General features: G+C 47.4%; 2 protein-coding genes, 1 long non-coding RNA gene and 1 other non-coding gene across 8 annotated transcripts; 2 read left to right on the top strand and 2 right to left on the bottom strand.

Annotated features, from left to right (window-relative positions):
• Positions 1 to 20,581: 20,581 nt before the first annotated feature.
• Positions 20,582 to 36,675, bottom strand: LOC119233694 (uncharacterized). The gene is made up of 3 exons (XR_005122441.2): positions 36,399 to 36,675; positions 23,127 to 23,185; positions 20,582 to 20,618 (listed from the first exon to the last, which is right to left on the bottom strand). It is a non-coding gene; the product is annotated as an uncharacterized LOC119233694 (long non-coding RNA).
• A 30,012-nt stretch (positions 36,676 to 66,687) lies between these two features.
• Positions 66,688 to 68,676, top strand: NOCT (nocturnin). Its single transcript, XM_037497771.2, has 2 exons — positions 66,688 to 66,958; positions 67,841 to 68,676. The coding sequence occupies exons 1-2, from the start codon at positions 66,697 to 66,699 to the stop codon at positions 68,674 to 68,676; spliced, it is 1,098 nt and encodes a 365-aa protein (XP_037353668.1). The 5' UTR covers positions 66,688 to 66,696.
• Positions 68,677 to 78,341: 9,665 nt separating this feature from the next.
• Positions 78,342 to 143,603, bottom strand: ELF2 (E74 like ETS transcription factor 2). 5 transcript variants are annotated; one of them, XM_037497805.2, is made up of 9 exons: positions 143,586 to 143,603; positions 126,933 to 127,172; positions 119,293 to 119,458; positions 88,872 to 88,985; positions 87,408 to 87,581; positions 84,904 to 84,990; positions 81,250 to 81,442; positions 80,056 to 80,406; positions 78,342 to 79,670 (listed from the first exon to the last, which is right to left on the bottom strand). In XM_037497805.2, exons 2-9 carry the CDS (start codon positions 127,002 to 127,004, stop codon positions 79,043 to 79,045), a joined length of 1,785 nt encoding a protein of 594 aa, XP_037353702.1. In that variant the 5' UTR covers positions 127,005 to 127,172; positions 143,586 to 143,603; the 3' UTR covers positions 78,342 to 79,042. The 5 variants fall into 5 exon arrangements, with proteins under 5 accessions (XP_037353702.1, XP_054545965.1, XP_037353704.1 ...); XM_054689990.1 differs by having other exon boundaries at positions 87,408 to 87,545; XM_037497807.1 differs by lacking the exon at positions 143,586 to 143,603 and adding an exon at positions 129,280 to 129,310 and having other exon boundaries at positions 87,408 to 87,545.
• Positions 138,452 to 138,582, top strand: LOC119234962 (small nucleolar RNA SNORA18). The gene has a single exon (XR_005122733.1). It is a non-coding gene; the product is annotated as a small nucleolar RNA SNORA18 (small nucleolar RNA).
• Positions 143,604 to 143,827: the final 224 nt, after the last annotated feature.

The raw sequence follows: 143,827 nt of genomic DNA, 5'->3' as shown, positions 1-143,827 counted from the left end.
ACTAATTCAAAAAGATATGCGAGCCCCCAGGTTTACTGCAGCATTATTTACAATAGCCAAGTGCCAGAAAGAAGTGGGTGCCCGCTGACTGACTCATGGATAAAGAAGAGGAGGTCTGTGTGCATAACGGAATACTGTTCAGCTGTAAAGAAGATGAAAGCCTGCCATTCCCAATGACATGGACGGGCCCAGGGGCTGGTAAGGGCCGTGAAGGAAGCCAAAGAAGACACTCTGTGATCTCACTCAGGTGTGGCATGTAGAGAAAGCAAACAGACGAACTAAGTAAAATACAAAGACCTATTAGGACTGCAAGACTTGTCAGTGGTCCTCGGAAGGAAAGGGTGAGGGGCGGGTGCATCGGGACCAAGGGGCCAGCGCTCAGGGAAGGACAGGCTGGGCCTGTGAGTGAACTGAACGCAGTAGATGCAACGCTTGACCCTCAAGGACGCACGGCAGAAGCTTACGGGCAACGATGCAATGACACGTCACTGTCTTAAGGATATGAAAGTAAGAGTAAAGGACACTCAAGTTGGAAGTGATGGGAACCCACATCCTGTTTCACTCACCACGGCCCTGTCACTGGCGGGAGTCGGCGGCGATGGGAATGAAGATGGTGCCGCAGGGGAGGGGGTTCAGCATGACTCAAGTGGTCCGTCCTGGGGTGTTCCCATGAGTGTCTGGTGGGTGGGCCCTGGGTGACGGGGACCCTGCCACTCACATCAGCCCCAGCAGATCCTGAACCCATCCCCTCCCTGCCCTACTTGCCCTTCTTGACCTACTTTTTAAATTATTTTTAAATTGTTTCACCTGTCAGTAGGGAATTTCAAAGTAAAATGTGGGTAGGACTGAGGTTCACTTTTGGGGTGCCCTTGTCTATTAAACCCCCAAGCAGAATGGTGCCTCACCTTCAGAAAGATGTCGGCTACCTCATGAGCCCCCGTCCTGTAAACTAAGACTACGCGTAGGATCCACCCCCACTGGGCTGTTGCAAAAATTTAGTGTGTTTGTATGTGCCCAACATAAATGCCCGCAGTAGTTGCTAAATTCTAGCAAGCCGAATGAGTAGAGGCCGGGAGCTAAACTGGGCCATTGCGGACGTGGAGTGACTATGTGTGCTTTCGGGAAATGTATGTCTTCCTTCTAAGACCCCAAGCTCCTTCAGGAGGAGGGGAGTTAAGCGGTCCTCAGGATTGTGCAGGCACCAGATTCCACCTGCCCTGGGAGACGAGAGAATTTGAATGGCAGAGGTGGACTCTGTTCCTGCCCCCTCGAGCCCCAGGGGTGCCTCCTTGATGATCGCACAAAAAGGCCTCCAGGACCCCTGGGAGATGAGAACCCCTCAGCTGCCGCAATCAGCGGTCTCGGAATTTCTGAACACCCTCAGGAAGCATTAGAGATGGATGCCTCGGCTTGCAGGGCAGACTCGGAATTTTAATTCAATGAAAGTATCTCAACAGTCCACTAAGGAGAAAGATTGACGTTCCACGGGTGGGAAAAAACTGCTTCATTATTCATCCTTACTGGGAAGACAAGTAATTTCAGCCTGACGAGACAAAAATGAGAAGAGGCAGACAGCGAGCAAGTGAGATAAAGAGACAGAAAGGCAGATGGATAGATGGACACACCGTCAGACAGATGGGTAGATGCATGCCTCTCATGATTGATAAATGACATATAGGTGCTGGGTGGATGGATGGACAGACACATACATACATAGAATGATGTGAACATGCACACAAACAAGCAGGATAATCAGCACATACGTGGATCCATGCATACACAGAACGATGGGTGGATACAAACATGCATGCACATAGAGACGCACATGCATGTGTGGATATGCATGTGAATAATGACTAGATGATCCACACAGACAGACACAGGCATGCATGCAAAATAAAATTATACACGCATAGAATGATCAACACGTGGAGATATGCATATATACATAGGAGGAAAAACACACATGCATACACACATAGGATGGTGCCCATGTGTATAATGACATAAAAAACATACACAAGCACGTGTGCATCAATAGATACATGTGTGGGTACATGCAAACATACATGACATGTGTGTGGATATATGACTGGGTGTGTGCACATACAGATTTACGCATGGAGAGATGGAGATACGTGCATGTATAGAGATTGTGGTTGCATGCATGCGTGGGTACAAGTGGGTGTGTGTATGTAGGTGTATTCATGTGTGACTTCATGCATAGATACATAGATGGCTCCATGCACAGATGGACACACATGGAGAGGAACAGCATGCATGTATGCTGGGTTGTACACAGACACTCGTGTGTGTAGACTCAGCTGTGCATGTGTGTGGATACACGCGTGTGTGGGTAGATGCATAACAGATGCACGGACAGGTAAACCCCCAGCCACTGAGGAGGAAGGTGGAGCGGGAGCCAGGGAGCAGCCTCCCCCGAGGCACTCTCCTCTGCAGGCTGGAGGCGGCCCTTGCAAAGCTCCCCTCACCGGGGGCTCTGGGCTCCGGGAATCTCGCCATCAGCTCTCACAATTGCCCACCTGCTCGTTCACTCCTGGGAAATGTCAAGATCTTTTTCCTTTTGTGGAGCAAGCCTGCACTGAGCGCTTTGCTTTTCTGAGACTGTTCAGATTTCTTTCTCTCCTATGATCCGAAGATTTTCTTAGAGGCGACAAGAAGCTCAAAGAGGCATTCAGCTGCTGGAGACTGCGAGAAACCCCTCTGCGCCCGCGGGCCCCAGAGCAGCGCGGCCTGGGTCCCGCGCGCGGACCAGGAGGGGGCGAGCTGAGAGCCGCAAGCCTTTCTGGAAGGAGCTTTCAGTAAATAGGTTCGCTTCTTTGGAGACTAGCCGTATCTTAGAGGAAGGCCCCGTGGGGACGGTCTCCGCGCTTAGAGGTGTCTCCTGGAGCTGTCTCCTCCCTAAGAATGGTCTGGAAAGAGGAGAGCAGAGCCCTCGCCGTGAGGGCAGGCAGGTCCCGAGGTTCCTGAGCATCCGCTGGCGCTGAAAGCCACACCACGCCTGTCTCCAGCCAAGGGCCAGGGTGGCTTCAGGCTTTTACCCAAGCTCGCCAGAGACGACACGGGGACTTGGGTTCTGACCCAAAGACAGGTGTCTCCACCTGCTTTGTGCCCCACACAGACGCCTTCAGGGAGTTCCCGGAGGGTGTCACCCGGGAAAGACACCCCTGCAAGAGGAGCTGAGCAGGGGCAACCCGACCCCTTCCACCACCAGAGACATCGGCAAGGACCAGCCAGTCTGAGCGCAGCGTCCTGGGGATCAGGCCTGGGGGTGGGAACTGGCCAGGTGAAAGGAAAAGGACACCGCGAGCAGCCAGAGAGACGGCGCACGGTGCGGAGAACCAGATCCGGGCGGAGAGCTGCTGCCTGGAACCATTGCTCCGTCTCTGCGGCTGCTCCCCTTCCCTCTTTCCGTCTCCCTGGGGTGAGCAGCCTGGGACCCCGAGACCAAGTGCTTCGGCCGCAGCACAGGAAAGCTTGGGAAAGAGCCTCCTACCCTGCAAATAGATTTAGACTGGGAAGAAGAACCAGTCGCCCAGGAGAATTCAAAAGACGAGAGCCCAGAAGAGGAGCATGAGGTCCAGGCCGGGCCTCTGGAGCCTTCTTGGCTCAGTAAGTGGAGAACTAGTCTCAGAGCAGAGGAGGGACACCAGCAAGAACCCAGCCCTGGGCTGGACTGAGGGGCGCGGGTCCCGGCACCCACCCATCTCCGTGGGCAGGGATGGCCACCTCTACTCACAACGAGTAAAGCAGGAGTCGGTCCGTCTACTAAGAAATCAGCCAGAGCAGGGGTGTCCCAGGGCCAGCCTGGCGCAGGAGGGCGGGGTGTGTTCTCGCCAGCTGACTAAAACGATGATACAGGCCACTCTGCCTGCTCTTTATTAGCATCATGCAAAGGTGGCCGGAAGCAAAGTCTATGCTAATATGCTCACCCTTGCCTAGGTGTTTTCACACATGCACACACCTATGCACACTCACATGAGCACACACACATGCACACACATGCATACACCTAATGCTATGATCATTATAAATGATGTGTTTTATACTAACATCAAAATACCATATTGCTGGAAAATTACAAGAGGTAGCATAGTAGGAAGTCATATAATAGCAGAGCTACCAGGTCCTGATTCCTGGAGCCTGTAAATGGCACCTTACTTGGCAAAAACTTTGCAGGTGTGATTAAGTAAAGGATGTTGAGATGAGAGATTATCCTGGATTATCTCAGTGGGTCCAAAATGCAAGCACAAGCATCCTGACATGAGAAAGGCGGGGGAGCCGGGACTCAGGCAGGAAAGAAGCTGATGTGGCAGCCCAAAGCATCAGAGGCGAGTGGCAGGCTCTGCCCTCGGCCCCAGAGGGCATGCAGCCCACAGATGCCTGGACTTCAGAGCAGTGATGCTGACCTCAGACATCTGACCTTCTGGCTGGTGAGAGGATACATTTCTGTTGCTTTTAGCCACCTGGTTTATGGTGATTCATTTCAGCAACCTTATGAGACAAATATGGAGAGGCAGAGAGGGCGGCTGCAGGGAATAGGAGCATCTTCATGAGAATCACAGTCACTATAGAAGCACTTCCTGAGCAGTATGGAGGTGTCTCAAAATATTAAAAATAGATTTTCTATATAACCCAGCAATTCCACTAATTCGATGGGATTCATGCACTCCTTGTTCACTGCAGCACTGTTTACATTAGTTATGGAAACAACCAAAGTGTCTAATGACAGATGAGTGATTAGGAAGATGTGTTCCACATGCACAATGGATACTACTTAGCTGTAAAAAGAGATGAACTCTTGCCATTAGCAACAACATGGGTGGAACTAGAGGAGGTGGTGGTAAGTGAAATAAGTCAGAAAGAGAAAGACAAACATCAGCTGGTACATTCTATGGGGAATGTAGAGAAACAAAACAAAAAGAACAGACAAAACCCAACCAAAACAAACCCTAGGGATCTGACTGCAGAACTGAGCCTACCAGAGGGGGAGGGTGGAAGATGGGAAGGGGAGAGCCCAGTGGACTCTGTTGGCGGCCTATGGGTGCCTTGGTGGTGAGTGTGGTGTCATACACGGAGGTGTGACCTCTGGAGTCATCAACAGCATTGTAAACCAGTGTTACCTCAATAAAAAAATTAAAAAAAAAAAAAAAGAATGTCCTGCTGCTCTAGCCTTTCCTCAACCTGCATGTTCTCCCTGGTCCCCAACCTTCCAGAATACCAGAGGGTAGCAGGAGATACAGGAGACGAGGCCTATGCATACATAATTGGAGAAATAGCTGCAACCACTCTAATCCCCCCAGGTAACCTCTATGAAACTCAGCCCCAAAGGCGTGGTTCAGCACCGTGGCTAGTTCCCTGGCGGCTCGGGTTTCAGCACCATGGCTAGTACCCGGGAGGCTCTAAGTGTGCGTTTGCCTCCAGGCCAGAGTTCCCACAGTGCAGGGACCCCGCCTGGACAGGCGGCTCCAGCGGCCCCCTGGCCAATTCCTGGAGATCCTGCCCCGGCTGGCACGGCCCCTGGCTCTCTTTCTGCACGGCTCCTCCAGTCAGCATCATGGTGCTGCTGGGACGCAGACCATTTATCCGTGGCATGGAGAGCTGCGTCAGTGACCTACTTTCCCACTCCACACATCACTGAAACCCAAATCCCTGCCTAAAGTGAAACAGAAGAGAGCCAGGAGCTCAAAGAAATGGGCTGTGTTCTCGGCCCCAGTGGGCAGAAGTAAAACAAGGGGCCCACCTGGGCTTGACGTCCCCCTGGAAAGCGGGAAACTTAAGAAGCAGTACAATGCCTGAGGAATGAGGATTAACACGGGTTAATAACCCACTGAAGATTCGGGCTGCCCTGGTGGCTTAACCAGGCTGTGCCTACAGAGGGGGTGGGTGAAACAGCCCCCTTGGTAATGCATTTACGTGAATCCAAACATGGCTTCAATACACTCAGGAAGTGTCACTCGCAGAAGAAAGCTCTGTGAATTCTTTCATAATGTGAGGACTCAGTTTTTAATTTATTTTTTGATGAAAATCTGGATTCTTCCCATCATATCTGCTTACGGAGAGGAGCAGACTTACAAGTGAGTTCTGCTCCACTGCCAAGGTTAATTGCCATCCTTCATGCAAGGAACGCTCAGTTTGGAGCCTGGTCTGAGCCACTTTTTGAGCTTGCACTCGCCCAGCCTGAGAAGGGCTCCCCATCAAGGTAGTGTCTGCACAGGGTGACGCTCCGTGATGTACGACTAAGGCTTTCATAGTGTTATGATGCAACAGTACTTCAATTTTTGAAAATTAAATTAAAAAAAAAATAAGGGTCCTTCCAGTGATTGCCACTCCTTCCTCCCAGGGTGGGGAACAGGGGGGCCACAAAGCCAGAAAATCATCCAGGGTCCCAAGGTGGCCACATGAGGCTAATGTCAGGAGAAGGCGTTTGTAGCAGGCAAATAACAAAAAGTGATAATGATATTCCTTAACAACTGAACGAACTCCAATCCTCTGATGCTATTATCTCACCACAGAGGGAGATTACAGAGGGGGGGAGAAAGGGACTCGGAAGACAAAAGTAGCAAGGAAAGAGGGTGCGTATTCACCACCACCCCCAGATCACCTCTCTCTCTCCCCTCAACCTGGCTAGCCCCACAGACACAACACACATAAATAGCCCAAGGCAGAGTCCACTGCAAACAAATAGGAAATGGTGACTTTTCAGCACATGTTACCTTTGTTTCCATATATAATACGTATGTTCCGTATATAATAAATTATATATTTAATTCTGAAGAAGGATGACTGTTCAACCATCAGTTCACAAATTTCCAGAAAGTTTAACAAGCAGCGCTCCAGCCTTGGGGGGTGCGGCAGTTGAAAACCCCATCCCCCAGCCTCCAGGCCCTGCCTCCCGTCTACCAGGGCGACTGCTTATTGGGGGCCCTGTGTTGTTATTGCCTTTGTTGTTATCTTAAGACCAAAAGGGTAACAACAAAGTTGGGGTTCAGTCAACTTTGTAGGTCAACCCAGCACATGTCTCTCGGTCTGTTCTCCCATGGCCAGCGCTCCCCCGCGGCGACCCCCCTGGCCTGTCACTGGAGGCGCCGACCCTGGCCTCACGTCGGCCAGCCACATGCCCACACTCTCCCCGTGACTCCCAAGCGCGGGGTAAAAAGTGACCAGTCCAGTCAACCACCTGTTTGGGCTACGCAGCACCCAGAGACCAGTCTGACTCAGTGTGTTCCGCCTCCAGACCGCCTGGGTGTTTGCATGCCGTACAAACATCCTCAGGACAGCCCCGCGCGGGCCACCCCCCAGCATCCTTCGGGAAAAGGCCCCCTACCTGACCCAGACCCTCCCCCACGGGGCTCCTCCAAACATCTCCACGTGTCTCTCCTCCACCGTCTCCTTCCCAGCAGCACCGGAGGCACGTCTGGCCACAGGGCAAGAGGCCTCTCTCGGCCGCCTGCCCCCCTGGCCGCACAGCCTCGCCTGGCCCCTGGGCTGCACCCCGACCTCCCCGGAGCGCCCAGGACCGTGTCCAAGGTGGTTCTGGGGGCCGGGGCATGGCACCTCCCTCGCAGCCCAGTGTGCGCACGTGGTGCTTGACGACGCGCTGTGTGCCCAAAGCGGGGCTGCTGGTTCCCCAAGGGGCGGCCTGGAGGGGCCCTCTGCAGGGGCAGCTGCAGCTCGGCGCTGGGAGACCCGCGGAGCACCCCAGCCTGTGACTCGCCTGCTCGGCCCTGCGTCCACCACGCCGTCTTTTCAGGAAGAAATCTCCCCTCCAGCTTTGGGTTATTGTCTCCGGGGAGGAACAGTGGGTTGGAAATTCTGGGGAAATCAACTGCTGGAATTAGTCCCACTCCCGGCTCGGAACGGCTGTGCCACACCCAAGCTCTGCATCGGGGGCTGCCGCGTCCCCGAGTCCCCCCAGTTCACTCCGCTGTGCTGGATCTGTCACAAGCGCCCCGAGACAGGAGATCAGTCCAGCGGGCAGCGGGGACCCTGACTGCCGTCCTGGTTCCGGGGGGCGCCTCTGGCCTGTCCCGGGCCCCCGGTCCACGGTGTTCGCAGACCTCAGCCGCCTTCCCGACGAGGCAGAGACGCGGTGGGTTTTCCCGCTTGGGGGATGACGGCCGCGTCCTCACAGCCTCCCGGCGACCCCGTTGGCAGCGTGTCCGTCTCCGCCCCGCTCGGGTTGTGGTTTTGTTAGAGTTCTGGGGGGCGGGAGCTTTGGGAGTTTTGTTTTTTTGTTTGTAAGAAAAAGACGAAGCAAAACCAAATAAGTCACCATGATAATTTCTTCATATATAAATATATAAATTATAAATAAATAATATATATTATGCATAATATATATAATTTATATGTAAGTTTCTGTGTAATTTTATTATATATTATATAATATATAATAAAATTATTTTATTATATATAATTTATAATAAAATTATATTGTATATAATAATTTTTATGTAATATATATAATTTATATATGTATATAATAATTTTATTATATATTATATATAGTAAATTTTATTTATTATAAATATTTTATTATATTCTATATAATTTTATTATGTATTATATATAATAAAATTATATATATTTATATAGTTTTTTATTTTTTTTGCTTCGTTGTTCATTTTTAGACAATATTTGCCTCCCCCCACGCCCTCAGGTGCAGTCCCCATAGAGTTTCCTTCCCCAAGGGCCCCGTGCACCATCACCTCAGCCCCCTGTGCTCCTCCCTCCCTCCCTCTCACCACTCTCCCGCCTCCTCCCCTGCAGGATGTCTCTGGTTTATAATTGTCTGTTGTTGCTTTGTTGTGTTTTGTTCTGTTATTATTTTTTTACACTGATGTCTTATTGGGTTCCCCTATATTCCTGCTATTAGTGAAACCATCCAATATTTTTCTTTTTCCTTCTGGCTTATTTCACTGAGCACAATTCCTTCTAGCTCCATCCATGTTGCTGCAAATGGCATGAGTTTATCTTTTTTGATTGCTGAGTAATATTCCATGGTGTATATGTACCACATCTTGTTGATCCAGTCATCTATTTTTGGGCATTTGGGTTGTTTCCAGGTTTTATCTATTGTAAACAATGCTGCAATAAACATAGGGGTACAGGACATAAGACCTGAAACCATAAAATATAGAGAAGAAAATATAGGTAAAACACCACAAGTCATGCATCACAATAACATCTTTAAAGACTCAAAACCCAAAGCAGTGGTAGTGAAGGCAAAGATAAACACCTGGGATTACATCAAACTGAAAAGCTTCTGCACAGCAAAAGAGACATTAACCAAAACAGAGAGACACCCCACTGATTGGGAAAAAATCAGAACTCACACAACTCAACAAAAACAAAATAAACAATCCAGTCAAGAAATGGGCAGAACTCAAAAGACACTTCTCCAAAGAGAAAATGCAAATGGCCAACAGGCATATGAAAAAATGTTCAGCATCCTTTATCATCAGGGAAATGCAAATCAAAACCACACTGAGACACCACCTCACACCAGTAAGAATGGCACATATCAAAAAAACTAGCAACAACAAATGTTGGCGAGGTTGTGGAGAAAAAGGAACTCTCCTGCACTGTTGATAGGAGTGCAAACTGGTGCAACCACTATGGAGAGCTGTGTGGAGATTCCTCAACCTACTAAACATAGAGCTTCCATAGGATCCAGCAATTCCACTCCTAGGTATTTACCCAAAGGACACAGAAACATCCATTCCAAAGGGCACCTGCACCCCTATGTTTACAGCAGCACTGTTGACAATAGCTAAGCTTTGGAAACAACCCAAATGCCCAAAAATAGATGACTGGATCAAGAAGATGTGGTCCATATACACCATGGAATATTACTCAGCATTCAAAAAAGATAAACACATGCAATTTGCAGCAACATGGATGGAACTGGAAGGGATCATGCTCAGCGAAATAAGCCAGAAAGAAAAAGAAAAATCCCGGATGGTCTCACTCATAGCAGGAAGTTAGAAAACCTAAATAAGGGACCAGGAAAAAGACTAATTGCAATAAAGTAAAAATCAAAATCAACAAGCAACCATAGACCAGAGACACACTATGGGGTGGTGGGGGGTGCGGGGGAAGGAGAAGAAGGATTAGGGTCAGAAAAAGCAGGTGGGAATCGTGTGGGGAATATAACCAAAATGAAAATGCATACATTGTGCAAAAATGAAAAATGATGTAAGAATTATATAAAAAAATAATTTATTAAATAAACTGTGAAAAAACAAAGAGCGTGGTTGGGGATGACACAGGGGTCGCAGCCACGCTTCTTACCAGCTCTCTTCACCTTCACCCCCATCTAGTTCTTTCAGGAGCTGCGGAGTTGTCTGGTGGTGAAATTGGCCAGAAATGGACCGTGTTAACTGACACTGCGCAAGCTCCGACCAAGAACAAGCCATTTCTTGCAGGGTCTAACTCACTTCCAATTACACGAGACCCCGGAAGTAATAAAATAGACAGGAACAGAAAACTCCTCTGCTTACCCTGCACAAGTCTCCTGAAAAACTTGAAAGAAAAAGAAATTACTCCATTCGCATTACCTTATAAGACTATAAATTCTCTCTCTCTCTCTCTCTGTCTCTGTTGAAGTCTCTTCCCCAAGGCATACTTCGCAGGAATGACACTGAGAAAAAGGGCACAGATTTTTTTAAGGAAAGCTGCCCTCCAATTAGCGTTGCCCACTATTGCTAGGGAACTTTCCAGGCCTCCTTGGTAACGGAATCATCAGTGATGACGAGAGTCAGCGCCAGGGCTGGTCTTGTCCGTGACTAACCTCACGTGCTGGCTCGCAAGCTCTTACACCTGTCTCCTGTCACCAACCCGAGCCCTGCACATCCTGGACCCAACAGCCCTGTCCTGAATTAAGACCCAGAACTAATCTGCCTCGTCAAGGGTAGGAAGTGCCAGGCCGAGGGTTCTGTTCCCATCCATAGTTCAGCTGAGCCCACACGACAGTGCGGCACCGCATGTTCTGTTTCACTTGTATCAACACGCAAAGGCATACGATGTGCTGCCTGGGTCTCGTCCTGTTTATTTTTTTAAGATTTTGTGGGAACAAGAGGATCTCAAAGCTCTCACTCACTCTTGCCATCTTGCCACCTTTCCTAGGACCCGGGGGTGAACCTTCATCTCTGATGATATTTAAAATGTACCCAAAGGTTGTTGAAATATATCCGATGGCATTTTAAATCGATCTAATTTATTTACTCTAATTTAATTAAACCTCATCTCCACCTGATGTTATCAAAATTAGCCTGATGGCATTTTAAATTTGTCACAGTCCAGAAGTTAATCAGAATCAATAAAACTGGTTTAGGGCAGTGGTTCTCAAAGGCTGGCCCCTGGCCCAGCAACAGCATCAGGAAGGCCTGGGGATTTATTACAATCGCAAATTCTCAGATACCAGCCCAAACCCACCGACTCTGACGCGGGGAGAGTGTGGGCAGCTCTGATGTTTCAACATCGGGAGATTCTGGTGCAAACTAACCTGGGAGGCCGGGGGAAGGGGCAGGCGACCTCACTTCTGAGCAACTAAACTGGTGGTGGAGGTGGGAGATGGGAAACACGTTTTTTTAAGAAAATGAATTATTCCCGGGTTAGGGTTTGCACAGATTCGCAGGCGACGAGCAGAGACAGCGGCTAAGAGCAGAGGCGGAGGCCCAGGGGCCGGCCAGGCCGGGCATCTGCCCTCTTGGGACTCCGGGCCCAGGGGCTGCATCATGATGGGACATCGTCCGTGCCCAGCACTGGGCTTTCGCTTCGGAGGTGAAAGAGGGTGTGTCTGAAAGATTCAGAAGCCTTTCCAAAGAGTGCAAGACATAAAATGCCTTAGGATTGGGGTCATCCCTTCGCAGTGGGAGAGTCAGAAACAAAAGGACCAGCGTGGCCAAGGGCCCCGTGGCTGCCATCTCGGGGGCAGCAAGCTCCCCGCAGGTGTCCCAGCCTGCACAGCAGGGCCAGGAGGCTCAGGAGCCCCAGCGACCTCCCAGCAGTGACCACAGGGGCCCCACGGTCACCCACGCTCGGGTGCAGTGATCAGTTTCATGGCATCAAGCCCTGCTGCGCCAGAGGGTCACGTGACTGACCACACCAGCTGCGCACCCACGGCAGGTCTGGCCACGGCTTTCCTGCCCACAGACCCACCTTTGCCAGGCCACGGGGAGGCAAGTTTGTGGCTCTCTGGAAAATGTACAGTCTCTGGGCGGGTTAAAGTTTGAGAGCCAGTCTGTACAGACTGCTGTTTTCCCGTGATCTTTCACAGGATCAAACTGCAGAGACTGAACTATTTTAGATAGTTCGGTGCAGGATAGCAAGAGGAAGCATGACAGGAGGCGCGGAACCTCCCTGAAAACAGGAATTCAGCTTCTCATGTTGACGTTTTTAGAAGACAGGGGGTAAGGGCACGGGCTGGCAGAACACGGTCGGGAGCTAAAACCAGAAGTAGCTACATAAAATTATGATCAGGAAGCGTTAGAGAGGAAATAAAGCAGCCCCTGCACCCCTTGTTGGTGCCATCAGACTAGTTAATGGCTCCAGTCTCTATGGAAAGTGACATTCGGCGGCAACCAGCATGGTGGACCGGTGGGTCCCGCTGTCCCAGGGAGATTCGCGCAGCTTTTGTGATGTATTTCAAGTAAACGGGGATGATCTGCTGCACCCACAGCTCCTTCTGGAGACACCGACTAGTCATGTCCCTCCCTGCTTCCTCCCCAGTTCCACCTCAGCCGAAGCCTGAAACCCAAAAACTTCCTAATCAATACCTTCTAGGAAGGCAAGGACCCTCCTCCGCTCCACGCCCAGGAGCCAGCGCGGGACAGTGTGAATTCCTGGGCTTCTCCGCAGCCCTTGCCACCACTCGGGTTCAAAGTGATTGATTCAGGACACGAAGATGCGCTGAGCTCCAGGTCCTGAGCTCCAGGTGGGTTCCAGATGCTGGTCTACAAACGGGGACCCACCAAGGGATCCGCCATCAAAGGCAACGGACCCAACTTGCATCACAATCACCTTGTTGAGATGCAATTCCCAGGTGCTTCCCCAAGCCCAGCTCAGGTCTTGCGGTGGAACCTGAGATCTGTGGGTCTCCCGCCTCGCTAGACGCTGGGCGACAGTCCACTGTTCTGTGTTAAGGGGGAGCTGCTTCTCCCGCCTGCCGACGACGGTGGCTTTGTCCCCAGCCAGGTGACCATTTCCAAGGAAAAAAGGTCAGGTGTGTGGTGACCTTGAGCAAATACTCCCTGCATCCCAGGCTTGCAGGTCTCCAGGAAAAGCGCTAGACCACTGGGCCTTCAGCCAAGGCCCCAGGGCGGAGGGAGGGAGGCCTCTGCAGAAGAGGCAGCTGCTGGGACTCGACCGCGGCTGGGCTCGGCGTGTGCTGGGTGGGGGCACTTGGCTGAATGGGACATGCTAGGCCGGGAAGTGGAGGCTCTCAGCGGGATGTTTATCTCAAGGGCAGAGGATGCTTGTTTCTGACTCCGCATCCTTCCGCTTTCATCTGTCTGGACTTGAAATTTCAGGAAGATTTAATAATTAAACTTTAATTTCTCCCTATGAATTTGATAATGGGCGAAACTTTATAATCAAATTGGGGGTGTCTCTATGTTGTTGGCATTTCATTATTAGATCTTGACAGATTTGATGTCCCTGCAGCTTCTCCCACGGGCCACGCTGCGGCGGCCTGGGACGGAGGGTGAGGGGCTCTCGTGGGTCCTCAGTGTCCTCCAGGACCGTGTGATGGATTCCGTGTCTCTCAACCGCAGAAACTTGCTGGGGTCCACCAAGGGCTTGTTCCGCTTGCACTGCCTGAATTAAACATCCGTGACGCCAATGGCACCAGAAGCCAGTGAGGGGAGCTGGCCCCAGAGACAGCGGCGGTGCTGTGCAGGACGCCCTCATTTAACCAGGGACCACCCTCGCCCGCTGCCCAGGAAGAGGGAGTGAAGCTTGTGGCTCTGACCTCACTCATCCAAGCTTCCTGAGAGCACCCTGCGGCCGGAGTGGACTCCCGGCCAGAGTCAGAGCGTGTGTGCGCGTGTGCGCGTGTGCGTGTGTGTGCGTGTGCGCGTGCTTGTACTGCAGGGTTTCAGAGAGCAAGGCTAGCTGGCTCCTAAATCAAATAGAATTTGAAAAGTGCCCCATTTATTGTGGCCAGACCTTGAAGAACCTCTACCATTGCTCAGCAAAGAAAGCCTCTGCAAGCAAATGGGTCCGAAGATTTTTGCCTCGGTTCTCTCTCCTGAATGCAGCAGTCCGAAACTAGAGAAAATGGGTATCGGCAAGAAGAGAGAACGAAAAGCAGAAGAAAGGCAGAGCCCCCAGCTGCAGGCTGAGGTGGAGGGACCTTCCTGGCGCCGGCGAGCGGCCCTGAGGCCGGTTCCTGCAGAAGCTCTTCTCCAAGCGCCAATGTCAAGAACAGACCGAGGCGTCCACGCTTCCCAAACACAGCTGTGCTTGTCCACCCGGAGCCTGCCAGGCGCTTCCATGTAACCCGGCATCCCAGGCTTCTGGCATCCAGTCCCCCAGCTCTGGATCCTCTCCCCGCTGAGCACTGCTGCCGTCGATGACGCCGGGCCTGGCGCTTTCTGAAGGTTGTGCCAACAGAGCAGCGGGGTCCTCGCTGGCATCGCGTCGTCCATGTGTCCGGAGTGGAGGGATTTGCATGCATGGGGGGGGAACCACCTGTCCAGGTGAAACCCACCACCACCTACAGCCCCAACAGAAGCCTCTGAGTCAACCCCATGCCGTCGGCATGGGGGAGAGAGGAAAGTGGGTGCAAGCTCTGCCATCCCGGTGGAGCCCGCACGAGTCTCAGGGGTGCGCAGCCCCGGGCGTCCTCGGGCCTCCAGCCGCTGGGTCATCTCCGCTCCTGGCCTGGCCCAAGGCTTCCTAGGTGAGGGCCGCGCGCCAGCGAGCCAGGGGGCCGAGGCCGACTGCGCCCCCGGCCCACAGGTGCCAGTGCAGGGCCGGCCCCAGTGCCGGCAGCTTCCACAGCAGCGTGGTTTGGTTCAGCGGCCAGAGACCGCAGCGATGAGCGCTGCTGGGGGGTGCCAGAGGAGATTTCATGAGACATCAGTGAGACCGGACGGGGCGGACGAGCATGCATCCGTGGGTGGAGAGAACATTCCAGAAGAGAATGATCAGTGCACAGGCAGGAAGCCCTGTGGTGCTTATGCTGTGTGAAGGGCCGCCCCTTAGCCTCTATTTCTCACATTAGCTGATTGGAAACACCTTCCATTGCCCTGTTCCTCCCCCATCGTTGTGGTTCTCACCATTGCGTTTCTCTGCCCAGTAAGTGACCCGCGGCCTCGCCCCACTCAGGGCTCAGACTACACAAGGTGTCACAACTGAGCATGATGTAGACCCCCACGGTGGGGCCAGGAGCCCCCAGCAGCTCACCCCCACTTCTGCCTGCTCTGCGGGAAGCTCTCCTTTAGCCAACGAATAGTCATCTGGCTGATAACTGGACCCCGTCCTAAAAGCAGCCTCAATTAACCACATACGTTCCATTTCACTGCAATTTATTTTCACTTTGTACCCGACTTTCGTGTTTATTCGGAACAAAAAGCAGGTCCTGCTCCAGATGGTCTGGCAAATTTGCCTTAAAGATCTAAAGTGATATTGATTAAGCAGGAAAATTCATTCGACTCCCTATAGAAGTAATTTCTTGTTTAATAGGATGATGGGACAGACCCGGGAGACGCAGGACATGGTGCGAAGTGTTGTCTATTCTGTGCAACAGGGTTGCCACGCACGTAGTAGCTTCAAGAAACACTTCTGTGTTAGCTCATGTTCCGTGTGTTGGGGACACAGCTCAGCAGGGCGGCTGCTCCAGGCCTCCACCCAGGCCACGGCCGTGTTGATGGGGCTCCTCTCCTGTGAGACTCGCCGGGGAAGGATCTGCTCGCAGTCTCACTGGGCTACTGGCGAATCGCAGCTTCTAGTGGTTGTGGGGAAGTGGCTTTAGGGTGTTGCTGGGTGTTTTGCTTTAGGGTTTTTAGAGGCCGACTCAGCTGCCAGGGCAGGGCAGAGCTGTGCCACCAGAGCCTGCCGGCGGCTTCTTGCCTCTCCAAGCCCAGCAAGAAAGAGCCTCCAGCAGGGTGGGGCTGCAGATCGCGCACCCCTGATCGCAGGCCTCCGCTCTCCTGGCTGGAAGCTGGTCCCGGTGCTGCCTCTACTCCTGGGAGAGACGTGCGGGGATGAGCCCAGGGGATGAGCCCAGGGGGTGGGGGTGGGCCGTCACCTCATCTGCCTGCTTAGGGCTGAGAAAAGACCATCTGATGACTGGATCAAGAAGATGTGGTCCATATACACCATGGAATATTACTCAGCATTCAAAAAAGATAAACACATGCAATTTGCAGCAACATGGATGGCGCTGGAAGGGATCACGCTCAGCGAGATAAGCCAGAAAGAAAAAGAAAAATACTGGATGGTCTCACTCATAGCAGGAATCTAGAAAACTTAAATAAGGGACCAGGAAAATGAATAACTATAAGAAAGTGAAAATCAAAATCAACAAACAACTATGAACCAGAGACACTCTGGGGGGGGGGGCGGGAGGGGAGGGGTTGGGGTCAAAATAAGGGGGTTGCAATTGTATGGGGAATATAAAAATAAAATTTATTAAGAAAAAGAAAAGGCCATCTGAAATTAAAACTCAAAAGTGTCTTTTTAAATACCCTCCACCCTCATCGGGCGCCCAGTTAAAATCGACCCAAGAGCACCAGCGTCAGCAACACCGGGACACCCGGGCCCGGCTCCGGGACCCCTGGGGCCGCCCTCGCACGCGCTTCACCCTACCCGGCAGAGCCCCCCTCAGCAGGCGCAAACGGAGGTTGTTTGGGGGTTATTGGGGGGACGCGGCTTTTCCCAGCACCCCGCAGGAGCGCGCTTGCGGCCTGTGCGGGGGTGACGTGTCCTGACCAAAAACCACAGAATGAGAAGCCGAAGCCGGTTTGGCACTGAACGCGGAGGCTGCGCCGCTGCAGGCCTGGCGGGGCTGACGACGAGCAGCCGTCGGGGCAGTCGTCGGGGCGGCCGTCGGGGCGGCCGTCGGGGCGGCCATCGGGGCCACCGCACAGACTCCCCGAGCGCACCCGTGCCCGGGCGGGGGCCAGCCTCCCGGCCTCCCTGCGGGTCAGCCGCCCCCCCCCCCCCTGCCCGGCGCCCCTGCGAGGCTGCCCGTCTCGGAAGCTGGCGAGGGGGGTGCTCTCCGCCGGGCGCCCCGGGAGCGCAGGCGCCTCCTCCACAGCGCCCTGCACCCCCCCGCAGCTCTGCTCCTTGGCGGGAGAAGCCCCAGAATCCCCTTGTTTCTGAAATTCAGAGCTGGGGCGTCAAGGTGGGCAGAGATGTGGGGTTTCTCCATCCATCCCCTGGGCCACGCCCTGCCTGTCCCAACCTCCACGATTCGGTTTTCATGCAAATATCTTATTTTAATCCAGGAAGACGGAACAGCTGTTTTCTGTCCATTTTCCTCTGCCTCGCTGCAGCCCGGGGCTGCATGGAATCTACCTGCGAGAAGTCGTCCAGCCAGCGCTGCCCGCAGCCCCCGGGTCTCCCCACCTCGGGGCTGGGGTGCAGCCGGCCCGGCGGCGTGGCGCGCGCGCCCCCTGCTGCCGGGAGCGGGAAGCGCGGGCGCCCGCGAGGAGCCCGCCCGCCCCTTCTCCCCTTCTCCCGGCGACCAGGATTGTTAAAATGAATAATTTATTAATCCACAATTGTTTATTGACTGCCCTTTCGTTATTTACTCTCCCGTTATTAAACTCGCTCACGGCTTCCCGAGCCCAGGATGCCCCCAGCCCGCGGCCTCCCTCCACGCAGGCGATTCGATCCCTGCTGTCAGGTCAGGGTCAGACAACGCTGCTCTGTGACGACTTTATCCATCCTCCGCTGATAGACTCGAAGTGGGAAGATAAGTCAGCTGCCGCCTCGCCGCTGCCCGAGCCGGACAGGCGTGTGCGCGCTGCTCTGCGGTGCCGGGAGCTGTGGCCGACGCAGGTAGCCGGGTGAAAGGAGGAAAATCGGTTCTAATGCCTCAGATCAGTCTCCCTGCCTCACAGCCAGGAGCAGATGACACCGCCCCGGCTGTCCTTGCAAGCTGGGCAGGCGGGGGCGATGGCCCAGTCCCTGCGCAGGGAATAAAGGAGGCCTGCATGACCTGCACGGCCTGCACGGCCTGCACCACCTGCACCACCTGCACCACCTGCACCACCTGTAAGCCCTGATCTCGAGGGACACAGAGTCAGGTCACATGGAGGCGGGGTGGGGTAGAGGTGGAGAGGGTCTTTCTCCAGGAAGAAAATTCCTGGGCTGCAGGTTTGAAGGGAAGCATCAGGGTGGACTCAGACCAGAACCTGCTTTCAAGGAGCAAACATTTCCACCGTCCAGGATTGCAGGAATGCACGCCATGGGCAGGGCATGGCTGAGGCTCCAGGCAAAGAAGGAAGCAGAAATTCCCAAAAGTGCATGGCGATTTTATCCTAAAAACATATTGTTTAAATTTTGATTTATAAGCATACTACACACAAGCTCCACCTCTCCTGCACATTCATGTAAGAAATCATGTGTGTGTGGGGGCGGGGGGTAGATGTCATGTTCAAGATCAATCAAGCTTAGATCTTCATTGGCAAGGGCTTTGAAAATTCGAAAATTTGGGAAGTCCAAAGTGTGCCTTTTTCTCTGCTGTGTTCTCCATCCCTGGTGCAAAACACGACACAGAGCAGGTGCCTCCTAGATCTCCTTTGGACCAAGAGACGCTAGAGCTGCACAGGAGGAGCGGCTGTCAGGCAGTACCCTCTCGAAGCCACATGGGGTGCCCATGTTGGAGAAGCAGGTGCCCTTCTGAGCGCGGAGGAGGAACCACCTCCTGGAACCCAGAAGCTGGCACCGTTGGCAGAGACACCCCTGGGAGGGACCAGCCACACGTATGTGGAGTCATCTGAAGACTAGTGCCAATGCAGGAAACACAAACAGAGTTTCAAATGAGCCCCAAATTGATTATTCTGTATGTGTTCAAGACCTGAAATTCATCTCCATCTTCAAGTCCTAAAATAGAAAGGAAAACCTAAAGCAAAGGCCATGCCAATCAGGAGTCGGAACCAATTCTGATCTTATTGTCCAGAGCTTAGATAATTAAAAAGTGGCAACATGGCCCAACACAGTACAATTTTAAAGCATGCAGACACGAAAAATAAGTTCCTGGACTCAGTGACTCCCTCAAATCACCCCCATTTGCACTCATATGCCTGCCGGGAGCCGTGTGCTCTCTCCAAACCTCAAGGCAGACATTCAGGTTTGCACACAGGGGGTTCTGGTCGAATTGCTCATCGGGGGCAATAGTGATAGTGATTTCTGTGTGTTCCAGCTCATGAAATGAGAAACGTATACAAAGCAGCTGCATGACTGAGCTGGAAATGCCTACAAGTCTGAATTCATTATTACAATTTTAGAAAATCACTACAATTGAAATATTTATTTTTAAACTTTCCATTGAGTTTTGCTTAACAATGATTAATACTTGCCCTGGCAAGGCCAGGCAACACAACCAGTTACCAAAAAAATAAAAACAAAAATTATCGAGCTACAGGAGATACGTGGGAGTCCCTGTCCCCGTTGGAGGGACAGCAAGAGAGAGGGGGAGAGAGAGAAAATTCCGAAAAGATTCAGGAGAGCTTCCAGCCTCCCCTGACCAGCTCCAGCCTCCTTGCGATGAACCACCCATCTGGATACTGGCCAGATCCAAACCCAAGGAAGGGAGTTTGCAAGGGGGGCCCTTCCAACACCCAGAAGACCGATCTGTTGTCACCTTGAAGGGAAATGATCATCTAATCCATTTTCCAAATATCTGTATTTCCTCAAAGAAAAAAAGAAAGACAGGGAGAAGGCGAGAGAGCACATCCTCCCGCCTCGCAGGAGGGAGCTGGAAATGTTCCGTCGCAGAGTCCGCCACCCGTGCGTGTGTCCACCTTGATCAGAATTCACCGGGCGCGATCACCGCGGCTCAAGCACTCTCATCGTTTTTATCAGAGAAATGGAGGGCGCTTGCACTGCTAAGTGCTTCGAAGCTTCCCGAGCGCGGACGCTGAGTGCCATGGGTGCTGTTATTCCCACACCTTCTTCCTCCGGGCCTGCAGCCCCCGGAGAATCGGAGATGTCAGAAATGGATGGGGAAGGTGCGCGGGCAAGGAAGGTGGTGGCCGAATGCAGGTGCAGGCACCGCAAACCATGCCCGGGTCCTCCCTCAGGCAGCAGCATTTCAGCTGGGCGCGCGCGTGAAGGCACAATTGTCTGGCTACAGCCCGAGTTCTCTGTGGGGTCCTCTGCAGGGAGCGAGTAAAGAAACAGGAAATGGAGGGAGAAGCTTAGTGTGTGGCGAGTGTCCGTGACTGTCACTGTTTATGAAGCTCTTCTAGAAGGGTCTCGGGTGCGGACGGTTTACAGAACAAGGTGGAGACATAAATGAGCAAGGTCCTGCCTCCGGGGTTATTTGCCGCAGCCCTTTCTGTGACCCCGTGGAGAGCTGGTGATGTTGCAGAGAATCTAGCTGGGAGGAAGCAGGAACTTGTCACAGCGCCAACATGCTGAGCAAAACAAAACAAGACGTGTGGCTTCTGTCCAGGGGAGCTGAAGGATTGGGGTGCTGGCCTCCTCTCTGGGGGGCAGGGAGAGAATTCTTCCACCTCCCTCACCACTGTGTTCATGGCTGGTTTCCTCCCAATCGGGACAGTGAGACCAGGACCCTGCGCAGGGAAGCGCTGGGAACCAGAGGAGCCCCCCATCACCCTCACCCCCCAGGCCCCTGCTCCCCCCTCCACCACGCCAGCAGGGACAAGCCAGTGGGCCTAGGTGGCATCGGGGGAGGCTGCCTGTCACAAAACAGACCCCCCAACAAGGGCCACCTCTTGCAGGGTGACTTCTGGACGCTTCTGGGAGCAAGGCGGCTGGGGTGCACGGCCTGTGTTTTCAGGAAGAAAGGCTGCTTCCTAAGCAGGCTGCCATTCTCCTTCCCGGCATTTCTGGGTGGGGGGGTCCCAAGGGAAGCTGCTGGGGGTCTGATGTGCGGCGGGACCCTCGCCTGCGGGCACTCTGGGGTGCTCTCTGGAAGGGGCCGCTCAGGCAGGAAGGTCCCGGGACCTCGGCCAGGGCCCGGCAGGGTCGGCCTCCCTTCTCGGCAGCAGCCTGGATCCCTAAACCAGGGCCCAGGTCCGCCCAGCAGCAGGAATAACATGGGGTCCCCAAAGGGCCAACCATGGCAGCTGCCTTAAAATTCCTAATAATTTCATCCTCGAACCTGTGCCTCCAGGTGAAGTTCAAGGCACAAGGGAGCGTGAACCGAGGGGCTCAAGTGCTCCCACACCCTGTGTGCCGCGTCCCGCCATTGGGAGGCCCCCAGCAGCATTCCCAGGGGGTGCGGGGTTCAGCGTGACTCAGTACGTCCAGGCCTGGGGGAGTGGTACCCCAACAGCAGCCCCCCAAAAGAGGCCACATGTGCCTCCACACCGCTTGGCCTGGAGGATTCACTCTGCTGGGCAGCTGCTGGGGACGCGGGCGGGCAGCAGGGGCCAGGCGTGGGCCAGGGCCGTGCCCAGGGCGACATTCACACGACCGATGGGGCAAAGCAGGTGTGAGTCCCTAACTGCCTCGGGCTTTTCGGCTTCTGCGTGTTTGTTGACGAGCACCGAAAATTAAAGGCAGTTGACAAACAGGTTGAAAAATATTTACAAGCTTGACAGAAAAATAACACATTTCCTTCGCATTTTAAAAGCTCGCCCCAATAAAGCAATGGGAATAAGACACAAATAAGCCGTTCACAAAAGAACGGCACTTGACCAACAATAATGTTTTTAAATTCACTGGTAAAAGAATGCAAATAAAATAACCAGGACATACAGGTTCCCACCCAGAAGGGTAGAAAACACAAAAATGAAAATAGCAGCAGCAGAGGTGGAACCGGAAAACTCTCAGCTAATGAGACCAAAACACTGAACAAGGGGCGGGTGGGAGGCAGGATCAGTGGGGTGTGGGAGGAGTGTGGGTGATAGCATATAATTGAAGAGGTATGAATCTGTACCCGGAAAACACACAGTGAGCAGTAAAACAAGGCAACGCAGAGAAAAGGAAAAAAAAAAACTGCTTTTTTAAAAAAGAAATCAGGAATAGCATTTAACATTTTGAGGAATCCACTAAAGAGATGATAGGACATTTATAAAGACGAATGTGCAAGATTATGCACTACAGCATTGGTTAGAACATCTAAAAATTAAAATCACCTACAAATCCACCTACAGGGTAGAGGATTAATCCAATTTGGTAAATCCATACTATATATGCAGATGTTGAAAAGTAATTTGATAACTTTACACCTATCTAGAAAATGTACACCAGAAATTGTGATTTTTTTCATAAAGAAAGTTATAGAACAGGGCCTCCCTGGTGGCACAGGGGTTAGAGACAGTGCTTTCAAGATGCCCAGGGAGCAACCCACATGGCGCAGCAGACCTCTCCTGCCTGGCCCGCTGCTCCCCTCAGCAGCAGATTTCAGTAGATCTGCCTGTTCTGCTCCCCATTCTTTCTCTGTTGAATCCTCTCACCCCCACACACCTCTATCTACGCCCCAGTTCTTATATGCGTAAATAAATAAATCTTTAAAAAGAAAAAGAAGGCCTCCCCGGTGGTGCAGCAGTTGAGCGCTGGGCTGCGAAGCCGCCCGCAGCCTCTGCAGCTCCGGTTTGATCCCCAGCCACTGGGCAAGGGTTCCACATGGCGCGCAGACCTCTCCTGCCATGCCCACTGCTCCCCTCAGCAATGTATTTGGTAAGTCTGCCTGTTCTGTTCCCCGCTCTGGCTCTGGTGAATCCTCTCACCCTCCCGTGCTTCTGACTGTACCCAGTGCTTGTATAAATAAATACATAAATATTTTTAAAAAAAGAAAAAGAAAATTATAGAACATAAAATGATCCCATTTGGGAAAAACAATGTCTACATAAAAGATTATATATTCCTAGCATCTTTCTGGAGGAGACGATACATTAGGGTTAACTTTTAGAGGTGGAATTAATTGCAGAAGAGAGGAAATAAGTACAACTTACTTTTTTCTTTATCCACTGCTGTAATGTTTAGGGAAAAGATTTCACAGCATTTATCCTTCCTGTAACATTTTAAATTTTGACTGTTAATATTAATTACGATAATTTACTCCACACCTCTACAGTAAATTAAGTGGCCATTTGTATTTCTGCAAAAAGAAAAGCAGGTTGCTCAATAATAAATATCTAACATGGTCATGTTGGTGTAAAATTGGTGTCTATTCAGAGAAGAGTTAGCTGGGTGAAAAGATGTTCATCAAATATTAACAGTACTTATCTTTGAGAACTGGTAATGATTTTTACTTTCCTCTTTATGCTTTTCTTACTTAAATATTTGTGCCCTAATTTTGCCAACTTTACTGGGAACAGAATGTCAAAACCCCCCAAATGCTGTTCATCCCTAATCTATTTATTCAGAAACACATTTTCAAATGTAATCATGTACCAAGATGTTTTTTTCCTTAACTAACTTGTTCTTATCCCAAGTACAATGTTTAATGCTTAAAAAATATTTTTAAATGGGGCCTCCCCAGTGGCGCAGTGGTTGAACGCTGGGTTGTGAAGCTGTCCACAGCCTCTGCAGCGCCGGCTCGATCCCCGGCCGCCGGGCGAGGGTCCCACATGGCGCGCAGACCTCTCCTGCCTCCCGCTGCTCCCCTCAGCAGTGTACTTCGGTCCTTCTGCCTGCTCTGCTCCCCGCTCTGGCTCTGGTGAATTCTCTCACCCTCCCACGCTTCTGACTGTACCCAGTGCATGTATAAAAACAAAACAAACAAATAAATAAATAAAAACTGCCTCTATAAGAAATAAATAAATAAAAATATTTTTAAAGCATGGACCTGACCCAAAATTACCACTATATTAAATATGCAGGTATTTTCCCAATTTTGTCCGATGACAGGAAGTATTTCAGGACCTTGCTAAGTCTCAATTCCTTATGAGTCTGTTCAATAATTCTCACCAGGAAAAATGGCAGTTTTATCCTTCTTTTCAACTGAGATTTAGAATCCAAGAACTAGAGTGAATTCTCACCTGACAGTTTATTGCATTTTTCAAGATATACTGCAGGACATTTATTAGTAAACTATGAAGTATTATCACCAGTAATTAAAACTAAACTGCTCCTGTTGTAAAGAATGCAGTCAGAGAAGCAATACTATTACTTTTTATTGTTGATTTGCTCTTCCTTTAATCTAATATAAAATTTTCTTTACTAAGGTGCTAAGGCATTTATCTTAGAGCTGATGCTTACAACCCAGTTTGTTTTTTACTGAGAAGACTAAGGGAACGCACAGGAAAAGATTTCTAAGGTGCAAAGAGCCAGGAGCACTGGTATACTGCAGGTAGACATAATGTAAGTTGACTTCCAAAAGAAGGTAATCTGCCCCATGGAGGACCTTAAAGATACATATGCCCTTGGCCACCAACATTCTACTTAGTTTTTAGCCTAAAAAATGAATTGTGAATGTACAGAATGTAAGACTCTCCAACCACTGAAATTGATATTTTTAAAATTGTCCAAATAAATACTTCTATGTAATTAAAAATTATGTTTTAGAAGGATAGTTAATTACAAGGCAAAATGGGGGGAAGTAGTTCACAAAATAGTATACGGAACATGATCACAATTTTTGATAAATAATAGGTAGATGACAGGTAGGCGGGCAGATAGATGACAGGTAGGTAAGGAGGTAGGTAGGTAGACAGGTAGGTAGATGATAGATGGGTGGTAGGTACAGATAACAGCTGAATAGTCCCTTCCTTCTCAGTCAGGGATTCTTGCTAAAGGGCTGCTGAGGGTTGGGGTGCAGACCCCTGCTCTCTAGGAACCGAGCCAGGCACCCACAGTCCTCCAGTTCTGTCCTCTGCTGAAGAAAAAATTTCAGAGACAGGCTCTGTCCACACCCGGTGCCCCAAGTGAGGGGCTGGAAAGAGAAAAGGCCACCCTGGGCCGGACTCCTTCCTTTAATGGGTTTTGAAGGTTTCTTTTTACCAAAGAAATCTTGAGTGTCTCCTGCAGCTGCAGGAGAAACATCCTATTTGGAGGTAATTGAAAATGTGTTTTATATCCACTTAGGAACTCTTCCAAAGAGCTTTCTCTTCTGCTCAGCTCTGAGATTCACCAGGTGAAGAGTGACATCTAGTGTGTCACTGAGGAATCTGAGGCGTAACTGGGCCTGAGATCTGGGCTGCGAGGACTCTAACCTGTGTCCACCGGATACCTAATAACTCCAGGGGGGAATGCAAGGCTGAGGTCACGGAAGTCTCAGGAAGAGGTAAGTCATGAGAAAGGTGGCTTTCTCTTTAGACCGTTGAAGGCACCTTTTGTCTTCCTCGGCTTGGACATGGCAGACTCATGTCTGCATCTTCACAGCATCTTCTGTACTTGTCTGTGTCCAAATTTCCTCTTTTGACAGGAACACCAATCAGAGGGGTCACAAGGGCCCGCCCAGGGACCTCACCTTAACTTGGTCATCTCTGTGATCACTCTCTCCCAAAGCAGGTCACACTTCTAGGCACTAGGAGTTACAGCTCAGCAGAAATGGACTTTGAGGGGCACGTCAATGTGAGTATGAAAATGATTTTGACATCAGACTCTCAAGTGGAGCTGGAGACCCCAAGTTTCCCTGGACATAATTTAAGGACAGTGCCTTAGGAAAGTTCCCCAATAACTTCTGCAGCTTCTGACTGCCCCTGGATGCTTGTCTTCCTGGGCCCATCCTGGCCTTCCCAGGAGGCTGGATGGACTTCTTGCCCCAACCTACCCAAAACACAGTGCAAGACCCAGCCCTCGAAGCTGCGCTTGCAGGTGGGTCCACAGAGCCTGGTCCGGGGAGACAGCACGTTGCGGGAACAGACTTGAACAGACACTAATCCAAACCCAAGACACCTTGGCTCTGTCCTCCACAATGAGCTCACTCCATCCTCCCTCCCACAGGTTAGTCAACAACTCTCCACATTAGGTAAGTGATATTAGCGGATGTGCCTGTATCCATTAGGATTAAGTTTAGTTGAATATAAGAACAAGGAAACTGTTTACATTGGCTTACATAAGATAGAGAGGCCATTCTCTCATACATAAAAGGAATCAGGGGCAGGCAGTCCAACACCAACAAAGGTAAGTGACATTGTCTGCACAGAACTGTTAGGGACCAGCATACTCCCCAGCTCGCCGTCAGCCTTCTCCAGGTGGTGGCACTCTTCCTCAAGGTCCAAACTGGCTGCTGAGTTCCAGCCACAGCAATCGTATTCCACCCAGGAGAAATGGAAAACCTGTCCTTCTCGGGAGTTCTGTCTATTTCCTCCCACTAAGACAAGACCAAATCCCATATTTCCCAAGGAAATCAGGAATGTCTTCTTTTAATTGGGTGACAATATGTCTAACCAGTGACTCCGGGGGGAGGGTGTGTGCACTAGAGGAAGCCCTAAGCAGCGCTCACCGCAAATCACCACTTAGCTGCCTGTCCCCGTGGAGAACATCAAGGTCAAATGGAGAGTAGACACCCGGCAGCCGCTAGGTGACTCACCAGCACTGACTCATCCCTACCTACCTAAGCTTGCCAGCCAAGTTCTTTTCCTACATGTCCTAAGCCTTCCAGATTGCTAAAAATATTCCTAACTCTGCATGTTAATTTCTTGAATACAAAGAGGTGACTATTTAGCACATTCTCTAGATTTCCAAAGTGTATATTCTATGTAAAAAATCATCTTTATCAAACACTCAAAGAAAATACCTTTAAATATGAACCTGAAAGTTTACAGGTTGATTCTGAGTCATAAGAGAATTATGTCATGTTTTTGTTTTTTCCATTATTTTCTATAGATAAACATGTTCCGCCAACGTATTTCCACTGCTTCTATGATTAGATAATGCAGTCATTTCTTTGCCAGAGCCCAGCCTTCTAGCCCTGTCATTCATTAGTTGAGGGATTTATTCCTCTAGAACCCACAGTAGCTGAAACCAGAAGACAATTTAGAAATCTGATTCTTGAAACAGTGCTTTTATCAGCCCTGATCCAGGACTTCATTTCAACCCATGTGTCTTGGGTTAAATTTAAAAATTACACCATGACCTTTCTTACTATTGCAAAAGAGCAATTCCCATTGTTTATGTCTTGTGGTTTAAACAGAGCCTCAAAATGAGTATAACCCACAACCTACATTCTTTGAACAACAGCCATCAAGTTCAGCTCTGCTATTGCACTGGAGCATGAGTCAGGATGAGTGAATTCAGACTTTATAAGGGAAAAGGAATGCATTTGTTTTCCCAGAAAACCCTCGGGAGGAATCCCCCTCTGCATGATTGACTTTGCCATTTTCCAGGAAACTTGCAAAGAAGGGGAATCAGCAGGTCTGGGAATTGACTACCAAGTCCATTGGAGCGACCCCATTACCAAGGGAGCTCCAGAGAGAGGGTCGGGGCTGCCCCACAGACGCAGGCCCCTGGCTTCCAGAGGGAGCCTGCTAATCTAATTACCCCACACCCACCCACGCTGCTTTTTCTCTGGAAAAGACATTCACTGAAAAACTGAAAGGCATGTCTTGGTCTTTACATTTGAGTTTGTGGCCCTACCCTGGCGTCAAAAGACTGACAACCAATTCAGACACGCCAGCCTTGCTAGAAAAACACCCAGAGGCGCAAGTGCAGGAGAAATGGCTGCAGCACCAGCAGCCCAGGTGTGTCTGCGGAAGGCCTGTGTCACTTGCGAGGCTACAACGACTAAGCAGGTCTGCACAGGAGAGAAAGCTCCATGATTTGTCTCAGGGAAATAGAGAGGAAGCTGGTGGTTGCACTGACTGGGATCTGATCCTGTCCAGCCACTGATGAGCACAGGAAAGCAGTGGATCCTAAAACCCACGCTGTCATTAGACACCAGCCAGACCCTCCCGAGCACAGCACAGCCCAAGCCACAGCCGCGTGGGGTGAAACAGAAAACACTCCAGCAGCAGAAGCGGATGCCCCGGCACTGAGGCAGCCAGGACCCCTCACGTCCATGGCCACGAGCCCACCCCTCGCACGCTAAGTAGAATACTTGCTTCCTCCCCCCAGACCCCTTGACCCGTCACCCTCCAGCCTCCCTCTTAACCTCAGAACCTCAGGTCAGTTATGCCCTCAAGTTTATAATCCTTTTTCTTTCATCAGTTCATCTAGTTCATGTTCTTGTATTAGTTCAGCATTTGTCTTTCGCTCTCCGGCTTATTTCCACGTTGGATAATCAAATTCCTTCCATTTTGCTGTAAATGGCAGCTTTTTGTCACCCCTAGTGGGAGTTATCATTTGATGGGTGCAGTGAGTTGGGCAGGTGGAGAGAGAGTATCCGTTCTCTCCCCCCACAAAATAAATGCGTGTGAGGGGGTGGGGGTTGGAATACACCGATGAGAGGTAAGAGGCAGTTTTCTACCCGCGCAGGCAGTGTGCCCTTGTGGGAAGGCAGTGCCGCAGCCGTGGAGAAGGTGGGCCCTGCACAAACACACCTGAAGCTTCACTTGGGTGCTCAGAGAAGAGGGCGGGTCTGTGCTAGTTTAGCTTTGAAGGACAGAGAGAGCGAAGGCAGGAGGCTGTGAGGAACAGGAAGGGTCCTGCGGAGTTGAGAACAGGCAACTCAGAGCAGAGGATGCCGCAGGACATGCCGCTGGGAAAGTGGCCTGGAGACCAAGACTCCTTGGGCAGCGGGACGGAGGATGGCGCTGAGTAGGCTCTGAGCCCCCGCTGACATGAGAAACAGGAGATTTTAAGATCAGTTTGAGGGTGGAAAGCAGGAGGCATGGCAAGGAAGGAAACACAGTTGCAACTCTGCTCCCCAATGGCCACAAGGGGGGCTCCAAACACCTGCTGCCAATGCTCTGTTCACCTGTTCCTTCTAAAGGTGCGGTCTCATTAAACATAAGGCCAAAGGAAGCACAAGGATCGTTATAGTTAATATATATATAATCTTATATTAAAGATAGTTTCAGTAACTAAAGTCACAGAATTAAAGGATACATATAAGATAAAGATATCAAATGAGGCGTCAAAAATATAAAATGTGGGGAGGGGAAGCAAACATGTAAAGTTTTGAATGTGCTGGAACGTAACCAGCTGTCAGCCCCAAGCAGAATGCCCACACGGCGCACAGGCGGGGGTAGGGCACAGGAAGGGAATCAGGGTTTTTCACACTCTCCTGCCTCTTCAGCTCCCCCCAGCCATCTCCACGCCTCCTAGGTTTTGTGGACGCCTGGGGCGAAGAGTCGTGGCAAGGGACACGCATGTCTGTGATTACGGACACCTGGGCCAGACGGCACAGGCGTGCACGTGTGTCAGCGCAGACCCCTGTGCTGAGAGTGCACGGAGAAAGGGCGAGCTGGCTCCGCAGACTACCGGAGACTCAGGGGAGAACACTCGAGAGAGGCCAGAGAGAGTGAGGGTTCTTGGAGATTCGAGAGGGCTGAGAAGCTGCCAGACCCCCTGGAAGCCCCCCCCCCCATCTGCCCCCTTGCGTGCCAGCCTCCCTGGCTGGTGCGCCTTTGTACCTGGTTCCCTGATTCAACGTGAAAGTCCTATAAAAATCCCACCAAGGGCCCCGGACTCCTTTTTCTGTCTGCCTGAATGGACAGTGAACCTGCCCGGCGTGGGACGGTTGCCCTACGATGAGCAATGGTGTGGCTGGTAGGCCGGAGGAGATCAGCTGGGTGGGAACTAGACTTTTGGTGAAGATCGTAGCGTGGCATGAAAAGATGTGGGACTATAATGCTGGGCACCTAAAGCCTACAGAGTGTTTTAAACTGATGTCGCCTCAATAAAAATTTAAAAGAAAAAAGAATAAAGAGAACCCACATTGTTGCGATGTAATTCACATTCCGTACAGTTCGCCCACTCGAAGTACAGAATTGTGTTTCAGCATATTCGCATGGTGATCACAATTCAATGTTAGATTATTTTCATGAAAGAGACTTCACGCCAGTTAGCAGGCACTGCCCATCCTCCCCAGGCCCCTGGCCCTCGCAACCCGGGTCTGCTTTCCACCGCTGTGGACTTGCGCGTTCTGGTCACTTCACATCCAGACAAAGGCCATCCAGTGCTTTCCGACTCCCTTCCCTTCACATAATGCTTTCAAGGGTCATCCGTGTTGGCCCATGTGTCAGTACTTCATTTTTGTTTGTGGCCAAATAATATTCCATTGCATGCGTATGTCACGTTTTCTTATTCATTCGTCAGGTGATGGACATTTGGGTTATTTCCAGTTTGAGGCTATTCCTGATCATTCTGCTCTGAACACCATGCATAATTTTTTCGTGTGGATCTAGGTTTTCATTTCTCACCAGCATCTCCAGGAGTGGATTGTTAGATCACACCTTACCTGGACTCTGCTTCTCACCTATGGAGAATCTTACTGTTTGTTTTTGAAGTTGGCTTATGTCCCACCAGCATTACTGGATTCCCCCAAACCAGTGGAATCTCCAACCCTAACTTAATTCACTTATGATTTTCAAAGCAAAGAAGGAAATGGATGGTCAGAGCTACCTGCTCTGCTCAGAAAAGCAGATGTGTTCACAACACTCAAGGTAAAGGAACCTCTCTCCACCCCCACCCCATCATCTAAATCAGAAGCACCCTATACAGAATCGGGCTTGGGTTTTGTTTGTTTGTTTTTTGTTTGTTTGTTTGTTTGTTTGTTTTGAAGCAAGAACACAGAGATATGAATGGCAAACATAAGGAAGAGGAAAAAAAGGAACACTGGAATGCCAGGTCAAGGTGATGTCACTGCATAAAAACAAACAGATTAAAAGAATGCAGCCACAGGTGAGCTAAGGGAAGGTTGTGAATAAACACCTGTATCCTTAGATTCCAGAACATGTCCTCCCCAGGAGCCAATGTTCAGTACTGAAAGTGCTGGGTTGGCCAAAGCCTGCTAATTGACCTATGATCAATACCAAAAGCCATCAAGGTGCAGTTAAGCAATAGCAAATGATTGACCTGCCTGGAAGACTTGACAACAGAGGGAGCAAGATTTATACCTCAATATTGTTCTAACAATATTTCTGCATCCCTGCCAGCCCTGTGGGATTATAAATAGATCCTGCTAAGGGTAATAACTTTACTCCCAGAATCCTATCTCTATAGGAAATGGAGTGCCAGGGCAAGAGGCGTGCTGAGACAGGGGTGTTAGAAACCCTGAGTTAGGAGAAGAGATGAATGTTTCAGGGCTACAGAACAAAACATCCCCGGAGCCCACACGCCCACCTGTCTCCCTGTTAGTGGGAACTTGTAACCAACAAAGAAACGAGCAGTAACAAGCAACTTCACATTGGAAACAGTGAACAACCTGCCTTAGGAAGCGAAGGATTTCACCTTTGTCAACAGGTTTGTGGTCATCAGTTCTTCCCATTGGACCTGTATCCTTCTCTCTGAATTCTTTACTTCTTTGATACAATTCTTTAATTCTGATTAACCAAACCATCTTCTGGAGAAATAATTCAAAATGTCTCTTGAATCACTCTCAGAAAAAGATCTTTCTGGAGAATCCCACAAGTCTGGGGGATCTGCAGCTCCCCTGGGCAGAGAGCATGGTTCTTAAGCTCCTGTCACTGTTCCAGCCCCTCCCTGCACCTCTCCACCTAGAATCCTAGAATGTGATGGGCCAGGCACACCCCTCCCCCAGGCGCCTTCCCCGTCACTAGTCCCAGATTCGTCCCTTTACCTCCCAACTGGTGTCCTCCAGATTGACTGAGGTCATTGCAATGCCCTAAGGGTGCTGGAAACTCAAGGATGTGCAGTGCACTGCCAGGCCCACCTCCGCCCCATACCTGTGATATCACTGCGTCACTCAATTTCCTGCCCTCCTTCCCTGGCCTGCCCAAGAGCAAAAATATTGACGAGAAGAAAGGGGAAGGGAAAGGAGAGAGGAAGGAAGAAAGGAATCGATCTCTATTGTTCGAGAGCTCACAACAGCCATCACACTCACAGCATCTCCAACCAACCAGCCACGCCTGTGAACGGTTTCCTTTTCCCGGCATATCACTGAGTTCCTCCCAGCAGGCAACTGTTCCAAGATGAGAAGCAAGAAGGTGGAGACAGAGTGACCTGGGGGGCACAGCAAGGCCCCCCTGAGCCTTGTCCGAATGCCCAAGACGGAGATGCCCCAGGGGGGAAACAGAAGCAGGGTAGGGGGAGAAGGAGGCCTCAAACTCGCACCCACCCTTCATGCTCACACAGTCGGTCAAGAACAACCCCCAAGTACTGATCAACCTCCGTAGCCGGCACCGTGCCACGCTGCTGAGGACGCCAGCACGTGGATGGGGTCCCCAGGAGCGTGAGGGCACGGAGAAGCCCACATCTGTCAGCCAGGACCCCTCCATCTCCAAGATGCTCCCTGGCAGGGACTTGGTCATCACGGTCCTGGGGAGCCCTCTCATCACTGCTAAGTTGGGGCCCTCCCCGCTGGCCAGAACTCTCTCCCTCATCCCGTGAAGACCTGCCCTTCCTGATGGGATAACACAACCCCGTGTTTTTGTTGTGTGTTTTTTTTTTTTTAATGAGAAGCATAAATGATGTTCAGTGCCATTTAAAGAAATAAATATCTTCTCCATGAGAAAACAATTCCCCTGCGTGTGATAAAAACAAGGGATCGAAAGTCCTAAACGCTTCTACCTACCTCGGTTGCATCCTAATGTCTGCTCACAGAAACAGTCTACACATTCTGTAAACCCGATTTCTCCGTATAGTTAGTTTTTACACTATAAATAATGTACTTGCTGTTGTTGTTTTTTTTTTTTTAATTCTTATAATACAGAGGTATGTAGAGTAAAAAACTCAAAACCTGTTCATCTCCCTCAGTTCCCTGGGGTGAGACTCACACATCACACTTGAATTTCAATTCAGTCGGAATATGCTTCTGAGCATCCTGTGAAACAAAAACGCGTACTAATTTGGTGACCGTGGAATTCCTGACCTGTCCCCATCTTCAAAGGGAATCGCCTAATGTCTCGTTATTATGATATTTGCGGTGGCTTCTGCCTTTACCAAAGCTTATTCACACTTTCTTTTAAAATGAAGAATGCAGGGCCTCCCTGGTGGCACAGCAGGTTGAGCCCAGCACTGTGAAGCTGTCCGCAGCCTCTGCAGCACGGGTTCGATTTCTGGCCGGCCAGGGAGATTCCCACACGGCGCGGCAGACCTCTCCTGTCTCGCCTGCTGCTCCCTTCCGCAGTGTATTTCGGTCCTTCTGTCTGTTCTGCTCCCTGGTCTGTCTCCGGTGAATCCTCTCACCCTCCTGCATCTCTGGCCTGTACCCCAGCTCTTGTATAAATAAAAAAATAAAATAAAATGAGGAATGCACATTGAATTCTTCAAGTGTCCCTTCAGCATCTAGTGAGATCATTTGATTATTCTCTTTTAATTTATTAATATGTGAATTGCTTTATTGGATTTCCTCAAGCTGACATTTCATTCTTTTCCTGGAAGTCCTATTTCTCAATTTTTCATTATGTCTCAAATTTCTGATGCAAAAGACGTAATATTTTTATCCCCACGTTATTGAGAGTTGAAAATAAAAATCTAATCTGTTTTTCCAAGGTCCAAAGCCATGTTAATTACACAAAAGAATGTTTTTATTTTTTTTCTCTTTCTAAAAAATCTAAGTCCTCAAGTTGGTCCTGTGGCATGTGGCCCAATATTCAGTTTACCTTCCTGCAACTCTGTCTCCTAGGTGGGTTTGTCTTTCAGCTCTTGTTTGGAGGTCACCTTGAAAGGCGGCTCCCAGGCGCCTGGTTCTAAACCTGCTGTGGCCAGCGATTGCAAGTGCCAGTAGAACCAGTCCGTCCTCCATTCACGGGAGCAGCTCAGGATCAGAAGGGTCTTATCTTTTTATCTATGAACTCAGGGCAAAGCCATGCGTGCTCCTGGACCCGCAGAAGACACGATGTCCTTGTTTTCACAGCAGCCTTCAGCTCAGCATATGTCATCCATGTTTACCATCATGTTTAGTTCCCTGATCAGTAAATTCTTTCCAAACAAGGTTGGTGGTGTTAGTGTTAAAGGATAATGAGAACTGGCGGCCACAAGCAGCATTACTCAAATCAGTGCCCGACCATATAAGGGCACGGGTCGTTCAAGCCATCGCTGTATTCCCACTACTGACGTACAGGTTGTTTCCAGACACCCCCATTGACTGCTCCACCTGCACTTAGCTCTTGTATTTACCCAGCAGAATGACAACAGGTTTTTTTTCTGTCAAGTATTCAAATAACATTAACTGATCTGCGTCAGCCTGTTTATAACTGAAGATGAAACTTGCTATATTTACTGGAAATATCTGTAAGTCTATTTAGCAAATATATGTAGTAAATATATTTCCAGTAAATATATCCAGCATATATATCCAGTAAATATATCCAATATGGTAGTGAGAGCAGTCAAGTGAAAGAATTGTCATGTTAAAACTAGTACACACTTTTTTTTTAAAAGCGGATGTTGAAAGGAGCATGGCTTGGAAACCTGAGTCTGCATTCTTTGGGAAAACAGAATTTAACATAATTGTAGAAAAATAATTGAGGAATCATCACTCATATATCCAGGAGACATGCAATGATCTAAAATTTTACTGAATATATACTTTTACTTTCCAGGATTTTTGAAACTAAGGATTGTTGTCTAGAAAAGCAAGATACTTGCTTATGATCACAAAAATCAGGATTCAGCTGAAAAATAAAACCATTAAAAACAACACCAGCAACCACAAAAACAAAAATTCAAAATACTCCTTCAGCAATTCTAATGAAAGGATGTATTGGCTCACCCCCCGCCCCTGCTCCTGTCTTCTCATTCTCTAAAAAGGAAGCCAGGTAGTGAGACTCAGGTGCCTGAATGAGCTCTCAGTGGGCTACAAAGAAATTATAATCAGAGACAACAGGAGGAGGAGGAATAAAGTTTTCTCCATTGCAAGTAACCTTTGCCCATTTTTACCTTTCCCATTGGTAAGTAACTCAGAGGAACAGGCACAGGGAAATTCAAAATGTCAGATCCCCTTAGTTTCCAAATGGTTACCTGTTCTCAAAATAGGTGCTTTTTTTTTTTTTTTTTCATTTTAAATTGGTTCTCTAAAAACCAGAAAAATACTTGCTTGTCGAAAAATATTGTAATACACGTACATGTGGTAAAATGGGAACACCCCCTGCCCCTCTATCTCTTCCATCCCACTGCTCAGGGCTATGTAGCCTGTTTAGCAGCTTCTGTGTGGGCCCTTGCACGTCCTGGCCTGGGCGAGGACCAATGCAGTTTTCATGCACGCTTTATCCATTGTTCTACCTGTTATTAGCATACCAAGTTCAGCAGCTGGAAAGACCTGTGTCTGAGATGTGACTCCTGGTGGTCTGACTCCAGCACTTGCTGTGTTTCCAAATCACAGCTGCTAAGACCAAAGTACCAATTTGGGGAGACTGGTCTAGCAGCATCCTATAGTTCTATGACATCATTGAATTCTTGATTCCATCAAAACATTCTTAATGAGGGACTTAAAAAGATCCAGAAAATAGCAGTACATCAACTAGATTCTGTAACAATTGTGAGAATTATGAAAACGATGTTGCAACGGGGAAAAATAATGAAAGATAAATACGGGCTGGTGTCACCAGTATGTGCAATATCAAGTGTGGAAGACAAAGACAAGCTGAAAACTAGCCCTTGAGAGCTGACTAAGACACACATGCCAGCAGAGCAAATGCAGCCCCTGGGGAGAGGACCCCATCATGGAGTGCCTGGAGTATCCCAGGAAGTATATCCCTGGAACAAAAATAATCTTCACTGGCATTAAGAAGAAAGCAGGAGGAAGCGTTGCTAGCTTATCTCCAGAACGCGCTGGTGAGAAATAGCTAGCTCTGACTTATTGTATGCGAAACAGAAGTGTCTCGAGACTTTTGTGGACCAGATAGAAATTGATCTCATACGCCAGGATCCAGATCACAAGTGGCTGAGAGAATGCTCTGTTGGACGGTCCTTACTTAACATTGATTTGTGGTTAAATGAGAAACAAATAAGAGGAAATGTGGACACAGAGACCCAGAGGGCCAGCACGGGCGCAGACACGGGAAAGCCGGCGACCAGATGGAGTTATGCTGCATAAAAGAAGGAACATCTGGAAGATGTTCCTCCTGAAGCTGGAAGGTGCCTCTCCCAGAGGGTTTGGAGGAGCAGAGCTGACACTTAATTTGGGACATCCGACCCCAGAGCTGGAGCATAAATCTGTTGCTTGCAGACGCCCGGTTGGTGGCCCTGTGTGATGGCAGCCCTCGGAAACTTACACAGAAGTCGTGGAAGGCTTTTAAGGCAGAGGGAGACCAGTCGTGATCGAGAGCCCAGGACGCTGTTCTCCGTTCATGCTAGACGCCTTGCCCGTCCTACTCGGTTGTGACGATGGAAAGAGGCATTTTGCAGAGGAAGCTGTAGCTCAGAATCACCGTGATACGCCTAGGCTCCCTCAGCTAGAGAGGGCTGAGCTTAGGGTTCTGCTCCAAAGGCTCACAATGTGCCAGGGACACGGACAAGACTGAGTCAGCAGAATTGTGAGCACAACGTTGACATCAGTCACCCGGCAACCTTTACCCTGGTGAACTCGACCTCCCAGCCCCAGGAAGGGATGTCAACATCTCAACTGCCCAGCAGTGTTGCTTAGAGTGCCAACGCTTCGTAATTTGCCATCACATCCTCCAGCCCCATGACATGTTTTTATTCTTATATTACTTTTTATTAATGTTGGCTTGCGACAGTCTATGGTTTAGGGGTGCAGGGTCACACTTCTTCAGATGTATGTCACCACACGCACCACCAAACACCCACTGTCCTCCACCAGAGTCCATTGTGCCCCCTCCCACTTTGCTCCCCTTCTGTAGCCTCAAATCTACAGTCAGATTTTTAGGGTTTTTTTTTAAAGATTTATTTATTTATGCATACAAGAGCTGGGGTACAGGCCAGAGGTGCAGTGGCGGGGGGGGTGAGAGGATCCGCAGAGAGAGCGGGAAACAGAACAGGCAGACTGACTGAAATACACTGCTGAGGGGAGCAGCGGGTGAGTCAGGAGAGGTTTGCTGCACCTTGTGGGTTGCTCCCTGGCTGGCCAGGGGATCGAACTTGTGCTGCAGAGGCTGTGGAAGCTTCGTAGGTTGCGTCTTAACCCCTTGCACCACCAGGGAGGCCCCTTTTTAGGTTTTGGTTTAGTTTTGTCTGTTCCTTTGCTTTGCTTCCTTATATTGTACATAGGCGTGAAATCATCTGGTCTTTGTCTTTCTCCTTCTGATTTACCTCACTTAGCATAACCCCCTCTAGCTCCATCCATGTTGTCACAAAATCAAGGGTTTATCCTTTTTCATAGCTGACTAGTATTCCAGTGTATATACATACCACACCCTCTTAATTCACTCATCTGTTTTGGGGTACTTAGGTTGTTTTCAAGACTTGACTGTGACAAGTAAAAAATCCTGTGATAGTGCCTATGTGCATATGTCTTCTAATTAGTGTTTGCAGGGCCTCCCTAGTGGCGCAAGGGGTTAAGATGCAACCTATGAAGCTGTCCGCAGCCACTGCAGCACGAGCTCGATCCCCAGCCTGGGAGCTACCCACATGGTGCAGCAGACCTCTCCTGACTCGCCTGCTGCTCCCCTCAGCAGTGTATTTCAGTCAGTCTGCCTGTTCTGTTCCCTGCTCTGTCTCTGGTGAATACTCTCACCCCCCACATCTCTGGCCTGTACCCGAGTTCTTGTATGCATAAATAAATAAATCTTTAAAAAAAATTAGTGTTTGCTTTCTTTGCAAACCCTATATCTACAACTGAAAGTTAACTATAAGGCTGAGATTGTGAATAAATAACCCCATTGAGTTACTTGTAGTAATAGATCTTCAGATTGAATGTGAAAAGTAAAACATTGTCTGGTGTACTAAGGTGAATGATTCTCCAGGAAGCACCAGTCACAGACACTATCCCAGCTTTAAAAGGGTTGCTTTGGCCTTCAGCTTCTGTGAGGCTTCACTGGCTACTGGCAGGTACATGTTAAAGCTGGTTTCCAGGATGCAAAAGCCCAGTAACTACTAGTTTATAAACCCACTGTGGTGTGTACTTAAGGATTCAGATTCTTAATCCACAGATTCACAAAATCACCGACTTTCTGGTCAGGTTGTCCATGGGCTGGATTTCTGGCCCCACGGCCCCTTCAGCTGGCATCCTTGTGCAGGACACAGGCTGCACGACTGGAAGCAGCAACCACCCGGGAGCTTCCCATGGCTACGACTACAGGTGGGAGTGTCCCCGGGTCACCTTCACCATGCGGACACCATGCAAGCACAAAGGAAGCAAACACCACCCATCACTATCTTTGATTCTCCCAACACTGTAATGAAATGATGCCCCCGCCTCCCACCGGGAAATAAAAGGTACTGCCCGTCCTCGGCTTTCCTCCAGCGTGACCCCTCCGGGCAGATGCAAGGGCCTGGGGAGGGCTGTCGGGGGGCAGGGGCCCTGCTCCCCGACACTGCTCTGCACACAAGAGCGGAAACGTGACCCCCTGGGTGTGCGTGCAGGCGTCTCCGGGAGGTCTAATTAGCAACTGGAGGAGAAAGCCCTTCTCTAGCACCCCATTAATTGCAGCGTTGCTGGCAATTGAGGGAGGCTGCGCCCCGCACAGAAAGGGTGCTCCCCGCTCAGATCCAGGCAGATGGCCTTGCTGTTCGTGGCTGTTTCCCTGATAATCGCTCCCCAGAGGTCGGTCTGGCTGCAGCCTGGAATACTTGAGCGCGGTAATTCGCAAGATTCGTGGAAAACAATTTTTCAGAAATGTGCTCTCCAGTGGCAGCGGGCAGGCCCCTCTGTCTCTGCAAGTGCTGGCGCAGGTGGAGCAGGCAAATGTGTAACGGCCAGCACCAAAGTCCTGTTTTGCTTCTGAATTTGAGGCGTTGCGCTTGGGGCTGCCAATCCCTTTTCCTTTAGCAAGTGCTCAGCCCAGGCGAGAGGGAAGTGGGGAGCTCCGAGCTCTGCACCCCCAGACGGCGCTCCCCGTTTCTAGTGAATTTCTCCACCCCAGACCCGAGTGTCCTCCCGTGTCTGCTGTCAGAGACAGCTGGGCTCATTCCTTGCCCAGACGGGACACAGCGCGGGAAGTGGCCGAGGGAGGACAGTGGCCGCCTCACCTGATGAGGCGAAGGGACAGGCCCGAGCAGTCGGCGTCGCTGAGGATGCGCAGATCCCGGGCTGCTCCTTAGACACCCCACGCTGACAACCATTATTAATTTCTTTTCTTTTATGGCGTGAAAGGACAATCCTGGGGGCCTTGGAATCGCGACCTCACTGTTGAAGTTGGGCTCACAGCAGCACATTCACCCGCCGTTCGGCCGCACCCACGTGTTAGCATTGCCAGGTCCACACACCTGCTCACATCTCCGGGTGTCACCCGTTTTATCACTCTTACATGTGATGATCGGCCTTCATGCTCTGCTCACCGTCAGTGCCTTCTAGAGGTATCTATTGATAGCAAGGCGCTTATCGTCTTACATTGCAATTACCTAATGACATATTTGCCCTCTAAGTTGACCCGGGGGGGGAGGGTGGTGGCTTAAGAGGGGGTTGGGCGTGAGGACGCGGCCTGGTCGCCTCTGAATGCTGGTGTGTCAAGGCAGAAGCGCCTGGGGCTGGGTGATGAAGGGCAGCTTGTGTCCAGCTCAGGACTAGCCAACTCAGCCCTCCTGTCGTGAGACCGGCTGTGTGAGTCAGCCAAGACAGGACACTGAGGAGCTGCAAGTTCAAAGGGCAAGCTCCTTCCCCAAGAGTGAAATGACACCGTGTTCCTTCAAAGCTGCTCTTCGATTTTTTTTTTTTTTAAGCACAGAAGGAACTGTGGAGACATGGGGCAGACGGCTCCTTTTCATGCCCTGTGCCTGGAGAAGAACCAAGGTATGAACTCTGCCTACAGTCAAGCAAGTGCTTGGGCGCGCAGGTTGGATGCCGCCCGCGCCTGGGAAGGCCAGGCTGAGCCCCCCGCAGACAGACCTCCGGCCTCGCTCCTGCTGTCACGCCTGCAACCATGCCTTCAAGACGCAGGCCAGAGAAGGAGCATCTCACCAGCCTCCTCTGGTCTGCTGCCCTCCCGCAGTTTATTTCTTTGCCCTGTTTACATCTGCTTCCTGATTTTCTTGCCCCCGATGGAAACTTCGCATGCCAGCAAACCCTGTCTTCAGTATTCTGGTCCGCACCCCACCCCAGGCCAGATCACACACCATTCCACCACGGCAGGGCGCCCTGTGTGCTTCTCCACGGGTGTCATCACGCGTGAAGTTCCATGTTGGCACACTTGTTTCATTACCTCCCATAGGTTAAATCATAATTTATGTCTCCAGGGAGAAACCACCTCCTAACCCGCCTTTTCTTCATCACACCAAGCCGGGAGTAGACGTAACAGCACAAATTCCTTTGAACCTGCCCCACTTACTGGCATGGGGCCTACATACTCAATTAAGAACTCCCACCCCCCAAGGTCTAGGTGCCCCAAGGTGTGCCCTATATGCTCACACCTGAGTCTTTTCAGCTCTCCTAAGACAGATAGATGGACAGTTGATGACGATAAAAAAGTTAGAGAAAATACATACATGTATATATAGAAAGTTATATAATATATATGATATACCATATAAATACATACAATTCTTATCTTTTTTTTAAAGATTTATTTATTTATTTAGGCATACAAGAGCTGGGGTACAGGCCAGAGATGCCGGGGGGTGAGAGGATTCACCAGAGACAGAGTGGGGAGCAGAACAGGCAGACTGACTGAAACACACTGCTGAGGGGAGCAGCGGGGGAGACAGGAGAGGTCTGCTGTGCCATGTGGGTTGTTCCCTGGGGTCCACACACCTGTTCATATCTCCGGGTGTCACCCGTTTTATCACTCTTACATGTGATGAGGCGGCCTTCATGCTCTGCTCACCGTCAGTGCCTTCTAGAGGTATCTATTGATAGCAATGCGCTTATCGTCTTACATTGCAATTACCTAATGACATATTTGCCGGCTGGGGATGGAACTCATGCACAGAGGCTGCGAACACCTTCACAGTGCTGTGCTCAACCCCCTGCGCCACCAGGGAGGCCCACAATTCTTATCTTAAAAAATGCAAGAAGTTATAGAAAAATAAAAGGACTATGAACAGATAAGCTAAGAAGACTGGTGGCGCCCCGTGACCAGAGTAAGAGTCACGGCCAGAGTAAGAGTCCCCATGTGGCCACACCCGCTTGGCCAGTTTCCACCTCTTTCCACGTGGCTTTGGGGGTACAGCACGGAGCTCTGGACACGCGTTTTTCTCTTCATGGATTCTCTCACGGGAGCGCATGTTGTAATTCGCTATTATCCCTGTTGCCAATATTTTTGCCACTTAAAATCGGGGAAATCTGCTAAGGAAAGGCCTGCGCTGCTTCTGCCACAGGCTGGCAAGCAGAAGCGCAGCCGGGGGTCAGGGCCTGGGCACAGGCGGGCAGGGGTGCGCCTCCCACAGGTCACGGTGACCCCCATGATCGGGGGCCCGAGGACAGGCAAGTGACTTGGTCCTTTTTGTTTTCTAGTTGAAATTTTTATTTTGAGATCATTATAAATTTATATGTAGTTATAAGAAATAATAGAGAGCTAGCTTCTGTCTTAGTCCCCAGATCTTTCCCCACTTTCCCCCAGTGGGAATGTGACAAGGTGACGTGACAAGGCGGCCATAAAAAGGGGAGGTTGCATTACCCTGCCCGCTGAGGAGGGGTGGCGCTGAGCAGGAAGACCAGCAGACCAGGACTAGGAGGACTTGAGGAGGCACAGGGCAGAGACATGTGGAGAAGAGGCCTCACTTCCTTCTCAGTGCTGGGCAAGCTTTGGGGCTGCTGCGGCCCTGCTCTGGGCCAGCCATATGTAACTGGGCATACGCCCTGAAGGGGGTGGGTAACTTGGGGTGTTTTATTGGAAAACTATTATCCTTTCCTCTCTTCTCTCTCCAAGCACACTATTCTATTAAAGCTCTTTCACACTAAGAGGTTGCTTTGTCTTTATGCAGCACATGACAGAATCCATTTGCAGTGCGCACATTTTGGAGTTCTGGGGCACCCCTCAACCTGCCTGCTAATGGTGCCATCTTGCAAAACTACACTGTAAGCTCACAATGAGGATTTTAACAATAATACAGAAAATTCTATCACCAAACAGGCCCCTGTGGTGACCACTTAGAGCTACATCTACCTCCTTCCTTAGACCCAGCAGCCATTAATCTGTTTTCCATAGCTATACATTCGTCAGTACAGCTATTATATAAATGGAATCCTACAGCTTATAACCTCTGGGGATTGCATTCTCCAGAGATTCCCCCAGGCTGCTGCCTGCATCAACACTTCTTTCACTGCTGAGCAGTATTCCGTGTTGGGCCCTGCTTAGCCACTTTCCTGTTAGAGGACATCTGGGTGGTTTCCAGGTTGGGACAATTACTAATAAACTGCTATAAACACTCACATACAGGTTTTTATTTTCTTAAAGATTTATTTATTTTCATACGAGAGCTGGGGTACAGGCCAGAGATGCAGGAGGGTGAGAGGATTCACCAGAGACAGAGCAGGAAGCAAAACGGGCAGACACCGAAATACACTGCTGAGGGGAGCAGCGGGCGTGACAGGAGAGGTCAGCTTTGCCATGTGGGAATCTCCCTGGCCGGCCGGGAATCGAACCAGGGCTGCAAAGGCTGCAGACAGCTTCACAGTGTTGCGTCCAACCTGCCGCGCCACCAGGGGTGACCCTCACATACAGGTTTTTGTACCTCATTCTGCATTTCTCGGGGAGAATTACCCAGGAGTACAATTACTGAGTTGTTCAGTAGTTGGATATTTACTTTTAAGAAAAAAAAAAAAAAAAAAACTGCCACTGTTTTCCAGAGTGAGTGTAGCATTTTAAATTCCCACCCACCGTGGAGGGGTGATCCAGTTTCTCCCCTACACGCCCCAACATTTGGTGCTGCCACTTTTTTTTATATATCCTATCACAATGATAGCACAATGATATCTCATTGCGGTTGTAATTTGCATTTTCCTAATAGCTAATGCTGTGGAGGTTTGTCATGTGCTTTTTCGCCATCGGTATATCTTCTTTGGTGAAATATCTCTCCGCATCTTTGCCCGTGTTCCAACTGGCTCACTTACTGTTCACTGTTGCATTCTGAGAGTTCTTCACATATTCTGTTGTAGTTGCCAATCCACTCCTGGATGATTTCGTGGTAGTTCTTGTAGGATACGGTTTGCAAATATTTTCTTTCTATCCTCATAGCAGTCTTTCGCAGAGCAACGTGTTAATTTTGGAGAAATCCAATTTATCCATTTGAACCTCTCCAGATCACGCTTGTAGTGATAAATCGAAGACTACTTTGCCTGGTCCTACATGCTGAAATTTTTCTATTTTTTTCTAAAAATATTATGTTTCATATTTTACTCTTAAGTCTGTTGCTCTATTTTGAGTTGATTTTTACAGGAGGTGTAAGACTTTTGCCAAGTTGTTTTGTGTTGGGGTTTTTTGTTTGTTTGTTTGTTTGTTTGTTTTTGCCTGTGGATGTTGTCCAGTTCTCCCAACACCATTTCTTGAAAAGGCTCCCTTTCCTCTGCTGAATTGCTCTTACATCCTTTTCAAAATTGGTCAGGCATGTTCCTGTGGGTCCTATTTCTGCAGCCAAAGGTTTTGTTTTATATTTTATTCTTTTTTAATATCAAGGAAGGGTATGCAAAACATTTTGTTTGTGAATTTTTATTTTTAAGAACATAAATCAGCTGTTATTTTTTTCTGGCTCACCCTCCAAAGGCTTTCCACTGCTCTTCCAAGCCCCCCCCCGCCCATGGTGGTTATGATCTGACCCCTGTCACACCGCCTCTGCCTGTCCCTCAAAGTCATCATATGACTTTCGCACCGCACACCCCCCCCCATCACCCTGGCAATGCCCTGCCCAGTTCTTCCCAGCAGGGAGTCCCAGGCCTCCTCCAGCCTCAGGTCAGGTGTCACTGTCCCTCACGTCCATGTTCTATTCACTCCTGCGTTGTACCGACCACACGAAAATTATCCTGTTCATCTTTTTGGCTATTAGCTGGGTCTCCTCCCTCACTGGAATGTCAGTTCCAGAAGGGCACCCTGGTCTGTCTTACTCACTGCTGCAGCCCCCACACAAGTGTCTGTGGGGTGAACAAGTTGGGGCTTAGAGAGCTTGGTGCCCTTCGCCCAGAAACAGACTTAGCGACGTGCCTCCCCGCACACACCACCTCACAAGAGACAAGCATCCTCCAAACCAGCATTTACAGTCTAAGGTTCGTCCTTAAGGAAAAAGGCAAATCCTCAATATGCCAAGAATTACAGATAAGGAATCCCTGTCCCTCCTGCAGGACAGGTGAGACTGGGTGATTTACCACCTGACGACAGACCGCACAGTGGATGGGCCCACATCTCCCCCAGGAGTGGAAAAGACAGGTGTGTGCTGTCTCCACCCCAGGTGATTCTCAGGATGCTGCAGCTAGAATATAGATAGGAAACAAGTTTCTTTTGAGTTACATTCAAAACTGTGAATTTAGATAGATTAGATAGATAGACAGATAGAGATATAATAAAGATATCTCCTCTCTATGTTTATTGCAGCCTTATTTACAATAGCCAAGAACTAGAAACAACCTAAGTGTCCATCAACTGACCGCTGATCTTAGGTTTTCAGAGGGGGTGGGGGTGGGAGAGGAGTGAAAACAGGGGGGCTGGGGAGAGCACAATGGCCAGTGGTGGAGGGCTGTGGGTGCTTTCGTGAGGGGAGAGCTATGGTGGCCCCACCTGGGGCGGCCGTGGGGAGGGACCCGATACTGTCAAAACACTAGCAAGGATGTAAAATAACAGCACTTCAATAGCGATGAAAACAAATTATAAAAAGAAGATGCGGACATCCACACAATGGAATATTACTCAATGACTACATTTTTTTTAAATGGAATCTTGTCATTTGCAACAACATGGGTGGACCTAGAAGCTGTTTCCCTTAGTGGAAGACACGCTGTGGTTTCCTGAGTACACGTGCAATAAACTTCTGGACTGTGAGACTATTAGTGGTTACCAGAAAAGAAGGTGGCTGAGGGTGTCTGTCAATCAGGAAGGATAAATTTGGACTTCAAGTGGCAAATTTAATATAGTTTATACACATGTTGATTTTCAAGAGCATAGTAATAAATTTTCTTTTCTCAGGGGTTGTTTGAAGATTAAATGGGTTGCTAGAGACATAGCCACACTACAGTATTCAGTAAATATAAATTCTTTGTTTTTACCTCACCACCAAAAACACACAGATTTTTAATAGAAACATTCTAATGCTTCTGAAAGCTTGCAAATGGCTGGTATCACATTTGGATAGAACTCTTTTATTATTGTTGCTGCCACAAAATATAATTTCCCAGCCAGTTCACGCAGGGTTAAGAATTTCTGCAGCATTCAGTTCTGATGCAAAATAACCCTACGAGGTCCTTGATTGCCATATTTTAAGTTCAATTGTGAAAAGATGCTTGGTCCATAGACAGGAAGCAAAAGCACAAAGGAACAAGGCAAGTGAGGAAACGCCTGAGCTGGCCACTGCTGCAGCCCAGGGCCGTAGAGACCCTCCTCCAGGGGCTGACCCGGCAGCATCCTGAAAGCAGACTTGAACAAACCTCCCAGCACTAGCCCCTCCTGTGGAGTCATTTTCTGTTGACAGATGAATGGAAGATCCAGGAAGCATCACAAAAACACTGCGCGTTCCACCTGAACAGCACAGCACAATCACCACAGCCTCCCAGGACGGGGGTGCCTTTTCCAGGCAACGGGAACAACTGAGTCATGTTGACCAGCAGGTCACCACTGAGTTTAGCTGGAAAAGCCACATGCCTCATCCAGATCATCGAGGTGGTTTTCTGAATAAAACTGGATTTCCTAACTGCAGACCTTGTCTCTCACGACAGGAAAGGGGAAAAATAACAATTTCCATGAGCATCACTGAACGCCAATGTCTGTGAGTAAGACCATGAAATACCCGGACCATTCAAAAATGTTGCCTCAGAAATAGAGAGGGAATCTGATGGCCCCTTTGTGCCCAGGTAGAACTTAGTCTAGATAAAAGATTAAAGATTAACTTCTGGACATGGTCTATTACAAGAGTGTGAGTGTCTGTGACTGCGTCACAGAAAAGATGAAAAGGTTTGTTTTTAATTTGCTTTTGTATCTGTGCCTGTGCAAGCCTGTGACCTCCAAGAAGCAGCTGCCAAGATGTAATTAACAGTGAAAACTGAAGCCACCAACCCCCCAGTTTGGGTCTATATGAGTGTTTGCCTGAGACCAAGGGGCCTCCCTGGACCTGCAGACTTGCAGGCTCTACAGGAATCTGACAATCCATGTACACAAAGCCCAAGCAGGGTTAGTGTGTATAGAGAGAAGAAAGGGTAACAGTTTCCCAATAAAATACCCAAAACTGCCCATCCCCTCGTGGGCAAAGGCCCAGTCAAACATGGTTGGCCAAAGGGGGACACTGAGGCCTGAAAGCCTGACACAAGTCTAAGGCACCTCTGGCAGGGACCCTGAGGAAGGGGGTTCTCAAACATGTCCCAGAAAGCTGGGACAGAAGGAAGTAATGGCGGACATGGCAGCCTCCACATGTCTCACCCAAGTCTTCCAAATGTCTCTACATGTCTCTCCTCCAGTGTCTCCTTCCCAAGGTGCCCGTTGGCTCCCCCAGCCCACCTGCCTTCCGTGTAAAGTAACTTCACCTGGCTGCTCAGCCCCACTCCACACTGAGTGGGCTGCACCTCCTCTAACATGAGCTGGTCTCACTGCTACATTCCTCGTCAGCGCCACGTTACTAGTCTAGGAGACATTTGGTGTGACTTGCCATCATGAGGGAAGCTGTCTGAAAGCTCATCAGCTGCTTCATGGGACACATCCACCATTTTCTTAGCAACTCATATCCCTTGCCTGCTGCTTCAGTGTCTCTTCAACTCCTATTCAATCAGCTCCTGCACCCAATCTTAACATGGGGGTGTGTGGAAACTTCTGCTCACCAAAAATAAGCAGTTATGGGACACCAGCAGGTTATCTTTGAGAATTTCCTTCAATTCTATCTACCTGGAGAGCATCAGATTCCACGGGTCAAGGGTTCAGTCCCACAGAACTGCCCTGTCCTCGCCCCTTCAGAGGCCAATCACAAGCCCAAGCTGCTCCCTGAGCTTCTGACCAACAAGGTAAGGGCTGTGGCCACACAGAGGAAAACCTCCCACACCCTCTGGCTTCTTCTAGGCTAGCAAATAATCAAATAAACATCAGGCCGAACGAAGAGAGGGGAAAAAAGCCCAAAAGAAGTTTCCTCATAACATGTATCCCTCCAGTGCATGTGGGAGAAACCCACCAAGATTGAGTAACTCACCAAAACGGCTTTGGGCACCACCCTAAACCTCTTCAGTTAGAGACAAAGGATGCTGGGAGTGGGGAGGTCAGTGGGGAAAGCCCCAGCAGCAACGGCCTAACCCTTGTGCAGATTTGAGGGCTGCCTTCTCCACAGACAAGTTAGAGATTAGGTCTCCCCGGGATGGTGAGGGAGCTGTCCTTTGCCAGTGTAACCTTTCTAAAACCTTACCCAAAAAAACACTCTTACGAAAGGGCACCCTCCTCCCAGCTTTCAGAGCTGGCAGATGTTGCTGATGTTGCTGCCCTCCAGGACTTCGGGTGACGGTGCATTTCTCAGAGGTTATAACAACCCCCTTCTCTCTGAGGTTCCATTAATTTGCCAGAATGGTGCACAAAAGCCAGTTAACATTTTACTCACTGGATCAGATCACACTGGTTAATTATACAAGGAAGCAGCTCGGGACAGCCAGAGAGCAGAGATGCAGAGGGTGTGGCGCGAAGGGGCGCTGGCCCCGTGCCCCATCCTGGAGACGCTGGCGCAGCACCTCTGCTCCCTCCCGTCTGTCCTCTAAGCGCTGCTGAGGTTTCCCGGGTGAACTCACTGGCACAGGTGACTGATTCCACCTCTGCTCCCCCGAGGTCCCAGCTGGATTGGTTCCCCTGGCAACCAGCCCCCACCCACCCCTGCATCCAAAAGTCACTTCTTCCCAGAAAAGGCATCTTCATCACTCTCTACGACGAGGAAACTCCACGGTCTTAGGGAGCTGTGAGCCAGCTCCTGCGGAACAAGACCAAATACATACGAGACGGAATCCTGTCGCCCTATAAATCCTAACACTGCCACTGTCACATCATGGCTCATACCCAACCCTCCCGTTGAAATACCTGCCTTAAACCACACTCCAGGATCTCAGTAAAATCAGACTTGCCTTCCCCATTAGGGACGCTCCCAAAACTCTCGAGGCGGTGATTCTCCCGCACGACCCTCAGCAGCAAACTCAGAGTCACCTTCTTGGTGATATTTGAGAATTCGCATTTGGTAACCTGCGCAAGGCCCATGAGGGCAAGGCCTGGAGGACTGTGGAGGAGGCCAAAGGGGTGTGAGGGGAGAAAGGGAACGGAAAGGGAGCAGGAGAGAAGGGAGAGGAGGAGAGACGCAGGGAGAAGGCAGGACCGTGGGTGGCAGAGCCCAGCCAGGCTTGGGAGTCCCATGACCAAATTCGCGAGCTGAGCTGCCTTGCAGGACCGGCCCCCACCCCAGTCTGTGCTGAGTCTCGTGGGGAGCAACTGGTGGGCAGCGAGGCCCAGGTCCCACAGCCCTACTGAGGAGCAGAGCAAAGCTTACCTTGCCATGGGGGTCCGAGAGCTGAGACATTCTCCTGACTCAGGACATCGTGATGGTGAAAATACATCTAAAATGTGTCACCTGCTGAGAACAGGGCCTCAGGGAGTGAAACAACTCCGAAGAGTCAACACTGATTTTTGAATGAATTTCTGTATTAACTATGAAAACCTAGTCCAAACAATTGGGATTTTTCTGCATTTTAAAATATGTTTAAGGGTCTCCCCTGGTGGCAGACCTCTCCTGCCAGCCCGCTGCTCCCCTCAGCAGTGTATTTCGTCAGTCTGCCTGTTCTGTACCCCGCTTTGTTTCTGGTGAATTCTCTCACCCTCCCGCACATCTGGCCTGTACCCCGGTTCTTATATGCATAAACAAATAAATCCTTAAAAAAATATGTTTAAGACAATATCCCTTCTGTCAGGATAGGCCTAAAGGATAATTCCAGTGGCAGAATTTGAGAGTCCTCATTACTATGTAAGAAAATAAAAAAAAAAAATCTTTCAATAAAAAAAAGAATGGGTGGGTTTATAGGCAGAGGAAGAGAGACTTCCCCTCCCTCCCGCCCTCATGTGTGTTATTTTTATATAGTTGAAGTGAGACATTAATGGACAGGGAAGTAGAGCAACTTCCCAGCAAACAGTAAACAAAAGCTCTCCACAGTAAAAAAACTCCAACCTCTCCTGTCCTTATTGGCTCCTTCTTAACGTATAAATATTTTGAGTTTGCTCCTACTTGAAGAGAAAATGAAAACTCACCTGGGTCTTCAGTCTGTTCCCTCTCGGTCTCATCCTTTGAACGTCATCAACAACCTCAGTCTGGTTCCCACCAGCACACCCTCCTTCAACCGCCACCGAGGTAGAGTGACCTCGAGTTGTCAGCATTGCCAAATCCAAAAGACTCAGTCCCCACTTTGACTTCTTGGGTGCACTCGTCACTGTGACACCACTCTGGAAATTTCTGAAGCCCTTACTTCTAAGACGCCGGTCTCTCCTGGTATTTCTTCTCCGACCTGGTGCCAAGTCTTCTTCCCTTCTGCCCATCTTTAAAGGTGCCTGTTTCCCGAGGATTACATCCCCAGGACTTTTCTTAGCTCACTTAAAAGAAATTTCGTGGGCAATCTCCCTACACAGCTTCATCTGCTGTGTCTGGCCTGACCCTGCCCTGAACTCGGGGTCAGCAGCTTCATTTACCTGTGAAGTGAATCCACCTGAAAGTTCACTGGGTCCACCTCGATCACACATTCTCCTCTCAGCTCAGGGCCCTCCCCTGAGAAGCATCTCTGCCTGATTTCCTTGTTGGGCGCCACTGGCCACCAGCCACCCCAGTCATGCCTAGTCTCAGTCTCCTCCTCTGCTGCCCCAGATTTAACCTGTCACTCAGCCCTGTGGTTTCTGTGTCCTCCATAGCTCTAAAAGCCATCTCTTTGCTGCCACCCCTGCCCCCAATTTACTTGTCTGGGAGGCGGTGTCGAGAGAAGAGAGATGTATATCAAAATCACCTGTGTGATTTTTTAATTTATCACCTTTTATCTGAATTTTTCTTTTATTTTTTATTTTTTAATTCAATTTTCCCCAATTTTTCTGTTTTTCATTTTCTTTCTTGTTCTAAATTTGTTGTGATTTTCCTTTTAAACAAGTGTGCCCCCTCCAGATCCCCGACCAGCCTGTACTCTCCCGGGGTGCACTGCTCCTGTCCCAGGCTCCTGTCCTTCTCCTGCCCCCCCGCGGGAGGGGTGGGGAGCGCTTCCAACATGCAGCCCTGAGGGTGCAGCCTGTGTGCTCAGCAGCTCCACGATTCCCAGACCTCCAGGATAAAGTCCCAGCACCTCTGCTCACCCTTCCCACTGGGCTCTCGCCCAGGGCCGTGGCCTCGCCCGGGCAGAGTGTGGTGCCTGCACGCTGGGCCGTCCCTCTCGGTGTCTGTCCCCTCGGGGTGGGCATCCTTCCCCGCTCGGGGAAGTCATGTGTTCAAACCGCGGGGCCTGACTTCTCCAGGAAATGGGGTGTTTCCTCTTGGTTTCCACAGAACCTTCTTCACATCATAATTCTGTATTTATTATCGCATAATTATCAGTATTTGCGTTTACACAATGTCTCACCTACTAAACCGCGCACACTGCATTCAGTTCATCACGTACGTGCAAGCAGAGCCGGGCATGGAATGTGCTCAACAACTGTTGACCGAATGAATTTTTGAAGTGAATACAGTTTATTTTGGGGATTGGTAAGGTCTGCGGTGTTTAATCTGTAGCCCATTTTCAGGGCAGTCTGTTCTGTGATTTCCCTTTCATAATGACAGTTTGCATTTGAATGGTACTTTCAGTTTTTCAAAGCATTTTATTCCCTACACTTCACAACGAAGAGTTCTAAGCACCAGGGAAGGAAAACAAATTGTTAAGCGAACACCCAAATGCACATCGCATCACCCGGAGCATAACGCAGCATCTTGTGATAGATTTGCAAACACGTTTTATGGGCTAATGTTATTACAGCCTTTTATTTCACCTAATGACTAAGGTATGATTCTGTCTGTTTGATCGTAAGGAAACCCAAAATAAGGAGAGCTTGTCTTCCAGAAGTTGCGTCAGCTTGCACCCACTGACTCATCACCACCCTCTGGGAGTCAGATACACGACCCAGGAGAGGGAAATATTTTCAATACCGTTGGGGGCGAAACAGGAGAAAGGAGAATCAGCAAAATCAGAAAACACTTCTAGCTCCTAAGTCATTCAGAGAAGAATCCAGTCCCGGGAACCTCTCCCTCTCACCCACTTCCATTCCTGGCTAGTCATTTCCTGCTCAAGCCAGCAGAGATGGTTCTTCCATCTGCGCACAGACTGTAAAGTGCTCTGGGAATGACCCTCCCTGGTGAAGCTGACAAAGAGCAACGCCACCTGCACCAGCTGGAAGTCTGGAAAGCTGAGCAGAATCTGCTGCCTGTGGGTAAACCAGATTTTCAGCCCCGACTAATGACCAAGGCCCTGGATAAAGATGATTTAAACAATGGACATACCCAGCCTTTGCACCCCTGCGGCACATTCTGCAGGAAGGAAGAAATGAGTTGGGGCATTGCACACCTCTGTGCTTACGCAGCATCTGGGTGTCTTTAGGTCAAAACAGCTCAGAACCAGAACCCCCCCCTCCCCCGGCCCTAGAATAATTACTTTTTCCACGTCAATGATTCACTGCTCCTACCTACATAAACTAAACTCAGCCTTGTGCATGCTGGAACAGTTCTCACTGGGTAAAATCCGTCCAACTGCTTCCCGGACTCAGTGCTCACTCTGATTACCTAATAAACTGTGTGTGTCACCGAGGCTTTTATTCCAGTGAACGCAGCCATTCTTTTTCAGGACCATTCAGCTCCGGAATTTTTTTTTTTTTTTTTTCCATTTCAGCTGGTCCCTCTCCTGCCTCTCCCGGTTTCACAAACGTGCCATGCAGTGACAGTCCATCCCGCTGGCAGACCACCACCGCGCAGCTTCCTATCCAGTCAGGCCTGGGGTAATCTCTGCCTTCCACAGGTCACCCACCCAGCCCCTGCCCTCCCTGGCTTGGCCTCCACGCTCTTAGGAGCTGTTCCCCAAACCAGCCGGGGCTTTGGCATAAATTTCCTTTCCTCGTGCGTAAACCCCCCCTCGCCTCTCCAAGCCCACGTAACTGCCAGCTCCCCAGGCCCTGGCCCGAGCGCGATGCCAGCTCTCCAAGCAGCCCAGCCCCAGCCCGCGAAGCTCTAGGCCCACCGGCCGCTGGAGGGGGGTGCACGGTCTGGCCCCCGGCCCGGGAGTCCGAGGAAAGCCCCCAGGAAGGGGCACCTCCCGCGGGCGCGGCTCGCTGGCCACGGGGGCGCTTGGGGGCGCGTCGGCGCCGCGCGACCCCCGCGCGCGCACGTGTCGGGGCTCGGCCGGCCACCGCCGGGGCGCGGGCCTCGGGGCGCGCCCATCGCCGCCGGGGCGGGGGCGCGCGGGTCCCTCCGGCCGCCGCCCGGCCCCCGGCCCGGCCCGCCCCCGCCCCCGCCCCAGAGGCGCGTCGGGCCCGCCTCCCGCCCCTCGCGCGCCCCGGCCCGCGGCGCCGGCCTGCAGGGCTCGGGCGCGCACCCCCCGCGCCCCGCTTGGTAGCGCCCGCTTTGTCAGCCGCCCGCGCGCGCGAGCCGCCGCCCGACGGCCCCGAGCCGCCCTCGCCCGCCGGGCCCGGCCCGCGCGGAGACCCGGCGGCGCCCGGCATGTTCCAGAGCCCGCGGCGGCTGTGCTCGGCGCTGCTGCGGAGGGACGCGCCCGCCCGGCGCCGCCCGCGCGCCCCGGCCCCGGCCCCGGCCCCGGCCCCGGCCCCGGCCCGCCGCCCGCGCGCCCCCGCCCGCCGCCCGCCCCGGGCGCCCCGCGGCCGCGGACCCCGGCAGGTGAGGCGCGGGGGCCGGGCGCGCGCGGGCCCCGACATCGCCCGGCCCGGCGCACCCGGGGACCCGTCATCTGCTCCCCGCGGGGCGCCGGCGGGCCCGGCTTTCCGGCCGCGTGGCGGGGCGTGGGCGCGGGGTGGTCTGGCGCGGGTGGGGGCGGGGGCTTTCAGTCCTGGGGTCGGTCGCTGTCCGCGGGCCTGGGGGGACCGTGGGGGGAGATGCTCCCCCTCGCCGCGCGCCGGCGCCCCGGGCTTCCCCGTCTGGAGAGCACGTCCCCGCGGCCGCCGAGTCCCCCCGGATTCATCGCACGGTTCCAAGCAAGGAATCAAGTTGCTTTTTCAAATCCAGCCGTTCCAGCCGCAGGGGAGACTGCACGGGGGGCTGCCCGGGGCGGGGGGCTGCCGCGGAGGACGTCGAGGGCGGTTGCAGGTGACCGGTAGCCGCGCTGGCTTTGCAAGGTCTGGATGAAGTGCAGGACAGATGGGGAGGGTGCGTGTCCCTGTGGCTCTTTTTTTATTATCTTTTTTTCCCCCCATTATTTACCTGCAGTCATTTTTAAAATTTTTTAATTATTCTTTTTTTAATTTTATATATATTTTTACATCATTTTTCATTTTTGCACAATGTATGCATTTTCATCTTGGTTCTAGTCCCCATACCATTCCCACCCCCACCCCTTGTTTTGATCCTATTCCCTTCTCCACCCCCACCCCCATAGTTGCTTGTGATTTTTATTTTTACTTTATTATAATTAGTCTTTTTCCTGGTCCCTTATTTAGGTTTTCTAGACTCCTGCTATGAGTGAGACCAGCCGGTATTTGTCTTTTTCTTTCTGGCTTATTTCGCTGAGCATCATCCCTTCCCGCTCATTCCATGTTGCGTTTGTAAATTAACAACAGTGTCCATCCAGCCAGGGGTGGAAGCCACCTGCTCGGGGTTACTGGAGTGGAGATTTAGGCTGAGACTTTTAAAATTAAGCCAGTTCAACTGGTTACTGGAGACTCTAAACTATTATTTTTCCCAAAGGGTGAGCTTGATCGTCATAGTCACCTATTTTTCCCAGTTCTGCAGGCATTTGTCACATGGTGAAGTAGCTGCCAGGGTGAGTACCACCCAGCAACTGTGAGTGTTTTTTCTCTCTCTGGAAATTTTCGGGAGGAACATTGTTAGGTTGGAGGTGGGAGAAGTGAGAAGGGAAAAAAAAAAACAGTTGGTGCCTCCTCCTGTACGAGCAAAAAAAAGTCCCTCGAAGTCCCTTGGAGGCAGTTCGTCGGCGGGTGCTTCTTGGGAACGCAGATGGCCTGTGTGCTCAGATGCAGATAGCTGTGCTCTTAAAATACGGGAGGAAAAGGTGGCCAGGCCAGATAGAGCATCTGGAAAGTTAGGCTTTTGACACAAAAAGGTGGTTTCATGAACGGATAAAAATTTGAACTCTGTGATACTTCAAGTGCTCTGGACAGTTCCTCCACAATACAGGCGGTTTTCCTGTTTGGTGCTGTTTTGCTGCAGTTTCAGCTTCAGGTGCTTGCTGGAAGAAACGGGTGAATACATTCATTCGCTCGCTCATTGCTTGATCACTCATTCGCGGGAGGAGTTTTCCAGAGTGTCCCGCAGGCTGGCCGTCTGACGGAAGCTGAGAGAATGTCAACTTGAGTCTGCTTTGAAGGAGTTTACTGCCAGGAAGAGAGATGAGAGTTGCACAAAGAAATGAGTGTTTAATGAAATGAAACACCTTTTATTCTCTGACTGTGAAGGCCCCACACGAGGTGCTGGGGTAGGACAGGAAGTCCCTTGTAGCGAGGCTGAGTTTTCTAGGCTGGAGGAAGTGGTTAGTATTGAGCTGGGCCTTGAAGCAGGCTTGGTATTGAAAGGAGCTGGGAGCCAAGAGAGAGGAAGGAATGAGGCACTTTGCAAGAGGTTTCCCAGAGAGCCTCAAGCAGCCTTATGTGCTTGTTAAAAAAAAAATGCGGCTTCGTGATCCTGCTGTGCACCTATTAAACCGAATCCTTCCGGGCAGGTCCCTGTCCACGTGGCTTAACAAAATAACAGAGCGTAACTCCAGATTGTTCTTCTCTGCCCCAGAGTTTAAACATCTGGCTGGAGATGTTTCAAAGAGTTGAAAATGACTGCTCCTCTACTCTTTTGGGTTGTAAGATGGACGCATGCGCCCCAACACTTGGCCCCCTCTGATAATCAGTTCCTTCCTGACTTAGCGCCTTAGTCAGGTCACCGGAAGACAGAAGACAAACACCATGGATGGCCTGGGAGTCGGCCGGTCTTAGGAGAATTTCAGGGGCACCTTGGAGCCAGTCTTGCTATTTTGCTACCTTTTCTCATGCATGACAGCAGCCCCCCAAGAAGCCACAGGGGAGCCTTGTGTGGAATTGGAAATGTCGGCCTCCAGATCCCCAGATAATGGAGAGGCGGCCGAATGACGGTTCGCCAGCCCTGGAACACGGTGCTTTTTTTCTTGGTACAATTTTAAAAGCAAATACCAGCTCATTTGAGGAGGCGGCTTTATTTCGTATGTCCCTTAACTCTGAGAGTAAGCTGCTTATGAGAGAGAAAAGGGGGAAAGCTTGTAATTATCAAGCTTCTACAGAATAAATTGCTGTCCTTGTGGGAGAACTAAGGCATCATTTCCCTGTAGCGCGTGTGCGAGAGTGGAAATAGAGTGGACTGACTTGAGCACCTCGGCCGACGCGCATGTGGACATTTGCAGACCCCTTCACCTGCTCCTCTGAGCGCCGGGCTGTAGAAAAACTAAAGATGATGCTAAATTGCTGAGTGGAGCCACAAGCCGTACTGGACACAACATACTGGAGGCCCATACAGTGTGCTGTGTGTCACTGATTCTCTGTGGCAGGAGTTGGGAAGAGAGAGATCAGCGTGGCTGGATTTATTGGGGAAAACTTTGAATCGGTGACAGGGTTCTTGGGTGGAAGGGGGTGCAGTGGATGTGGGGTTTCGACTCCACGCACCCACAAGAAGGTGGTGGGTGTGGAGCAGTGCGGAACCCCCTGCGAAAATAGGTCCTTGCAGAATCTTGGAAAAGCACTGATGTCTAACCTAGCTGCTTGAGTCCCTTCTTCGTGGGGGGAGCCTTTGTTATGGGGTCCGTTTAGCAAGGCCCCAGGTGTTTCTGGGAGGATGGGGGGGGTAGTCTGTGAGCGCCTCCTTGGGTGCTAAAGGTACCTAGTCCTGGAAAGTTGGAGAAAACTGGGGAGACTTCTAGAAGAGTGTGAAGGTCTTTGAGCTTGGAGCCTGAGGCAGTTGAGGACCTGAACAAGAACCGTTCCTCACCTAAGCCAGAGCAGCCTTTACAAAAGGACCGGAACTGCCTCAGAAAGCTCAGTGAGAAGGAAACAGGCTGACGCTGCGTAGGTGTGAGCGTAGGTGTGACCGTGCACTGCAGCAGGGCGTTGGGTACCAACACCTGGCTGGTCTGTGATGTTTACCGAGGGAAGTGAGCTGTTGACATTCTGGTTTCTCAGAAGCAGGACAGGGGAGGTGCACTTGCATATTCCCGAAAGTAGCCTAAATATTTGGGATTTACTGTTACTCTTAGATTAGAGGGAACCTGCCTTCCATAGGAAGGAGCAGGCCCTCGAGTGACTCTTCCCCTCTGCGTGGTCTCAAGTGACGCCGAGTGTGGGAGCGAGGCCCAGGGGAGGGGCTGAGGGCGATGCCTGCCTGCCCTCCCCGCAGTGGCCTTAGATGCTTTTCCTTTTTCTCTTCTTCACTATCAAAAAAATACCTGCACCCCGTGAAGATCCAGATTTTGGTGTCTGAGGGGGCCTGAGGTCCGCTGGCTGTGACACGTAGCCCAGGTCCACTCGTGAGACTTGTTTCACTAGACACAAGGCTGCTAGAAGTTTCTTCCTGATGCCTCAAAGCTGTGCCTCCTAATGTTAGGGGCTCCTGCTGGATAATGAGAGGTTGTGCAGAAAGGAGCGGGCCGAGACGCCCAAAGGAAGTGCTCAGAGGTTACGGGCGGCCGGAATTTTACAGTGAGGACTGTCACAGGAGGCTGTCTGGAAAGTCGCCTGTCCGGTCCCATCCCTCCCACCCCACCCCCGTCTTCGGGTCCCTTCTCTTCTGTCCTTTCCTCCAGATCTTGAGCTTCCGGTACCCGGGAGGGTCCATTTGCCAAATCTCCCAGTACCTCATCCAGGGTGCCAGGCGAACCACTGTGCAGGTTCTAAAGCTGCTGAGATAGAATCTTTCTTTCCTTTTAGGTTTTGCTTTCATGGGTATGATGTACCCATGAGGTACCCAAAGGCAGAGGTTCTTTCAAATCTTACACACAAAGGTATTCAAGAATTAATTTCTCTTTCAGATGTTGCTTTCTGAATTTGTTTGGAAAAATTTCATGGGAAAAAGTTTTTGAGGTAACATTCGTTTAGCTACCATATGGGTTCGAAGATTACATTTTTTCACCACAGTCACCACCAACCGAGTGGCCCCGCTCGGCCTCCCTCCGGCTGCCCGCCCCTCTGGTAACCACCATGGGGTTATTAGTCTAAACATTTTGTTTTGTTTATGTGCCACATAGGAGTGAAATCACACGCTGTCTCTCCTTCTGACTTATTTCACATAGCCGTGAGGCCCATCCATGTTGCAAATGACAAGGTTACATCCTTTTTCGTGACCGAGTAGTATTCTCCTGTGTATATGCAACTTATATGTGTATATGTATATGTAACTTAGGATAAATGATAAATTGTTTATTCAATCTAGAGACATGCCATCCTTATACAGGAAAAGTTTGCTTCTTGGATCTTTCATCCACTGTGTCATCTCTGGTCCTCGTGTCCTTGAACTCCCATACGACAAATCACTGGCCATGTGGGTCTGGACCCCACGTCTCTCAGTTCACTTTTTAATGGCTCTCACATCTCCATTTTGTGAGATTTTCTGAAATTTCTATTTCTGGACATTTTCTACTTCTGCCATGGCCCTTTTTTTCAGAGGCCCATCCTTGGACTGTGTCCATTAATTCCTCCTGTGGCTCTCAGTGTGTGTGGGGGGGTGCTTGTTTCCCCCTCAGGCCTTTCTCCTGAAGAGGAGAGGCGCCGCGTGCAGCGTGCAGGTCAGGTGAGAACAGGTGGAGATGAGAGCAGGTGGCGACCACCACTTCTGCCCAACCAGGGAAGGCACATGTGTCAGCCCCTCGCCTCCTCTTTTGAAACTGTCCTGAGGGGTGCAGAGCTAGCACCCAGTCTAAGCTGCTCTCTTTCTGGGGCTTGGCATCCTCTGTTTTTGAAACTTTCTCTGGTTCCAGCTCCCAGATGGAATACGCCAGGCCGGCCTGTGTGTGAGGGAAGTGACGTAACTAGCCCAGCTGTTCCAGGCGCCACCTTGAAGGATTTGCCCCAGCAGTGCCCAGCCCTTTGCCTCTGTTGACGCAGCCTAGTTTCTTGGGTCTCCCCTTGGGAAGTCACCTTCGCTTTACCTCTGGGTAAACTGCTTTACCTTAACCCCTGCTCCCCTCACTCTGGCTTCTCTGAACTCAGCCCCGCCCTGGACATCTTCCACGTCTTTGACCAACCGATGGCGTCCTTTCTGGGTTTCCAGAATGTTTGCTTCAATCTTTGGGGGCAAAAAAAATTGCGTACATGTACTTTACTCCCGAAAGCTCTCAGGAAGGAGAGAGAATAAGTGCCGGGCTCCTGACCCACTGACCATATGCAACGTAGCAGTCTCCGTCTTAGAAGCAAGCAGTGGGATTGGAGAGCTTAAGGCCGTCGACAGCTGCCTTTACTGCCCGTGAGAACCGTTTTCTCCTTCTTTTAAATGATGGAAACCTTTCACTGTTTTTGTGCTGTTCATACAAACAATGCAAGTTCATTGTGATATAGAATCCAGAGCAGGGGTCTGGACGCTCTCTGGTATAAATATCTAGGTAGCAAATATTTTAGGCTTAGCGAGCCGTGGCTCTCTTGGCGTGGACGTGGCCACGGGCGACAGCACTTTATGGACATTGAAATTGAATTTTATATGATTTTCACATTGTGAAATTTTCTTTTCAACCCTTAAAAAAACATGAAAGGTGATGCAAGCTGCTTCCCTCCCTCCCCACCCTGCCTCGCCTTTCCTTTGTTTCCTTGGGTGAGTGTTGGGCAGCAGCGGCTGCCCCTTCACCTGGACAGTTGGTGTGTAACAAGCAAGCTGGGTGTGTGTTGTGGTGGGGCCTTCTGGTGCCCGGGAGGAGATGAAGATGAGGAGGTTTTTCCTTACTATATAAATGAATATTTGTGCGATTAAATTAACATACACAACCCCCCCCCCCAAAAAAAAAAAAACCCATGCAAGGTCACAGGCAGCCCAAGACCAGCAGCGTGAGACTGGCTCACGGGCCGCAGCGCTGGACCCCAGGCTAGAAGCAGGGGCCCCACGTGCAGTCAGCAGGATGCCCGGCTCAGCTTCCTGTTTGCATTCAGGGCTGTGAAGGTGTCATCTCATTGGGCATTGCGTAGTAACAGGGACCTGATGTCTTCGTGGACGAGCCACTGAGTTTCTGCCTTTTCTCCTTCCTCTTTGGCGCTTCATGCTACAAAACCCCCGCTCGGGGGAGTGACTGTCCAGCCAGCGAGCAGTTGCCCACTAGTTCCGTATTAAGCTGGGCTTGTACTGTGGAGAGATTGCTTTTTCTCGGTGGTATTTTCCATCAGGCGTGACTGAGGCACAGCTCAGCCTTGTCTGGAAAACACTCTGACATTCTGCCTGGTCTGTCGCCGCTGCCCAGTGAAAAAGGCCACTTGGATTGTCACACAGTGTGCAGATGGCTGTATTTTTAGACACACTAGGCTGAGAGTCACGACCTTCACTCGGTGGCTCTAGTAATGCCACATGGGTCATTAAACTGCCTTGTACACTTTGTGCCAGCGTGCGGTGGCAGTGACGTTGGCTGGGGCCGGGCAGGGGGTGGAATTCGACCTCTGTTTGTTCCTGCGTCTCCCGGGCAGGCCCCACGGCTGCTTCCCGGCTGTCGGGGAGGCCGGTGAACAGAGGTCCAAGGTGCAGGGGACACCCAGGCCCAGACCCCTGGCTCACTGACAGTCTGAAGAAAACTGTAACTAACTTCAGGGCCATGTCTGTAAAATGGCCAAAACAATAGCTGCTCGGCCAGTGACGGCGCGTGGAAGGCGTACGGCGTGGCTCAGCTCTCCAGAGTTAACAGGCGTCTCTTTCAGCCCAGAGAGCGAGGCCACTGACAGGGGCAGAGCTAACATTTAGATGCCTCTGAGGAATGTGGTCTGACCCAGTGAACCCTCGCAGCGGCCAGTGAGGTCGGTTGCAGGGATCCCCAAACGAAGAAACCCAGGGGTCAGAGAGGTCACTAACTTTTCAGGGTCCTGTTCGTCAAAGCAGGGGCCGGGATTTGAAACCAGGCAGCCTGACTCCAGTCACATGTTTAATTCTGTGCGTGGTTTCTCCTCATCTTACTGCAAAGAGCAAAGCAGAAGTTCAGCCACGGGCTTGCACCTGCTGACACGCTGACTGCCCAGCTCTCCCGCAAGACAGGCCACTAAAATATTTGATCCGTGTCAGAAAATAGTATATCCCTGGACGAGCACTCAGAACCCAGGGCCTAAGGTCCAGGAACCTGAGGCACAAGTCCGCACTTGGTCCATCTGTGAGGTGGAAGGCAGGGGACCCCTCGCGCTGTGGTGGAGTTTGCGCTCTGAGCTGATGGCTGCATACCACACAGTCTCCGGTGACAGCCTCAGAAAACCCCAGAAGATGGATTTCATGTAATAGTGAGTCAGGACAAGTCTAAACTTCACGAGTCTTCATCTGTACAACAGCCAAGGGGCTCGTGAGTGGGCAACAGCCATCAGCAAGGAAGAGCCCAGGAAACTGCAGACCCTCCCAGGCCTGACGGGAGCCGGTGCTCCGCTGTCGCCTGCTGTCCTGACTTTCATCGGGGCCGGGTGTGGGCTGGTGTGAACAGACACACGCAGCCTCGTGGAGCCTGCAGTCTGGACTAATGCAGACACCCAGGCCACTGTTTGAAAAGCAGATCAGGCAGGAAAAGCAGCCTCGAGCTTGGTCCACAGCACCCCGCAGGCCTGGGGACTGTGGCTCTTACTGAAGTAAATATTAAATGTGTCTGTGTCCAGCTTCCCAGCTGGTTTGTGTGGGTGGTCACTTTGTGAGTACTTCCCCTCACTTGTCTCCAAGGCGGCCTTGAGTACCCCCAACCCACCTACCCTGAGGAGCCTCTGGCCCTGCACTGGCACCCAACCCGCGAAGCCTTCCAGGCGCCAGCGCTGGCCCGTAGGTGGCAGCAGAGGCTGCTGTTCCCGGGGAGTCTGCCGGTGACGTCCGTCCTCCGGGTTTTCTGTTCTGCACTGACCGAGGTTTCCCGGAGCCCAAGGTTGGGGCTCCCTGGCTTCCTAGGTGTGCTCCCAGATAAGCTTGGCTTGTGTTTGGTTTTCAGTTTCTAAACGGCTGCCAAGCCACGTTTCAAGACACGGAGCTCGAGCTCATTGTGAGAGGAATTATTCACAGGCTGGATGGTTCTGGCAAACTCCAGGATCAGCAGTCGTGGTAACCGGAGGCGGTGAGTGGAGAAGCGGTAGGAGGTGCTGCTGGGTGTCTGCGCGGCGGGGACTGCTGGGGAGGGAGGCCCGCTCTGCCTGGGGCTTGGCTGTTAGGGCCTCAGCCTGCTCTTTGCTTACTTGGGTTTCATTAAACCCTGGTCGTTTCCTCTGACGGTCAGCCCTCTCCAGAACGTGCACTGGGGTCTGCTGTTGCTCTGGAAACGGGCAGTAATTGGTAGTGCTTAGAGCAAACATTCCAGTGTTCTTCGTGGTAGCTGCCACGTTAGCTCCCACGCTCAGGGCGAGTCTGGGAACCTGTCAGTGAACTTTCTGTGTTTGAGTTGAAACCCACTGATCTGTCTGGTATACTCTGTGGGGCTCCTCTACCCAGTGTGATTTTGCATTGGTCACTTGGAAAGTGTTGGTTAACTGGGCTAAGCAGATCTTCCAAATGTTATGCAATATCCACCTCTACCAGCAGTATCAACTCCAGGCTTGTCAGAAAAATCTTGTACTGGGAACCTGTTAAGCTCCTGGCGGCAAATAGAAGTTTTCCCAAATTTTCAAAGTGTTCATCAGTGACACAGATACTGTTGGTCACGTTCCTTCACGTGACAGACTCACATCATGTATCTCAGCGATAGCTGCAGCCTGCCCGCTGCTCTTTCAGGTGGAGATGGTGCTGGGTGAAGGAAGAGGCCCAGGCCTTTTGCAGCTGGCGCTCAGCTGAGAGCTTTTCTCTAAGACATCGTGTTGTGGTCTGTGGCAAAGTGCTGCATGGGTACTTATTAGAAAGACATGTCTTCAAGGTTCTAGATTTAGCAAGAATACTTAATCACCGCCTCGTTAAGGACACTTTTGAGTAAAACTGTGATTGTTTAAAGCAGAGTTGGTGGCGGAGACCCAGCAACGGCTTGTGGCATCCAGTGGCGCGGTGGGCGAGACCAGTAGCCCCTCAGGGGAGAAGCCAGCGACATCCCCAGGTCATGGGCACAGTTCTGGCCGAGAGCCCCTCTGAGAGGGACTGAGCCCCCCACCCCCAGGCGTCTGCCGACCCCCACTTAGAAGCTGCTGCCAGGCATCTTTCCTTAGTGGGTTGTAGCCTGACTGTAGGTGGGTCAAGACCAGCATTTTTTAAAAGTGGAGTGAAATACACGGGAAAGTCGGTGTTTTGCTCTTTAGCTCTTTATGTCTGCACGTGTGCGCTGACTTGGGGGCGTAGAATGGATTTGTTGCCTCAGTTTTTCTGTTTACTGGCTTAAATACACATCGTATAGATGATACATGAACGTACATAAATATTCACATGCTATATATCCTTATAGCAGCTCTAAAAGATGACATTTTTAACTGAAAATATTCACTGTACAGAAAAGCCACATCTGCTGGGCAGTGATTAGACAAGGCCCCGCGACCTGCCAGGAACAGCAAACTCCAAACAAAGAAGCCCTTAGATGTCACGCTGGTTGACAAGATGGCTTTAGAGGAGCGTCTTTCCATTCATCCTGCCAACAACTCTCACCTTCCAGCGTTCCAGCGCCCCCTGCTCACCATCCACTCCCCCCCCCCATATTCATTGACAGGCGGAGCAGTTCAGAACCTTCCCTGCCTTGGCCCAGGGTGCAGTTCCTTCGGCCCCGGCCAGACTGGCCGCAGCAGAGAGCGGTTTTGCAGTTACTCGGGTCCCCCTCCTCTCCTGAGCCCCTGCAGTGCAGGCGCAGGCGGCCCCGTGCCAGTCTGGGCTGCCCTTGCTCTCCCCACCCCGGGTGCTGCTGTAACCTGCAGGCGTGGGGGTCTGTCCTCTGTGCCGGCACGTCTGGGCCTTGGGCGGCGCATAGTCTGCGCCCACCACCCTCGCTCCAGACAGAGCGGGTCCCGCACCCGAAAACCCCCGGGTCAGGGCTCCTCCCGGCCCACAGCCACCACCTGTCTCTAGAGTTTCGCCTCTTCCAGGTGTCACCTGAACAGTCGCACAATGCCATTGTTAGGGTTAGTTTCACTCACCAAATATAGTTGAGACTCTCCGCGGCATGTGACCGAATCCTGCAGAGCCACAGCGCGTGCCTTTTTCACCCACGGCGTCTCGCGGTGGCGCCACAGGTGGTCCTTCCCCAGGAAGGGCGCTCGGGCGCAGGGTTTGGCGGAGAGGCTGCAAACACGTGCATATCCTCAGGTGAACGTACGTCTGCAGCTGCCTAGGGAAGTACCTGGGGGCGTGAGCGTCGGCCTTATGCTAAGTCTGTGTTTCATTTGTTAAAAAAAAAAAAACGCCAGCGGGCCGTCTGCCGGAGCGCCGCCATGTCAGCAATGAGTGGAAATTTGTGAGATCGGTGTCATTATTTAATATTCAACAGAACTCACCATCAGGTTTGGGATTTCCTTTGTGGGGAGATAATTTAATAAATCTGCTGCCCTCATTGAACTGCTCCACGGAGCGGGGTGGGGAGAAGGGGCCAGCCCTGGGGCAGGAGCTTTACTGGTACGAAGTTCCCTTGCCCAGGCTCAGACTAGGGAAAGACACTGTCCTGTCAGCATGCCACAGCTATCCCCAGCCCTGAGATGACAGCAGCCCTTGCGGTGCCCACCCCACCTGGGCGGCTCAGAGCAGGCCTGGTCTTCTGGAGGAGGGCGGCCCGCTGGACACATCTTCCAGACCGTCTGTCCAGGTCCTCATTTCATGCTCCGGCTGATTTCATCCGTCTCCGGGGGTCCTTGGGTGTGCCCCTGGCCACGTGTGATCTGAGGAGCAGAGCGTGGTCAGTGCCAGCGGTTCCCCTCCACCTAGCCCTTCTCCCACACTTGGCCTCAGCCATCTTTCTCTGGTACCAAGAGCAGGTCAGTGCCAGGAAAACGTTCTGTGATGGCAATTTCCAGTGTGTTCTAGACCCGAGTGATGTTACCATACCTGGTGGGATTTGCCCTTCTGGGTCTCCAGTGTGAGGGGAACGGTCCTTCTGAATGACGTGTTCAGAGAAAGGGTCATGCGTCACTTGACGATAGATCCAGAGAGAGGGACAAATTCAGAGACGCGCCCGAGGCGACTCCATCAGCGTCAGGAGTGTGTCCCCAAACTGGTGGGGCTGCCTGGCCGCGCCCCGCCGCCTGGAGGGGCCCTGCTGTTGGCGGAGCAGCGTGAGTGACGGAAGCGTCTCTTGTGTGAGTAGCAGATGCGAGTTGGAAGTTGCCTCCTGGCAAACCTGGATGCATTTTCCAAATAACCTTAAAGAAGTTACGGTCGCTTAGCAAGGCCCCATGTGAGGTGCGGCGGGTCCAGAGAGCCGGCGGGGGCCAAGTGGCCGTGGAGCCGGGTCGCAGTCGGTCCGCCGATGCCCATCCCGCTCCAGGCCCTGGCACTGAGCTCTGCCGCGTGATGCCCTTCATCTTTTTTGCTGCAGAGCTTTCGCTTTTGAGGGCAGTGTAGGGCGGGGAGCAGGCGAGGGCCTCCCAGCCCCCCGCGCATCTTGACCCGCTCTGGGCTCCCTGGCGTTCTCCCTGGGTCTCTTCTCTCCAGCCCTTGCCCGCCGCTCTCCGGACTGCCCTTACACGCTCCCGGCCCGGGCGCGCCCACGCCGCACTCAGGGGTCTGCCGCCGCCGCCAGGCCCGCGCGCCCCAGCCCGGCTCCCACGCGCCTCCTGCATTCGGCCGCGGGCGAGAGCCGCGAGGCCCAGGGCCCCAAAGCCTGAGCGTCCGCATTTACCCTGCGGCCGGGTTTTTGAAGGCTTTTAGGGCCAAAGTGGCCCCGTCCCCGAGAGGGCGAGGGGGCGTCCCTGAGCGGGCAGCCGGCCGCAGGGGCGTGGGCCGTCGGCGTGGGGCGCCGTGGTGCGTGTGCGAGATACACGCGGCCCGCGGGCACACGCGTGCATGCTGGGGCCCCTGGAGCTCCTTGCCTCCGTCTGGTTTTCTTTTTACTGGGGAACAAAGACCTGCCGTGAGTGATGAAGGAGCCACAGACGCGCTCGCCTGCTGTGTGGCCCCGGGAGTCCCAGGGCGTTTGGTGGTGACTGGCACCCGCGCCAGTGGGTGTGACTGGCGGCTGGCCTCGGAGGCGCCCCCCAGATAATGTGCCTCACAAAGAAAACGTGCGTCTTTCAAGAGGCGACGTGAGTGTGGCGGGGACCCGGGGACTCCAGGTTCCTCCCTGGCAGGACTCAGGGCGCCCGGAGTCCCAGCACTTGCTCGGAGTCAGACTGGCCCCTACTTTTCCTCTGACGGTGGTGGCGGGGCGAGCGCTCTGCTGCTCTGCTCGTACACTTCGGGCTACAAGCAAGCACAGGACAAGCCCCCGAGACAGGCCGGCGTCCTGCCCGCCACGCCTCCCCCTGCAGCCTCTCGCCCTCTCCCCCAACTCCTCTGTATTTTTAAAGCTCGAGCGGCTGCTGTCCAGACTCCCTCGCGCAGTGACGCTCACAGAGGCCCGGGAGGCCAGGCCCTGAGCCCCGGGGAAGAGGAAGGCCGTTCCCGCCCCGGGGCCTGTGGGCGGCGTGGGGGGCACTCTGGTCAGCTCCTTCCCCTCCGGGCCAGCCGGGGCTCCCTGGCTCCAGCTCCTGGCGGCTGTGCCGGTTGGGAGAATGCAGCGGCCGGGAGGGCCTTGCTTGGCCTTGCTGGCAAGCCCGGCCGCGGCCCCAGCCTCGGGGCTTAGAGAGAGGCCGTCAAGACAAAAAGTCCCAAGGACAAGTCCTACCTCAGGAGGGGCCGCCAAGCCCAGGCGACTCTCCTTAACCGTGACCGGCCCCCCAACAGCGCTTCTGCGAGTGGGGCCCAGCCCGGGGCCTCCGCCGCGTCTGCAGAAGGGGCTTCAGAGCCGTGGACCCGCCTCCAGGGAGGGCGGCAGAGGACGGCCCAGGCCCGAGTAACTGTGCTTTCCCCCCCGCAGCCTGTCCCATGGGAAGTGGGACCAGCCGGCTCTATGGCGCGCTCGCCAAGACCCTGCACAGCAGCGCGGCCGCCCAGCACCCCGAGTACCTGGTGGCCCCGGACCCGGAGCACCTGGAGCCCCTGGACCCTAAAGAGCTGCTGGAGGAGTGCAGGGCGGTCCTGCAGAGCCGGCCTCCCCGGTTCCAGCGGGATTTTGTGGATCTGAGGACAGACTGCCCCAGTAGCCACCCGCCCATCAGGGTCATGCAGTGGAACATCCTCGCCCAAGGTACGCCTGCCCTCTGCGCCCGCACGCCCAGGCCTGGCACCTAGGAGGGCAGAAAGTGCGGCCGCAGGAGGAGGGGGGCTGGGGCGCCGAGAGCAGCTCCTGCCCAGGCGTGAGGGGTCACCTGACTTTACCAGTAAGTCCCGCAGCCTGAGATGTCTCCTTCCCCTTGTTCGTGGGCTGCCAGCCGGCGTCTCCTCCCAACACGTCCAAACTCAGGCCCCCTCTTAGCAGCCTGGCGCCTTCCGCTGCAGCCCAGAGCCTCGGACCGCAGGGACTGAGTCTGCGGGGGGTGCAGGCCTTTCTGCAGGGGGTGGGGTTCTCTGCTCCTTCACAGGCCTCTTTCCTGCCTCTCCCCAGTGAGAAGCAGCCTGATGAGTCAGCTCCCCGGACAGCAGAGGAAATCCTTAGGAAAAGCGCACGAGCCTCTCCCCCTGGGAAAGAAGGGCATCCCCCCGGCTCGCCAGGCTTCTGTTTCCCCAGGTGTTCAGAGTCAGGAAAGCGGCCGATTTCAAGTCGGTCCCAGCGATTCACCCCGAGAGGTGGCCCGGGCTCTCCAGCCCCTGCGGGGCCGGTGGGATTAGCATGTGGCGTTGACATGCCTCCTCCGACATAGTGTAGAGGCGCCCCGGGACTGCAGACACCGCCGCTGAGAGCGACACTTAAGATGTGGCGGCCTTGCTAGGGGAGGGGTCTGAATGTGAAGGAAAACCTGTGGCTTGCTTCACCTGGATGGAGGTGGTTTGCCGTAGAGGCTGAAGCGGTGCAGATGGTCACCACCGGCTGCCAGGCCGCTCCCGAGGGCTGGAGTGCCAGGCCCCAGGCGGTGCCAGGCCTCAGTGTGGTTGCGTGGTGGCCGAGGACTGACAGGCTTTCTTATTGCAGCTCTCGGGGAAGGCAAAGACAACTTTGTGCAGTGCCCCGTGGAGGCGCTCAAGTGGGAAGAGAGGAAGTGTCTCATCCTCGAGGAGATCCTGGCCTACCGGCCCGACATCCTGTGCCTCCAGGAGGTGGACCACTATTTCGACACCTTCCAGCCGCTCCTCAGCCGACTGGGCTTCCACGGCACCTTCTTCCCCAAGCCCTGGTCCCCCTGCCTGGACGTGGAGCACAACAACGGCCCCGACGGCTGCGCCTTGTTCTTCCTCCAGAACCGGTTCCGGCTGCTGGACAGCGCCAACATCCGGCTGACGGCCATGACGCTCAAGACCAACCAGGTGGCCATCGCGCAGACGCTCGAGTGCCGGGCGTCGGGCCGGCGCTTCTGCGTGGCCGTGACCCACCTGAAGGCGCGGACCGGCTGGGAGCGCTTCCGCTCGGCCCAGGGCGGCGACCTGCTGGAGAACCTGCAGGCGCTGACGCGGGGCGCGCAGACGCCGCTCATCGTGTGCGGGGACTTCAACGCCGAGCCCAGCGAGGAGGTCTACCAGCGCTTCGCGGCCTCCAGCCTCGGCCTGAGCAGCGCCTACAAGCTGCTGAGCGCCGACGGGCAGTCGGAGCCGCCCTACACCACCTGGAAGATCCGGCCGTCGGGCGAGAGCCGCCACACGCTCGACTACATCTGGTACTCGCGCCGCGCGCTCTGCGTCCGGGCCGCGCTGGCGCTGCTCACCGAGGAGCAGATCGGGCCGGGCCGCCTGCCGTCCTTCCACTACCCCTCGGACCACCTGTCCCTGGTGTGCGACTTCAGCTTCCACGAGGAGCCCGCCGCGCCCCCCTGAGCGCCCGCCGCGGCCCCGCGCGGGCTGCCGGCCTGGGACGTTTCGGGCGTCGTCGGACGCATGGCCTGAGGAGGGGGCTCCCCCTCAAACTAGCCCCCCAGGCCCTGAGGAGGGGCTCCCCCTCAACCTCGCCCCCCAGGCCCTGAGGGGCTCCCCCTCAGCCTCGCCCCCCAGGCCCTGAGGAGGGGGCTCCCCCTCAGCCTCGCCCCCCCCCAGGCCCTAAAGAGGGGGCTCCCCCTCAGCCTCGCCCCCCCCAGGCCCTGAGGAGGGGGCTCCCCCTCAGACTCGCCCCCCAGGCCCTGAGGGGCTCCCCCTCAGCCTCGCCCCCCCAGGCCCTGAGGAGGGGCTCCCCCTCAGCCTCGCCCCCCCAGGCCCTGAGGAGAGGGCTCCCCCTCAGCCTCGCCCCCCAGGCCCTGAGGGGCTCCCCCTCAGCCTCGCCCCCCCAGGCCCTGAGGAGGGGCTCCCCCTCAGCCTCGCCCCCCCCCAGGCCCTGAGGAGGGGCTCCCCCTCAGCCTCACCCCCCCCAGGCCCTGAGGAGGGGCTCCCCCTCAGCCTCGCCCCCCCAGGCCCTGAGGAGGGGCTCCCCCTCAGCCTCGCCCCCCCCCAGGCCCTGAGGAGGGGCTCCCCCTCAGCCTCGCCCCCCCAGGCCCTGAGGAGGGGCTCCCCCTCAGCCTCGCCCCCCCCCAGGCCCTGAGGAGGGGCTCCCCTTCAGCCTCGCCCCCCCCCAGGCCCTGAGGAGGGGCTCCCCTTCAGCCTCGCCCTGCCCCCGACCCAGGCCCTGGCCGGGAGCCCGCCTGATCACACCGTCTTTCCAATCAAAGCAGTCACGGGAAAGGTGTTGGCACTCGGCATAGGCTTGTCTTGTTTTCTTTCCCTCGGTATTACACTTTGATCCATTCAGGGCATTGAATTAGCCTCGTCTTGAAGCTTTTTCAGAGTGAGGGTTCTATGTAAAAATAGACTTGCCTGCGGCCTCCATCAGTAATAAGTATGCAAGAGCAGTTTCTCCACGCAGCATTTCCAGTTACTTATTTGTGGGGTTTTTGAATGTCAGCAAGATCTGCATGGCAATATTTATTTTTTTAATAACTTCATGTAAATTTAAGTAAATTATAGCATTATAAACATTTTCAAACCATGCAAAACAAGTTATAGAGTAATTTATAGTAATCTTCTTAGAGCTTCAAAATGTTTCTATTTGGATCTCATAAAATAGTAGCATACAAAGGATCTGTTGGGCCTGGAAAGGCTTTTGTAATTTAAGTGGAAATATCAGGTCTCCTTGGCGCAGGCTTCTTGAACAACTCTTGCTGTACCTCCGTGTTGCCCCTTTCTTGAAGAGACTCCATGGCCAATCAGTCCTCATAAGTCACTGCCACACATCCCTTTCCACCAGAGTGCCAGTCAGCAGCAGGGTGGTGCTCAGCGTCATGGTCATGTGCCCTGGGGTGCGCTTTTCACAGTGTGAGGTGGCGGTGGCTAGAAAGTCAGTGGCCCTTCTTGCCAGAGACGGAAAACCAGAGCACCTGCTAATGGGCTGAGGGTTCCTTGGCTACCCAGGTGACTGGTTCAACATGTGTGGAAAGAAGAATGTGAAAAGCTAGAAAGGTAACCTGAAATTCTCTTCCATCGGAAATAAAAGTGGTAAAGATAACAAGGTGAAGCCCTTCCACACGAAGTCCCTCCCACACCTCCTGTTGGTGATAAATTGATAAATATTTTAATTCACGAGTTGTAAATATTTGAGATGAATAAATGGTCTTTTAAAGCTAGTGCTTTTAATGTCTTTTTTGGTCAAAAAAGGATGGTGGAGTAGGTCTTCTAATGCCGTTTGTGGGTGCGCCGAAGGCATCCATGCCACCTGTGTGCTCCCTCAGCGCCAGGGCTGGGGGCCCCCCGAATGGCTCTTCCAAGTATTTTGCCTTGGAACCACTTTTTAAAAAACATGACGTTTTCACACAAACCTGGGGGCGACCTGGCAGGACTGGCAAACAGGCAGAACAGCTGTCCTCTTAGGTGCCAGTGGGCTCCCATGCAGTGGAGACAGGCGCAACTCATTGGCCTCCCGGATGCCCGCACGGCCCGGGAGGAGCAATGGCGCAGCCTCAGGCAAGCAAGTCCGGGTGAGCACGAAGGATGCAAACACTGTCTGGGTTTCAGGTGTCCGCGTGTCTGTGCAAACAGGGTACCCGGCTGCAGGTGGGTGGGAGGACACTGGGCCCTGGCAGGCCCCCAGTGACTGAAATGTGCCGGTAAATCAAGGAGTTGGAGATGCAGCTGCAGTAGAAACTTTTCTGTTGAGTTCTTCAGAGTTAGTCGTCAGCAGTGGCTAAACACTTGTTGCATCTGCTCACCGGCCTTGAGCCGTTTGTTTTAGTTTCCATTCAGAATGTAACTGAGCATTCTCAGTAATAAGCAAATCTTGTCGGGCTGCACTTCATGATTCATTTGTGCTTCCCCTGAAGTCTTCCTTGCTCTGTGGACTTCAGCGTAACCTAGAGGCGTCATGATGGCAAATCTGTATTCTAAATTTTTAAGTGTGTCCCATTTGTTTCTCTTATTCCATCCCTAGATACCTTTTGGTTCAACTTTTCCTTTTATGCCCCATAACCTTTTGATTGTAGCTATAAGATTCTTAAAGCGAGATGGCAATTGCAGATTTGCAGCGGGAGGGAGCTGCCAGGAGTCTTTCCGTTCCCCCTGCCACATTTCAGTAGCTTCCATGCCAAGTGGTGGCAGCAGCTGACTTTTATTTAAACAAAGTGCAGTGGTGTTTCCATGAGGAGAAAGCACTGTTTGAGCACCTTACATGTGGGGCTTTACACGTGATCCGACAGCTATTCAACGTGGGCATCAAAAGGTCAAATGGTTTGCCTAAAGTGACAGCATGGTAGCAGCGGAGCCAGGATTCAAACCCAGGTGTGTCTTGACACAAAGCATTGGCTCTTCCCCGCCATCACGCCCCCATGGCTTGGGTGAGTAGCAGCGGGGGGGAGAGAAGTGATATGGGGGCCCTGGAGGGGTTTGGTTGTGCATGAAAAGTTCAAGCACGTAAGTCAGTTTCGTCTTGTCGTGACCGTGCCATAGTGACAGAAGCAGGATCAGAGGCAGGTAGTGCAAGCAGTTCTGCCAAAAGCAGCGCGTCTTCGTTGGCTGCAGGCTTCGTCATCACTTTCTCAAAGGAAACAGCAAGAACAGTGACTCGCGGTGTTTCAAGGTAAAGGAAGAAACTGATGTAAATGTTCTGTCTTTGAACCACAGGCGCCCTGGTGAAACTTTTCTTGCCGCATATAAATGTACGGCACGAACAGGCCTCTTGTCTAGAGGGGGCGAATGCAGGACGGCAGAGGCCGGGAACTTAGGCCGTGAAACGGGAGGAAAGAAAGGCCACTCAGGTGCAAGGGCACAGGCTCCGAGGGAGAAGGCTCCAGTGACCAGGGTGCAAAAAAGGCCGCTCCATCTCGGGCCTCAGTTTTCTCATGCACAGAGCAGAGCACACCCGCCCTCGTCAGCCCCACAGATCGATGTTTGTAAACCAGTGTTGTAAGTTACCGGGAGTAATACTAGAGTGAGCAAAGCGCGAGAGGAGGCCATTGTACTTGCTTGTAGGTGCTCATGGACGAGAAAAGCCTTCAGCTGCAAAGGGCAGAATAGTGGTGGCAGAATATTAAGCCCAAAAGAGGCGAAAAATTGAGAGAACAGCAAGATTTTTTTTTCCTAATTGCTCCTTCAGGCAGATATGGGGTTGTGGGTTAGAGATTCGCGTCCATGCGAAGGCGTCAGCCCTACTGTGTATAGTGCAGTGAGCGTCTGCAATTCCAGGCCCTCGGCCCCCAGGTTTCTGTGGAAAACTGAATTCTCAGAAGACACTCGTATAAGGTGAGACATGCAGACACAGCCACTCCTCACAGAAGGCTGGAAGCTTTGCTGCCTCTAAGCAGCTGGGGAACTTGGACTATATGAATCTCCTTACCGAAGAATTTATCTTTTTTGTTTTGGCTGCCAAGACATTTAAAACCAAACCCTATAGCTGAATTTTAATTATTGTGTAACATTTTATAACATGTATTGTGTATTTTCTTTTGCCATCTGCCTGATTTTCTTTTACCTGTATGTTTTTATTGCCTTGCATTTATTCTTCCTGTAAATCATCTGGAATTCTTTTGGTAACAAAGCAGAGCGTAAATCATCCTGCCACATGACCCAGATGCAGGCTTCCAGGTGTAGACAGCTGCATACCAGGATGACGCACAGGGAAGGCGGGGACACGCCACTCAAGAAGGATGGACACAGGACTAGAGGGGACTTTTGGTTTGGGTTTCCAGACACTGCAACATTGAAAATGTAGTTGTGAGAAAGTAAGGACCACTACGTGATCACTTGTTCAGAAATGAACTTCGTCCCCTTTTTTATGGGGGCGGGGGGGGGGCTTTGCGGCTAAAACTAAGCTGGGAGTTAGAATGTGAGTTGTGCTTCTAGATCTGCCAGCTGCCACTGGCAGCTCAACCGAGGTGGAGGCGTCCAGTTTCCTTAGAATGTCAAAAAACTGATTTGCACTTCCAAGCAATTGGGTGGTTCCTGCCAGCACCACTCAAGTCTCCTTGGAGCTGCTTCCCTGCCTAGGCCTAGGAAGGCCTCAGGAAAACGGGGCCTTCATAGCCTCATCCCACCTTGGGCCCAGCATGGCATTGCCAGGCTTGGTTCACACCCATGTAATTAACCTCAAGTGACTTGGCTACTCCTAAAACCGAAGTCTTCCTCAGCAGGAAATTTGCCTCTATTAAGTATGTTTACAAGTTTAGGTTCTGTCCTAGGAAGTAATTCAGAAGTATTTTTGAACAATGGTAGCGTCGTTGGCAGCTTCCCAAAGTCCTCTCTTTGAAGGGACACGCATATATGACATGACGTGCTGCTTCCTAACACTGAAGACTCATGAGTACTGAAGAGGTGATAAGTGTGAGAAAAAAGGCTTTAGAATCAATTAAATACAGTATGTGGGTTTTAAAAAGCCATTGGAGGACTTAACAGATACATCTCAAATGACCTTTTCCTGGAACATTTTGGAAAAGGTGGGTTTACGACAGTCCTGACCGTGCTTTCCTTACTTGGCTGCACTTAGAGAGAAGCTTTAAAAAACTGGTGGCCAGCTCCCTCGCGCGCGCGCGCGCACACACACACAGGAATTTAACAGGTTTGGAGGGTGACCTGGGCAACAGGATTGCTAAGTCTTCCCACGTGATTTTTTTTTTTTTTTTTTTTTTTTGCATAGAACTGGGGAGGCCAGAGGTGGCGGGGAGGAGGGGTGAGAGGACTCACCAGAGACAGAGCAGGGAGCAGAACAGGCAGATCTACTGAAATACACAACTGAGGGGAGCAGCGGGTGAGACAGGCAAGGTCTGCTGCGCCATGTGGGTCATCTCCCTGGCCGGAGATCCAAGGGGATCCAACTCAGGCCGTAACAGTGATTGCACTGAGAATTAACCCCTCGGCCACCAGGGAGCCCACACCCCCCGACACACGTGATTCTAATGCACGGCAAAGTTAGCAATGTCTCATGGTCAATTCATGATCTACACCCAGAGGTGATCTGTGGCTTATGTAAAATAGTATTTCGGGGACTCCCTGGTGGCACAAGGGGTTAAGTCTCAGGACTATGAAGCTATCCACAGCCACTGCAGCATGAGTTCAATCCCTGGGCAGGGAGCGGACCCACATGGTGCAGCAGACCGCTCCTGTCTCGGCCGCTGCTCCCCTGTTCTGTTCCCCACTGTCTCTGGTGAGTCCTCTCACCCCCTGCACCTCTGGCCTATACCCCAGCTCTTTTTTGCATAAATAAATCTTTAAAATAGTATTTTACCTTTCATGACAAAGCTAAACAGGGAAGAAGACAGTCTTGGGAGTTTGTTTTGTTGATGAGTACTTTGCATCAAACAATCATGTTTTAAGTGCGCTCTGGCAGTTGTGACATAGCGTTTTAAGTCCTGAGCCCACAGATCGCTACAGAGCTGCTGTGTCCAAAATGGTGCCTAAAAAGTGAAGCAGACATGAATAAATCAAGTCGGCCTCCCTGCTGCACCTGAGTTCGCAGAGGCTTGGCAGTGACAGAGAAGCCCACCAGGGCCTTTGCCAAGGGTGAACAGCGCCTGCTGTCCCTTCAAGACCAGAAGCTGCACCAAGGTCCTCCAGGATTCGGCAGGCTTTCCTGGAGGCAGCTAACAGAGCTGAGGTACCAAGGGCTCACCACACCCAGGACACATACGGGGAATGGATGAAAGCTACAACAAAAGGAAAAGTTGCTGCGAAGTTTCTGAAAGAGCTATTCTTGCCTCTCAAGAATGCTCTGTAGTGCCCCCATGAAGTGGGCCAGGAGAAGCATCAAAGGATACGGTAAATAACCCCAAAATGTTGTCTTTGGGAGATTCATGAGATTATAAACAGGCTTTGCTTAGATGCAGGGCATCACAGGCACCACTGCGACATGCTAGGCGGCCATCCTTGCATTGTTCTGGCTTCACCCCCCTCCCCCCACAGAACTGCCCTTTCGGCTCCTGAGGCACTCCCTTTTGCCCTTCCTGCTGTGCTTGATATTGCTACCTACCAGGCCTTGAAAGGTTGATCCTCCAACAGTCCTTGATTTCCATGGCTGGTGTCTCTCTTTCCCTTGGTCCTTATCTTCCTGTAATTCATACAGTCTAGGCTTCATACGCAGTTCACAATCCGATGGCCTCCAAGTCTCTCAAAAATTTCTATTTTGATACCTTGTTCACCTCTAACTCAGTGATTAAAGGGAACTCATATTTAGGTGAAGGGTTGTCCAGAAAGAAGCCATCAACCAGTGGTTTGAGCAGGTATAAATGCCTAGAGTATTCGAGAAAATTAAACATGGCAATAAAGTCCTCACTTAACATCATGAATAGGTTCTTGGAAACTGAGTTCAAGCAAGATGATCTGTAACAAACCAGGTCATTGAATGTCACTTCAAAGTCACTGAGATTTTTCCTGATCGACAACCCTGCTGTGTTTGTGGCCTAGAGATGCCCGAGAGAGAAGTGGCTACAGTATGTTTGGGGAGATGGGCAGAGGGCAGATCAAAGGAAGTGAAATGTTTTTTTAACAATCTCAATGAAGTGGTAAAATCTGCATTTTAGAAAGCGCTTAGTTGGTAACCGGGAAAATGGACTAGAGAAGCTTGGCACGAACAGTGGAGAGGAAGGTGGGAAGCCACCACCCATAGACTTGCTGAATGACGGCATGTGGGCGGTCAGGTGTCCAGAATGGCCTTTTCTTCTGGAAAGAGTAATGGGCTGCTGGTGATGCCATCCACTGAGCTAGAAGAACAGTTCAGATAGAAAAGTTCAATTGGCCATTCAGGAGAAAAGAGCCAGTAGACAATTAGATCAAGTGATCCAAGACTTAAGAAGTCCAGGCTAGCACAATAGATTGGGTGTGAAAACCACAGACAGGAGAGATTATCTAACAATTATGTTGAGGTGAAATAATAGCATTTAATAGGGTGCTTGCTGAAAGGGCTGGTTCTAAGTCGTTAACATACTCACTCGTCTAATTCCTACCACTTCTCTATGAGGAAGAAGAGTCCTTGGAGACTCAAAGAGTACTAAGGTTAAATGGAAAAGCAGAGTAGACTGTGAAAGGATTGGTCAGGCTGAAAGTGAGCCCAAAGAGGCGTTGGGGAAAACCAAAGCATCTTGATGCAGCAGACTGATGCACAAGATCACATGAAGCAATGACAGGTCTGCTTGACGACTGCGCCATTGGAGACCTCAGTGATAGCCATATCTAAGCCAGAATTCAGACTGCAAGCGAAGAAAAGGACACTGAGGAGACAAAGGGGCTATTACGTGTTGGAGGGAGACTAAGGAGGTATGAAAGGAGAGGAACGCTTGAGGACGGGTAAGAAGCAAGGGTTGCTGGGTGCATAGACGCTCTTACATCAAGGTGCCCGAGCCGTGGACCATCGGGTAAGAATGGTGCAGGCTGGAACTGTTACTGGGAGGTGAACTATGGAACAAATTCCAAAAGCCCGGTGAGGCTGAGAAGCGCAGTGACATCAAGCCATCACAGTGTCATTCTCATATGCTGGACACAAATGCACACAGGAGTTAGAGAGTCTGGAAGGGCTGAGCCTAAACGCCACACCACTGGTAATTTCAGTCAGCAGAGAACACTGATCACAGACATTGTTCAACATGTGTTTCTAAATCTGGACCTTCGGTGTACTTACTCTAAAAGAGAAACAAAAAATGTTCAGGCAGAGTGGTGGAGGCATGCTAGAGCACCTTGGCCTGACCTAATTAGAACCAGTTAATGTGACTTGAGGGGAAGAATGATTTATTTAAATTCATTTCTTTTAGCTATCTTCTGTAGCACAGCTCAGCAGAGGCACCTAACTCAGTCAGGTCTGCAATCGCATGCACTCCACGGTTGGGGCAGGGCGGGGGCAGGAGGTGCAGTATACAGAAGACGAGGCGGATGAGGCTGACGAGTGAAAGGACAGTACAAAGAAGACAGTATGAGTACATACCAAGGCGCACAGGACACCATTTTACAAGTTAAAATACTTGGAGAGTTTAAGAAGGAGGGAGAATTTGAGATTAACTCCCAAATGGTATAAGAATCAAGTGAGTATTTCTATGAGCATATACTGTAAGTACCATCAGGTTAGGAAAGCTAAAAAAAGGACAGTAAGGTTAGAAAAATTATGTCGACCTAAGCAGTATCTGATCAAATAGACAATTAAAGGCCACAAAATATTAAGTATCCGTTTATTTAAATTTCTAAAAGATGTAAAAATAGACAGCTTTTCTTTGGAATAGAAAGAGTCAAGATGGGGAGTCATAGGACTTAGTTTGGTATGAAATCAGAAGTTGCTAGAACCCCTTGGTGCTCCCTTTCCTTATCTGTAGAAGGGCTAGGGTAGTTCTTGTTCTTCCCGACCCTGTGCACAGGTCTGACTGAGAAACATAGTCTGACGTCCAATAGGTATGGCCAACATTAAAACAGTGAGCTCACTGTTAAGTAGAATGTTCTCGATTTCGTGAGAGTAATCAGAAAGGAAGCAGCAACATGCAGGTACCTGCCGAATATTAATGCAGAACAAAAAAGCAGAATTTCTTCGCACGTAGTTGGGAAGGAGAAATAGGACTTTTTTTTTCTTACTTTGTAAGTGAAACAATCTCTATCCTAGCTTTTGAATATTGTTATAAATTATCACCAGAGACCAAAACACAAGATAAATTTCATTTCTATATTTCAGAAAACCTACTTGAATACACTTTGAAACAAGAGTACAACAAAATAGAATATACTTCAAATGTTGAATATACAAACTACTGTAGTTCAGGTCTGAACACTGGTACTGTCCCTCAAACGGCAACCGAAAAGAAAACAAAAAGAAAGGAAGAAAGAAAGAAAACTCCAGGTATTAGAGCTACCTGGCACGAATTCATGCTGAGCCTGAACTTCCAAGTGACAGCAAAACTGCTGCCACGTCTGCGCAGGTGCCCGGGGCTGCGTGAGCGACAGGCTTGGAGGCAAGAGGCCGGGGCCGACTGTTCATTCGTCCACAATTAAGAAACTGACAGACTTAAACTACCATATAAAATGTTACATGTAAATTCTATAACAATACTGTGCTAGGTACAAGATTTTTAAAATTTTTCTTTTAATAAAAAAGCTTTACACAAACAAGCCATTAGCTTATTTCAAGAAAGAAAACCAAAAATTTTAGTCTAAGGCCTTTGTTTTAAATCAGCTTAAGCTATATGATATATATATATATATATATATATATATATAAAAAAAAAAATCGCACTAGATCTTTTTTTGCTATCCTCTTTCTGAAGCTTTTGGATCCGTTCTTCAATTCACATTCTAAAATACCTATATTAGCAGAGTCTTCACATAGCACCAGTTAAGTGAGTTCTGTGTGAACACAGTAATAATTGCTGGTATGCATATAAAATGCATCAAAAATTGCTATATGTAACAATGAGATCACCCACCCCAACCCCTCCCCTCCGGAAACTGTGTAACCTCTCACAGAATGTTAGTGTTCCAAGTCTTAGTGTAACGTGACTTTGTAGTGAGCTGCTTGTTGGTCCCTCCTGATCCATACTGATGGGTTCGCTTGTTTCCTGCTGGAAGAGGCAGTTTTCTGTCAGCATCTCAACATGGAGTTCATTTCCCACTGAAACATGGGATAGGTAATTTATTTCCAGTAAGTCTGATTGTTTTCTCATCTGCATTAAAAATGTTTTAAAGTCTTCCTCTGACTTTCCTTACTAACATCCCTTGCGAATATTTACGTCAGTACCACGCTAACGGGCGGAGTCCGCGGCGGCTGCACTCACTTCTCGCAAGTCACCAGTCCTTCCGTCTTCATGCTCACCGGCAGGGCGATGGTGGAGGGCGCGCTGACCACCACCACATGAGTCACCGTCTTACTGCCGTCGGCCGGTTTCTCCTCTTGCACCAGCTGCAGAGTCTTCATGTCAGGGTCCTGCTTCTTGGCCACGGCCTCCGGCCTAACCTCCGGCCCCTTGATAACGGCGCTAATCACCCGGGGGGGAGTCTGGCCGGAGGCCTGCTGGGTGGGCACGGAGAGTCTCATTACAGGGGTCCCGTGGGCGATGGAGACCGGGGTGAGCGCTCTCACTGCCAGTGGAGTCCCCACAATGTTAATGCTTCCCGACCCAGCCAGGCTGGACTTTGTCTGCAGCTGACACTGTGCAAGCTGTGTGGCAGGGATGGTGATGATTTTGGCTGGCTGCATGGTGATCTTGTCTCCATTTTCAGCGGAGGCAGGCATCACAGTAGGGATTGTCTGAATAACCACCTTTGGAGAGGTTGCTGTGGTTGGGCTAGTGCTGGTTATTAACGGCGCAGCAGCATTAACGGACTGAACTGCCACCGTTGAAATTTTCTGACCCAGTGACGTCATGACGACAGGTACTTGCATCGCCACGCGAACTGTCCTAGGTTAAAGAAAGAAGCTGATTATATTTAATGCTCAGTTAGAATATGGTGAGCAAAGAGGTGAACGGAAGCCCAAAATGGACACTAATGCTCCCAAAGTTTACCGATGTACTGACAACCCCTAAATTTTAGAATATGAAACAGATTTTAAAAAACAACTCATATTAAGGCCCACCTATAAAATCACAAAAACCAATTAGATGAGACATTAGATGTCACATTAGAAGAGACATCTACTTTAACATTAAGTCAGGAAGCATTTTTTTCAAAGTCCCTGACAATAGTGGGTACTTAGAATGTTACGTGAAAGGGACACATGGGGAGGTGCAGCAAAGGAGCTTTCTAGAAAGTGCCTACACTACTGTCAGCGGCTCCCTCACTTGCCTTGGCGCTGCTGGTGCTGACACGGACGCGGTGGTGGTCGGGGACCTGGAGGACGCATCATGGCCAGGGGAAGTGATATTCATCACCCGAGCCACACCCTTCTCTGCTCTGCAGCAGTTCAGAGGAGATGAGTTTTTCCCTCCACGAACAGATGTTGCTGCCTTCAGGAGACTTTCTGCAGACAGTGACACGCGTTCTAATGATTTTTCATCTGTAGCTGCTGCTAAATCTTCATTACAGGTTTCACTTTTGTCATCATCGATGACCACAATGTTTTTGGGCATATCTTTGAACTGATATACAAGTCTCTGTCCTTCGACTTTTGCAAGAATACCCCTTTGGTAATAATATCTGCAAGGAAAAAGCACTAACTGAATCAGATGTATCACTTCCCGGCCACTCCCCCCCCCCCCAAAAAAAAAAAAAAAAAACCCAAACAAACCCCAAAATACCATACAGAGTGGATGCTAACAGAAACGTTCACTTGTTCCTGTAATACAGCCTGAGCTGTTCAACGAGCTGAGGGCTTGGAGTAGAATTGAGGCTGGGACCTGGTGCCAGAGTCCTATGACCTTGAGCTCTGTCACACTGTGTTGTAAGCTCATTCTCTTAAAGCAATTTAACCTAATTTTACACACATTGGTAAAAACTGGTGATTTTTGAAGGCTATAAAAAACAAGCTGCGCTAAGTGAAAAATTATCTAAGCCATGCTTAAATAGAGGCAACCTGTGGGGTATGCGAATCCTGTCACATCAACTATGCATTCACTTACAGAAGAAGCCACGTTCATCACAAAGATCTGTGGTGTCTCAAACTGACAAAACTGATGAGAAAATGTTCACATGCAGACAAATCCATTAAAATAAATTTGCAGGAACTTTTTGAAAAAGCAAATTAACAATCTGCAAACTATATTTTGTTGGGGTTTAATTTTCTTAGAGGTATACAACTTAACGTTCCACTTAAGTGCAAAAGCTCATTTTCTGCAAAAATGGATGGCCCAATGACCAAGATATTAGACATCTAGACAAAATTCCTCTCATCTACCTCCAAATCCAAGAAACCCCTCTAGAATACCCCCAAAACTAAAAGTTACAATAAATAAGGAATTTTTACAGATTCTCTTTAAACTGCTCATAGACAGTATAAAATGATAAGTTTTGTTTGAAAACTACACTCTCTGGTGTTCTTACCTCAAAGCTCTTCCCATGGTTTCATAATTCATGTCTGGTTTGTTCTTATGCTTTCCCCAAAGCTTAGAAACAGCCTTTGAATCCACAAGCTTGAATATGCCTTTTTCTCTCTGAGTCCACTTAATATACCGAGGACAAGTATTTTTATCTTGAAGTAGATCTAAAAGAAACTCCCACAAATAGGTTGTGTTTCCTTTGAAAACAATGATAGACATTGATTAGAAGTTCACTAATGAAAATATTTAATTATGGTGGGTAAAAAATTTATTTCCCACTGGGGAAACATAAATGTACCTCGACTGTCATTAAATACTGGACTATATTAACAATCACTTGTACAACCTCAAATTGTGTTGTTTGGTAAGTAACCTTTCATTCTAACATGAAAATCCAAAATATGCTTGACTGGCTGGTTTTTAACATTCATATGCTACTGTACGCTGCCAGTTATATTAATACAACCGAGATCCTGGGGTCTGTACTAGCTCATATGCATTTACCACCCTAGCCTAGATTTTGAGTTCCGGAAAGTGAAAGGGCAAAAAGCACAACACAAAGTGAACCTAAATTTAACAATCAAATTTATTCATTCACATAGATTTAAATTCTCAGTAAAATAAATTTATACAAAGCACCAAATCACTTAACTTTCAGGTATCAATCTAAAAGGGTCCTTTTGCAGCAACACTTTTCCTTGATTAACTTATAGGCACAAATTCTGAGAAATATGTCTTAAGAAAAGTGTAAAATATCATATGACCCTTTAGAAATAGACTCTCATTACTATCCTCTGGACTGTCAGTCAATTTAAATTTTGTATCAGTGAAAGCTACAACCCCTAAAAACAGGTATTTTAAAAATTGCTAGTCCCTTTTTAGTGACCATACTCAGTACAGTGAAAGTTAATATAACAGAACACTTTTATTACATATGAATACCTCAGTAATTTAAAACCATTTTTCTTACCATGAGCTCCTTAAAAAGACTAAAAAGTAACTCAGCAACTCCTAAGTATTCATCAAACATTAACTACATATAACAATTGATCACACTAAAGCAAAACTTGAAAATGAAGACATAAGTCCTTGCAACTCAAGGATTTTACAACTTAGTTGAGAAAAGAGTAGATGGCAAGTTAAACAATACAAGAAATAAAAGCTGAAACAATGTAACATTATTACAACTCAACATATAATTATATTCTAAATCAATGAGAGGAAAATAATGTTTGGGATTTCAGGAGCAGAAAAAAAAAGGGCATCTTAAGACGTCATGAAGTGTTCAAAGCTGACAAAGGTGGGATATGGGCAGGGAACACAAGGAACTTAATCCCAGAAAGGAAGGGATCAGCGCTTTTCCCTCTGGAGGGGAAGCGCAGTCGGCAGTGGCTAAGACAACCAGGCTGGGCTTTTCAGGTGACTCTTTACTCCCCCTGCAAGGTTGAGGGAGCACAGGCGCTTATAGCTGCTAGAAGAACCAGGGAAGAATCCTGAGGCAAAGACGCACTCACCAGGGTCCTCCCTAGGCGCCAACTCACTGTGCCTTTATCATACTCAAACCGAGATACAAATTACTGGCTACACGAGACCTTCAGGGTGCCCAGCTTTGAAACGGAGCCACTGCTACTCCACCTAAAGGCTGGCCACTCATTTTCATCCTGATTTCCCTGAAATTTGAGTATTTATTAGCCCACAGGTGAGTCTAGTGTGCCTCTCCTGATCTAAAAAAGATTACCCTTCAACCTCACAATGTTACATTTCCATGTCTGCAGCCCTATTACATCAGCAGTACCTAAAATCACTTGCTATTTCAAACCAACTTAGATATGCAGTGGAGGATTTTTATTTTGTTTATGACCAGGAGATCCTCAGGGCTGATGAGTAAACATATAACAGTGACAGAGAATTCACTTTGGAAGTTTTCTGTACAATACAATGTCTTGTACACAGTAGGGAACCGAATGCCTCCGTGTTTGTAGAACTAATTAGATTCATTGACATTCCTCAAGTTACCCTTAAATGCTCACTCCACCCCAGCCCCTTTCCCCAAGTTAGAACCTACAATTCTATTTCTGGTTTTTTAAGGAAACAGAAACCAGATTGGGCAGCCCTCATCAAACACTATTCACTAAGCTTAGGAGACTATCGGCATTAATTTTGCAGAAGCAGAACTACTGGGTGGATTTTTAATCCAGGTGGGACCAGTAACTTTAATCCTCACATTATATAACATATTGCCTCAAATTTAATACAAGACTGAAATTTTAATCAAAGTGATTTTGATTGGTAAACAATTTGCTGCAAATTTTTCTCCAGTGCTAAGCAAAAGGTTTTTTGAGTTCCAGAAACCCAGAGACACCAGTGATGATGATTATTTTTAAAATAATAACTGTATGTTTACAGTTTCATTTCCTAGTATTTACTATTATGTAAGTTTAAAATAAAATTAAATGATAAAACCTAAGATGTTATAAATGTAAAGTGACCACAGACAGACAAATCTGACAAAATTGATTTATAAACTCCTGAATAAATAAAGAGCTGAATGTAACTGGATATTGTAGGTCTAAACAACAAATTCCTTGGCAGGCTTACTAGAACTTTTTTATTAAGGACTTAATTATTATAAGTCAGACTTCCTAATGAGGACAGAATAAATCTGAATGTATTTATCCAAAGTATATTCAAGTATTAAATATTGGTCTGAATATTCATTCACGGAAGTGATAAATGTCTAGCTGTCAGATTATCAGAACTCTCTAAAACCACTATTTAAAAAAAAAAGGTTGGAATCAACTTATCCAACAAATAAAGAGCCTGGGGGGCAGTGAGGGCAGACTGCGTGCACAAGGGCTTGTTGCTATTTTTGTTTTCAATGGGGATACATGAAAATATAGACACATTTCCAAACCAAACCATGGTGTAACCAAGATGACTGAAAAATGTTGACTGACTTGCCTTAAATTCTTGCATAGCTTCTATTAGTTAAGAAATTATGTATCAGGGGCCTCCCTGGTGGTGCAAGGGGTTAAGCACAGTACTATGAAGCAGTCCGCAGCCTCTGCAACACGAGTTCGATCCCCCGCCAGCCAGGGAGCAACCCACTCGGCCCAGCAGACTTCTCCTGACTTGCCCGCTGCTCCCTTCAGCAGTGCGTTTCAGTCAGTCTGCCTGTTCTGTTCCCCACTGTGTCTCTGGTGAATCCTCTCACCCCCAGCATCTCTGGCCTGTACCCCAGCTCTTGTATGCATAAATAAATCAATCTTTTAAAAAAAAAAAAAAAAAGGAAAGAAATTATGTATCAGAAATAAGTCTTACTTGTAAACCTTTTTCAATTCTAAGGGCCCAGTGAGAATGAGCGATTACTCCCCTGCCCCATGATGGTGCTTCTAAACGTGCACAGGTTGCTCCTCTTGGGCTCTTTTCCAAAGAAAAATGCCTGCCCATAGCACAGCCAATAAGATAAGAGTTGGGCATGGAGAATTAGAAAAAGCTCCCCAGGTAGTGCTGCTCGAGCCCCTGATTAACTATATACCAAAGACAGGACTCCCACATATACATGTACTAGAAAGAATTCCTTTAGAAAGGCAAGTATGTTTCAGCCACCTGAGTGAGAAAGTCATCTCACCTCCAAAATAGCCCTCTCCCCAATTACCTTTTCCTTCTCTGGGTTTCTTCTTTATACCTAATTCAGGAGACCCGTTGGAAATTGGTGATTGCTGGGTCTTTGGTTTACGGCCAACTGAAAAAATAAGATATTGAAACCATACACTGAATGCAGGAAAGGTAACAACAGAAGCACGATTAGCAGGACTCTTGGCTAACACACTACTCATGAAACTGGATGCTTGTTTGCAGTGTAATATGCTCAACGTATACAATAAATTCTTTTTAAAGAGAGCACAGGTTAAAGTCTCAGCACTATCAAGCTATCCCCAAGCCACTGCAACATAAGTTCGATCCCCAGCCAGGGAGGCTGACCCACATGGCGCAGCAGATGTCTCCTGTTCGCCCGCTGCTCCCCTCAGCAGTGTATTGCAGTAGATCTGCCTCTTCTGCTCCCCACTCTGGTAAACGCTCTGATCCCCCTGCACCTCTGGCCTACAACACCCCAGATCTTGTATACATAAATAAATCTTTTTTTTAAAAAAAAAAAAAAGAGCATTAAAAGCACTTACGCAATTTCACATTATAGCAGTTACTTGGTAGTAATGTCTGTGCATATGCAAGTCGGGTGCTACAAAATCTACTTCTATGGTCAGTCTCCAACTGTAAACCTTTTCCAATAATGGGTCAATGGAAACAATTTCTAGTACAACTTTTTACTTGTTGTTCTACAGAATTGTTAGGGGAAATGTCACCTACTTAATGAAGAGGATCTGATAATCTGCAAAGCCCTTTGAGCTCAAATGAGGAAAAGTAAAAAATATTACTTTAAACACTCTACTGCTCTGACTGAGCCAATCAATCAGAATTTAAGCATAAAATTTTCATTCCACCTCAATGTGTGAGTACCTTGTAAGGCCAATAATCTTCTCAGTAATTATTTCATGTCTAATAAATATGCCCTTTGTTTCGCATTTCTGCCATAAGGCATATATTCTCAGACCGACTAGCATCAGGATAGCCAGGACAGTGAGGACTAGACTTCTTTACACTAAAGACAACAAAGTCTGGAATGAACTGTATTCAATCCTGCACACTGGTGGATGAATGCTGGCAGGTAAGGGAAACTCCAGAAGGAGGCTGGGAATTTCCAGTATGTTCTATTTTCAGATTATATATTATTACTAACAGACATGGCACTCTATTTCTTTTTTCTTTTTTGGTAGGACCCTTGCCGGCGGCCGGGGAACGAACTGGCGTTGCAGAGGCTGCGGGCAGCCTCACAGCCCAGCGCTCAACCGCTGTGCCACCAGGGGAGGCCCATGGCACTCTATTTTTTATTAACAAGGATTATCTAGAGGTAAAAAAGTTATAAAGTGTCTTAATTTACATTTGCAAATGCATAGCTCTTGTGCCCTAGAATTTTATTATGGTAATTCTATAGTCAATAAAAAGTATGCCTTGATGATAATTAAAATGGAAAGTTCACTGACCTCCTTGTTAGGATACAGCTTAATTTCTCAATTTAAGAACATTTATAGAAATGCTATAAACATCAGTAATAAAACTGATGTTAGCCATCTCCTAAATTTAAGCACACAAGCCCAACTCCCTTAATGGGAAGGTTAGCCCCAAAGGATTTTCTTTTCTTTTCTTATAAAGCAGCATTTCCAAATCAATATTCCCTAAGAAACAGGTTGCTCCTCAGTGGAAGAAGGGTTCTGTAGTCAAATTAACTTTTAGAGCACAGCATGGTATATCTTCTCTAGGAAATGCAGAATGCACATTTACAAATCTATTAAAAGCTCTGGAAATACAAAGGCTCAGCTCTTAAACCTAACCGTGTAATAGTCCTTAGCCACAAATACACAATTTCCCCCTTATTTTTTTCTTTTTCCTCCCCCAACTCTGAAATGTGAGAACAGCGGGATTAGGTGAGCACACATCTCCTGAAGGTTTTGTCTTTGATTCAAATAGGAAAAGGACCCACTTGCTACCCAGCTCCTCCAGCTATTGAAAACATGCTAGAGCCTCGTGTCTCACCCAGCGGGATCAAATGAGCAGAGGTTTCAGCAACAGAGACTAAGTGGGAAGGCCCTTCACCCACTGGTGAGTCAATTCCACACACAAGTCTCTACGGGGAACCTCAGTGTTCCAGCACAGCAGGTCCAGGAAACTGAGTAACACTGGATGTAATGCCCACACAGAAGTGAGAAAGCTAAGATTATGAAAAAGAGAATGGATTTTTTATAGTTAACTTTTTAAGTAGCTAAAAGGACCAGAAAGTAGACAAATAGGCAGTGACTGACTGCCCTCTGCATGTCTAACACCTGTTACCATTTTCAGGCAACTTCTTTTAGGGCCCAAATACTAGCTCCCTGCAACAAGTATGAGCTTGTTAAAATACAAAATTGAAGTCTCAATTTGCTGATTCTGTGAGAATATCTAGTTAAGACAACACCAAGCATATATTTCCCATGTCCTTGAAGGGAAAAAAGACAGCAAAAAATATTGCAGAAGCAGCTTTTCCAGAAACATATAAATACACTCTACCTTTTTTCTTTTTCATTGGTTCATGGCTATCGGGTGACGTAGGAATAGGAGAGGTATCCATTGGTTCAGATTCTTCAGTTGACACCTCCACTACAGTTTCCGTAATGACATCTGGCCTCATAGCAGCATGGATAAATTCTGGAGTTGATACACAAGGAGGGACAAATACTTCCACTATAAAAAAAAGTTGAGAAATTAAAACTTCCCACCCCTACAAATGCTTCTTAATTAAGGACAGTTCAGTATTTAGTAGACATGAGGTTCATTAGGAATTCATCAAAGCAAGAGAAGAGCTTGAAGTGAATTTGCTGAATATGCAATATGCGCTACAATAAATAAATAAATGCAAAGAAAACGGACTTGAAGGAAATGTTAGTCCTTTGGGTAAGACAGTGATCATGGGTGGTCACCCCTGATTCCTCATTTTCAGATACGTCCAAGTTCATTACAGAAGACTGAATTATTTTGACAATTTACATTTGAGTGTGATATTAAAAGTGACTTCATTAGGAATTACTGCCCTTCCACATACCCATCATTATTCTTCAACTGGTAATAAACACACAACATAGAAAATGTTAAACAAGAAATATGCAATGAAAAGTAAAACAAAACCTGGTCATTACGGTCCAGTGAATATATTTTTCAAAATTTATAACTTTATTTAATAGAATAGACCCGATATTTTGGCTCATTAAAATAGCACTAAAGAGTGTTATTTGGTATCCAATAACATAAACAAACGTTGTTCCACCTTCCTGCCAGTATGCACGACAAGGATATTATTAAGGGATAGTCATTAGTTACTATCATGGGCTAATACATTGGGCCAATATGACCTAATTTCCTTCTCACATCTGTGCATAATACATGGGATTGCTGGTCTAATTAAAAAGGATGGCTGCTCTTAGCATTTATTGTAAACCCTTTGAGGAGGGTCAATTTTACTGTATTAAGTCAAATTACCATTTGGACAGTCACCTGAAAGTAGGACAAGTCAAAATTAGGACAAACTGACTCTCTCAGTGGCAGACTTAAAAGAAAAGGGGGACAATGGAAGGAAAACTCGCTGTTTGAAAGTGTGAGGAAATGGTGGGCACTGGCTCCTCTCTCCATGACAGACACTTCCACAGAGTTTCTGCCTATGAACCACTGAATAAAGGAGTGAAAGTGGCCCCAAGAATCCACTGTCCCCCATTTATCCTTAAGGACTACAAAGGTTTAATTTACCCAGGAAACTAAAGGAAACAGACATTCCACCCATAGCAGGTATCTTCTGCATCATCTACTGTGGTAAGTATTTAAAGTATGGGAACTTTGCAAATATAGATCAAATAATTGCTATCCCTGGAATTCATGTGTAACAGGCCTTGACCACAACAATAATCCAATAAGAATAAAATTCATTCTAGATATATGAAGTGAAGCGACAGTGTTTCATATGAGAAAGAACAGTTCACATACCAGGACTTCTCGAATCCCTCAGGCAGGTTGGAGACTCCATATGAAGCAGGGCTTCGGCGGCCTCAATCGTCTTATCTGTACAGTGAGCATTACTGCCATGAACTGATGCTTCCACTGGGGGGGGGTGGGGGGGGGACGACAAGCTCTACTCAATTAAAAATGTACCAAATAACATACAAGAAAAATAAATATTAATCACTCCAAATAAATCACTGATCTATTTGTCTGCATAAATTTACAGAAATAATTTAAAAACCAAAGCAATCTATTATCAATACTTCATAATGAGTGTTGATTATAAAGCAACTATTGAACTTGACTGGAAATTACTGAGAAATTTCTGAATCTTATCCAAAGGAAAACAAAGACCCTTGAAATCTGAACCCTGTATCAAGTTTAGGCCAAAAGTAACTGGATAAGAGCTGGGAGGGCAAGGATGGTTGTAGACTAGCATCTATGTGATCAATTATGTACTTTGATACAGTGCCCCTAAAATCAATGCACAGCCTAAGAGAATGCAGCAGAAACACACATTTCTAAGTTATCGTCATGAATTCAGTTCTTGCAGACCCTTTCGGTGAGTTCATTAGCTTTAGCATGGGAGCACTTGGGAACACTCGTCACAATAAATACCAACTTGCTCTCTCCTTCAGGACCTTTCTGGACATCACTGGGCTTCACCTAAGACAATTTCAGAAGTGTTTCTATGGGGGTTCCCCCCATGAGGCCTTTTCTAAACTTCTCTTCTAGCTAATTACTTTATGGTTTGCTGATTAAATTATTTGTGAAACAGTACATCAGCAGTTTGGGCTATCAATATTGGGTTCTAATCGCTGCCACTTACAGTTTCTATTATCCTAAGCCTGCAACATAATTTCGTGTAAGACTCAATTTCCTCTCCCACAAAACAGGAGTATTAATTACCTCATACAGTATGAAGTAATTTCCATAAAGAAAGTATGTACTGTGTCTGGCATATCGAGAACAATCCAATAAATGGGGATCATTTATCATTCCCTAAAGACTGCCGGAGGTAAAGAGGGCTGTCTTTTAGTAGGCATGTAAACACCTCTTTTATGTACTGAAGCTAAGGACAACCCACTGACCTTACAAGAAAATTGGTGATTCGAGCACAAACTTTTTATCTTAGCAATATATTAATTTCACATCCTGACTTAAAAGTCCCGAAGATTTCACTTATTAAGAGGTCCGGAAACAAGAATATAGAACACCTTCTAATTTGATACATTTTCCTCAAGATGTCCTCTCTAGGAAGAAATAGTCTTACAAATTTCCTAAAACCACATTACAAATTCACAAGTTCTACACACTAAACATATAAAAGTGCCCGAGAAACTTTTAATTGAAAAACAAAAATTCCCTAGTCCCAAAAGTCACCAAATGCTAATGCGTCAACCTTGAACACCAGTCATTTGGAGAGCGTTTATAAAAAATCCAGTGACTGTTTTACCACCTGTTGCACATCATCCACACTCTCAAGCAAGGTACTGGGTCTCTCCGGTTGCTCTTTCCATTTATGGCAATCTGCTCAAAGCTAACTGCTCAAAGTTCCAGAGAGGCAGCCAAACCTCTAAGTAAATCTATCTTTAGGTGACCCTGCTTACTCTTTATCTGCAGCTTTACTGCAGCAAAGGATTCAATCAGTCCGTTTAACTCAACTTTAAGAAACTTAGTAAAAATAAAATATATTACATCATCCTCAAGTATTTTTTTTTTTTTAAAGTATCTCCCTATAATACTCACATACACTAAAGAACCTGGAAAGCAATTTCTCAGGTTTTTACATTAGCTTCCAGGAATTTCATTCTCTTTAAAGTCTGGCTTGTGTTGCAATTTAGCTGTTGTTTTGAGAGCTATTAATAAACCATCCCGGATAAACTAAATCCTTCTGTGATTGTATTAAGACATACCCTAAAAACTCCACTGAATCAAAGTCACGGTTTCCATCTAATGCCTTCCAGTATTTGATAATGGTATTGCCAACAGTTATGTGATATATTGCCCTGAATGTTTACCAGTTTGAGGTACATTTTCATAACCATGATTTTATGTTAGTTGTGTCAGTGGAAATTATTTCTTAAAAGTCTAGTTTCTTGGGTTTTTTTTTTCCTGCCCTCAACCTCCCACCTTCCCTAAATTCAACATATTTCCCAGAAATATTTTACATGCACAAAGTAAAATACTTGGGCCTCCCTGGTGGCACAGGTAAAGTCTCAGCACTATCAAGCTATCACCAGCCACTACAGCACAAGTTCGACACCCGGCCAGGGAGGTGACCCACAGGGCGCAGCAGACCTCTCCTCTCTCACCCACTGCTCCCCTCAGCAGTGTATTTCAGTAGATCCACCTGATCTGCTCCCCACGATGTCTCTGGTGAATCCTCTCACCCTTGCACTTCTGGCCTACACTTCAGTTATAGTATGGATAAGTAAAATAAATCTTTAAAAAGCAACAACAAAGTAAAATACCTACAAAACATAGTAAAAAAAAAAAAAAAGCTACTTATTCCCATTTTAATTTTAGGTTGAGACTATTACCCAGAAGTCTAAGACTCTCTGTATGATCTACAAATGGCTACTGAACATCTATCATGGGTGACACTGTGTGTGCGGTGCCTCTGGTCCTTCCTAACGTGAACAGATCTCTTACCTTATCAAATCTTCACTAGTATTTCAAAGAGCAAAACAGTTCAAAACTCAAGATACAAAATAATTTATTCTGCAAAAACTAATAGGATGTTATAAACACTGATTTTTTTTGTTGTTTGTCACTTTTATTCACTAACTATAATAACCCTAGCACATTCAAACACATGAACATCTAAAGAGTTCATACTTATCAATTTACAATAACATAGCCAAGACAGTATCCAAGATAGTGAGCTCTTTTCACTTTTTCCATTTGCTGACATTGGTCAACAAGTGATATTTGATAACAGGAGATTAAGAAATCGTTCTCTTATTCAAGTTTCTGTAACTTTTTAAATCTTTCAATAATATGTTATTCAGATCAATAATTCAAAGACAGCTTAAATTGACATTCAGCACAACTAGGATTAAGTCTGAATCTAACCATGCTATATAATCAAAGCAAGCAGACTGTGAGCAAGGGCAAACATTCTTTTCTCTTTTCTCTTACTGATAAATTTATGGGAGAAAAAATAAGCAATTCATTGTAAAAACAAACAATGAAGCTAATTTGACAGATGGGTGTTGATGGTCAGTCCTCCTTGAAGAAACAAATTTATCAAATAAATGTGAAAGCAGTTTTAATCACAATGTCAAAAATTTAATCTGCTTATGCCCTCCTTCACTACTCGTCAGAGTCTTGTTGTTCCATTTCAAGCTTTCTAATCAACTGGTGTTTGTGTGGTAGACTATTCCAGACTCACTCAACAGCTGTTACAAAATACCAAACTTGGTCATTAAGTCTGACAAGAGATATATCTCTATGCTCTGCAGAAGGGAATGCTGGCAGTGGATCTAGTTCATCATAATGTTCTTTAAATCAAAAATAAAAATTAACAATTTAATCTGAGCACAATGGGGGGAAAATTAGAAAACACCCTTCATGAAGTGACAGCGGAAGGGGCAAGGCCATAACTGATATTACAAGGTCATCGCTCAGCTACCTCGCCTGACTTACCACCACTTTCCCTCCAATGCCCACAGCTGCAACACTGACAGGTAAATGAAGAATACAAAGGGATGCAAAGAAAAGGGAGGAAATCATCAAGGTCTGGGACACTCCACCTTTATCTTTTCTGCTTGACTTTCTAACCAGTATTGTCGAGTTATAAAGTATGAAAGGGGAACTAAAATTATTCTCAAAAGCATAGCTATTCCATAAAAAGATGTCAATTACACAAAATTTTTCAATTTCCAGTAATAACCACATTAAAAAAAAAAAAAGCAGAGGATGAAATGAGTTGGGAGGGCAGGGGCGGGGATGCAAGTCAGGTAAAGGAGACCGACGGAGTGACGCTGGTGGAAGCCAGACCTTTGGTGGGGATCATGAGACGGCATACACAGATGCTGACTGAGAGGGCTGGGCACCTGAAACCTGTATCATGTTATAAACCAATGTCATTTCAATGAACTTTTTAAAAAGTTATACCTTGCATTTAATTCAGTATATCCAAAATATTGTCAGTTCAACATGTAATCTAATCACTAATTTTCCACTGCTTCCCTTTGTAAGTTAATGAAAATCAAATAAAATTTAAAATTCAGTTTCTGTGACACATTTGAAATATCCAATAGCCACAAGTGGTCAATGGCTAGAATAAAACTGTAACTGAACTATTCTCAAACTTTTTTGGTCAAAGGAGATTGCAGTAAGATTCTACATATATAAATCCATGTATCCCATTTGAAATTAAAATTAAGGGCCTCCCCAGTGGCGCAGCGGCTGCTCCCTGGCCTCCAGGGGAGGGTCCCACATGGCGCGCAGGCCTCTCCTGCGGCCCGCTGCTCCCCTCAGCAGTGTATTTCGGTCCATCTGCCTGCTCTGCTCCCCGCTCTGGCTCTGGTGAATTCTCTCACCCTCCCGCGCTTCTGACTGTACCCAGTGCTTGTATAAATAAATAAATCTAATTTAAAAAAATTAAAATTAAGAATACTTTAAAACAGGGCTTCCCTTGGTGGCACAAGGGATTAATAAGCACCGCACTATGAAGCAATCCACAGCCTTTGCAGCACAAGTTCCATCCCCCCTCGGCCAGGGAGCAACCCAGGTGGCACAGCAGACCTCTCCAGTCTCCCCGCTGCTCCCCTCAGCAGTGTATTTCAGTCAATCTGCCTGTTCTGCTCCCCACTGTGTCTCTGGTGAATCCTCTCACCCCCGCCCCCACCATATCACCCCGCATCGCTGGCCAGTACCCAACTCTCATATGCATAAATCAATCTTAAAAAAAAAACTTTTAAACATTTAATTCACTGAGGAAAATTTAGTGAGTATTTTGTTTTACATCTTTGCAAAATTTTTATAGTTGGTAAATACAAGTGGATTCTCATATTTGCTTCTTCATCCAACCTGTGATAATACTGAATCATGTAGTCTCTCAAGCAAACTCTGAGCACTTGTGAAAGTGAGAAATAATGTCTTGATATTATTTTGCCTTCACATAAGTTCTGAAAGTGTTGGGACTCCTAGAACCCCAAATCAGAGATTTTAGTTTAAGAACAGCAGCTGTAATTTATTATCAAATATAATTAATAACAAATTTTATCCTTGTTTGTTTGAGCTTCTATACATAAGCATCAGTGTGCAGATGAAAAATTATGATAAAGGATTTTTTAAATGCTTTTCATAAATATTTCTTTGCATTCCTTTGAACACTGACGTTATAGATAACAAAATGAGTTTAACTGTGAAGAACACTCTTGCCTGCCCTTCTCTACCAACTAAATTTGTTTCTAAAGGAAACTGTTTTGTTCAATTATCCCATTTACACACTGATGTTATTCTTTAACTGTTTCTATGTGAATTTTAGTTCTAATGTTGCAATGAATTCTAAAGAGTAATTTCTTTTTTTTTTTTTAAAGATTTACTTATTTATTTATACAAGCACTGGGTACAGTCAGAAGCGTGGAAGGGTGAGAGAATTCACCAGAGTGGGGAGCAGAGCAGGCAGAGGGACTGAGGTACACTGCTGAGGGGAGCAGCAGGCAGCAGGAGAGGTCTGCGCGCCATGTGGGACCCTCCTCCAGTGGCCAGGGAGCAGCCGGGGAGCAGCCAGGGATCAAACCGGTGCTACAGAGGCTGCCGGCAGCTTCGCAACCCAGCGCTCAACTGCTACACCACCGGGGGAGGATTTATACAAGCACTGGGTACAGTCAGAAGCGCGGAAGGGTGAGAGAATTCACCAGAGCCACAGCGGGGAACAGAGCAGGCAGACTGACAAAGTACACTGCTGAGGGGAGCAGCGGGAGCGGCAGGAGAAGTCTGAGCACCATGTGGGACCCTGCTGCCCAGCGCTCAACCGCTGTGCCACAGGGGAGGCCCTAAAGAGTAATTTCTTAAACAGCTTTTCAATTTTTTAAAATGCCACCCTTCCTGCTTTATTTCAGCATTTCATCTTTTACCATCCTGCTAAACATTTTTTATTAATCTTTTTCAAGAAGACTGTTATCAGATACTCCGATCTATAGTACATTAGAAAGCTCTTCATGTTCAAATTTCACCATTGTAAAATTTTCTTTGACAAACTAGGCAGAAATATGTTTTGTCAGTAAAAATACTGAGGCTACATTTCCAGTGAAATGCCCTCACCCCCATTAAATAACTGCATGAAAGTTGACCAAAACTTATAGTGACCCCATTTCTTAATTCTCAAATTTTTCATTACCTCCACAAACAAGAACAGTAGTCAAGGAAAATGTACTTGAGAATAAGCCATATACATCACACACACACACACACACACACAGAGTTCACAATACTTTCACTTAAGTATTACTAACGTCTAACCTTCATTTTTCCTGTAATAAGTTACATACACTAGAAATTGCCCGAAATTATTAAGCTGTATCACAGTCTTATTAAACAAACAGACATGGCGTCAAGTTCCAATTTGGCACAAAGACTGAAAGAAATTTACCTTCCAATCACAAGCCAACCTTACATTCACTCACGCGGTAAAAGAAAAAAAAGCCTCATTTTCTGAGCACTTCTCAGTAACTTAACATGTTAGAACATTAGAAGTTATTAAAGATCATCTACTCCATCCTGTCCTCTCACAGAAAATGAAGCTTAAGAGAGCTGAAGTCAGCAGCCTGCCCAGCGGAGTGACAGTTTAGATGCCAGATCCTCCTCTCCAGACTTCAGGGTCAAGGCTTTCTCAGACATCAAGCAAGTTTTATCTCATAGGTCAAGTCAATACCACAAAAGTATTCAGTACATTAAAATGAATGTGATTTCGTTAATAAATTAAGTTTATGTCATACCTTACTCAAACTCCTCTGACAGCATAAACGATGACAGCTAACGCTGGAGTTAAAAGCTCATCTTGGTAATTAAACCTTTACAAGAGCAAAAGTGATTACCTTCTAGTACCTTAACACGTAACAAGTAGGTGGGCAAACTTAGTGGAAACAAGTCATGCTAATATTAACTGAAAACTTCACTGATCATTAACCCCTGAGAGCCATCACTGCAGTCTTACTAGCATTTACATATTGGATATATTTTCACCTGTCTCCTTCATTAGACTACAAGATGTCTGTGAGAATGAGTATGTCTCTAACACTTGACGGCTTTCCTCAGGGGAGTAAAATGACACTCTGTCCATTTGAAAAATACAAACGTTACTAACATTACTCTCCCAATGTCCCTGGAAACTTACAGCGATAAAAATTTAGATCTACGGTTCTTCATTGTGTGGGCCACCCTGCCCCTCCAACTTTTAACTCACAGGTAAACTCTGGGCGGACTAGCGAGCTTATCTCAAGTGTCTTTTTCAAATAGGGCTTAGAAGGCCCTCGGGGCTACATGAACGCGGCCGAGGGAACGCGGCAACAATCACACGCGAAGGGTATTCTTTACAAAACAGTCGATCACAAAAGGAACGTCCGTGGAAAAGTTTCGTATACACTAGAATGAAACAGTGAAGGTGGAAAAGGGGCTTTTATTCAAAAGTCCTTATCAAAAGGAGATAAACGTTCTGCACTCGGGGCGGCCTCTACACACCCCCCGGGCAGCCAAGTGCAGGTCACGGGCCGCGGCACTGATTCCCCAACAGCGCCGGGAAGCCACTGCCCTCCGGAAGCGACGCCCCCTCCCCTTTACAACATTTTTAAAAATTCGGACCGCAGGAGTGAGTCCAAGACCTCAGGATTTTCACAACCCCTGGAAGCGTTTTCGAAACGTCCATGTTCAGCGCCCAGACAGACCAGACTCCGCAGCGCGGTCAGCGCCGGCTCCGGCGGGCCGAGCGTCTCCAGCGGGCCCCGGGGACCCCCGCAGCCGGGAGGCCCGGCCCGGCCCCTCGCCCGCCCGCGAGTCCTCGCCCTCCTCCGCGCGTGCCCGCCGAGGGCGCCGCCCCCTCCAGCCCCGGCGTTTCCCGGGGCTCCCACACGCGGGCCGCGGCGTCCCCTCAAGTTCCCGCCCCTCCGTTCCACGCGGAGGGGCGCGCGGCTCAGGGACCCCGCGGACCGAGTCTGGTCCCCCAGCCGACGCCCCGCCTAAAAGCGGAGGGAGGGAGGGAGGCGCAGGGCGGCTCCGCCACGGGGAAGCGCCCAGGCCCGCTCGCGAGGCGCGCTCGTGGGCCCGGCCCGGCCCGGCGCCTCCGCCGGCGCCCCTCCCCCGGCGCTTCCGTGTTTACACTCCCTTCCCTCCAGTTCCGTGCGCGCCTCGCGGGCCCCGCTCCCGCGCCGCCGCCATTGGCCCGCCGCGCGCCCGAGTCCCGCCCCCCGCGGCCGGCGTTCTCGCCCGGAACCTCGGGGCCCGCAGATTGGAACCCGCGGCCTGTCAATCGCGCGCGTTCTGTCCTCTCCGCGGCGCTTCCGCCCGGGTGGGCGCGGGGGGAGGGGAGCGGGCCCGGCCGAGCGGAGACGGCCCCGGGGCCGGGCTCGCCCCGCCGCCCCCCGCCGCCGCGGCCGCCGCGCTCACAAAAAGGCCCCTTCGCGGCGGGCCGGGCGCCGCGACACCCCCACGTCCCTCCCCCGGGCCCCCCGAAAACGCAGCCCACGAGGGCAGGGGCGCACGCCCAGTTCTCCACAGACACCCGCCACCGCCCCCGGGAGGCGCCGCCGCCGCCCGCCCGCCCGCCCGCCGAGCGGCCCCGCGGGACCGTTACTCCGGCGCGGCCGCGGCGGGCAGGTGGGCGCGGGCCCGCGGGTCTCGCCCGCCGCCCCCGGCCCGGGCCGCCGCGTCCAGGCGGAAGTCCGGGGGGCGGCGGGGCGGCCGGCCGGGCCCCGCGCGGCCGGGCGGCCTCCGGGCCAGACAGCGTGGCAGCGCCGCGCAGCCCTCACTTCCTGGTTCCCGGCGCGGGGCGCCGCGCGCGCCCCGAGTCCCCAACTTCGCCCGCCGCCGGCGCCCGCGGCGAGGAGGGCGCTCCGCGGCGATCACTTCCTGATTCGGCGCCTCCGTGACTTCATTCCCCGCCCGGCCCGGCCCGCCCGCCGCCGCCCCCCCCGGCCCCCGGCGGCCGGCCGCGGAGAAAAGTTCCCGGCGCTCACCGGCCCGGATGAGCAGATCCAGCTGGTTCGTGGGCCCCTCCTGCAGGGACGTCGCCATGTTGCTCCCGGGCTGGCGCGGCGGCCTCACATCGACGCGCCCCGCGAGCGGCGGCGGGAGGCGGCGCGGCGGCCGGAGGCTCACGCCCGCGAACGACACACACTCACGCACTCGCACTCCCGACGCCCGGATCCTTGCGCGGCCGCCGACAGGAAGCGCGGCCGGCCCGCCTCCCGCCGCCGGCTGAGCCACCCCACCACCTAACGGCAGGGCGGCGGCGGCGGCCGGCGGCTGGCAGCGCGATCCTTCCGCCCCGCGCCAGACAGGAAGTCCCGGCGGCCGCGGACACCTGAGGCGGCGAGCGCCCGGCCGCCCCCGGCGCGCAGCGCGCTCGGCCCGCAGGGGGCCCGCAGGGGGGCCGGGCGGGGGCGGGGGCGCGGGCCCGGGCGGCGGGGCGCCTCCGGGGGCGGCGCAGTCCCGGCCCCGCGGCCCTCGGCCCAGGCGGCGGGGCGGCGCGCGGGCCGGGCCGGCTTATGCAACACGTAACCCGGCGGGGAGGCGGCGCGCGGCCCCCGGAGCGGCCGCCCCCGCCGGCCCCCGCGCGTCTCGGCGCCGCGGCGGCGGAGCGCGGCCCCCGGCCCCGGGCCGCCCGGGCCGCTTCCCGCGGCGGCGCTCGCGGAGCAGGTAGCGGGAGGCGGCGCGCGCCCGGCCCGGCGGCCCGCGGGCCCCTCCGGACGCCCATGCCCGCCCCGCGCGCCCAGCCCCGCGTCTGCGCTGCCCACAGCCCCTTTCAACGGAGACGAGCCTTCCCCGAATGAAGTTCAGGTTGACACACAATAGAAGCCGGAGGACGGCTGTGAATTTATTGCCAAGACAGGCAAAGTGACGCGGATGGGGCTTCAGGAACACAAACCCCCAAAATGCTCCCCTGGACTCAGAATTTCATAATATAAAATAATGTTTGAAACAAAATGCTGTCCTAAAGTTGTTTCTACACAAAATGTGCGTAAAACAGTGCTCTGCAGGAGCTGAATAAGCACAAAAAGGTTTGGCAGCCGCACATATTTAAAAACAACAAAGTATAACTTTCATGATCTGAATTGCACTAATTGATCTGCATATTGTACTAATAATCTAGTGGGGAAATTGCCCAGAGATACTGCTACTAGCGCAGTGTCATTCTCCAAGTTCGCCCACTGTGGCAGTGCCACTTCAGAGTAGATTTACACAGCGCACGACTTTTTCATTTCCCCTAAATTCTCGGGGGTCCCCGGGTGCTTTCCCCTAGCCCCACCACCCTGATACGTGCCACTTCTGAAGCACAACTCCCCATAAGCCAGTGTCTTCCTTGCATTCGCAAAACCTGCCAGGTATACAAAAGGAACTACAGGACTGGCAGCTTTTATTTTTTGTTTCTAGTCAATTTAAAATAAGCAGCTACTTACAGGCAGCATCTTAAACAGAGACACTTTCCAGGTAGACAATGATAAGTAACTGGAAGGGTAAATTGTTGCCTTTAGAAAGATGACTATATTTGATAAATCTTAATCTCCACTCCTATCAAAAGGTTTTCATGGGCCTCCCCTGGTGGCGCAGTGGTTGAGCGCTGGGCTGCGAAGCTGCCCGCAGCCTCTGCAGCGCTGGTTTGATCCCCAGCCTCAAGGCGAGGGTCCCACATGGCGCGCAGACCTCTCCTGCCGCCCGCTGCTCCCCTCAGCAGTGTACTTGGGTCTTTCTGCCAGTTCTGTTCCCCGCTCTGGCTCTGGTGAATTCTCTCACCCTCCCGCGCTTCTGACTGTACCCAGTGCTTGTATGGATAAATAAATATATATATAAAAAAAAAAAAGGTTTTCATGTATTAAAAGGGAAGAAAGGAATATTAGCCAAAAGTTTGTATTTTTTTCTGGAGGTGACAGAACTACTCTTGGCTTAAGAACTACTCTTTTCTCCATATGGAAAATTTGAAGTCTAATAACTTTTACCTTATTTTCTATTTGCATCTTGAGATATCTTAAGAATCACAGTGTATGTCTATTTTATTCTCTGTACATCTCAATTATGTGTCCATGTCAGCCTTGTATTTTCAGTTCCAAGAGTATAGAAGCTATACCTATTCCCAAATAATTCTTAACACAGTTCCCATGTATGATATATGCCAAAGTATGTACTGAATAGAAATGAATGCAGCAAGACCAGAATATGTTCCCATATATTTAAAGCTTGTGCAAAAGCACAATTCCTTGGACTTTGATGCAATTCTGCCTTGCTACCATAGGCTTTCCAGTGCCACCAATACTTTTTAGAGACCGCTAATACTAGGTAAAGCAAAATTAAGATACCCTACTGGAAATAACAGATTGATACAAACTTTCAGGAAAGTAAGGTGCGGTATCAGGAGTATGAAAGACATTCATATATTCTCACCCAGGAATTTCGTTTCCAGGGCTTAGCTGAGGAAATAATCAAGACATTCAATGGAGTGCTCTATTTTTTTTTAAATGCCTTTTTTTTTTTTTAAGATTTATTTATTTACACATACAAGAGCTGGAGTACAGGCCAGAGATGCAGGGGGTGAGACGATTCACCAGAGACAGAGTGGGGAGCAGAACAGGCAGATCTACTAAAATACACTGCTGAGGGGAGCTGCGGGTGAGACAGGAGAGGTCTGTTGCACCATGTGGGTTGCTCCCTGGCCGGCTGGAGATTGAATTCCTGCTGCAAAGGTTGCGGACTACCTCATACTGCAGTGCTTAACCCTTGAGCCACCAGGGAGGCCCTGGAGTGCTCTATTAAAAATAATGTTTGCGGGATATTTAACATACTAAAATACTAAAAATATAAATGTGGCAGGATTTAAATGTATATGTATTTCTGGGCCTCCCTGGTGGCATAGGGTTTAAAGTCTCAGCACTATCAAGCTGTTGCCAGCCACTGCAGCATGAGTTCAAACCCTGACCAGGGAACCAGCCCACATGGCGTAGCAGACCTCTCCTGTCTTACCCACTGCTCCCCATAGCAGTATATTTCAGTAGATCCACCTGTTCTGCTCCCTACTCTGTCTCTGGTGAATCCTCTTACCCCCTGCACCTCTGGCCTACACCCCAATTCCTATATGCATAAATAAATAATTTTTAAATGAAGTAAAATATATGTATATATATTTCTTCAACACAATGATTCAAACATATTACATGTGAATCTATACATACATGCACACACACATGGTATATGCCCATATACATTTATACACATCTACATTTTTCACGTCTTCAAGAATGAGCAAGTATTGATACCAGGAGAAAGTTCCGAGTAAGAACAGTAGGCTAGCATGGCAGACACTTAGAGCAAACTCATAGCTGCTAGTAACATTACAGAAAGGCATCCCCTAAATCAAAGTTATTGCTGTGTTCTGGCAGGGAAATGAAAGGGTAAATAGCCAAATTTTTTTGAAATAAAAATACTATGCTAAATGCTTTACCTTCATTTTTCCCCCACTTACTCCTCTCAAATATTCCTATGAAATAATTACTACTACTGTACTCACTTTATAGATGTGGAATGTAAGGTGCCTTGACCAAGGTCAGAATTAACCTTGGAAGGTAGGGCCAGAATTTGAATCCAGTACCTTTAACTCTTAGCACTCCCTAAGCACCAGCCACAAGGCCTGTTTCTATGTTAGCATTCAGGTGGATTTTCTTGTCTGCAAATTCTTTTACATTCTTCCCTTCAAGAAGCGAGCCTAATTCCCCTCTCCCCCTGAGTGATGGCTGGACTTAAGGATTTACTTCTAACAAAGATAACACTGAAATAATGTGCAATTTCAGAAACTGCTTGGTCTCTTTTTTTTGGGGGGGGGGGTGGTGACACTCTTGGAGGACGCCACCAATTGCCAAGTCCTTGAGCACATTATTAACAATTTGGGGAGGCCCATTAGGCAAGAACAATAGCATCCCCTCAATAAATAGCCTGGTGACAGATACCTAGGAGATGACCTCCAGCCCTGATCAAGTCTTTAGATGATAGCAGCTTCATAAAAAACCATAAGCCAGAAGTCACTCCCCAGTCTTTAACCTCAAAAACTACATGATATGACCAACATTTGTTTCAAGCTGCTAAATTTGGGATAATTTGTTAAGGATAATATAGAATGGAGCAACTTAAACTCCCAACTTGTCACATTTCACAACCTGGATAAAGAAACAGGTAATAACCTCTAACTTCGACTAGAGTCCTAGACCATTCTTTTCATTTTTTTTTAATAATAAATTTTATTTTTATATTCCCCATACAATTGCAACCCCCCCCCATTCTGACCCCAATCCCTCCCCTCCCGCCCACATTTTTTTTAAACATTTTTTTTTAATAGAGGCATGTTTTATTTATTTGTTTGTTTGTTTTGTTTATACAAGCACTGGGTACAGTCAGAAGCGCAGGAGGGTGAGAGAATTCACCAGAGCCAGAGCGGGGAGCAGAGCAGGCAGAAGGACCGAAGTACACTGCTGAGGGGAGCAGCGGGCGGCAGGAGAGGTCTGCGCGCCATGTGGGACCCTCACCTGGTAGCCGGGGATCGAACTGGCGCTGCAGTTCGCAAACCAACGCTCAACCGCTGCGCCACCGGGGAGGCCCCATTCTTTTCATTTTTTAATAATTTATTAGTTTGGACAGCAAGTCTTTTACCTTCTAACATCTCCATTTGGAAAACAAGTCTCCATAATATAATCATTATCTTTAAAGTCTAATATAACCAAAAATAATTAGGTATCCTTGACTAGTCAAGTAATTTTATGGTTCTAAAGTAATCAAGATGGAAAAAGTCCTTCAGGAAATAAACAATTGTTTTCAGTACCAAAATTTTACCTTACACTGATTTCATTTGTATTTCCCCTTCAGTACACAGAATCATAAAATGTGGTGGTTTTAAAGAGTCTAGAGACCAAATCACCTAGCAGTTTTCAAAAAGAACCTAACAGTATGATCTCTTTCCCTGACTACCATGAATTAGATATATTACACTTCAAAAACCAAATACATACTTGTGTGTTCTATCTGATACAAAGGGGAGCAGGCTTTAAATTTTACACACACACATATGTATCTATATGTGTGTGTATATATATATGTTTACATGTTTACATGTGTGTATAAATCTAAGGAAAGAGATATTCTACCCATTAACTTTATTTTCTGGCCATTTGGGAGGATGTCAATTTTCTGTTTCAGTAAAATCAGCTCTTTAACCACCAATGGACAAGCTATTTGAGAATCACTTATGTAGTCCATTACCTTCATTTTACATATCAGGAAACTGAGTCTCTGGAAGGTTAAACAAGTTAATCAAAGTCACATAGTATCTTTTGACTTAAAAGTCAAAAGTCCTCTAAAACAATTTTCTGTAAAGCTTAGAAATGTTAGAAAATGAAAAGTGAAATCCAATTTCCTATTATTATATTTACATATGTTATAAAATACTTTCTATTTTGTCTTTTAATGTAAAAAAATTAAAGCAATGGTTAAGTGTCTTTCTGAAGAAATTAGGGGGGAAATGTTGAAGCAACGAATGATAAGAGAACAGTTAAGAGGAGGCCAACAGTCTAAGCATTTCTGATAGAACCAAACTAACAATAAAATTCAAAGCTGGAGCAGCAGGCCTCTCCTCTCTCGCCCACTGCTGGTCTTAGCACTGTATTTCAACAAACCCGCCTGTTCACCACTCTGGGTTTTACAAGATACTGCTAAAATCAAGATGTTTGCACCATAATCACACTTTCATTCATTTAGTCAACAAATAATCCCTAGCACTTAATTGGAGCAAGTTTCTATTGTAGGCACCTATTACTATACCTGGTGGCACTAAACTATGTAAACCCCGCCCCCTCAAAAAAAAAAGAAAATTTAAGCCTTCTCAATTCACACAGAACCTCTACTAGGGATAGAGGCTCTCTCCTTGGTGACATGAAAAATTACTTGTTCATGAAATTATGGAATGATGGGCATATGCTACATTTTGGACTATCACCCCTGGAGGTAAAATTATTTATATACACAAAAGCCTTCATAAGGCAGCACTCCCACTGCCCACCTGTGACAGTGCAGGTGCCTCTTTTCACCAACTCTCTCCTCCGCAGGGCAGCAGCCTCCTGCCTGCCCATGACCTGTACACTCCGGGGCTTCTTTTCACTGAACCCCCCTCAGAGGAGGCCGCTCTCCTCAAGGCCGCCGCCTGCAGCCATTCTCTTTGGAGTGGCAACCAGAATTAGAAGTGATATTTTGCTGAGTGTAAACCAGGAAGTGAAGCATCACCAAGCCCACGGAGAGGGTGACCCTGGGATAACTGAAGAAGAATGTACTTAAGCTACATCACCTGTCTAAGAAATAGTTGTACTGGACCACTCAGCAAACCTGTCTCTTTCAGGGCAGCTCTTCCTGCCCACTTGTGTCCATGCAATTGTCTTTTACTGTCCTATCCCTTTTCTAATAAACCTGCTCTTTAAATATGACTACCATCTCTGTCTCCTGGAGAAACTTGCCACGTGCTGCCAAAACAGGAGCTCTGGTGAAAACTTTCCCAGCGTGAACCCAAGGACCCCGCACTAACTCCAAAACAACATCATATGGTGCCCAACGTGGGGCTCTTCACGTCACCTGGTGCCAGGTGAGTTGGATCCTCAGCCAGGAAGCTACCCACATGGTGCTGCAGACCTCTCCTGTCTCCCTGCTGCTTCCCTCAGCAGTGGATTTCAGTAGATCTAACATCACTTCTAATTACAGTAGCCACTCCAAAGAGAATGTCAACCAACGACTGTGGCTAGTCTCTTCCAATGCATGCCAAATAACTGTTTTCAAGTAGCATTTATTAAGCACCACATGTACATGACTATCTGCAATCTGAGCTAAAATGCTAATCTCCAGATTTTAAATAATATCTAAGGACAACTGATGTCAAGAGTTTGGGTTCATTATTGTTATTAGAGAATGTTGGATCATCTGGATTTCTTTTTTTCAATTCCTGTGCACGTTTACAAGGACTAATACATGATTCTTGTCATGTTTGTGAAAAGACATACAATGGAGTTCAAAACTAAACTATATTACAATTCTGAGTCAAATTCCATTTTGATTTACCCCAAAAGGAATATTCCAATTAATTTCTTCCCCTCTGACAATATTCTGTACCCTACAAAGTTCTTCAAAGGACTTTCAATTGCCCAATCTAATGATCTTCTCTTAGGCATTACCTGACTCTACTTTTCCACACAAATGACATTACTAGCCACCCCTGACTGAAGTCCTTCCCTTCATTTCATTTTGATGATAATAAACTGACTGGCTTTGTTTTCTTCCCTATTTGTTTCTTGTCCATTGAGCCATCCACTTTTGCATAACCCTTATGTGTACCTGTTCTCCTACAATGCAAACCTTAGCCACATTCTCCATTCTCCACTCTCAAGAATTGTATTTCTTATCCATCCACAGCCAGTATTTTCAGTATTATTTCTGTACTGATGCCAAATAATTAGCATCACCATCTTAACTTTTTTTTAATCTCTAGATTCTAATTTCCAATTGTATGATAAACATTCTTATGTGGATAACCCACTGTACTTTTATTTACAAATCTCTTTTCTTTCCTCTTCCAATACCATTACCTTCATCCCAGGTTAGAAATCTAAGTCATCTGTGTTCCTAGCTCAGGGTCTCTTCTCATCTACGTTTTGAAGGGAATTTTAAACAATTGAAATTACCAAAAATAATGTCACAAATAGCCACCGTCCCACCACCCAGAACCACCATACTAAACTAAAATTTACTTTTCTCATCATCACTCTATTCATGTTCGTACAAGTAAGTTAGCTATGCCTGCCAAATATCTGAAAGCATTCCAGTGCATGCATTTACCACCAGCAAATTCATCAAAATCTCTCTGGTAGGCAAATAAAGCTTTCACTGTTATAAACAATACTGCAAAAAACATCTTATCGATGCTTTCATAAACATATACATACTACAGTCTCTCCACAGCATATAACTACAAATGGAATTTCTAGGTCATAGTTATAATAAGTACATTTTTTTATTTGATGTGTTACTCTCTCCCAAGTAGCTGTGCAAGCCTAAATTCCACCAGGGATATGTCACATTCCCATTTTTTCTTACTTCATTTCATTATATAATTGGACTTGAAAATTTTTTGCCATCTGTTGAGGTAACAATAAATTTTTCATTGTTGTATTAATTTGCTCATACATTATAAGTATTGAGGGTAAACATTTTATCATATACTTATTGGCCATTAATAGTTCCCTTATGATTCATATCCTATGCCATTTTTCTATCACTTTTTGTCTTATTGATTTGTAAAATGTTAACAAATTCTAAACAGTAATTCAGATGTGTCACAAATAGTTTCCTGCTTGACTTTTAATTTGGTGAGTTACACTACCTTTGTTCTACAAAAACTTTTAATTTTCATGTAGTCAAATTAATACATTCCAATTATATGATAAACTACACAGTGTATCCTTACAGCGTGTATTAAGTAGTCCTCAGAATAAAAAGGAAATCACAAAGGAATTAGGAAATATTAGAAATGAATGACAATAAAAATGCATGTCAAACTCTAACACACCTAAACAGTACACAGAGTTCCAGAAATAAAAAGGTTAAAAATAAAGAAGCTATTAAACTTTTGATTTGTACAGAGGGAAAAATTAACCAAAGGAAATAAGAGAGTAGGAAAAAACAGAGAACAATTTTTTTAAAGAGTAGAGACTCACAAAAACAAAAGATGATTCTGAAAAGACCTCAGTAAAATAGACCTCAGTAACAGTTATCAAGAAGGTACAACTATAATACATCCATAACAAAAAGGGAGAAATAATCAGATACAATAGATACAAAAATAGGTCAGTATTATAAAGTTAAATACTAGTAACACTGAACTCTAAATGAACTGTATAAAATAAAAAATTTTTAAAATAATAAAAATAAATGAGCTGTACAAAGTATATAAAGAGAACTGAATAGGGAGTAATTTCTTTACTTTAAAATAAGCCAACCAGAGCCTCCCTTGGTGGCGCAGCGGTTGAGCACTGGGCTGCGAAGCTGCCTGCAGCTTCTGCAGCGCCGGTTCGATCCCTGGCCACCGGTGAGGGTCCCACATGGCGCGTAGACCTCTCCTGCCGCCCGCTGCTCCCCTCAGCAGTGTACTTCGGTCCTTCTGCCTGCTCTGCTCCCTGCTCTGGCTCTGGTGAATTCTCTCACCCTCCCGCGCTTCTCACTGTACCCAGTGCTTGTATAAATAAATAAATCTTTTAAGAAAAAAAAACAAAAATAAAATAAAATAAGCCAACCAGCCTAACATAATTTATTGAATATTCTATCCTTTTCCACCAATTTAAAAACCTGGATCTATTATACACCATGTATAAATGAACACTTGCTGTCTTTCAGGGTTCGCTGTTCTATCCTAAACCATTTGTCTGCAAGTTAATAGCACATTTTAATTTTTTCTGCAGTTTTAGAATTATTCTTTAAGGATAGGAAGGCAAGCACCACACATTTTGTTCTTTTGAAGGATTGTCTACACTGTGTTTGGATCTTTACCTGTTTGTCAAATTTAACTTTTAATTTTAGCTTACCAAAAATAAGTCCTCTTGGGATTTTTACTGAAATGCATAGATTAGTTAGGGAAGAATTAACAACCTTAGCATGACCACTTGCAAATAACTTTGTTTCCTGCCCTTATCTTTATGCCTTTTGTTTCTTATTCTTGTCTTATTTGCATTAGCTAGGACTTCCCAACAATAATGCTAGTTAGTGAAGATGATAGCTGACATCCTATTTTGGCATCAAGAATATTTGCTATCAAGGAGGGGAGGGCGGGAAAAGGAGGGGCTGGGGTCAAAATAAGGGGGTTGTAATTGTATGGGGAATATAAAAATAAAATTTAAATAAATAAATTTAAAAAAAAAAAAGAAATAGAAAAAGAATATTTGCTATCTAGGCTTCCCTGCTGGCACAAGCAAGGGGTTAAGTCTCAGCACTATCAAGCTATCAGAAGCCAACCCACAGGGCGCAGCAGACCTCTCCTGTCTCACCAGCTGCTCCCCTCAGCAGCATATTTCAGTGGATCCACCTGTTCTGTTCCCCACTCTATCTCTGGTGAATATATCTCACCCCCCACACCTCTGGCGTATGTCCCAGTTCTTGCATGCATAAATAAATAAAAATCTACAAAATTTTGTTTGATTTTTCTATTTCATTAATACTGACTTTTACACCTTCTATTCAATTCAGATTTATTTTGTTGATCCTTTATTAATGTTTAGATTTGAATATATGTTCACTATATATTGATCTCTCTCGCTTTCCAATAAATACATTTATAGCTATTAATTTTCCAGTGAGTTCTGCTTAAGCCACATTTCAAATTTTTATATTCAGTGCTTTGTTATTAGCTGTAAATAATTTATAGTTTTCATTTTCTTAATTAGTTTTTAGTTGCCACTATCATGAAGCATTTTGATTTGTCTTTTCAGTGCTGAGTTCTAATTTATTGCATGATAATATATATTGTATGATATTGATTTTGTGGATATTGGAGAGGTCCTTCTCTGGGCTCTTACACAGTTAAAAACTCATCTATACGTTACTAAAAAATGTGTAAGGTTGTACTTTTATTTGGTTAACTACAATGGTCTGCATAACACCCATTTATAAAACTTGCCAATCCTTTGGTTCAATTGTTTGGTGTCACTTAAAATTTTGTGTTTGCTTGACTTTTCCAATTTTGATAGAAATATATTAAAGCCCTACAATTTTGTAGCCATGTCCACCCCTTGCAATTCTGAAGCTTCCTACTCTAAATAGTGCTCAAGGCTATATTGTTAGATGCATAAAAGTTTATCATATTTTCTGGACTGATTCTTTTAAAGCAGTCTAAAGAGTCTTTGTTCCAATTAAAGAATTTTCATCTAAATTCTATTTTATTATATCAGCTTCCTTTGCGTAGTACTTTTCTGATAAATATATTTTCTGTACGTTCTATCTAATTTTGTTTTGTGTATCTGATAAAAATACCACATACTTGTGTTAAGATCACAATAGGCTATTTTTTAACACAACTTCTGGTGTTACTGTACTTATTTCCACTATCCTGATTTGTTGTTTGTATTTCAGAGGGTTTTTTCCTGTTTTGTTTGTTTGTTTGTTTGTTTGTTTTTGTTTTTTTGCTAGATTGTTCAAGTTTAATTTAGCCCTTAACCTACCCCCAATTTAATATTTCGGAAGCTCTACCCTCGTTGTCCTATTGCAGTGTTTTAGTTACTTGAAATAAGAGTCTTTCTGCTCAGGGCCCTCGTCCCCAGTCACGTTTCACTCCAGGTTCACCACTATTTGACTCCACTGTCTCTTTCTAGGCGTAAGTCTCTCAAACAGATGCCTACACCAAATCTAATCTCTAGCTAAATTACACTGCTTGTCGATGTCTAAATAAAATGCAAAAATTCCTGGCATTCTGTGCTGGTTCATGTCTTTTCATTCACCCTGACACACGCAACAAAAGCTGTACTGAACTAAAAACCTAATCGATGCCTGCAGCACAAGTTCGATCCCCAGCCAGGGAGCTACCCACATGGCGCAGCAGACCTCTCCTGACTCGCCCGCTATTCCCCTCAGCAATGTGTTTCACTCAGTCTGCCTGATCTGCTCCCCACTCTGTCTCTGGTGGGTCCTCTCACCTCCCCCCGCATCTCTGATCTGTACCCCAGTTCTTGTATGCATAATAAAATAAATCTTTGAAAAAATAAAACTCTTAAGGGCCTCCCCGGTGGCGCAGCGGTTGAGCGCTGGGTTGCAAAGCTGCCGGCGACCTCTGCGGCGCAGGCACGATCCCCGGCTGCTCCCCGGCCACCGGAGGAGGGTCCCACATGGCGCGCAGACCTCTCCTGCCGCCCGCTGCTCCCCTCAGCAGTGGACTTCGGTCCTTCTGCCTGCTCTGCTCCCTGCTCTGGCTCTGGTGAATTCTCTCACCCTCCCGCGCTTCTGACTGTACCCAGTGCATGTATAAACAAAACGAACGAACAAACAAACAAATAAATAAATAAAAACATGCCTCTATAAAAAAAAATAATAAATAAAAAAAATAAAATAAAACTCTTAAAATCTACTCCCCAGTGTCCAACAGGTACAAAACTTAGTCCCCAGCAGCTAAAAAAATTTTTTTAACCTCATTAGCCTCAACTTAATCCCCTCTTTCTATCTCATAAATCATATCCTAGCCATGCTGAATTCCTTTCTGGGAATGCTCTCCCCCTCCAGACTCTTAACCATGCTATTCTGGAGATGGCTCAATGCATCACACCCATCAAATCCATCTAAATGTCACTTCCTCAGGAAGGCACTCCGACTTCCTAGGGTCCCTGCTGTGTGCCCCGTAAACCTTTCACTACTCATCAGAACATTCATCACATCTCGTGGTAATAACGTGTTTAGGGGCCTCCCTGGTGGCACAAGTGATTAAGCATCAGCACCATGAAGCTATCCTCAGCCACTGCAGCATGAGTTCGATCCCCAACCAGAGAGCTGACCCACATGGCATAGCAGACCTCTCCTAACTCCCCATTGTCCCCTCAGCAGTGTATTTCACTGACCAGTAGATCTAACAGTTCTGTTCCCTGCTTTGTCTCTGGTGCGTCCTATCAACCCCCAACCCCACCTCTGGCCAACACACCAGTTCATGTATGCATAAATAAAGTAAATCTTTTTTGGGCCTCCCCTGGTGGCGCAGCGGTTGAGTGCTGGGTTGCGAGGCTGCCCACAGCCTCTGCAGTGCCAGTTCGATCCCCGGCCACCAGCGAGGGTCCCACAAAAAAATAATTAATTAATTTAAAAAAATGTTTTTTAAAACAAATAATGTATTTAATTGTTCATCTTCTCCACAAAGCTGAAAGCCTGGTGAGGCAAAGACAGGGTCTTGCTTACCCCCAGACCCTGGGCTCTGCAGGGCTGCTGCAGGTGCTCCCCCACTGCTGGAGGGCCGCAAACAGTGGAGGCTGCACAGTCCTGCACACACCTGGGAACTGAGGAGAGCCACTTGCCACCTGTGTGTGCTCATGTACAATTCTACAGAAGCGCACTGACCCTCCTCAGGCTGAATGAAGAAAGCTGTACTACTTACATACGTTGTTATAAAATAAAATTGAAAAATTAGTGCTTAAAAAAAAAGTCTGAGTGCAAAGGAATGAATACTTCCAAAACCAAACATCATATATGAACTCTTTTCTAGATACACTTTTCCTTTTATGTAAAATTAGATGTTTCCTGAAAAATATACAAACATTATTTAAAATCACTCCTTTCATTTCTGCTTTAATAACTGGTAAGGGTGACTCTGCTTTCACCACTATTTTCTCCTTCACATAATCTGGAAAACACACTCGAATGCACTGAAAACCAGTGGCTATAAAGAGCCTCTAAAGGATCCTATTTTAAAACGATAGTTTAAAAAGCAGTAGGTTCATTTCATTTTGTTTTTAGGTCAACAAATCCAATTTAAAAGTGACAATTATGATAAATCTCTATTTACTGATTTAAGTAAATGTGTCATTAAAATGCTTTTCATCTTCTATACTCTCCACAACTTGCCATCTTACAGTTTACTTGGTATACTTTTAAACAATACTATTTAATGCTTTTTTTACCTGAATATCTTCTCTTAAAAGACCATAAAGAATTCAGAAATCTTACTCGGCACATACAGGGACTTCTACAACCACAGCCACTTCCATCTTCCATAAACCTGGTATCTTAAAGTCCAAGATGACAGTAAATGGGAATCTCAGGAAGATTCATAATTGTATGATAACCGGATTTCATTAAAACTAAGCTGTAAAATTTTTTTTGCATTTTGACCTCTCTGAAATCAGGATGTATTTTATAATTGATAGCATCCTAAAAATGGCAGCATTTTCCACCCCCCTTAGTATTCTACAAATTAATGTTTCCTATAAAATGATGGTATGCTGGGCTAAATAAGTCAGCAAAAAACAAAAAACTTTCCCTTAACGATGCTTTCAAACTGATCTAAATCACAGTACAATGATAATTCAAACAATTCTAGAATCAAAATTAAATTAAAATTAACATTTTACCATTATAGGAAACCTGCACTAAGCTAAACTCAAGAAAATACTTCTTAAAGAAATGTTTAGGAAAAAGTCCAGATTAGGAAGAGAAATCACATAAATTTAAAAGATGTTCAGTCAGGAGTAGCTTTCAAGGAAGGGAGGCAGGAAACAGCCCAGAGCGCGGTCCGTAACAAAAGCAGATTTAGGGGCAAGGCAGCCAACAGCCCAGGAGGAAAATTCTAACCGGTTATTTCTCCTTCCATAAGGAGGAATCAGTCACCCTTTAAACAAATATATAGTATAGACATCTGAAATATAAATGTAAAATTGAAAACAATCTTAATAAATTAAAAACCAACCTACCAGCATTGTCTTCCTTCTGGCTCAATCTGTTTCACCTTCAGGTAATCCTAGGATAGGGGCTCCTTTTCAGATCCCCACTTTTTCAAGTCCATCTTCTACCTCCCTGTGGCAACAATATTTTCTAATTAAAAGAGTCCTTTTGTGCCACAGGGAGGATTTCTGACGGTATAACAAATACAAAAGTTATCACAGCTCATCATGAAGTCAACTTTAGCCTTGAAATTCCTCAAGAAATCTGGTTCCTTATCTTATTTTCAAGAGAGAAATCTGACTGCATTTTTAGCTGTACTTTTAAAACCTAAACTTTCATTTGTTTTTTTAAGAAGCACTGCTTTCTTGTTGAATGGTATTAAAAAATTTCATTCATCTTTCAACTTACCACTAAATGCAATTTTGGTAGTCACCTAAAAAACCTAAGTTTTATTGCTAATTACTAAGACAATAATACCTGGTATAAAATCAAAGTCCTGGGCCTCCCCGGTGGTGCAAGGGGTTAAGACACAACCTATGAAGCTACCAACAGCCACTGCAGCATGAGTCCCCAGCCAGGGAGCTACTACCCACATGGCGCAGCAGACCTCTACTGATTCGCCTGCTGCTCCCCTCAGCAGTGTTTCAGTCAGTCCGCCTGTTCTGCGCCCCACTCTGTCTCGGGTGAATCCTCTCACCCCCTATATCTCTGGCCTATACCCCCAGTTCTTGTATGAATAAATAAATCAATTTTTTAAAAAAGTTAAAAAGTCCTGATCCCAATGATCAAGAGAGAAGGAGGAAGCTACCTAACCACCTTCAGCCAATGTTTGTTAATAAAGATTCAGGAATCTACTCGTGTTATATAATGTGATGTTAATCATGCTTAAAAATAATATTAAAAAAAACAGCAGGAAATGTAAAGAAAGCAGTAGTTATTGACGCCTCACTGATGAGACTGTGGGTGATTTTCACCATTTGTTTATTCCTTACATTACTGTCCAAATAAGCAGGCACTGTCTGCTTTTATCATGAGGAAAAAAATCAAATGTAGGTATAAAAAAATGATTAAAACCTGTCATTTTAAGGTGAATTTTAGTAACAGTATGGCTTTGAGATACTATTTTAGATGGCATACTTATGCTTTTTTTGATGATTAACTTTTTATATTTCACGTAACCCTAAAATATACAATATTTAGCATGCGAACAAAAAAGAAAATATTTCTTTTCTGATGTCACCTTGAGTATACATTTGTGCATCTCTGAATAACTAAATATTTCCTAATTTCCTGCTTCAACTCAAAAACAATACTCTCTATTACCAAAATGTACCTGCTTCCCAAAACAATCTTGCCTTCCTCAAGTCCCTATGTGATTTGGATAACTGCTGCCATCACTTTAGGACCAAAACCTGAGTCCTATCTTACCTATCTAGGCTGCTCCCTCTAATCTGTCAGGTCAGGTCCCGCTGGGTTCTATTCCTGCTCCTACTGCTTCTACCTTGTTTCACAATTTCTCAAGCTACTCCAGTCAGATGAACAGTCTCCTGCCTCATCTCCTATGATCCATCTTCCATCTACCAAGAACCTAATTACATAGTGCTGTCAATCCAAAACCTTACAGATCTTCCTGCTTTTCATATGCCTAGTTGCTAACACAAGCTCAAATCACGGCGAATCATAAAATTATCCTATCAAATCTTCTAATAATCTATTATTGATTTAAATGATCTAAACTCATTTCTTTTTAAATGGTAGTCTATAACAACCTTTTCAACTTTAAAATTTTTATATATACATATAAAGAAAATATAAAGAGTGAATCTAACTGCATTTTCAAATCTCTGTAGGGAATCCAAGAGACTCCCCCCTTCCCACAGCGACCACGGTGTCTATGCAACAGGCCTCCTGACCGAGAGAATCACAGCCACTGGCAAAGGTATTTCCTGCCTGCCAGAATCACACCACACTCCATTCACACCAGCCTTCAAAGGCTCCTTACAATTACTAATCTTCAGTTATCCCCAAAAAACATTTACAGGCTTAGAGCATTATGTCCATTTTAAAAGTTTTTTTTAATAAATTTTTTATTCCACATTATTTCTACATTCCAATGATTCAGGAAAGTTAATGGAACAAGCCTCAAAGTGGGATTCTCAGTCTGAGGTGTTTTCTTTTAAAAATTTATTTATTCATGTATACAAGAACTGGAGTACAGGCCAGAGATGCAAGGGGTGAGAGGATTCGCCAGAGACAGAGTGGGGAACAGAACAGGCAGATCTACTGAAATACACTGCTGAGAGGTCTGCTGCGACATGTGGGTATCTCCCTGGCCGGCCGGGATCAAACCCGTGCTGCAGAGGCTGCAGACAGCTTCACAGCGCTGCATTCAACTGCTTGCGCCACCAAGGAGGCCCGATTTTTAAAGTTTTAAAACACGCTTAGTTTTTCCTATAAACTTTATCAGGATTATTACTACTCAAAAGCCCGATTAGGAAAATACAGACTTTCATTCTATAAAAAAAAAAAGATAAAGCAAATTAGCCTATAATTACTACCAACAAAATGAGAAATGATTTAACACAAAACTGATTTCCGTACTCCTCCTGGAAAACATGAACTCAGTTCTGGCATGGACATATATAGAGGTATACAGGCAGACAACAAGTTCAATGTAAACATGACGACAACTGACAAAGCAGGTGAATAACCTTAAGCATTAACTTTTATAGACTACTATAATCTAAGTTATATTGTAGAAGCATTCCAGGAATTGTTTCCTAGATGTACAAAAGGAAATCTTATCCTACACATCTCATTTCTACCAATTTCTCCAGGTAAAAACTGCTATGGTCATTTTTAAATATCTCTTTCCTTTTCTTCCCAGTAAAACCTATACATATCTGGTATTTAAATTAAAAAGTTAAACCTTCACAAGAATGATATGTGATCCTAATCTACTTAAAAGAAAACATGCCTTAGGATGAGTCATAACATCAATTCATCTACACATATTCTAGATGTCACAAGAATGAAAATTTACTCGGATTTTAACTCATTACAAAAGGCATTTGATTCCTTAAACAAAAAAAAAAAAAAACCAAACTTGGGGGCCTCCCCGGTGGCGCAGCAGTTGAGTGCTGGGCTGTGAAGCTGCCCGCAGCCTCCACAGCGCCGGTTCGATCCCCGGCTGTCTGGCACAGGTCCCACATGGGGCAGCAGACCTCTCCCCTCTCGCCCGCTCAGCAGTGTATTTCGTCAGTCTGCCTGTTCTGTTCCCCGCTCTGGCTCTGGTGAATTCTCTCACCCTCCCGCACTTCTGACTGTACCCAGTGCTTGTATAAATAAATAAATAAAATCTTAAAAACAAACAAACAAACAAACTTGGGTTAGCTGATTCTAAACTAATCTACATATATTAACAGTATGTATAAAGTCACGTTAAAAATTCATGAGCCACAATATTTTAAAACAATTTAACATATTGTAGTAGCCAAGCTCTGTAGGCCTTACAATGAATAAAAGTGAGTGTTTCAATTGTTCTGACCACAGATGTGTGAGAGAGAAGTTTCCAGGCCCATTTTGTCTTTAAAAGATATCTGAACCAGGGGCCTCCCTGGTGGCGCAGGGGTTAAAGTCTCAGAGCTATCAAGCTATTACTGGTCACTGTGGCATGAGTTCTATCCCCGTTCAGGGAGCTGACCCACATGGTACAGCAGACCTCTCCTGTCTCGCCACTGCTCCCCTCCATCCCTCCATGGTGTATTTCAGTGGATCCACCTGTTCTGCTCCCTGCTCTGTCTCTGATGAGACCTCTTACCACCCTCCTTTGCCCCCTCGTACCTCTGACCTAGACCCCAGTTCTTATATGCATAAATAAAATAAATCTAAAAAAAAAAACTGAACTGGAATATTGACAGCATTTTCTACAGAGAGACCAGAACAGCTACATTTTATACTTTATTTTAGAATAAAACAGATTTTGTTTTCAAACCACAAGTGAGAATCGAATTAAATATATATGATTCAAATGAACCATGCCAGGGTCTCCCTGGTGGCGCAGGGGTTAAAGTCTTAGCACTATCAAGCCATCACCAGCCACTGCAGCATGAGTTTGATCCCCAGCCAGGGAGCTGACCCACAAGGCACATCACCCTCCCACCCTGCTCCTCTGGCCTACACTCTAGTTCTTGTATGCATAAGTAAAATAAAATTTTCAATCTTTAATGCCAAGTAATGTAATTTCTTTACTAACATTTTCTTTCAGTGGTAAGGAAAAATCAAATCTAAATCTAAAAAAACAGAATCACAAAAAGCATTTCAGAAAATTCAGGTCACTTGTAAAATCTCACAAATGTAACGATTTCTTTTTCCCAGATTTTGTATAGCCTCTTTTTCAATGTCACAATCACTCAAATCTCTGTCCTGAAATGGTATCACCACCCTCAGACTTCAAGAATAAGAAAATAAAATCCTTTAAATGGATTAAATTCACTTCCTATTTGTTTTTTATTTAAGTAAATAAATAAAACACTTGACAATCAAGATTTACAATATAAGGGCCTCTCTGGTGCACAAAGGGTTAAGACACAACCTATGAAGCTGTCCATAGCCACTGCAGCGCAAATTCAATCCCTGGCCAGCCAGGGAGAACCCACATGGTGCAGCAGACTTCTCCTGACTTGCCCGCTGCTCCCCTCAGCAGTATATTTCAGTCAGTCTGCCTGTTCTGTTCCCCACTCTGTCTCTGGTGAATCCTCTCATCCCCTGTATCTCTGGCCTGTACCCCAGCTCTTATATGCACAAATAATCTTTTAAAAAAAAAGATTTACAATATGATCTAATAATTCCACTCCTTGGTATTTACCTGGAGAATGCAAAAATCACTAATTTGAGCGGTTTTATGTACCCCTATGTTCACTGCAGCACTATTTGCAATAGTCTAGATATAGAAACAACCTAAGTGGTCCCTGACAGATGAGTGGACTAAGAAGATGTTGTTTATATACATAGTGAAATACTATTCGGGGGCCTCCCCAGTGGCACAGTAGGTTGAGCGCCGCGCTGTGAAGCTGTCCGCAGCCTCTGCAGCACAGGTTTGATTCCCAGTCGGCCAGGAAGAAACCCACATGGCGCGGCAGACCTCTCCTGTCTCGCCCGCTGCTCCCCTCGGCAGTGTCTTTGGTCCGTCTGCCTGTTCTGCTCCCCACTCTGTCTCCGATGAACTCTCTCACCTTCCTGCGCCTCTGACTGTACCCCAGTTCTTGTAGAAATAAACAAATCTTTAAAAAAAAAAATTTTCCAGCGAAAAGGGAACAAGGGGCCTCCCTGGCCACGTGGCACAAAGGGTTAAGACACAACCTATGAAGCTATCCGCAGCCACTGATCCCCGGCCAGGGAGCTACCCACATGGCACAGCAGACCTCTCCCGTCTCATCCGCTGCTCCCCTCAGCAGTGCATTTCAATCAATCTGCCTGTTCTATTCCTCACTCTGTCTCTGGCTAATCCTCTCACACCCTGCACCTCTGGCCTGTACCCCAGCTCTTGTACACATAAATAAATAAATCTTTTTTCTAAGTTTATTTTTTTTTATTTTAATTTTTTTAAAGATTTATTTATATAAGCACTGGGTACAGTCAGAAGCACAGGAGGGTGAGAGAATTCACCAGAGCCAGAGCGGGGAGCAGAACAGGCAGACTGACGAAGTACACTGCTGAGAGGAGTAGCAGGCATGGCAGGGGAGGTCTGCAAACCATGTGGGACCCTCACCAGCAGCTGGGGATTGAACCGGCGCTGCAGAGGCTGCGGGCAGCTTCGCAGCCCAGCGCTCAACCACTGCGCCACCGGGGAGGCCCTAAAAAAAAAAAGAAAAGAAAAGAAAAATTCACTGCCTATTGTAACAATTTACCACTTCACCTGGGTTTGCTGGCACTGCGGGTATCACTACTCCGAAGAGCAAGGTACCTTCCAGCCCCTCAGCTCAACAGAAACTAAAACTAAAGAACAAGCAGCTTTAAGACAGAAGAAACTAGGGCTCCTAGTGAGTACTGCTAGCCTCGAGAAGAAAGACATGAAATATTCAAAACTTTTAATCATGAGTTTGCTACATAATATTTAAGAATGTTTATTAGACTTATAAACCAAGTAGAAGGATTTTTTTTCTGGATTAGTTAAAGATAAATTTTAATGTTTATTATTATAACCACTATAATCCTTTCGGTAAAATACCTATTTTCTCTACAATAAATGGCAAAAATGAAAAGTTTTCTCCAAGAGTTATACACGCTAATCCCCAATTGACTGTGCAGCTGTCTCCCGACAGAGACTGAAATACCAAAATTTCTAAGACAAACAGAGCGGAGGATGTGATAAGACTACTGCAAAGGTGCGTCCACCTAATACAAAAGGAATCCCACTGCTCCAGACACTGACGTCAAGAAACTCGTCCTCTGCTACAGAATGAGAATACAGTATTTATTTTTTTGTTTAAAAAAAGTTATTCTCGTATACTGGCCTCATATAATAGAAAGAAAATGATAAAAATACTTTCATTTCTATGAACCTGTAATTTGTCCTTAAGAGCCGTAACATGATACTGTTATACCTCAAAAAATTGCAAAGTAGAACTTCTCATAGCTAAATAAATTCCCTTAAACATGCAATGTTTCCAAGCTATACTGAACAGCATGAAAAAGAGATTTTTTAGTAACGGTGACATAGAACAAGAAAGTATTAGTAACAGCTGTTTTATAAGATATCTACCTGTTTCCACATTCTCCGTCTCAACTTCTTGTTCTTCTGCCACATCTTGCATCATGTAAGTGTCATCGGCATAAACCAGAACCTGGGCGGCGAAGCCCTGCTCGAGCCTGGCACTGGGAACTGGCTCTACAATCACTGCCGGGGATTCGGAAACCTTCACACTTTCCTACAAGAGCAAATTTAAAAAATAATCAAACTTTTTATTCACAAATTCTGATTCCCTGACACATCCTTGATTTCCTGTCAACTCAAGGAGCCCACATAGTGACTTTTACTACTCTAATCACTAAAGTAAAAATGAGAACAAGAAATAAAAAGGGTTAACTCTGACCATCTTTTCAAATCTCAGGAAGACACAGATGAAACATTTTACATAATCAGGGCTTTAGGATCAAGACAGTAAATTAAAAACAAGCACATAATGTCACTTATGAAAGCCCAATGAAAAATTTTCAGAACTCTTCAAGACACGTGGTAAGAGCAAGTATGATGGGTAATTACTAAGTGATGAGCAGATGCAGAAAATCGTAACCATAGCTTGGCAGCAAAAGGAAAAACAAAAGTAAAACTGAGGAACAACCCACTTTACACTGGAGACTCCACAGAAGGCAATACCAATCACTTCTAGAAATGGAAACACAGCAGAAAGTAGAGAAAGAGGAAGGGGTTAAGCGAGGAACATTCCATTAAAGCTGTTAGAAAGGCGCTCTGATTTCCAGGTCTGTTTGCTCCACTGACATTCAGCACCAGCATCTTGGAAGTAAAAGTAAAATAAGCACATGTATTAGTATCAGCGCTGCACCAAAACAGGAGAGTTTCCAATCAGCTTTCTAGGCCCCCACTCTGAGTCATGAGCAGATAGCAGAGATCACCAGGCACCCGAGGAAAGCCTGAATGTACAGATGTGTACACACACATACTCATCGTCTTCCTTGCCAGGGCGGGAGAATACAGCCATGAAATGGGAACAGGCACAGTTTAATAAAGAAACACCAAACAAAGAAAAAGAGCTCTTAGGCAATTAAACATGATGGATGAAATGAAAAAACAGAGCCTCAGAAGATAAAACTGAGGTAGGAGCCAGAGGAAAAAGATAATGCAATAGAAAGCAGGAGAGAAAACAGTTTTAGACAACCAGGCAGGCAGTCCAAAATCTAAACAATGGTTCCAGAAAAAGAGAGGGGAACGGAGGGAAAAAGAAATCGAAGAATGCCAAGCAAATGTTCCAGAGCTTCCCACGTGAAGGCCCTACCCTAGAGTAAAGAAGACCCCCACTGCGGCACACTGCTGTGAAGTATCACAGCCCTGAGAACAAAAAGATTTGACAAGTTTCTAGAAAGAAAATACACATCCCATACAAAGAATCAGTTCTCAGATTGGTCTTCTCAACATCACTGGAAAACAACAGAGCCATCTCTTCAGAAGTTAAAGGAAAATTATTTCCAACCTGCAATTCCTTACCAAGTCAAACCATTTTATGAAAGCACAATAAAGGTATTTCCTCAGACGTGAAAGATCTCAAAACATTTACCTTCTACCCATCTTTTCTAAAGAAGCAACTATAGTGTATTCCATAAAAAAAAAAAAAAAAAAAAAAAAAAGAATAACAGGAGATGACTTCACATACAGAACACTGGAAGCCCAACATGCAGAAGAGTTGTTTCCTTAGAAGGGTGCTGGAGGGAGGGCCCAGACTGCAGTGGCACAGCCTGAGACCAGCGCTCGGTCATCACAGGAACAGCCACTCACCGTCCCCAAGGACGTATCGCCCAGGTAAGCTTCCTCCAGATCTCACGTGAACCTGTTTCCTCTACCTTGCCTGACCACCTGAGTCAGCTGAGCGTGCAAATCTCCCCTCCCGGATGTGTTCTACTTTGATCTATCTACTCGGTGCTGGAATCAGACCACAGCGAGCTGGCCTCCCTTTCCGTATGACTGGATACCTGCTAAAGGACAGGAAATGCCAAGGCCACGTGGCAGCACTGCCAGGCCCTACCCCCAAGTACTCACTTGCCACACTGCCCACTTAGTACCTGAGCAGCAGCTCTGGAAACACAAACTGCCAACTTAACATCACTACAGAAATGTTAGCCAATTCTTCAAACTTAACGTGTCTAAACGGAATTGGTTTAGTCTCTTCCGTGACCCCAACCTGCGTTTGTTCTTCTCTAAATCTGTTTTCTTAGAGACTGTAGTAAGTTTTACCTCACGAAGTTCCTTGAACATTAAATACGCACAAAGTACTTAGTTAGCACAGTGTCCAGCAAAGTAAGTACTCGAAGCATGATGGCTGTGACTATAAATTACCACAGCACTGGTATTCCAACCACTACTAGTCCTCAAGTCGAAGGGAAAATCACTACGTTCCATCATGTAGTGTCTACCGCTCTTCAAATTCACTGGTCTTTCCTTCTATAGTGAAGAAAATGTAGTGAAATTTTCTTTTCCAATAGCATGGATTTCTAGTTTCATTTGATTTTTTAATGTCTCTCATGCCTCACCTCTGAGGTTCATGTTTTCTTTTAACTTCTTAAGTACATTCAAAAGAGCTATTTTGAAGTTCTGTCAATTATACCATCTCTATTATTTGTATTTGTTTTTTATTATTATTTTTTAAAGATTTATTTATTTATGCATACAAGAACTGGGGTACAGGCCAGAGGTGCGGGGGATGAGAGGTTTCACCAGAGACAGAGTGGAGAACAGAACAGACTGACTGACTGAAATGCACTGCTGAGGGGAGCAGCGGGCGAGACAGGAAAGGTCTGCTGCACCATGAGGGTAGCTCCCTGGCCGGCTAGGAGATGGAACTTGTGCTATAGAGGCTGTGGATAGCTTCACAGTGCTGTGCTTAACCCCTTGCACCCTCAGGGAGGCCCCAATATTTCTGTGTTTTTTCAAGTTATAGGTGATATTATTCCCATTTCTTTGCATTTAACATATTTGAGGTTAGATATGTAAATTTTACATTGCTGGGCCCTATGTTTTGTTGTTTTAACAGTGTTTATAATGACATATTAAGTTAGTGAGAGATCAACTTTCATGGCCTGTTTTGAACCTTTCTAGGGCAAGTCTGGGTTACCTTTTATCCTAGACACAATTCAGCCCTACCACAAGGGTCGCCCTTCTGGACTCTAAATGGATGCCTGGGCTTTTAACAATGACCTCCATTCTAAGTGACTGAAACTATAATATCTCCCAGTACTAAGTGAACTCTGTTAAAATTTTTCAGTCAATTACTGAATTTACACTTTTCTGGTTGTTCTCTGCCTGGCTTCATGGAATTTCATATTACACATTCAGTTAGACAAATAGAGTGCAAGGCAGAGTTCTGGTATTCTTTCCCTGGGGAGCTTCTTATTCTCAGAGACTCTGGCCCTCAAATTAGTTACCCTCTCCAAATTCCAAAGTTTGTTTCCACATTTCAGTGAGACTGTCCTCGTCTGACTGGGTTCCTGTTCCCCAAATTGAAGTCTGGAAAGTGGCTCCAACAAGCCATTACAATCGCAAGATCCCCTTCTCTTCTCACCAGAAGCACAGTCCTCTGCCACCTGCTGTGTATGTCTTGGTCCTTCCAGACTACTTGACTCCCCAGACTGAGAAGTTTATAAACAGCAGAAATTTAACTCAGCCGTTCTGAAGACTGGAAGCCCAGGATCAGGGTGTCTTTGTCATCAAGTCATATTATTTCCCTACTAACACAGCATATGTCATATGGCATATTAGTAAGGACATAGTATATCTATGCTTATAATGTTGAATTATACCTATATATCTAAATGCTATTTGGTAATTGGATTTTTAATTTTTTTTAAGATTTATATTTATACAATAGCTGGGGTACAGGCCAGAGGAGCAGGAGGGTTAGGATTCACCAGAGACAGAGTGGGGAGCACAGGCAGACAGACCGAAAGCACTGCTGAGGGGAGCAGTGGGTGCAACAGGAGAGGTCTGCCATGCCATGTGGGAATTCCCTGGCTGGCCAGGAATCAAACCCGCGCTGCAGAGGCTGTGCACAGCTTCAAGGCGCTGTGCTCAGCTTCAAGGCGCTGTGCTCAACCCGCTGCACCACCTGGGAGGCCCTCCTTGTTAATTTTTATGTAATATTTATTTTTATATATTTTATATATGGTTTTTGTATCTATACTCATTAATAAGATTATAGCTTTTTTGTGTCTGTCAGAAACAGAATTATTCTACTTTATTAAATGTATTTATTTATTTATGCAGACAAGAACTGGGGTACAGGCCAGAGGTGCGGGGCATGAGAGGTTTCACCAGAGACAGAGTGGGGAGCAGAACAGGTGGATCTACTGAAATACACTGCTGAGGGGAGCAGCAGGCGAGACAGGAGAGGTCTGCTGCACCATGTGGGTTGCTCCCTGGCCAGCTGGGGATCAAACTTGTGCTGCAGAGGCTGTGGATAGCTTCACAGTGCTGTGCTTAATGGCTTGTACCACCAGGGAGGCCCCTAAATGTATTGGTTTTATATGATTAGGAGAAAAGTTCTAAAATATAATGCCTAAAAATCATTAGTAACTCTCCAAATGTCCACCATTTTTGTTTTAGCTTTTTTTTAATGTTGGGTAATATCTATGTTATTTTCAGTTTTCTCTACATGTGAAAAAAGGTTTAGACATCTTCAATTTCACTTCACTGACTGGTTAAATGAGTAAGAAAGTAATGTGTGACAGTTAGGAAATAGCTGCAATACTCATGAAGAAGACTAAATGTTGTTTTTTTTTTTTCTGTTTTATTTTAAATGTTGATATTTTAATTTGAAAACTGATTATTCCTCTTTTTCCATGACTTCCTTTTGCTCATACAAGTCCATCTCCATAACAAAGAAAAAACATTTGCCTCACTTCATAAATAAGATATTGCTGAGTATTTCTATAGTCTTAAAAAAGATTATCTTTCATGATGAATAATCCGAATTAATTTTCCTTTTAATCCTTAACACTTGCTTAATAATCAATAAGGTGACTCTGACTGGCTTATACAATATCTAGACTGGAGCTATGATTATAAAATCGACAGGTTAATTTTTTATCTTATCCCACATTTCAGAAGAGATTATTAGGTGTATAGAGGAAATACATTCCTGAGAAGTAGCTCTCGAGATAAAAATCTACCCAAATACAACATTATCTCTAAAACTTCCTTTGTAAAATTTTAAGTTATTTCAGGTCCTACTAGTTTTTCTTTCTTCATGGAATTCTCTTCCCCAGATGTCGCCAAAGCTCAACCTCTCACTTAATTTAGGTCTAAACTACACAGACGCCTCTTCAGAGAAGCCTCCCCTGACCACCTTATTAAATACTCTCTGCCATGTCCCCAGCCATCTGTAGGCCTGATTTATTCTTCAAGGTCCTTCCAAATACTTCATCCCTGGCACTTAGAAAAGGATCTGACCACAGAAAGTGGTCAGTTAATATTTGTTGAAGGAACAAATAAATGAAAGTAACTGAACATCTACATGTATAATTTGAAGAAAAAGTTTCCCAGGATTAGTTAGCTGCCTCTCCTCTGGTCCATGCTACTTTAGGTGCCTGTGATGGCCTTAGGTGACAGTCACATAATCCTTTGTCCTTGTGCCTCGTTAAAATGACTTCATCTTTCAGATTACTTCTTCAACAACAATTAGTTCTTGGCCTCCCTGGTGGTGCAGCAGGTTGAGCACCGCGCTGTAAATCTGTCCGCAGCCTCTGCAGCACGGGTTCTATTCCTGACCGGCCAGGGAGAAACCCACATGGCGCGACAGACCTCTCCTGTCTCGCCCACTACTCCCCTCAGCAGTGTCTTTGGTCCATCTGTCTGTTCTGCTCTCCGCTCTGTCTCTGGTGAATTCTCTCACCTTCCCGCACATCTGACCTGTACCCTATTTCTTGTATAAATAAATAAAATCTTTAAAAAATAAATAAGTAAAATAAAATGAGAGCCAATGTGTCCATGAGGAAAGAATCATACATTTAAAAAATAATAATAATAATCAGTTCTTCAGGCCACAACACCTAGGATTCCATGTAAAGGAAGAAAAAATAAACTGTCTAAACAAAACAAACTGTTAAATTCTTTCCCCCATATTAATGACACCCAATCAGCACAAGCTGAGTATATTCTGCCCAGGGTTCACGCAAAGAGAAATATCAACAGAGTAAAAGCATGGAACAAAGAAACAGCAGTTAAAGCAGCAATAATTAGTCTCGATGATGTAGAAGAGAATGGAGTCCCGCAGTTCCTGCTCTCTTTGATAAATCCTATCTGGAAGTGATCACAAAGAAAGCAAGTCTTCAAAGTAGAAGGAGAAATTGATTATGAGCGTAAGTCATATTCTGTAGCTGTGGTTGAATGGACTCTGAACCAGTGTTTAGATTCAAATACAACAGGAAAATGAGTTATCAAATCCATAACAAAGGAAAACCAACACCCTCACTTAATCCCCTTCCCACTGAATCTGATGACAGCAATCCTGGAAGACCCAACAGTCTCCAAGCACACAAGAAGAGAATCCAGACTCCAGAACCCACAGCCTCAAGTCCCAGCTTGTTTCTCAGCCATGTCACTGTACCAGCAATAGCAGCATCTTTCACCGAATAGAGAGAAAAAACAGATTTCTTCATATAGTAACTCTGCATTCCCCTACCACCTCTCTGCCCAAATATGTGTCCATTACTGAAACAGCAGTATTATGTCTTCATTGAGACCCTTCCCAATATCCAGTCTTCATCGAATGGTGGAAAGAGAAGTAACATCCTGAAGTCCATGCATTTCTGGTGATGGTTTTCCATTACCATATTATCAATAATACAAAAAATAACCAGATGTGCAAATGATGCAAAATTCCACACATACAAAATCCAAAACCTGAATTTTTTTTCTCATTTACTATCTAGTCTTGTGTGATTATGATGGAGTCCCACACCAGATTAATTACAACAGAATAACCAGGGCCTCCCCGGTGGCACAGGGGTTAAAGTCTCAACGCTCTCAAACTACAGGCAGCCACTGCAGCATGAATTCGATCCCCAGTCAGAGAGCAGCCCACATGGTGCAGCAGACCTCTCCTGTCTCCCCACTGCTCCCCTCAGCAGTGTATTTCAGTGGATCTGCCTGTTCTGCTCCCCACTCTGTCTCTGGTGAATCCTCTCACCCCCTGCACCTCTGGCCTACACCCCAGTTCTGGTATGCATAAATAAATAAAAATAAATCCTTAAAAAGAAAAACAGAATAAACAAAAAACAAAGACAACAACTAAAGGAAATACAATATTCTAATTTAGGATGAATCTAGTTTAGATGTTTGGTACAATATATACCCACACATTCTAGAACCTAAAACAAACGATTTTATCAAGAATTCAAACCTATCTCTCAAGTAATACTAGAATTCTTTCTACCACTGTTTTCCTTCCCTTTCATTCTAATACATGCACGTTCCCACAACTCTGCTGAGCTCTGTAGTACCTTCTCAATCTTCTAGCACCTAAATTATAAGATAACACATCACATATACATATATAATGAACCATTGTACCCTTCTGGAAAACTCTCAAATACCTATTACCCAGCAATTTCAAAACTAGCTCATGCATTGATTTCTATAAAGAAAATAGAAATATAATACATTGGATGCCTAACCTCTTGATTTTTTACTCCATTGCTGGAAAGCTCCAAGATAGAACCTCCACTGTCAACCACTGCTGATGTCATTGTTTATTCCCCTGAGGAAGCTTCAAAGGCTATTAATCAATGTAATTAAAGGTTCATGGATGACTGCCAGTGTTATAGATTTGCATTATCATGTTTTAATAGTCAATAGAGATGGAGTGGAGTAGATATCCAGAAATCCAGTCTTCTAAAGATGATTAACCAGAGAGCCTAAAAAGAGGAAGAATTCAAAAGTTATTAAAAATACACAATATAGAGCATAACCTATTTTGCAATCTAATTTTTAGCATTTTCATAAACTGAAAAAAAAATCGGTATAAAAGGCCCTGTGTCAAGAAAGGGCAGTAATGGGCATTCTGCTTCTTCAAACTGCCAAATTCATAAATGTGCCCAAGTAAGTTCTTACTAAGTCATCGTACATGGGTGGTACTATGACATCTGTGTTCCAAGAGAGCAAATGTTGTAACTTCTCCCTTAATTAAGATGCACTTCTATTCCTGAAATACTTCAGTAGAAGTTTTTAAGATCGTTGTAAGCAATGAAAACAAAATGTGCTGGACTAACACAACTTGTAAGACTACTTGCCTGTTTGATAAATTAAAAGATTTATTGGTTTGTAAGTATTTCATTCTTCTTTGGCTCATATGGTTTGTTTATTTGAACAATGTAATTAGAATTGCCTTTTGTTTGTGGCATGCATGTTCTGTGTTCACATTTTGAATATTCTATAAAACAGATTAATCAGAGTTGCTTATAATCTTAAATACAATAGTTTGGAAATAAAGTAATGAAACCACTTGGATTACCTTAATATTACTTTATTCTTTCCTTAATAATTACTTTACTATTCATTAAAATCCAATATAGCTAATGGTTTCAAGTAAACATAATCCAAGCCTTTTATTCCTCTACCATAGATGAAATGCCAGTGTGTACATTACCTAGATTTTTGCATTAGATTATCCCTTAAAAATCATTTTATTTGGTTTTATGAATGTTAGTTTTCTTTTTTTTTTTTTAAATAATGCATCTCCTTGACTTTTTTTTTTAAGATTTATTTATCTGTGCATATAAGAGCTGGGGTACAGGCCAGAGGTGTGGCGGGGCAGGGGGAGAGGTGAGAAGATTCACCAGAGACAGAGCAGGAAACAGAACAGGCAGACTGACTGAAGTACACTGCTGAGGGGAGCAACAGGCGAGACAGGAGAAGTCTGCCTCGACATTTGGGTTGCTCCCTGGTCGGCCGGGGGATCGAACTCATGCTGCAGAGGCTTCAGACTGCTTCATAGGTTGCATCTTAATCCCTTGTGCCACCAGGGAGGTCCTGAAGTTTTCGGATTTCTTTTTTTTTTTTTTTTTTAAGATTTATTTATTTATTTTTACATACATACAAGCACTGGGTACAGTCAGAAGCAAGGGAGGGTGAGAGAATTCACCAGAGCCAGAGAGGGGAACAGAACAGGCAGATTGACGAAACACACTGCTGAGGGGAGCAGCGGGCACGGGCCGGGGATCCAACCAGCACTGCAGAGGCTGCGGGCAGCTTCGCAGCCCAGCAGTCAACCGCTGCACCACCAGGGGATGCCCTAAAGTTTTCAGATTTCTAACAGGACTTTTCATACAAAAAAAAAGAGAATGTAGAAAAATTAAGCATATTTAAAGAGGAATGAATATACATTTGTAATAAATCATTCCATTTAGTATTATAGCCTGTAGTAGTGTGACTACTGGTAGTACACAGTTATATAAATTAAAAATGAAGAATTTCCATAAACGTGTACAATAAAAAGAAAAACCTCACCTAAATACTATTAATACCCTTGCAGTTTTAACAACAGAAAATGGGGTAGGAAGTATTTTAAGAATAAAAATTAGGAAAAACCCACAATGGCGGGCCTCCCCGGTGGCGCAGCGGTTGAGCGCTGGGTTGCGAAGCTGCCCGCGGCCTCTGCGGCGCTGGTTCGATCCCCGGCTGCTCCCCGGCCACCAGAGGAGGGTCCCACATGGCGTGCAGACCTCTCCTGCCGCCCGCTGCTCCCCTCAGCAGTGTCCTTCGGTCCTTCTGCCTGCTCTGCTCCCCGCTCTGGCTCTGGTGAATTCTCTCACCCTCCCGCGCTTCTGACTGTACCCAGTGCATGTATAAACAAAAACAAACAAACAAACCAGCAAACAAATAAATAAAAGCATGCCTCTATAAAAAAAAAAAAAAAAAAAACCCACAATGGCATCACACTAAAGCTCATTAGCATCATATAATGTATTTTCAAATTTTGTTTTCTAAACAAAGCTAATGATAACAGAAATGATTTTTACTTACAATTTGAATGTTAAGTACTCTAAGCATCCTTCATTATTTTCACAAGTTGGCAAGAGCTAAAGTATAAACCAGCAGTTCTCTGGAACTACTAGTGGGGAGGCGGCGGGAGGGAAGAAAGTATTAATATAATTCTACTGAAAAAGCATTTTGCCCAAAATAGGTGTGACTATGTTCTTTTTTTTTTAATATTTATTTATTTATGCATACAAGAACTGGGGCACAGGCCAGAGGTATGGAGGGTGAGAGGATTCACCAGAGACAGAGTGGGGAACAGAACAGGCAGACTGACTGAAATACTCTGCTGAGGGGAGCAGCGGGTGAGACAGGAGAGGTCTGCTGCGCCACGCGGGTTCTCCCGGGCCGGGGATGGAACTCAGGCTGCAGAGGCTGGGGACAGCTTCACAGGCTGCATCTTAACCCCTTGCACCACCAGGGAGGCCCAGACTCAGAATGTTCTTATTATGACAAAAAACTACCTCCAAAGCCTGACACACCCTATGTAGTAAATGTAAGAAATTATGTCTAGGCTATTGAGTAATCCAAAAGTTTTTCTCAAACTTAACATTTTAAGTCACCTAAAAATGAACAATGATGTAAATAAAAAATAAAAATATATATAAAATAAAATGTAATCTGAGCATATAAAAAGAAAAAAAAATTTTAACTAACACTTACTGAATAATGGCAGACCCATGATTCACAAGCTCTGCCCCATATTGTGAGGTGTACTTCAATCAACCAACAGGTTTTTAGTAAGTAGCTGACCCCCAGGAGTATAAAATCTAGTCAAAAAACACCCACAAAACCCACTATGAAACAAAGTTCTCCCACTCTGTCTCCGGTGAATCCTCTCACCCCCCACACCTCTGGCCTCCAACCCAGCTCTTGTATGCATAGATAAATAAATCTTTTTAAAAAGTAGTAAAACAATGTTAATGATACACTTCTGCCGATTACCAACTTAGCACCCACACACATCTAAACGTCTCAAGTCTCCTCAAATATCCTCCACCATTGGGAGGCTTAGCTACTGACTACACGTGAGATCTCATCAGGCCTCGCTCAATTATTCTCTTTTTCCTTGGTTTTCTCTTAACATTGGCTTCTTTCCCTCAACACCGACACAGCTACGAGACTATCCTCTCACACTGGAGGAGTCCTCCTCCACCATCACTGCAGCCACTACAGTTCCCTCCTTTCTCAGATAAGGTTCTAGGGGAAAAAAACCTGTACTGTCTCCACTTCATCTCTCAGGTACGCCTTCTTTGATAGTTTGATCCATCACCACTCAGCTGTTTTACTAAATTCTGGGTGTCAAATCCAATGGACATTCTGTCTCCACAGGACTTAATGTCGATGAAGCATTAGACAATTTTGATCATTTCCTTCCTTGAAACGATCTCAAATCTATCTTTCCTCTCTAGTTACTCCTTTTCTACTCCTTCTTGCAGGCCCATCCCTAATTTTCAAGGGACCTAGGGAAGTCATACACCAAAGGTCTAAATGAAGTTATAAATCACACTAACAGGATATTAAAATTATTACTCTACTCTCCTATCTTGACTTACACACACTTTTAAAACAATCTTAGGGCCTCCCCGGTGGCGCAGTGGTTGAGCGCTGGGTTGCGAAGCTGCCCGCAGCCTCTGCAGCGCCGGTTCGATCCCCGGCTGCTCCCCGGCCACCGGAGGAGGGTCCCGCATGGCGCGCAGACCTCTCCTGCCGCTCGCTGCTCCCCTCAGCAGTGTACTTCGGTCCTTCTGCCTGCTCTGCTCCCCGCTCTGGCTCTGGTGAATTCTCTCACCCTCGAGCTTCTGACTGTACCCAGAGCTTGTATAAATAAATCTTAAAAAAAAAAAAAAAAAAACCTTAAAGGCTAAGTTCTAACTTGGAATCTTCCAATATCCTCAAGTTCTATAGGCTACAGGAGGACAACTCCCTTCCCCTGGCCTTAATTAAGCCTGTCCCTTTTTCTCTTTCCACCTTTGGCTACACTTCATATTACAAGGAGTCTCATGTATATACTGTCAACACCCCAACCCACATGTCCAGGTCCTGGCTGCAGGCCTGCAAACAGCTACTGTTGGCCATCCCTATGTGAATTAAACTAAAATATATTTGACTTTGTAAAGGGGATGGGCATTGTTGAAAATTAGAATTTTAATATAGGAGGCGATTCTAATTCAAAACTGACACTATTATAATACTAAGAACTGTGGCTGGTAATCTATACTCAGATACAGTTTGGTTTCTTTCTATAAGACCAGCTATTTTGTTGGCAAAATTAAGCCTTTTAATATGGAACTCAATTCCTGAAGTACTTCCGTTTTTTATTTTCATTGTTCCTGTTTATTTTTCTGAAATTACCTACCTAGTCTGACAGGATCTATAGTTTGTAGGTAGTTTATAATGCTAATATAATGACAGACTCAATAGTAAGTCTCAACCATGTATTTTTCTAGTTACTGAGCCAGGCATTTTTATACACTTTTCTTCCCTTACAAAAGTCCTGTGAAACAAGTGTAATTATCCCACTTATCACATGAAGACTATTCTGACACTATGTAAGAGCTAGTATGATTTAACAGTTAAAAGCCTGCTGGCCATTGTATTCTCAGAACACAGTAGATGCTCAATAAGCATTTGTTGAATTTTGGCTTTACATATAATTTACTTATAATAAGTGTAATGTTATAAATATATAAGAACTTATGTAACTCTAAGTAAGCTTAAGCACTTATCTCTTTAAAAGTCAGCATTAGGGTTCTCCCTGGTGGCTTACAGGTTAAGTCAGTCTCAGCTCTATCACTGCTATGGCCTGAATTCCATTACAGGCCAGGCACAGCAGACCTCTCCAGTCTCGCCCGCTGCAGTGTATTTCAGTGGATACACCTGTTCTGCTCCCCACTCTGTCTCTGGCAAATACACACACACACAAACACACACACACACACACACACACCCGCACCTCTGGCCTACACCCCAGTTCTTGTATGCATAAATAAAATCTAAAAAAAAAAAAGTATATTAAAATTCCTTTTATACTGCCCTGCCAGTTATCCAACTAAGATAAAGTTCTATGTTCTTAATCTTATACACATGTTCTTAATGTGACAAAAAATAATCATTACATCCATATGACACATAGGTAAGAAGTAAACTTTAATAATTTAGATGATTTGTGACATCACTAAATTCTGTTTAAGATACTTTGATTCTCTCACTGCCAAGAGTGTCTTGGTTGATTTCTTTATCAATCAAAGAAAAATGCCCGGGTTCCTGGGTATAACCTAATCAATGCTGATTTGTACAATCTATTTTGTGATGGTAAAATTGTAAAAAGGATCTAAAAACACTGAATAATCAAATTTTACAGTGACTTAAAGAAATGATGAGCACAGAGACAGCAAGACAAAAATCAACCTGAAGCAAAAGCTGCTAATGCCGCTTAGTGTGCTCTTTTTGTATTTTTAACCCTATTGATCTCTGCCACCATTTCACCTATGTTCAAGTTCTGGGGCAACAACAATAACAGTCAAAGTAAATGATTACATTAAAGTGATCACATTAAATGTGTCTCAGAACCCAAGCACCTTGGGGTGGAACACAAGGACCACAGGCCTGACTATTGATCGATGACCCTATACTTTATGATACTCATCCATAAACTTACTCCATGACTTTTTATAAGAAATATTAAGCTGTGGAAATAATGTAGTTAGTTCTATGTATATTCGTGAATAAGCAAGCATATTTCCAATCAAGTAAGAACCTCCCTTGTACTGGGAGGCCTGGTCAAGAAAAAGTAACTGTTGGGCCTCCCCGGTGGCGCAGCGGTTGAGCGCTGGGTTGCGAAGCTGCCCGCGGCCTCTGCGGCGCCGGTTCGATCCCCGGCTGCTCCCCGGCCACCGGAGGAGGGTCCCACATGGCGTGCAGACTTCTCCTGCCGCCCGCGGCTCCCCTCAGCAGTGTACTTCGGTCCTTCTGCCTGCTCTGCTCCCCGCTCTGGCTCTGGTGAATTCTCTCACCCTCCCGCGCTTCTGACTGTACCCAGTGCATGTATAAAAACAAAAAACAAACAAACCAGCAAAACAAAATAAAATAAAAAGCATGCCTCTATAAAAAAAAAAAAAAAAAAAAAAAAAAAAAAAAAGTAACTGTTGGGTCCTCCCTGGTGGCGCAAGGGGTTAAAACACAGCACGATAAAGCTATCCACACGCAGCCACTGCAGCAGGAGTTCATCCCCGGCCAGGGAGCTGACCCACATGGTGCAGCAGACCTCTCCTGTCTCGCCTGCTGCTCCCCTCAGCAGTGTATTTCAGTAGATCCACCTGTTCTGCTCCCCACTCTGTCTCTGGTGAAACCTCTCACCTCTGCACCTCTAGCCTGTACCCCAGCTCTTGTATGCATAAATAAATCTTAAAAAAAAAAAGTAACTATCAAAAGTCAAGGCTGATACCCTGACCATAGCTCAGATGTTTGGAAAGTGGCAAGTTTGGTTACAGTAACCTCTTACACATCTAAAAAGAAACAAAAAAGGGCCTTCCCAGTGGCGCAGCAGGTGAGCGCTGGGTTGTGAAGCTGCCCGCAGCCTCTGCAACGCCGGTTCGATCCCCGGCTGCTCCCCGGCCACCACCAGAGAAGGGTCCCGCAAGGCGGCACCGCAGACCTCTCCTGCCGCCCGCTGCTCCCCTCAGCAGTGTACTTCGGTCCTTCTGCCTGCTCTGCTCCCCGCTCTGGCTCTGGCAAGTTCTCTCATCCTCCCGCGCTTCTCACTGTACCTAGTGCTTGTATAAATAAATAAATAAATGAACAAATAAATAAATACAAAAAAGATTTTATTAAGGCAGTGAAGCTGAGAGAGAGGCATTCAAGACTTATGCCATGCCCAGCCATTAAGAAAACCTAGAATCTAGTTAGGTTCTGGTTCAAGAAAGCAAATTGGGAGAATTTGTCTTTTACAAGCAAGGATAATTTGCCGGTGCGTCACCTGGTGTCCTAGAGACCCTAGTGCAGATAATTCTAAAACCTCATCCAGTGTCTTCACTTTCACGATTTAAAAAGGAAGAAGGGGCCTTCTTATCCTTTAAGAACTGCCTGTTTGTGACTATACAAATACCCCCTTTTCTCCTTTTCTCGTTCCTTAATAAACCTGCCCTTTCAAAATGCAAAAAATAAATAAATAAATAAATAAATAAATAAATAAATAAGTAAGTAAAGAAATGCATTTTACAAGAATCTTTCTAATATTCTGGCTTGATAGGAGATGATTAGGAGTTCAATAAAATGAACTTCTGGAAACAATAAAGGGATAGTAACAGCTAATACTTATAGAGCATCTGTTCCACGCCAGGCAATGTTGTAAACACATGTATGTATTAATTCATTTAATCTACACAGCCTACAAACACAAAACAGGTATGCCAGCATTCTCAGTCCACATGTGAGGAAAGTGAAGCATGGAGAAGCTCTAGTCGAACGACAGGCAAGTGACAGAATGTTAACCTCAGGCGTCTGTCACATGTCTCTTCTCTTCAACTGAAAGTGTTTTGCCTTCACAACTGCAAGTTTTTAAAATTGAAGCTGTGGGGGCCTCCCTGGGGGTGCAGGGGTCAAGTCTTCGCGAAGCTATCGCCATCACTGCAGGTGAGTTCGATCCCCAGCCCCAGCCCCAGCCGGGGAGCTACCCCGGGGCGCAGCCCTCCCCTGCCGCCGCGCTCCCCTGGCAGGGCGCCGGCGTCTGTCCGCTCTGCTCCCGCTGTCCGCGGCGACTGTCCTCGTGCCCACACCCCTGCCCCACACCTCGGCTCTTCCCGCACAGGGAAATTAAAAATAAGTCTGAAATCAGCAAGGGGCAGTCTCCCACCTATCCGGGGAGGCTTTTTCCAACCCGCTTCCTCCTTGGCTGTGACCTCCGCGGCCAGAAGCGTGAGCGCTCGTGGCGGGGCATCTCCTGCCTCGTATCTAAAGAGCTGTCCCCCTTCCAAAACCAGGGCGGCCGGGCGGGGGCCAGAGGGCGCGAGTGTCCCGCGCGCCGCCCCGCCGGGGAAGAAGAGCCCGCAGGGCCCCGGCCGGGCGCCCGCCCACAGCCCGAAGACGCCTCCGCGCGCGGGGAGGGCCGGGCTCCCGGCCCGAGGTGGGCGTGGGGGGGCGTGGGGGCGCCGGAGCTTCTCTCTCCGGGACGCGGCCCCGCGCACACGGGGTGGGGGTGGGGGGGGCGCAGACGCGCGGGGTGCAGCCGCCCGGCCGTGGTGGGGGGCCCGGCCGTCGTGGGGGCTCCGCGCAGCTCGACCTGCCCCAGGCGCAGCGCGCGCCCACCCGCGGGCACGCGACCCCGGGCGGCCCCTCGGCCACCCCGGCAACACGTGCACCCCAAGCCCGGACCCCATAGAAAAGAGGAGCGCAACTCCCGGCACCCCGCTCGCCGAGCAGCCCCCGCCGCGGGGACGGGGACCCCAGGGCCGGCCGCCGCCGCTCCCACCACACCCCAGCACGAGCGGCGCTCGGCGCTCCGGGCGGCGGGCAGGTAGAGCAGGCCCGGCCCGGGCCGGCGCTTCCAGAATGGGCGGCCCAGGACGAGGCGCCGGACCCCCGACACAAAGCTTCCGCCCAGCCCGCAGGCACTCTCAGGAGCCGAACCCCAGAAGGCTCCGGAAGGACAGGGCACCCGGCCCGCGGGAGGCGGCGCGGCCCCGCCAGCGGCCGGCCCGGGCTCAGCAGGTGATGAAGCAACGCACGCCCTGAGCGGGCTCTGGGGGCTCCTCCCCGAGCAGCGCCCTGGAGAGCACGCTGGGGAGCAAGCCCATCACCCACGCTTTTTTATACTTTCCAGGCTCCCTGGCGGCGCCAAGAGTTGTCTCTGCACTGTGAAGCGATCCGCAGCCTCTGCAACGACGAAAGTTCAATGCCCAGCCAGGGAGCTACCCACATGGCGCAGCAGACCTCTCCTGTCTCCCGGCTGCCCCCTCAGCAGTGTGTTTCAGTTAATTCCACCTGTTCTCCCCACTCCGACTCTGGCTCTGGTGAATCCTCTCTCTCCGGCACCCACCCACACACACCCACACAGAGCCCACCTCTGGCCTACACCCCAGTTCTTGTATGCATAAATAAATAAAATCCTTAAAATAAACTACCCACAGAAAGGTTATAAATAAAATTAGTAAAAATGGGGTTCACTTAAGAAAATATTATAACCCTGACATTTAGTATAAGAGCCTAACTATTCTGAGTTTTAATTCTGCAATCACTAGGTTACTTGCCTGTGATCCTCCCAATGCATGAATTGGTTTTCCTGCATCGTTTCTGAAGCCCAGCCCTATATTCTATCCCAATGCCCCTCTAGGTTTCTTCATTTTTCATTGATTTTGGACGAGTAGAGGCCTATGGACCATATAAACTACCAGATTAGAGAAGATTTTGGTTTTATTCTTTGGTCAACTTTATAATCCAAAAATGCAAATGAACATGCAAGTTTGGGAACCAAAACAAATTACCTTCACCCCATTTTAAATGAATCATGTCAAGGATACTAAAGATGTCAACAGATTATTTTTAACTGTCTGCAATTTATCCTGCCCCAAATCAGCTTTTCTGTCATTTCTTTGTGAGGTTTTATTTACATGCTTATTGCAAATCCTTCTTTCTAGCCACATCCACCACTGTCTAGAAACCCAAGTCCCACTCAGGCTGGGCAACAGCTTTTAGAATCTGCGCTGCACAGTCATCCCCCAGAACAGACTGCACGAAACAGGCAACAACAACGATCTCAGCCCCTGGCTCAACCTTTTTTTGTTCCTGGTTTCCTTCTTCTACTTTAATGTCTCTAAAATATTTGTATCCTTTGTCAAGTCACTTTAAATTTTGTGGAAAGTGTAAGCGCCTTTTAACCAACAATACAATACTGAACATAGCATTGGCTATGTTAGTGTTCACTGAATATAGTCAACGTTATCTCCTTGCTAGCACAAATGGAACATTCTTCAGACTACAGTACATATGAGGCCATAAAAACATCTCAATATATGTGAAATGAGAAAAATCATATGAATTTTGTTATCCTAGTAAAGAGGCATTAAAGTAGAAATCAACAACAGCGTGAAATTTAGGGATTCCCAAATGACTGGAAATTTAACAACCCATTTTTTTTTTTTAAGATTAATTTACACATAGAAAAACTGGGGTGTAGGCCAGAGGTGCGGAGATAGGGGAGGTGAGAGGAGTCACCAGAGACAGAGTGGGGAGCAGAACAGACGGATCTACTGAAACACACTGCTAAGGGCAGCTGAGGGCCAGAGAGCTCCCTGGCCAGAGTTCAAACTCAGACCTCAGCAATAATAGCATGACAGTGCAGAGATTTAACCCCTAAGCCACCAACAAAGCCCTTAAACTACCCATTTCTAAATAATCTTTGGGTCAAAGAAGAAATAATCAAGGAAATTAGGAATTATTCTGAACTGAATGAAAAAATTTTTTAATTTTTTTTTAAGATTTATTTATACAAGAACTAGGGTACAGGTCAGAGGTGCGTGAAGGTGAAGAGGATTCACCAGAGACAGAGCGGGGAACAGAACAGGCAGACGGACCGAAGACACTGCTGACGGGAGCAGCGGGCGAGACAGGAGAGGTCTGCTATGCCCTGTGGGTAGCTCCCTGGCAGGGATCAAACCGGGCGCTGCAGAGGCTGCAACTTCATAGCACAGGGCTCAACCCACTGCGCCACAGGGGAGGCCCATGAAAATTTTTTAAAAGACATGTAAAAACGTATGAGATGCAGTTAATGGCACGTAAGTAAATTTCTCACTTTAAAATGCCAGTATCAGATGGGGCCTCCCTGGTGCCTAGAGGTTAAATCTCAGCACAATGAAACTATCTGCAGCCATTGCAGCACCAGTTGGATCCCCAGCCAGGGAGGTGACCCACATGGCTCAGCAGACCTCTCCTGTCTCACTCGCTGCTCCCCTCAGCAGTGTACTTCGGTCCTTCTGCCTGTTCTGCTCCCCACTCTGGCTCTGGTGAATCCTCTCCCCCCTCCACACACACACTCCTCTGGCCTACACCCCAGCCCTTGTATACATAAACAAATCTTTTTAAAAAAAAATAAAATGCTAATACCAGAAAAGAACAAAGATCTCAAATCAATAACCCAAGCTCCTACCTTAAGAAAACTAGGACAGCTGAGGTCTATCGGGATGGGGCTTTGCTATAGATGCACATCACTGCAAACACCTTGGAGAGTAAAATCGTGATTTGCTTTACTCACAGAGCTTAGTTGTTAGAACTGAGGGAAAGAACTACAAGACCGCTGATTCAAAAGAAGAAACTAGAAAAGGAAATATGCACACTGAGCCCAAAGCAAGCAGAAGGAAGGGAATTTTGAAGATTCAACAGAAATCAATGAAACAGAAAACAGAAATTGGGGGAAAATTTTTTAAACAAAACCATTTCCTTGAGAAGAGCAACGGAAGGTGACTAGCCATTAGCTACAATGACCAAGTGAAAAAGAAAACAAGCACAAGCTACCAAAATTAGAAATGACAAGAGACAAATCACGGCTATGCTAGCGAAACTAAAAGCACATATAGAAGTAAGATGAACTGCTTGCCAAAAATATTAAATAGCCTCAACGAAACTGACAGGTCCCTAGAAACACAATTACTGAAGCTAACTCAGAAACCAGCAGAAAAACAGAATAGACATAACAAGAAATTGAATTAGCAATGTAAATTTTTCCCAAAGAGAAAAATCCAGAGCTAGATGCTTTCACTAATGAATCCTATCAAATATACTCAAGTTCATAATAATACTAATCCATCATTAACATTTACAGAACATAGAAGAGAGAACATTTCCCAGTTTCTTCTAGGAGGCTAGTATTAGTATGACACAAAAGCCAAAGACATCAGAAGAAAACAACCAGTAGTGCCGAGACAGACACAAAAATACTCACCTTAGCTGAGCAAACCAAACCCAGCAATACATAATAAGAATTATATACCACAATCACATGGGGTTTACCCCAAGAACATAAAGCTGGTCCTCTCTGGTGGTGCATGGGGTTAAGATACAGCACTATGAAGCTATATGCAGCCACCGCCACACGAGTTCGATCCCAGGCCAGGGAGGTGATCGACATGGTGCAGCAGACCTCTCCTATCTCCCCGGTGCTCCCCTCAGCAGTGGATTTCAGTAGATCTCCCTGTTCTGCTCCTCACACGGTCTCTGGGGAACCCTCTCACCACCCCCACATCTCTGGCCTGCACCCCAGCTCTTGTATGCATAAATAAATATTTATATATATGTATATAAAGCTGCTTTAATATTTGAAAATCATTAAATGCAATAATCTAAATTAATGGAATAAAAGACAAACCACCAGATCATCCCACACACTGGATGAGATAGCTTGCCAGGACTGACGGGTTTCCCCAGAGGCAAGACTTTCAGTACTAAAACCAGGACAGTCTCGGACAAACTGTGACAGTTGGTCATGCTAACAGACACAAAAAAAGCATTTGACAGAAATACAATACCCCATCATGATAAAAACTGAACTATACTCTTCCAAATATGCAATACCTATTAAAATATATACATATACACACACACATACATGCAGCATTATTATACTTAATGGTGAAAAGCTGAATTCATCCCCCTCGTAATACAAAGATGTGTGCTCTGGCTATTCCTAATCAACAACGTACTGCCAGTTCTGGCCAAAGAAGGAAAGAAGGGAAGGAAGCAAGCAGAGAAGGAGAAATAAATACATTCTTGTTAGAAAGGGAAAAGTAAGACCTGCTTTATTCAGACAACTCATTATTGTAAGGAGAAAATATTGTGAAATTCACAAAAATAACGTAAGGACTAATAAATGATTTTAGTAAGATTAAAGGCTGTAAGAGCAGGATGTAAAAATCAATTATTTGTATACATTAGCAACAAAAATTCAGTATGGAATTGTAAAGAAACTTCGTTCACAAGTTTCTTCTAGCATCAGAAAAGAACAAAATACTTAGAAATAAACCAAACATTAAGTATAAATTTTATGTGTAAACATAAAATGATACTTAGCCTTAAAAAGGAGATCCTGCACTACATTACCACACCGATGAACTTCGAGGACATATACTAAGTGAAATAAATCAGTCATAGAAGAACAAATATTGCAAAGTCCCACTTATATGCGGTATCAACAGTGCTCAAACTCAGAGAATGAGAGTGGAATGACAGCGCAGGAGCTGGTGAGGAGGGAAAATGGACTGCTGCTAATCTGGGCAAAAATTTCAAGGTTTCAGTTGTGCAAGATGATCAGGTTCTAGATACATACTACACAACAGTGTGCCTATGATTAACAATACTGTGTGTGTACACTGAAAAAGTCGAAAAGGGGGTAGAATCAAAATTTCAAGATGTTAACAAGTCAATTCTAAAATTTGTATACAGAACCCAGAATAACCACAATTTTTAAAAAGAAAAACAAAACAGGAAGGCTTACATTACCCAGTTTCTTAACATACCAAAAGCACAGCAGTCAAGACAGGGTGCAAATGGCATAAGGACAGACAGAGAATAAAACAGACTGAGAGCCCAAAAATAAATATTTACATTACAGCCAATGGAGAAATGGATAGTCTCATCAACAAATGTTCGCAAATACATATGCAACAAATGAGTTTAGACCCTTATTTCACACAATACATAAAAATTAAGTCAAAATATGTAAGTTTAAGAACAAAAACAATAAAATACCTAGGAGAAGGCAGGGAGTTTTTACATGTGAGAACAGAAACATTATCTACAAATGATGAAAAGAAAAAAAAAAAACCTGGAGAAATTCATCAAAATAAAAACTTTTGTGCTCCAAAAAAAAAAGAATAGACAAATCACAGACTAGGTGAAATTATTTGCCAATCAATGATCTAATAAAAGACCTGCAATCAGGGGCCTCCCTGGTGGCACAAGGGGTTAAGTCTCAGCACTAGGACACTAGGAAGCTCTGCAGCCTGAGTTCAATCCCAGGCTGGGCCTGGCCTGGCCAGGGAGGTGGCCCACATGGCACAGCAGACCTCTCCTGTCTCTGGTAAATCCTCTCACCACCACCAACAACAACCCCCCCCCCACACACACACACCCCCCTCTGGCCTACACCCCAGCTCTTGTATGCACAAAAAAAAAAAAAAAAAAAAAAGCAGCAGCCAGATGATGGGGACTACATACTGGATGATTCCACTTACAGGAACTACCCAGGAAAGCACTCCAGTCAGTGGTTGCCTGGGACTCGCACTGAAAACCAGGATTAACTGCAAATCAGCTAAAAGTAATTTTTGGAGGTGAAAGAAATGTTTAAAAACTAGCTTGTGGGGGCTTCCCTGCTGGCACAGGGGTTAAAGACAGCGCAGTCAAGCTACTGCCAGCCACTACAGGAGTTCAATCCCTGGCAGGCCAGGGAGCAACCTACATGGTAAAGCAGACCTCTCCTGTCTTGCCTGCTGCTCCCTTCTGCAGTGTGTTTCAGTACATCTGCCTGTTCTGTTCCCCGGCTCTCTCTGGTGAATCCTCTCACCTCCCACACCTCTGGCTTACACCACAGTTCTTGCGTGCATAAATAAAGAAAGCTTAAAAAAAAAAAAAAAAACTACCTTGTGATGACAGTTTAACAAGTCTACATTATATATTAAAAATCATTGAGGGGCTTCCCTGGTGGCACAAGGGGTTAAGACGCAGCACTATGATGCTAACTGCAGCCACTGCAGCACAAGTTCGATCCCCCGCCAGGGAGGTGACCCACACTGCTCCCCTCAGCGTTGTATTTCGGTCAATCTGCCTGTGCTGTTCCCCACTCTGTCTCTGGTGACGTCTCTCACCCCCCACACCTCTGGCCTGTGCGCCAGCTCTTGGATGCATAAATAAATCTTTAAAAAATAATAAATAAAAAGTAAATAAAAATCACTGAATTGTGCACTCAAAATGGATGAGATGATGCTCTTAAGCAACCCCAAAAGATAATTTTTACAAGTGCACAGAGAAATGAAAATAGACCACACAAAAACTTCTAACAAATGTTCATAGCAACATATTCATAATAGCTAAAAAGTGGAAACTCAAATGTCCATCAACTAATTAATAAACAAATAATGTGGTACAGTTCTATAATGGAATATCACTTGGCAATAAAAAGAAACACATAAGCTACAACATGAACTTTGAAAATGATGCTGAGAGAAACCAGTCACAGATCACATACTGCATGACTCCATGTTCAAAACAGGCAAATCTAGAGCCAGAAAGTAGGGTTAGGGGTGTTGGGGGAAATGTGGGGTGACTACTAATGGGTATAGGGTTCCTTTTGCAGAGTAATGGAAATGTTCCAAAATCTATTAGGGTAATAATTGCACAACTCTGTGAAGATATTAAAAACCACTAAACTTGAAGCTGATGAATGAACAGCATGTGAATTTTAGCTCAATAAAGTTGTTGTATAACAAAACTTGGTGTACAACCTGTGAGCCTATAAGGCCATCAACTCTTGTTGGCCCTATTTCCTTAGGGTAGAAAAAGCTCAATGTTACAAATTCTTTCCAACCACGCTTTGCTTCTCGTGTGAATGAGTAGACACGTCTGAAATGAACAGCAATGATCAATTAGCGGGGACCGTGCTTAAACACTAGGCTGGGGGCCTCCCTGGTGGCGCAGGGGTTAAAAGACACAGCGCTATCAAGCTACTGGCAGCCTCCGCAGCTCCAGCCCCATCCCGGGCGGGCCAGCAGGGAGCTGACACGCGGGGCGCAGCAGCCCCTCCCGACTCCCCGCTGCTCCCCTCAGCAGTGGATTTCAGTAGATCTGCCAGTTCTGCTCCCCCGCCTCTGGTGACTCCTCACCCCCCCACCCCCAGCTCTTGTGTGCATAAACAAATCTTTAAAAAATAAAAATTAGGTTGACAGTAAACAGTCAAAATTCCAAAGTCCAAGATCGTCCCATGTTCCACTTGACGCGTTTAACGGCCAGGGGAGAACCGCATTCATGGGAACGCGCCGCGCAAACGGCGCCGCACCGGAGAGAAACTCCAACGACTCCCAAGTTACTTCAAATGCAACTCAAATGGTTTCCAGGTTCGTCCGAGAGCGTTCCAGCTCCCGAAGGGCCCAACCCGGGCCTACCCCACGCGGCGAGCGCTCCCCGACGCCTGCCCGGGCGGCGCGCCCTCACCTGCGGGGCCTCACCTGCGGGGCCTCACCTGCGGGGCCTCACCTGCGGGGCCCTCACCTGCGGGGCCTCACCTGCGGGGCCCTCACCTGCGGGGCCCTCACCTGCGGCCGCGCGCGGTCCTCGCCTCGCCGGGGGCACCGCCAGCCCGCGCCCAGCGCCCGGCCCCCGAGGCGGAGACGCCCGCTCTTCCCGCGAGGCGCCCCGTTTCCTCACGGGAGGGGGTGCCAAGAACTCGGAGAAAGGCCCCTCGAGCGGAGCGCCCGGGCGGCCCCGGGAGCCCCAGAAACCCGACGAGCCGGGGGGCCCGGCGCCGGGGCCAGTTCCCCGCCCTCCGCGGGCCGGG

Source organism: Talpa occidentalis, unplaced genomic scaffold (genome assembly GCF_014898055.3).
Source record: "Talpa occidentalis isolate TD23 unplaced genomic scaffold, MPIMG_talOcc4v2.1 talOcc4.8, whole genome shotgun sequence".
Taxonomy (NCBI): Eukaryota; Metazoa; Chordata; class Mammalia; order Eulipotyphla; family Talpidae; genus Talpa; species Talpa occidentalis.
Note: the sequence above shows the minus strand (reverse complement) of the source record. Positions and strands in the feature narration are given on the sequence as shown.

Excerpts from the sequence above, each read along its gene's own strand:
- ELF2 (XM_037497805.2), bottom strand. The coding sequence starts at position 127,004 with ATGACATCAGCAGTGGTTGACAGTGGAGGTTCTATCTTGGAGCTTTCC. Across the intron at positions 84,991-87,407 it reads ACCAATGAAAAAGAAAAAAG|TTGGCCGTAAACCAAAGACC; the intron begins GTAGAGTGTATT and ends TTATTTTTTCAG. Across the intron at positions 79,671-80,055 it reads TCAGCACCAGCAGCGCCAAG|GACAGTTCGCGTGGCGATGC; the intron begins GCAAGTGAGGGA and ends TCTTTAACCTAG.
- NOCT (XM_037497771.2), top strand. The coding sequence starts at position 66,697 with ATGGGAAGTGGGACCAGCCGGCTCTATGGCGCGCTCGCCAAGACCCTG. Across the intron at positions 66,959-67,840 it reads GTGGAACATCCTCGCCCAAG|CTCTCGGGGAAGGCAAAGAC; the intron begins GTACGCCTGCCC and ends TTCTTATTGCAG.